The sequence below is a fragment of the Eleginops maclovinus genome, chromosome 21 (assembly GCF_036324505.1).
Source record: "Eleginops maclovinus isolate JMC-PN-2008 ecotype Puerto Natales chromosome 21, JC_Emac_rtc_rv5, whole genome shotgun sequence".
In the NCBI taxonomy this organism is placed as follows: Eukaryota; Metazoa; Chordata; class Actinopteri; order Perciformes; family Eleginopidae; genus Eleginops; species Eleginops maclovinus.
This window is the reverse complement of record NC_086369.1, coordinates 14,343,308-14,487,486: the sequence shown is the minus strand read 5'-3', so window position 1 is coordinate 14,487,486 and position 144,179 is coordinate 14,343,308. Positions and strand designations below refer to the sequence as shown.

Genomic DNA, 144,179 nt, shown 5'->3' with positions numbered 1-144,179 from the left:
GAAATGAATGGCATGTGTCAGCGATCCCAGATTAGAGCCGGAGATTGCAGGCTATCATTCCTCACCAGTGCATTTACCCATAATTCCCCCCTGTCTCCAACATATCCGATGATACCTCCTCTAGGAGACAAGGTGAGCTGTACGAATCTCTGCCGCCAACTCTGGAATGAATTTAAAACCTCTCCTGAGTGATTTTCTGTGTCTCTGTCCTGCCACTGTGTGTGTGAGTGTGAGTGTGAGTGTGAGTGTGAGTGTGAGTGTGAGTGTGTGTGTGTGTGTGTGTGTGTGTGTGTGTGTGTGTTGCATGCATTTGTGGTTTCTGATTATACCACAGCATGGAAGGAAAATACAGTGACAGCTTCATTTCCAAAGCTGAGTTCACATAAATGAGGGATTAAAGCAAGCAAGAGGGTTAAGGCTCCCCTCGGCCTTCAATGACAGCTTTCCCTCCCTCAAATCACTCTCTTCCTCTCCTTGTTTGTCTCTTTCTGTCTCACCCCTCTGTCTGTCTGTCTCCATCTTTATTTTTGTCTCTCTTTGACTTCCTCTTTTATTCTCTCATTCCCTATCTGCTTTGTGTTGACACCGCTCATTTCGCCTGCAGAGATAATACATGCAGGTATAATGTTGACTTCACACACAGTGATTTACACGGTTGCATGAAACTGGGGAGCTCTACATCATAATGATGGGAACCAGGTTAAGGCAATGAAACTAGGGGTTAGGGCCTGGCACGGGTGTGTGTGTGTGTGTGTGTGTGTGTGTGTGTGTGTGCATTAGGGAAATGAAAAGGGGTGGACCGCTGATGGCTTCAGAGATGCAGACTTGTTAGAATAAAGGAATATAAAAAAGACCAGAGAAAGAGGAGATGACAAGGAGGATGATAAGATGAGTAGTGCAGCAATAATACAAAGAAATGGTCCTGTGTACCCCGAGATTACATGGGGGATGAGATTGGAGAGAGGAGCGGGGTAGATGGGCTGACCGGGGCATATGTAAAAGGGAGAGAAGGTAGCATGGAAGGGAGTGAAAGAATAGAGAAAGATGATGTCAGCTGGAACAAACTGGTGCGAGGGGAAAAAATGGAGGAGAGGAAGAAGAGGAGAAGAGAGGAGGTATTACAACTCAGGACGAAGCAGCCCCACTCTGAATGATAAGTGTCTCACGCACCGCGGGTTATGGGAAGTTCACACAAACAAATGACTCCCATTTGCCAGAGGCGAGGGACACAATTGAGAAGGAAGGGGCAAAAGAGAAGAGGAGGGGAAGAGGAGAGAGGGGAGAAGAAGGTGGGAGAGGACTAAATACTGGAGCCGTGACTTCAGATAACTCCATGTGCATCAAGGAAATGCTTACCTCTCCCCCCCTAATGTTTTATCAGCATAAACGTAAGCACCTTCAATCCAAAGGATATTAGGAACCCTGCAGTGAAGCGCAGTAAAAGTCAGTGTTTGGTTCCTTAAATCATAGGGCGCCTATGGACCTTGGTCAATAACACTAAATGCATTGCAAATTGTAGAGTGTAGGTGGGCTGTGTTTTGCACCATGAGAGTTGATATCAGAGAGTAATAAGGGTGCATGAATACCACCCTTATTTAACGCTAAGCAGCATGGAATCAAAGCTATAAGTACGGCTGGATACCTTTCATTCTAAAACGCCTACGCTTTGTTTCTAACCATGTGACCCGCAGGCCAAGAGGCTGCAGGGTTTTAGGGTTAGGCGCTTGTTTGGGAGGAATGACAACCCTCCGGGACCCCGCTTCTTAAAAGCATTGACCAAACAGCCTCAGTGTGATAGGATTGGATTCACTGGCTAATGCAGGGTCCAAACCATGACCTTCAGTTCACATTTCTATTCAGAACAACATGCAGCCATGCTAGCAGCTCTGCAGCACTGTGGGGAGCTAAATGCTAATGCTAACATTGGGATGTTTGCCAGGTATATTGTTGACTGCCGGGAGTACTACAGGAAAAGTCAGGGGACTACCAAAGTTATTAGGATTTACCATCTGCTCACTATGAAGATGTATTCCAAATATATTTACAATAGTTATTGAAAAATGTCACTAAATTGCCAAAACGTCCACTTGAGTTTAACCATAAGGACAAGCCAGGGGATTGCCAAAGCCACTAGAAATTGTCTTCTGTTAAATGTGAATGTCTAATGTCCATCCAAGCAGTGAAAAAACCTGCTAACTTATATGGTAACATATATATTGTGTTGTACATCACAAAGTATTGTCATGTATGTGGAAATAAACACAGCCTACCTTGCATTCAGCCGTGAGCTTGAGGGTTGGTACGTCATGTAGTCTTCCTGCAAATAACAAAAGGAAAATGATATAATAAACAAAGATGTTTCAAAAAGGCACAATAGTCTTTATCTAATGTATCTAAAACATATTTGTCAAGTTTTAAGTGCTTGTTCTCAGTCCTTGAGAATCAAAGAGGAAGAGCTTTGGACCATTTTTATGTTCTGCAATCAGGGAGAAATCCATCACCGAAGAGGCAGAGATGGCAATTTCCCCAGTGACAGTCCCATCAATAGTCCATAATGCGATAATGCAGTCACAAGACATGTTGTGTCTTGAGTAATTGGTGACCCTCACTTTTTCTCAACTGGAAAGCTTCCATGCTCTTTCCGTTTTCATCAGTTCACCAGCTAGAAGCAAGAAGTCTATCTTTAAGGAGGGATTTGAGGAAGTTTCTTAATTTTAAGTGGATGTTTTTTGCAAAGCACATCTTTACAAAACATGGTCTAAAATATATGAACGTACAAATCATCTTTAGGTGGATTTGCCAGTTGCTTCAGTGAAGGTAGCACTGGTTAACATTAGCATGCTAACGGACATTTGTGAAAGTAAGTGCTGAGTAAAAGTTTAATATTCAAACAGAAAAAGGGGAGATCAGTAGAACTAGACAAAAGATACTTTTATCTCCAGTTCACACGACTGTTGGGTCTCCATTTAGAATTTTATCATCAGAAACAAACCAAGTGTAAATAATTTGCCTTTCATAGCCGAGGCAGGGCCTTTCATTTCCAAAACAGCTCCGGATATAATTATTTTACCCCGAAATTAGAACTGAGCTCACTTTAAAGGGTACAAAGGATTTCAGATTTCACTGTTAGCGTGTAATTAATTTTATATTACTATTTACCTTTTGCGTCAGTTAATTATGATCTCTATGGAGGTGTGCGTTACACAGACACACACTACCATCGCAGTGTAGAGAGAGAGACAGTGGGGGTGAAAAAAAGTCAGAATTTTACACACATGACTTCCTGTCCTAATCAAGGGCTTTCTCAACTCCTATCTGAAGACACACATGACTGCCTCTTTTAGCGGGGTACCTACACAGCGTGGATGTGTGTGATGAGAGTGTGTATGCGAATTGCAGAAGCTCACCAGCCCAGCAGCGGAGTGGTAAAGCATATTAGGCCGCAATTGCGAAAAGATTGCAAAATGTGACATCCTTAATAGAGAAAGATTACTGTGTGCAACCTCACTTTGATTTGAGCTGCATATATTTTCCTCACACAGACAGGCTTCTGGACAGCACTCTGCAGAAGGGATGCGTTAGCCTTTGTGTGTGCAGATGTTAACATGAATGCATATGTATTTGAAAGCAATAAAGCCGCAGCGATCAACGATCACTTCCGACAGATGCATTTATTACACCTGTCAGTTTTTAGCTTAAATTAGTTTCAATTGTCAAAAAAGCACATTTGAAACTGTCTTTTTTCTATCATAAATGACATTATGTGAGAAGCTTTTAAAGCTGAGCTGCGTGTTGGTCAAACAGCATGGAAAGTGAAAAGAAGTTGGATGTTGTTTTCACCACTGAAGGTAAATATGTCAAGTCATAAATGCTATTTAGCACATGTAGCTTGAAATAACACTTACCCATAAGTTGTACAAGTAAATGGACTATTGCATGGTGGGAAGATCTTACTGTACATGCGTTAATAGGCCTAGTTTCAGGCAAATATGACAGTAAATGTTCAGATATAAATACAACTTGTGATCACTTTGCTTCATAAAGAAACCTTTGATGAATTTATATTCTCAGCATGAATCAGTGAAAAGTCCCAGAAAGTTTTGAATTTCCTTTAAGGCCTTCAAATAGACTCTGCCATCCATCTTGGGTGGTACACAATGCACACATTAGTGAGTAGCCCACCCTTAGGGCCAACCATTTGGTTAATTAGGAAACGCATCTGAGAAGGTTTACCGCTCATCTCCACTTCATTGTAAAAACAATCTCCATCACAGAAGCTTTATCAAGCACAGTCTCTCAAATCTGGAACTGTGTCAGGGGGGAGATGTCAGAATAAAAGTGTCCCTCCTCAGGTCAAAATATTCTCAAGTCCCCGCGGTGGACTATCAGTATCAATCAGAATTAAAGTTTGTTAGCGCGGAGCCGCAGATGTGAGCAGGACAAGGGCACCAGGGAGGTCCTTTATTTAGCTAATTCCTCTCTATTTGAGATGTACATATTTCTACAGCGCTCTGATAAGGCCTTGGGGACATGCATGTTTTAATTAGACCTGAGCAGCCTGAGCAGCCTGGTTGAACAGTTCATAGAAAACTTTGAACATTTTTGCAGAGAGCCTTTCTCTCTTTGTGACAGGCAATGTGTAATTAGCGGCATATGTGCATTTGCATATATGCACCCTGTGACATGTTGCATCTTATTTGAATAAGTAGACATGTCTCAATGTGATATCCCTGAAGTGAATACATGAATATGAGCCGCTAATTATACCAATCTTGCAAATGATCTATTTAAATATTAATATCTTTTCACTTTGCATTGTTTGCTGGGAGCTTTTTTAGTCAGTGCGTGTTTGTTTGTGTCACTTCCACCTAGGCTGCGGTGGGTATTGTCCTGTGTGTGTTACAGATGTACGTGTGTGTGTTGTTTCATGTGAGGATGCATGATGGTGTACATGGTCTCTAGTGGAAGTCTTCTTATTGATACACAAACAATAAAAGCCAATCAGTGACGTACAGTGTATAACAAGCTCTGGAACAGGGAAGGAGCACCTGGAAAATAAGTTGCCATGTTTTTCCTGCTGAAACTAGATCACTGTCGTAGTTATGAGATCTAGTTACCCTGATCTTTCCTCATTACTCTACATTCCTTGTTCTTCCACGTGGCACAAATGAAAATGCTAATTGTGGCATGTTTTAATAATGAATTAAACATTCCTTTTGAAAATAATCAACATATTTAACATTCTTAAGGAGGCTCTCTATAAATTGCTATTCAGAAATGTTGATCAGGTCGTCTGGTTGGACTGGTTAAAGGGCCCCTATTCTGCTCAATTCCAGGTTCATATTTGCATTTTGTCCTCTCCTGGGACATGTCTCCATGCTTTAATGTCCAAAAAGCTCTTAATTTTTCTCATACTGCCTGTGCTGCAGCACCTCTTTTCACCCTCTGTCTGAAACCAGAGCCCAGTCTGCTCTGTTGGGATTGGTCAACTGCTTAGAGATGTCCCTTCCCTTAGACTATCACGTACAATGTGTTGGAGCGCTAGCCAATAGAAGCGCCAGTGTTGCGCAGTGATGTCACTATGTCGGAGAAGTAAACAAAGGCAGTGGGGGAGGGAGGAAGGCCCCTTTAAAAGAGTGACTGCAGTATTTCAGTATATATATTATCATTTAAAAAACCTAGTGGTTATGAAACGTCCCTGAATATCACCGAACAATAAGAGACACGACTTTACAAATGCAGGAGTGTGTCATATTAAAAAAAGACATTATATTACAGCGTGTACCTCCACGAAATGTGAAGTGCTGCAAAGCCCTCCTCATATGTGGTTTAAATAAAACATCTATAGTGATATCAAGAAAGGTGGTGACTCAAAACTTTCAATGGAGGCCTTAAAATGACACTTCAGATGCTGTGCAGAAAGTCATTATTTAAATATGCTGCTATCATAAAGAGGGATATACCGAGACACATTTACTACGCAAACATGGTCAATCACATGCACTCGCATTACAAATGGTTTTATGATATAATATTAGTTTTGTTGTGGTTCAACAGATATTTGTTCCCATGCTTCATGTCTCGGGGAGGAAGACAGCTGCACGGAATGAATGCATGCTTAAATGAAATATTCTGTTTATTCAGAAGTTAAGAGTCGAGGTAGTTCTTCTTCCTGACCATATGTAATTGCACTCATCTTTTGATTCCCTGCACTGATGTTTGCCGCTAAGTGTGCTGGACAATGAAAAGCCTCTGGACAAAGCAAGGCCAGGCTGATGAACACTACTCAGCCTTAATTGCATGCTAGTTTTGATGTAAGGCAATCATGAGGTCATCTGTTTGAAGTGGATGGGTTTGTTTGATCCAGCTGTGTGTGAGCGCGTGCACGAGGGTGTTTGAACATCTTATCAGCTGCTACCTGCTGCGATTAAGTCAGGCATAAGGAACCAGGGAAATGTGTTTCTGTGTGCGCAAGTGTGTACGCCTACAAACACATAGCTAAGGTTTAATGGAGGTCCGTCGCGGCCTGCACTGTATGGCTGCAACATTCAATAAATCAGCATCACCAACTACTGGACACTTCTGCCTTCAGACTCATTAAAATGAGCACGGCATAACAGAGAAACATAGCCTTCGCAAATTAAGTTCTGTGTCCTAATTGTTTTCGTGTTTGTGGGCCTTTCGACAACTTCAGAAGGCATTTGTTGTTGCTTGATGTATGCTTGCTGCGCCTCAGGCAATGTTTTTTATGACCATTATTATTCAAATGAGCTAGAAATGTGTTTTGAAAGTCCTAAATCATTGAGCATGAATGGCTACCCTTGGCGTTTATAAATGACTTTCCACACAAGCAAACCTCCGTCTGCATGGCTTATTCCGCTCAGCTCATTTGGGTATTTGAGTTCTGTCAACAGAATTTGTGTCAGTTGTCCATTGGCATGACAAGTTGCATTAGAAAGTTTGACAAGCTTTTTCACCACTGTTTTGGACTTTTTAAGTAATAATCAGGGTTGTACTGGTAAATACATAAGCTGGTGGAGAATGAGCTCTTGTTCATGATCAGACTGAGAGAAAATGGATAGAATCAGATCAAATGTGTTGCCTTATTGTTGGGAACTAGTTTATATTTCCCAACCCAGTTAGTTATATTTACCATCAGATGATTACAATAGCAGTTGTGTAAAATGGAGAAGCTGCAGCCGGTGAATTTGGGGAATTTTTGCTTAAAAACTAACTTTTTTACAGGTCATTTTCCCACTACCAACTTATCCTTTACCTGATTAATCATATTGCTGTAGAAAGTGTGTGTGTATACGTATATAACTGCACGCTTTACAAAATGAGTTTCATTATACATTGGTTTTAACGTCTCGTTTTCAGTGGTTTTATCTTGTGTATCAACATTTTTTAGGCTCCTGTTTTTATCAACTTCAATAAAACTTTAACAGACTGTACATCATGAGTTTATAGTTGTTCACCACTCCAGTTTTATTTTACATTAGACAGACTGAAGCAGTTTTTCTCAGATGATAACTGTCCTCCACTACAGAGGCTGAGCACAACTTGCTTCTATCTGTCGATAAGATCCGGTTTGTAGATATTTTTATTACTGCCCAACATCAGCGTAATACATTCTGCTTACACAAAGACAGAAGCTACACACACACACACAGCCCATGCATCATCTTGTGTCCAGACACACGCACGCACTCACACACACAGAACACATCTTGATTAGGTTTTCATAAAGTCTGGGACTATGCTGAGTCTGTAATTGACTTTGACAGCAGAAGCCTCCATGTCCTATGGCTATGTTAAACGAACAATTTACATCTTCATTTCAAATTCTACATGGATAAAAAGCTATTAATTACATTAGTCTGCGAAGAGTCATTCCAGCTGTGTAGAAAGTGTGTGTATCTCCGCCTGTGTGTCTCTCCCATCCTCACTCATATACACTTTTTGCTCATTTGTATATTATTAAGTCTCGCGGCCAAACAATGCCCAGTAAGTGCTTCTCTGGAGATGACTTTATGAGTGTGGAGGGGACTTTCGCTGGCAAAGCAAACACAGGCCACTCCTGCAGGAGCGTTTTATGGACAGGGGGACATTTATTAAATCTATCGACTTGGCAGTGGTTGCAGAGGCGTTGACCCTTACACTTCCTCCCATTCATTGCTTGTAATGATGTGAGTTGGGAGTTTTGGAATATATTTTACTGTGGCTTGTAAAATATAAAGCCATTTCACCTGCTCCCAAGATTTAGAGGCTGTTTGAAAAATAGAATGTGTAGATAGATAATTAATCAGAATTAATAGTATAATAAAGGTAAACATATTTCTCGATTACAGCAACACACAGTTTGTTTTATCTCCTCCAAAATACTAGTATTTGAAACTTTGGATTAATCACAGAACATAAGGGGCAATTTGTGATTGATTGACACCATTAATGGATGGATGGATGGATGATGGAGATGGATGGATGGATGGATGGATGGATGGATGGATGGATGGATGGATGGATGGATGGATGGATGGATGGATGGATGGATGGATGGATGGATGGATGGATGGATGGATGGATGGATGGATGGATGGATGGATGGATGGATGGATGGATGTGGAAGAGACAGAAACATGGAGATCAGGCCAATCAAAGTGGAGAAAAAAAATATTACCAACGAAAATCGGTGGAGGAAAGTGTTTTTGCATGACGATCAAGCAACTTTCCTCTCTTAGAGTGCTTCCTGTCAGCTTCAAAGAGCGCTTTAAGAGGCCGGTAAAGTGGCTCTCTGAACAGCAGCGAGCACACAAGCATCTCAGCCATCATATCCGAGCCATCTGCGTGATGGGGGGAACAACACAGACCCCTGTGTTTGCTTTGGAGATAGAACGATCAAAGAACAACACTAACCATATAATGAAGGGACAGATGGACCTGATATGAAGTGGAGAGAGGGAGAGGGGTGTAGACAAAATCAAACCGCAAATGCAACAATCTTTTTGAGAAGGGAGGGAGACAGGGAGAGGTGTGCAGGGGGATATGATGTGGTGAAAAAGTGTGAGCCATCTCGTCGCATGCAGACTGCCTGCGCTGAATGAGAAAGCTAAAAGGTAATTTCACGGATAAAGAGGAGGCCTAATGCATAGAGGTAATGTAGCAGGGGATGGAACAAAGGCAAACTTTCATCTCTTTAAGCTCGGATGGAGAGAGAGTGAGAGAAAGCGAGAGAGAAAGCTTTGATGCTTTGAAAATGATAATAACAATCTCAAAGTCAGCCTCAGAAGAGAATGTGCCCCCCCCCTCCCCCCCACGGTGCCCCATCCCCTCCTCTTCTGCCCCCTACCACTTAATACAACCGCACAATGACTATCTAGGACAAGGTGGGCCGTGGGTGTGTGAGGGTGGGGGGCAAATTGTGACACTTAGAGCCCCCCCACCCCAAATTACTCAGGGAACAAACAGAAAGATGAGGAGAATAAAGAGACTCATTATACCTGAGATTAGATGACTTTTGTGGACACACTCTGGGATGGATTTATGTACTGTAAGGATGATATTTCACACAGGTAGCGTACGGAGCCGCGCTGAAATATAAATGTTGATAAAAGATGCATGGATCGCTCTCTCATTCCCTTTCTCGCAGTCTATGCATTATATTAAAATGAGAAGTGAAGCAGTTTGAGTCACAAAGCTGCTTTTCTCTTTTTGCACATTTGTTTTCCCACAAAAACAAAAGCTCATTTGGTTTTTCAGAGCTCCCTTTTACACATTGGGAATTAAAACTCAAATAATGGAGGTGCATGATATGAAACTGCAGGGTATAATGGTGCTTAGACATTTGAAATGGCATGTTCAAGCGCATTGGTTCGTTACAGAAACAATGCAAGGCGAAACAGTAACAGCTGTAATTTTGAAGAATGATTCAAAAATGAAGAAGACGCTGTCGAAAAGAATTCTAATTAAATGTATGTTTCTTCTCAAAGTATAATCATATATTTTCCCCACTGCTGGATCCAGTTTATTCCAGTACAAGCAGCTCTTAACTGACAGCCATAAGCACTTATTTTTGCAAACCTATAATGACTTCTAAATCCAGCGTCTGTCAAAGAGCTCAAAAGAAGCATCTTCAAAAATCATCTGTGTCATTATGGACCAATTATGCGGCGAGGTATGGGCCATTTTGATTGCCTTTTATTGTCTTTAAATTGAACAGATGATGCATTTAACTGCGTCGAACCGTCTTGAGTGCTTGAGCTGATGATCTTTGACCCTCCTGTGCTGTGGGGGGGGGACCATTAGCTGACTATATCTAGACATTGTGTGCGTGTGTGTCCGTCAAGTGGATCACCTCCCCCACTTTTTCTTTCGTGGAAAACACAATTTAATGCCCAATTTTCAATTATTCAAACCATTTGCTCCGAATACTATCCGACCCACAAATCTCACATCTCCAGAGTGCGGATAAGTTTAACACGCCACAAATATCATATCTAAACATTTGATAAGTGCATTGTGTATTGTTTAAATAGCTGCCTCGGATTCAAGTTCTTAAAAGATGTGTTTCTGGAAAATAATTTCTACTTTATTCCAAGGTGCCGGCCCCTCCTGTTGATGCAGAGAAGCCGTGATCACAGATTGAATTCCAGCATGAAATGTCCTTGTGTCTTAGCTCATTGGTTATTCTGTCCTGGTTAGTGCCAATTGCACACAGAGAAAAGACCCTTTATATCCTTCCTCCCTCATTTCGTTTTTCTGTCCTGACCCCTCGGAGTATCACCAGACCTCAAAATTGCATTGAATATATAAATGCTAATGCTAATAACTGCTAGCAGGAGCAGATAATGTCCTTGACTGGTACAAGAAAAGATCCTTTTCTCTTACATGACTCACTGCCTCTGAATAACATTAGACCAGTTCACATCCCAAGCTCTTATTTCTCTCCCATTCTTTCTCATTCCCTTTTCTTTTTCTTAATTTACTTGACTCCCCCCTCAACTCTAGCCTCCTTGTCGTGGGGAAAAAAAATCCAGCTGGAGTGTAAAATATTAATTCATTTATCTGCGCGATAAGATCTTGCTGCCTCGCTCGAAATTCCAATGACATCCATTTGCCATTAAGTCAACGCAACACAAGCAATGGGGCCTCTGGAGCTTGTCTGTCGTTGCACCCCCCCCCCCCACCCACTTCCATATCTTGGCTCCGTTTTTATGCCTCTGGAAGCTTTTCATGGTAGGAATTAAACTATAATACTTGTTTCAGTGGCATGCATGTTAATGGCTGCTGCAAAGCTGTCATTTAAGAGACATGAGGAAACAGCGAACAAAATGGCCTCTCGTGGAAACAACCAGGATGTCTCTGGGACTTTTTATTGTCTCTCTAAAGATGGAGATCATCCCGATACCGAAATCCCTGCAGTTCTGGAATGAATGTTCTGCTTGTTATTGTGCATTCTGATTGGTCTGTGTCTAAGAGTGTCCAGTGGGGTCCAAAAAGCCTCTTAGGCCTTCCCAGTAGGGCCTGTCGGTAACAATAGAGGAATTAAGGGACCCTGCACTGGCAAAAAAAGCCCCATGACATGAATAAAAAGCCAAATATTCCATTGTTTCATATATATAGGAACTTGGTTCTCTTTGAAGATGGATGTGAAGAGAGCTGCACGGCAGATTTTGCCCTTGCCTCAGTTTCTTAAAAATGAATTATTTCTCATCTGGCAGGCAGCTCTCCGGAGGTGAGAGGCTGCCTCTTAACATGAGCAGGTATCAGTCTTAAAACCGCTCAAAGTAATTGTAGCTTTGAAGTCACACACATCACAGATGGCACAGTCAATATTGCACCAACTTGTACTTTCCTCCTAACTCCGCTGCACTCCTTCTCCTTTCCTTTTGATGAAGAAATACATTATTTGTCACAAACTTTTCATTAAAAGAGGCCAACCATCAATCGGCCCTGCAATCACTCACGCAATCACATTAATCATTCTGCCTTATTTGCGTCATTTGCTATAAGAACATTGAGACCCCAAGTGAATGTACTTCACAGCTAAATCTGGCTCTTTCTGCAGAGTCTACTGACAGCATGCTTCTCAAATCATGTCAGCAATATTCAGTAAGAGCAATAGTGGCTGATAACTGTCATTTCATTTTGTTAAAGTTTCTAACAAAGCAACTTTTCAAGGGGTTTTTGTCACTCTTTATTCCATCCACTTTACTGAGGCTATCAATTGGGTTTCCATGAGAATTAAAGGAGTTAGAGGAGTCGAGATCTAGCACTTAGCAGCAGGAGTAAGACTGAGGCTGAAAGGAGTCTTTTGTCATACTCTACTACAATGGTAATGAATCATAACTACATTTATTTCAAGACATTTCTTTGATGAAAAATAAGACCACTGCTGAAATGTGGGTGGGATTCTGGTTGCATTTAGTCCAACATGCTGGTCGTGATCATGTCGTTTTAGGTAAATAAATACAGTCACAAAGCAAAGAAGAAAGGGTTGTTAAAGTAGTTACAGGAAGTAAAGGTTTATGTGAAACATGGCCTGAACCACCTGCAGCCAGTATTACACAACCAACTCGACAAAGGAAGCCTGATACCAAATACTAAACATGCCACAGTGTCTTAATCACAACCCACCACAAAATACTGCAAATTAGCACAACTTAGCTCAACAACACCGAGGTTTTAAGGGGAGCCGTATCAGGCATCAATCCATCTGTGGCCATGTAATGAGAAGATGAAACAGATGAATCACAGACACAGGAGCTCTCGTGTCTCCACAGGTATAATGCTGTAAATCATTACCACCTCTCAGAGTCCCTGCTTGAAGAGGTATTGTTTTGAAATCCCTGCGCTGCTATCTGATCTTCTCGGAGACAAAATTTATCAGCAGAGCGTGCGAGAGAGAGCGAGAGAGAGACTGTGAGGTAGGCGTTGTCGGTGCAGAAAGAGAAATGAGGAGGAAAAAACAACGGAAAGAGCATTGAGATGGAGAAGCAGACATCAGGAAGACATGGAGTCTTTAGGCCGAGCCTGAGAGGTTGCACACGTTTCCTGCCTTGATTAATAAAGTCTGGCTGGGGCTCAGGTCAGCACACTGCTCATCTAGTTGCCTCACACACTCTCACAAACACACACACACGTCCGCTGCTGCCTGCCAGCATCCCTGTGTTGACTGACACGGCCTAACCCCTTTTAATTGTCCTTTAGCAGCAGCTGAGCCAAAGGTTGAATCTGTTAAAAATACAGAACAGTTATATTTCTGTTTAGTTGCACAACCACATTTCCTCTATATGTCTGCATTTTCCTGTCGGTAGGTGGAAGTGTGTGTGTCTGCTAGCAATGCAGTCCGACCAATGATAACACAATAATGAGGTCATATCAGTATTCATCTCACAGGCCGGAACATGGTTGAGTGTTGATCGAAATGATATTAGGCCATCCAAGATTAAGCATATTTACTCAAATACATACTCAGGTACTTTCAGCCTAACCCTTCATAATGGGTCCATCCGCCCACTGCATAATGGGGCTCCTGTTACAAACTGCATTTAAAAGAATCAAATAAAACATGTAATTTTGATCAAAAAGTAAGAAACACTCACCAAAATGCATCATTAGGGCAGCCCTTGCCCACAGTTTAAGACATTAAGGGCGTTTAGCTGTAAGGAGTGGTGAGCGTAATGGGCTGGGTGTGGGTTCATCGGGTTGTCTGCTAACATTTTTATTGCCTTTTTGCTCCATACTTTACCCATTAAAGAGTTGGAAATGTACAAAAATTGTGTGCCAATTTGTCAGTTATTTGCCCGCTAAATGTCGAAGCACTTTGCTGTCATTTGGGGTGATCAATGCTTAATGAATTAGTCTGTTTTTCACCTCCGTTAAAGGCAGACGTGCTTAGCACCTTCCCAACCCCTCAGAGACCCCGTCTGATGGAAGCCTTCCATCCCTAATTTATGAAAAGTGAGGAGCTAAGCAGTTCATGCGTCTAGAAGTGCTAGCTTTTTGGTAAATTGCTTTTTGTGAATTCACTTGAGTCCAAAACGGAACTCAACCTCAACTTTCATTAAACGGAGGATGAACGAATGTCTTGAGAAGTGGTGGAAATAAAGGGGAAACAGAGACAGAGAGACCAGAAGATAAATGGCGAGGGCTCAAAGCAATGTTTACATGATGGGAATGAGTGTCCTAATGCAGTGATGATTGCAGAGTGTTTCCAGTGATTCCATTTAGCTCATTGAATTAGCCATAGCTGGAGTCAGCGCATTGGCCGCGGCGCTGCAGAAACAGACACCCAGGCATCAAAATCCAATTAACTACATTTCTTAAATAACGTAATGATTGCCTAAGCATACTTTTCAGTTGGACTCCATTCATTTTGACCCATAAAAATGCCATTGTTTTCTGAGCTTTGGGAAAGGTTATGCAGATTGATAGAATTAATTGTCTGGCAGGCTAAGAATGTCATTAGAACACTTAGATGGCCATGATGGCCCATTTATATCCGCGGTCTGTTTGCGGCCAGGCATTTTAATTTGTAACTTGACATGATAATGTGGCCGCCCCCCCCCCCCCCCGGCTCACAGACACAAATATTACTCACAATGATTAAAAGGGACCATTTCTTCCCCCTCAACAATAGCTGGACATTGTTAACTTTTATCTGGTTAACATTTAGCTTTTACTGCTTCTATTTTAATGTGGAATCCAATATGGATCAGTAATATGCAGATGTAAAGCCGTGTAGTCGTGTGAAGGAGGACATTATTATTATAATTATTGTAATACTGGCCATGTTCTCACACATTTAATCAAACTGGGAACAACTAGGGGTAGAAAATGACTGTGGGCCATAAAAGTAATTTCTTAATAACAAATATGACACATCAAATGAATAAGTCTGGCATAAATACAACGTGTATTTAATTAAAGAAGCTCACTTTAAGGATTGCATCTCATCTCGGATATGTCTATGGACACATTTGCAAATAAGCAACATAAGTCTTAATTATTGATTGATAGACTCATATGCATATCTTCTCCACATGGGGCAACACTCACTGCCCAAATCTACCTGCAGAAGTGACACGTGCGTCAGCGGTGATCTGATCAGACTGCAAACATCTCTTCAGAGGTCACCGACTTGGCTTGAGACTGAATTAGACACGGATGGAGAACTCTCCTGCATTATGAGTGGGAGGGGGAGGCTATGTTTCCATGGCAACATATACCAGGGTGTGAGAGGATTGGATCATTAAACCTGACTGGAGATTTCAAGGTCAAAGGTCAGAGGCACCCCAGTCGGACGGGAGCAGCTTGTGAATCTATCATTACGCCGCGCTCATAAACATACTGCGTGCTGGAGGACGAACACACACTCACACACACTTTTGATTCCTGACAATTAAAGAAAAGATTGACATCACCGTTTCTCTCCTCTTGAGCGTCCCGGCGTGTCTGTCTCTCTCTCTGAACATGATTTCCTCTCCTCATTTCCATCCCTCACAAATCCACCTGTAATGAACACATTACGGTTAAGCACATTATGGAACATTTGCCCAGCCAATGGCGGCACATCAGTTTAAGTGATGGTCATAATGTGAAATGATGAAGACTCACATTTTTTTTCCTGCTACAGCGTCACAGAGAAGACTTCTTCCGGAGCCATTTTGTGTCTCTCTTACAGACAGTTTGAATCAAAGTAAAAGACAAATAGCACGTCAGGTCAATTCACAACAGAATGCATGCAGGAAATAAAAGCAGAAATAGGTAAACTGTATACATGTGAATGTGATAAAATGAACTCCTGCACAGTGAAATTAAACTGCTTACTGTAACACAACATTAACATGTGAGCTACAAACACATGTAATCCTGCGCTACACTTCAATCATTTATGAGCACTCATTAATTTGTGTTTGGTGTGAATTACATGGCTGCAACTCCAAGATGTTTTCTTTCATTGCTCAGTGAAAGCGCACAGAAACTTACCTGACAGAAGTCAACATTTACAAATTGCATTCACCTATTTAAAGCAGCGGACCAGCAGGAATAAGGCTTGAGCAGCGAGAACACAAACAGACGTGTTTGGTGCTTAACAACAATGAACGCCTTCATCCGCGCTCTGTCTCTCCTCTCCCGCGTGTCACAATTGCCGAGCTCCTGTGACACGTTTTTTTTTTTTGTGTTGCAATATCGTCTTTGAAAGTGATAAAGCAGAATGATCAAAATGCTCCGAGACAAATGGAGAGCCTCTGGTTTGGAGTTTTGATTTGTGAGACTGGAAGGTGCTACAAAAAGAACAAATGATGACAGTTTCTACAGTACTCCTCTATATCATTATCAACCCTTATCAACTTTTATTTTCAAAGCAACCGGATGTGTTACATGTCTCCACTTTGTACTTACACCAAAAGAGAGAGGAACTTGTAATATGATGAACGAGTGAAGACAAATCAGGACCTCAGTTTTCCTCATAAACACGGAGTTTACACAATATTCAAAATGGCATTTTGATAATGATTTTTCACAATCCATCTGTCAATTTGTTAATACATTTTTATAACCTGTGTCTTTCTCATAATCTGAATATCTTACCCCCAGGAGAGACGCAGTTTAAAAAGGTGAAATCAATAAACGATCGAAGCTCTCATGTGCAATCCCTTCATCAGCCCGTCCTTTGGAAAAAACACATGCAGTCTAAATATTTTTCCCACTTGGTTTCGACTGAATTTTGACAAGGCAGAGCAAAAACACGTCTTGGAAGATGACTTTCAATGACGCAAAAATCAGTACGTCTTATACATTATTAAATAAGCTCAGGCCTAGATATACTTTATGTGTTATTAATGTTGCAAAAACAGCCATGAATCAGATACTTCTGGACTCTGGAGGTGCCAAACAGCGTTTCAGGAGGTAATGCATCACAACATCTTTTTATTTCTACAGTTTTTCCAATCATAAAATGTTTTTATTATATTAAGTATAGTTATTTTAAATCCTAAAAGTATTTAAAATATGTAGTTGGATAAAAAAATACAACGTTTTCCTTTAAATTATAGTGGAATAGGAGGTCTAAAGTGGCATACAATGGAAATAAACCTCATAAATGTATAGATTTGCAGCAATTTTCAAAAGCCAAACTCAACATTTTCTTCATTTTGCAGAGGTTGTTGTCAAGACAGGTTTTATTTAGCTGTCTTGAATAAAAGGCTGCCTCAAACACTTTGACAGGCAACAGTGTGCCATGTGTTATCTCTAAGCAGCCGAGACAAGGACGGAGGTTTGTGTCAAAAATTACCTGCGGAGAAATACAGAAAAAAGGCAAATTTATTTTATGTTAGCATACTAAGATTGTTAGTGTAGGGCTGCAGGAATGACACGTTGAAAGTGAATTTCAGAAAATCAGATTTGATTGTTCAATTTGCCTCAAAGACGTTCAGATTAAAACATCTCAAGTTGCATCTTCAAAAAAAAAAATGAAAAAGAGACAATCGGTGATAACAGTTCCCTCTTCAGTGCTGGTGTCGTTGTTTTTTTAGCACAAGGATGATTGATTTGTGTGTCCTTCTTGCAGCCTTACGGTCACAGAAGCAGAGTTCCTACATTTACATTCATCCTAATGCTAATATGGACTTTTAGTAGCTCTCAAAGCAAAAGATGTACGTCTCGAGCAAAAAAGTAATTCCAGCTCCCTGTTCCTTCCTTACATTACACACCTGCATATGGTGGCTGTGCTGAACCTCAGACACAGAAAGGGCCCAGAATGAACCCCCCCCCCCCCACCACTGGCGAAGGTGACGGGATAACAAGTGTGAGGCAGTGAGGGAGAGGTGGAGAAAATAACCTCAATTTACACTCATTTTCACTTTTCTTTGGCAAATGTTGCGACATATTGGGTTTTGCAGCGGCACAGCCTGCTTTCAGCACGGAGTGTGTGTGCGTGTGTTTGTGCGTGGCATGTGTGGACAATGGGCAGACTCTCCTGGTCTCCTAGTTGTCCTAACCCCCTGTGGAGAGGCTGAATAACACACCTCATCCTGGGCTGCTTTTCTCTCGCTCACTCATTTTCACACTCCCCTTTTCCTCCACTTCCAAAAGGCTGAGACAAAAGCGGCCCTGTGTGTTATTGCCATTTCGTTTGTGCGGGTGGGTGTGTGTGTATGGTCCTGTCTTGCTCCTTCAGGAAATGGTGCATCAATGGGCATTATGTAGATGTTTGAATAGCTGCCACCCACGGTCTGTCTGTGTATCTGGGTCTCCTGAAGTCTGTCTGTCTCGCAGCCTGTCCTAACAACAGCGGATTTTAAGAGAAAAACAGCAATGATCATAACAAGGGGCCCTTTGTGATTCATAATGAATTTTAAGGAGCACATCATGTATTTTTTTATGAATTTTCCCTGTTCTTAGAATCTCGCGACCCTCATCAGTGAATAGATTATGTAGTGAATTTATTTTTCTTTCTACGGGTCATTCAAAACCCCTGTATTTGTCCACAGAGCGTCCCAAAGCTCATATTTTAACACATTTTCTCTTATTTTCTGTCTATGCTAGGAGTCTTATGAGCATTTTGTTTGGTCTAACTGTTCCTCCCGTTGTATATGCAAGTATGTTAGCACAAAGATGATCAGCCTGGGATCACACAAGTGCTTCGTTCATAACATTTTGAGGAAAAGTATTTTGTCCTGGATATGTTTTGGACTTTTCTCAAATTTGTTTAGCAGAAGACAGGGTTTAGATGACGGTCTATTCCACTCAATAGCCAGACAACACTTTACTGAACACACAGATACAGGTGCAGGGAAACTGGTCTGTGGAACATGTCATTCATCACAAGAGGAGCTGGATTGTGTCTTTACGTTTGTTCATTATTTTTAACTCAGGGATTAATATTGTTTTTCTGTTGACCGCGAGCACTAACAACATTGTAATTAGATAATTGGTGCTCATTGTATGTATGCCTGTTTTGCGAAGGAATGAATGTTACATAGAATAAGATAAAAGTGATTTTTCATATGTATCATGTTTAGTTCCTTCCAGCGTCTTTTAGACTTAATCTGCAATAAATAATGGAGTTATCCTTTGCTGGCACTTTAACAAGGTCACCAGTGAACAAAGTAACCCCCTGATTGTCATTTCTGTGCGTTCGTCTTTCCATCTTCACAGATCTTATACTCCGTCATTACTTGTGATTACTCGCCAATAGAAGCCAAATCATCATGGAATTTTTGATCTGAATTTGCCTCTGCATGCCTTTATTAATCCTTCACTTCCACCAATCTCACCAATCTTGACGCCTGTCTCCCAGTGCCATTTTATGTCCGTTTCAATATTTCACGGGACTCTGTGATGAACTACAATATTAAGCCAGGTAGAATGCTCATTTTCTACTCATCAACAGGCTCAGCGTGTGAGTGTGAGTTTCCCGCGGTGTGGTGTACAGAAACGGATCACTGCGCCTCCCTAAGGTCCTGCAGAGTGATTAGGCTTTAGATAGGAGATCATCAATTCATACTGGGATCCATACCCGCCGTAATGATGGGGGAGTGTGTGTGTGTGTGTACAGTACACGTGTGTGGGTGGAGCGCGTGGGCGATAGTCAATTAAAATGTGAGGCGGGCTAAAGAGAGTGCTGACCTTTCCAGCAGTTTTAGACACCCTGACCATGAAAGGGTTATAAGGAAGTCTAAATGGAAGCAGACACACACACACACACACACACACACACAGTGATTCAGACTTTCCATACACTGCATGCCCTATGGATTGAAATTAATTAAACTTCTAGGTGATATAGCACAGGCTGATTGGAATGTCCTTCTGACTGTTTACCTGCCCCGAGCTGAAACAACATGCACCATGCCTAATGGCCAGAGGAAGAGGGGGATGAGAGTGCAGACAAGCACACACAAACACACATACAGCCAATCCCAGACTCAATACTAGGCAATTAAAAGTCTATTTCCTCAGCTTGATATTGTTGGTCTTGCTGATTCTATGTGAGTAGGTGTCTCAAAAATAAAGTTTGATTTTGATTCTCAACACAACGTCCAGAAACTGATTCTCCTGTTGCATTGGGATTGTTACAAAGAATGTATGTTTCTGTATTGAAATAAGAAACGTATTTAAGGTAAGGTAATAAAGTGGACCTTGAGTAGAGGCAGTTTTGGCAGTTTTCAAAAGGTTCTTTGCAGTGTCAAGAGTGAGCTGTCAACTCAACAAGGGAAAATGTAAATTAAATAATTACATTTTTACTCAAAAATACTACCAGACTTACTGACACTAGATTCTTATCTCAAGGTCAAACCCATGAACCTGTGATTTTCTGCCCAAGTGATGCGTTCAAGTACGCACCGTAAACAAGACTGAGTTCTTACCACACCTGGTTCTGATCCGACCTGTTGCTCTCTGTCCTGTCTGTCTAATACAGGCAAAAGAGCAAAGCAATAACATTCATAGAGACAAACATCATTTGTTCAAGACAGATCGTACACCAATGAGGTATGCAGATGATCATATCCCATTTTCTGATCAGTAGATTCAATATGTATTACATCGACTGACCTGCTGCTAGATTACAGATATCATAATGCAAAACATGTTGACTCTTCCTGTCTGATATCTACGGAGCCCCTGAAGAAGAATGAAGAGGGGAAATTAAAATGATACCCTTATGTGAGATCCTTAACGTTTACATTTGGACTCCCTATTTAATGCATTTTATGTGTGTTGGACCACAACCGAGGCAGGAATGAGTTAGCTAGCATACTGCTATCGCCACGCCTTCAGGAGACTATGCACGGAGAGAGTGAGAGGCCATGCTTCCCTTTTCTCTGATCATTTGTAAATGAATTCATTATGAAAGCAAAACCCAAGATTTATAAATGAATACAGCCTTACATTTACCAGAATAAATGACAATGAGTTACTGTCTAGTTAAAGGCATCTATGCTGGGTTTTCCTTTAAGCAACTGTGCTGCAGTGCTCATCCCAGTGATGAATCCGTGATGATGAAGATGGCACCACACTAATGTCATTTCCCCAAATGACATTATCACACGTCTTACAGCAGCCATCTTAAGAGCGCCGACCATTCAGGAAAGTTGATTTGAAAGCACTCTCCGCTCGCTCTAATTCTGCCTGGAAACATTACATTACATCGGGCATAGACAAAGATAGAAAAAAAGACACAAGATAGCGATAAATAGAGGAACAGAGAGACGGGGGACAGCGATAACGGGAAGAATAGCAGCCGGCGGTGGAGGCGGACGTCCTGTATGGGAGACAATCAGCGCGCAGGTTGGCTGTCCTTTACGACTCTCAGGGCTCATAATAACCCGGCTAAACGTTTATATTAACACAGCATATCAGCCTCGCCATCAGAGCAGTCAATGATAGAGGGAAAAAAGCACACATAATTATACCCAGGCCTCGAAATGAACTGTCGTTAGTTTCATACACATACAGAGGAACGGAGGGAGGGATGGGAGAGGGAAGGAGAGAAAGAAGGGAAATCTAATTTACCCCTTCAAATCACATTCATAGGCTGGGACTGTCAGGTACCTCCTGAGAGGAAAAGATGACAGAGAGAGAGGCAGAGAGAGAGACTTGGGAGGCTGGAAAGGTCAAGGGACCTCCGCTTAGAGGAGATAGCCAAATATTATGTTAATATGGACTCCGTTTTACATACAGAGCTAATCAGCGTGGCCCAGAATTAAAAGGGCAGATAATTAATTTGTGAGAATGGGGTTATCCTGCCAGGCCTATTGTCTTGGCAGTAGGAGGAGGAGGAAGACAGCAAGGACAGGAAGAGGGAGAGTAGTCCCTCAGCCTGTGTCGAACATGAAGTGATAAGGGACGTGCCCGGACATGAAGGGAAGCGACATAAAGAACGGAGGAGGGATTCAAAGTGCAAAAGTATGTCAGATGGAAGGCACACACACAAAGGCAAATCGCAGGAAGAAGGTCTCAGTGTGGGAATGATGTCTGCAAGGGTGATTTTTTTTTTACACCTTCCTCTTCTTATCCGCTCTCTCATTTTCTATCCGTGGCAAAAGAAACATACAGTGTGTTGATGATGAGGTGAGGGATGAACGCGCTGTTGGGGCAGGTTGGGTGACCATCAGTGCATCCAAGGTGTGATAATGGTGTTTGATAAGTGCACTTGATATATATCCTGTCAGCAGCACCGGGGAGTAAAGGGTAAAAGTGTCGGACTCTGAGGTTATCTGTCTTAAAAGATAATCTCAGTCGGTGAATCATATTCACTCAATTGCCTTTAGATCTAATTTACTCCTAAGAAAAGTGAAAATAAATGACAGAGAGATGAGATCATTTGATTTGTCTGCGATCCCGTTTCACTTGATTACTTCTCTTGTTTCAGGATCGTGTTTCTTGTTTTACTTGACTTTGGGAAATACTTTAAAGAACCGGGCCTTCCATTGGACAGATGTTTTTATCTCTTTGAAAAATATGTCCACTAAAAGTTATTTACAATGAAAGGGCAAACACATCCAATAGGAAACATCCTGCCAGCTGGGCTGTGCTTTTTTTTAAAGGTAATGTGTATAAATGAATGCAAGTTGTTAATAGAAGAGATAGATAGAATGGGAGGATGAAACCCTCTTTATTAGTCACATTCATGCACACAGCAGAGCACACAGTGAAATTGGTCCTCTGCATTTAACCCATCCTAGTGCTAGGAGCAGTGGGAAGCTATTGTGCAGCGCCCGGGGAGCAATGGGGAGGGGGGATTGGAGGTGTCCGTTGCCTTGCTCAAGGGCACCACAGCAGGGCCTAGGAGGTGAGCTGAGACCTCTCCAAGTAGCAGTCCACTTTCCATATTTCAAGTCTGTTCGGGGACTTGAACAGGCGACCTTACAGTTCCCAGTCCAAGCCCCTACTGACTGAGCCACTGCTGGACACTAAACCCATCCACCCTGTTTTTCTAAAATATGCACTTAAATAAAGCATAGTTACTCTTTAAGGGGTCTTAATTTGGCATCTGAAAGTGTTTTTAAAGTTTAGAAAAGATTATAGTCTTGGTTAGATGCCAACTCATAAAACGGAGGTATAATTAATACAGCCGTAAGAAACAAGGAAATATACCAACATGATTATGTTCTTTTGTACCAGGCTGTAAAAGATGCTTATTTCTGCTGTAAGCTGTAAACATTATAGCATGGGGGTCATAGGATAGAATCAATTGGAGGTTTAAAGATTTACAGTACTGTGTAACCTAAAGAGTCACCATCAGGTATAACCCCTCTGGCCTAAGAATGGTCACAAACATCAACAAAAAGCTTGAAATAACTGCAGTTGGAAATGTATTTTTTATGATGTGTTTAATGCACTATAAAAGGTCTGTAAATGAATCCATGCAAAGATGTAAAAATGCAGAGGGTTTTCCTTGCAGACGTTCTGCAGCTGAAGGCCTGCTACCTTTTTATTTCTCCGCCTGAAGAAGCTAAAGTGATACTCTCTTCTGTCTCCATCTTCCCATGCTCATGTTTAAACCATAAGGGAGACAGCCTCATTACATTTGACTCTGTCACCTGCCACCGCAGAGGTAATATGACATGCAAACAGAGCACACACACACACACACACACACACACACACACTCACACGCACACACACACACACCCCTACATACAATCAAACACACGCTCGAGCTGAATTGTCCAGCACAGCATGACATACTGTTATAACTGCACACATGGACATAAAACTAAACCACGCAACTGTGTAATTATATGCCTGTGCTGCTACACACAAGACATATGTGCACACAAACACACACATGCTGCTACACACCCAGCTTAGGTAGAGTATGCCCTGTTTACATGGACTAATGTCTGTTAGCAGGTACTTACTTTGAAGTATCATCCCACCATGCCTGTAGAGCAAGCGCAGATTATGTTGAGTCTGTCACTAAAGGGTATAAACACAGGCCTACACACACACACCCATGCAAAGTCAAAAACACACACTCACACACCCCGAGAGCTTACATTGTGCCTGTGTCTCTAAGCAGTCTAAACACATCGTCTAGCCGGCCTCAGAAGGTGTGCATCACTCTTCTGATTTACATACATGAAGTGCGGCAAATGCAGCCTGATGTTTTCACCTTTGCAAAAAAAGATTACACCAGCTGGTGCTTTGCAACATGAAACGTTCCAGCTAAAATGTGATTTTCAGCCCAATTGTTTGGGGCTGAAACCAGGCACGACAAAAGATGGGATGTAACAGGAAAGATAAGGCGGAGGGGGGGAGAGAAATAAAAGGCAGGAAGGAGAGGGGAAGGGAAGGATGAAAGTAGGAAGATCCAAGTCTTTGATACTCGAGAAACAGAATCTCAACAGGGGAAGAAGCATGCTAGTTGGTAAAATACGATTATGCAAACCTGACCTGTGATAGAAGCGAAAAACAAAGAAGATTGCCTCCGAGTTTCCTGTGAAGCCCCCTCTCTTCCCCTCCACTCTGTGTTCCCTTTATTCAAAGTCCAACAGTTAACACTGTATTTAACACTAGTTAATCAATTGACCTCCATTGTTGGCTAATCCTTAACTGTGCCTAATTCATTGAGCTGAAAGTGTCATTCGACTTAGCTCTGTTCACTATCTTTTCAATGACACTTACCCAAATGGGACTAATATGGCCTCAATAGATTCACTTAATTTCCATCTGCTCAATTTGGTGAAGGATGAGTATTAATAAGAGGTGAAATTCAACCTTGTTTCTCTTGTCTTTGAAACTGGAGATTTGTGTCATAAAATTGCACGTTAGAGCTCTCTCATGCACAATTTGCAGAAAGGTGTTTCAGTTAAATTTACTCAGGAGTTCTTAGGATTTCAGAGAGAAGTCCAACACTTTTAAAGCTCTTCAAACAGGAGAAAATATTTTTTTAAATATTGATTTCCTCGCTCAGGTCTGGAGTGTTAGTGTCTTTATGAATTCCAGCCAGCGTATTTCATGGAAGCAGTGTTTTGCTGGTTGAATCTGAGCCCCATTCAATGGTAATGCAATCATCTAAGTTTTACTACATTTTCTTTCTCTTCCAGCTAAAAGACCCGAGATACAGCTCAGACAGGAGCGCATGCATGTACAAAAACACTCAGAAACACATATACAGTACGTGCACACACTGCAGTAAAGCCTTCCTTTGTCTCACTATCAATCCTTCCTTTCCTGGACTGTCTTATTGAAACATGTTTCTTATCCTGTCAAGCCCTGCTCTCCAGAGGGAGGGAGGTGTCTGTGAAGGAGAGAGGGAAGAAGAAAGAAGAAGAGGAAAAGAGAGGTGAGAAAGCTGCGAGCACAGTGGGAGAAAAGGGAGGAAAGAGAAGGCGGAGAGATAAAGAAAGACAGAGGGTGATAGGCAGTCGTGCGGCTGATATCCCGGTGTCATTAACATCAGCGCCAGGAGAAACCACCTTTATAAATCCAGAGCCATCATCTGATTTTATGGTTACTCTGGAATATAACGCACATAATACACTTCCACCACGGCACCGAGCAGAACGCGACGCCGTTACTCGCTCTCACCCTTTCCTGGAATCACATTGACATAATTATATCTCCATAACTGCAAACGATAGACAGACAGAGCCACATTCTGCCTGCTGAACCGGCCTGAAGATCATTTGTGCTGGTGGAATTATCATGCTATCATTAGAGTGTGATTAGGATGGCATGTTAGCAGTGTAAACAAGGCGCTATAGTGTACACTGTCAGGGGAATATTATCTGCAATTTGCCTGCGTATTGCATATCTCCTCATCTAAACGAGGCACTGGAGGTTCATCGGTTCTGATGAATCAGGATGGAGAAACACTCAGTCGGAAACATAGCTTTGGTTGTTGGCAATAACAAAGTTCTGGCCCAAATCAACTCCAGCTATGTAATTGTAAGGGCTTTTTTTGTTGTTACTGAGAAGCGTTTTTGTACAATTATTCCCATTTCCACTGTCAGATATATAAGCCATTGGAAGGGGCAGACTGCGAGATGGTTATCATAACTCAGAAATGCATTAAAAAATAACTACACTGCGGCTGTCAAAGACAATTGCGTTCACACACACATGAGCGAGCACTTAGGTGCACGGATGCAAACGGGGCTCACGCAAACACACATCTAAGTGCACACACACACACACACACACGTGGAGAGAAGGTGTTCCCACAGATAGTGGAGTCGATGTTCTTAATCCGAAGCAGACCCCATCTGTCTCCCATTATAAAGACTCTGCCTTAGCCCCAAGAATGTCTACATTTCATAAATATTATCTGGGCCTGGCAAAGCCGGCCGGACAAAAGCCAGAGCGCAGAGCATTTCTCAGGGCTGCATCAGAGCATAATTAGCAATCATAACATCATCCCTACATGCCATACTGCCTTATTTTCTGGAAGCCACTTAATTGCCTTGAGGTACAGAAGAAGAAAGGGGGGAAAAGGCATACATGCTTCCTTAGCCTAGAAAACATAATTAGATAGAAGTAATAACAGCTTGAAAGTGGGTCAAGTTATCCTCAATAAACAAAAAAGTTTAATGAAGTTACAGCGCTGGACATGAGGGCGAGTTCTTCTTCTCTGGTTGCTGCACACACTGTACTGAACACAGGAGATGCCCTTCAGGGAAATACGGTCTGGGGTCAAACATGCTCCCCTGTATATAAATGTTGACCTTAAATTCCGGAGATAATATAAGGGAAGAAATGTTTTTTATTTCTACGGCTTGAAAGGTCCCGTAATACCTGCAGGAGAGGAAGCAGCGGATGACATACTGTATATAGAGTGAGAAAAAAAAAAGATGTAAGCTCATTACTGAGACAAGTTTAAAAACCAGAGAGTGAGAAAGAAGAAAAGTAAAAGTTAAGCACTTTCTGAAACTTCGGCTTCCTTTCTATCTATCTTTCTTGAAGAGTTTACCCCCTCCCTGCCACCACCACCAGCACCACCACTAGCACCTGAACCCCCCCCCCCACACACACACCTCCTCTCCCTTACTCATTCTCTCTCTTCACTCTCTTTGAGTTAAGGAGGGTAAGGTAATCGTAATGAAATGACCCCGCGAGGCACGATGGCAGCCCTCGCCTGATAAGTTATTCCTGACTGGCTTTTAAGCTGCTGTCAAGCAATTTCCCTTGAAACCTCGCTTTGTTTTTTAGGGATGGTGTGTGTGTAGTTGTGGTGGTGGTGTTGGTGGTGTGTGTGTCATCGTGGTGGTGGTGGTGCGGGGGGGGTTGCTTTGACACCCCTGCTTCTCTCCCATGAGGGGTACAGATGACAACCTCAAGGTATAGGTATGTGTGGTATGCGTGTGTGTGGGTGCAGCGGGAGACATCTCACAGATGACAATCCCGCTAATTGAAATGACAGATTATTCTAATGTGCAGAAAGTCATTAAAAACCCAGCCGCCGTTTTTCTTCCTTTTTCTCCGTTTCCCCTCGCTGAGGATATTTCTGCCTCTAAGTCAGAGCTGAAGAATCTGCACTCAAAGGAGATGTTGGCTTTCCTTCCTTCAAGCTCATGATTATTATCAGGATCACCTGCCACATAGCTAACATCCAGGAGATACTTCTCCAACTTTCACTCAAATTAGTGCTGCTGTGAGACAAAGTTCGTAGGGGTGGACGGTGGATTTAGGGTTTCCATGTGTTAATAATTCACGGTATTAGCGCTTATCCAGGGGAACTACAGCAGGATTATTTCAGTTTACCTGTGGCTTTGAGAGCTATGACACATGCCCAGCACTCTCTGTAATCTCACTGAATTTACACATGCTGTATATTGCATTTTTATCACTTTTCTCCATGTGACAGCAGTGAAGAAAGCCAAGCTACAACAAGTCATAAACCAGGACCAACATGATATCAGTGACATCCAACATGTCAGCCAGAACCATGGAAGTTAGGGTCAAATGTCTATATTTGTTCCTCACAGTCCTGCTATCCTTAGCAGCTGCAAAGATACAAAATAACACAGCTCTGTGTATGTCGGGTGTAACAACAAAAGAAGAAGTCTAAAAGAAGCATGGTTAGCAGTGAAATCAGGCAATGCACGGCTTAATCCCAAACCACAGCGGTCTTGGTTAGCGTGGATACATTTTGCCCATCCGCTCTGCAGGGGACCTGCTGCTGGTTATTTCTGACTCAAAGGCTTGTCAGAACATTGAGGTCTGACACAGTGTGCAAGGCTTGAAGATCATGAACACAAGGCATCCCACTACTTTGCTCTTTCCTGTCTGAGTCGCAAATACCCAACTATTTTTCAATTTCCAATTCTCCCAATCGTTTTTTTTCCACTCAAGCAAGCAGACTACATTGATATGGCGTCATGATATCCTTAAACATTCTGCCGGCTGATATGGAATTTCTCCCAGACTGCCTTGGAACAGATCCAGACAGCTAAAACACCAACCGGGGACACATTTTTCCATTTCTCTCCTCTGTCTCCTTTCCACATACTCCTCCTACATTGACATTCAGCGGAGGTAAATATTTAACAGCATGCTATCGAGTGCCGTGTGCAGTGTGGCGCAGGCCGGGCTGCGGTAGAGATATGTATATAGACAAGACTGTTTTATTAAGAGTCGCTGCAGACATATTAAGGTAAAGTATGCCTGACACCTAGGGAGGAAATTGCCAGTATATGACACTATTCCTCAATACTGTGGCAGCTCGCCTCAGTGCAATTTTGCACGAGGCGAGTGACAGAGAATGACATGTAGAGAGGGAGGGAGAGGGAGATGAAATAGTGAGTGTGCAGGGTGGTTCGAAACTGAGGGGTGTGTCTCCGAGTGTGTGCATAGATGTGTGTGTGTGTAATGTGCATGGTGGGGTGACATGCAGAGTTTGTAATTGCCTTACCCCATGTGAAGGATTGGCCTAGAGAGTGTGCTGTTTACCTGTGGCCGCCTCTGTTTGCTGTTTGTGATGGAGGGAGAGCGACTGCAAGGAATGATCAAGTTGAAGGAAAACATACATATAGAAAGGTACAGAATAATGTCCACACATGGAAACCCGGAAAACTTCTAAGGACTTCTAGGTGCCGATTTATTACTCATGATCCCGGATACTTTTTCTTGCCACCTAAACTTTAGAAATACTGAGTCTTTGTGCAATGTTTCCCAACATAATCCCCACCACACAAAGTATTCAACTTGCACTCAAGGATGTGTTTATATTTAAAAAACCACATTTCATTGATTCGTTTAATGTGTTGAATACATTTCTATTTACTGCAACAATATATGTTTTGGTTTTGTGTTGGCTCGGCTCTTGTGATGGTAAACAGACACATTTCCAGTCTTTGTGACCCAACAAAGCGCTTTACGAATAAGAAAGTCAGCATTCATACAGAGGAGCCATACAAGGGGCCACCTGATCAGGGACCATTCACACACCGTTAGACATGCCATCGTTAAGTATCCCGCCCAAGGACACATCGACATGCTGACTGGGATTGAACCACCTTCCTCTAACGTCTACCTCCTGAGCCTCAGCAAGCCTGACACAGACTGTCCCTGAGCTCACAACCCCCCCCGACAGACCCTGAGGTACACAATATGTGACATACATCAACACATATTAAAGAAACACATTAAATTCAGGTACAACTAAGTGCTAATACATTAGGAGGCTGGGGAGGCTTGCTTTGTGGAGCGAAGGCAGCAGGGTGCTCAGCCTCGTTGAATGCAGACTGAATGAGCGCCAATGTTTATATGGACCCCCTATTGTGAGGGATAGGTCGTGGATACACATAATGGTGTATGGAACATGGCTATAAAATTACTTTTGTGCCTGCCTGAACTACCACGAGGCCCCATTTGAATTTGGTCTCCCCACAGTACGGTCTAAATGTTATTTCAAAGCCTTCTCTACAATGTTATTGTGATGGAAGACAGAAATTGTATTTGTTTTAGTCACCTCCGGACAAAATATTCACATTTTGAAATACTTACTCTAAGGAATTGTACAAATCAGCCTTGAAAAAGCAAAGTGTGTGGTCTCGGTGATCTTAAAACAGAAACGTCAGTGGAGACATGACCTTAGTTCTTGCAGTGTTCGCAGTCCGGACTAAAGGAACCAAAAACTATTCATACATTTAGGTTTCAACTATACTTTTGAGGCTGTTAACAAAACCATTGCACATTTTAAAATTGAATACAACCCAAGACACTTAGACGGGAGATCATTTTACCATTTATCTCAAACCTTTCAGATTTGAGCAACACGCAGCATATAGCATATAAGTAAATGCCTCGTAATATGTTTTACAAGCTACTGATCATTTCTTCTACAGTGAAGCATGTTTCAAAGTGATGATTTTTGACACAAAAACATTGCAATCACAAACAAACAATCCTGCTATGACTCGAAAAGGCCAGTTTCTGCACACACAAACAATAATGCAGTTATCTGTTTCACATCTAGAGGGCACTGCTGCCTACAGTCTCACACTTTCTCACTGCACCGCCTGCACTTCCCCTTGAAAAGACACCAACTCACACAATTTCATTCTAATTAAAAAGAACAACCTAATTAACCTAGGGAATGTATTCCATAATTCGGTAATATTAACATGATCATCCTCGTGCTTGTAAATGATTGGCGATAAAAGTAACAGCAGAAATTAAAGGCACTTACTAATTAAAATGGGGAGATAAACACGGGCTTATGAAAATGGGGGAATTGGGAGAGACTTTATAGTTTTAAGTAGTTTTATTATTACCGTGTCAAATATGAATTTGAGTCATCCTATTTTCTTTGAAGAGCTGTGATTGGGGATGAGCGGAGCATCACACAGCATGCTTTGCTCCCTGCCAACTCCCCAAAGAGCCAGATACTCAAGAGCTGCACTATATCTTAAACATGCAGAACAAGAGCCGAGCTGAAAGTGATACACCAGATCAAATTGCTGCCATAAATTCTTCATAATTCAATAAAAACACAGCTCAGACTTTGTGTAACTAATATGTTTCCACTGTCTCCTTTTAGTATTCCGAGACACGCCGTCGTGCAGGGGAATGGCAGCACTTGACTGCTCCTGACTTGTGATTCGAAAATTGAACCAAAGGACAAAGAGGTGAAGTGACGATGAGGTGGAGAGACACAAGGAGAGAATGAAAGCGCCGAATAGTAGCACACTTCTGTGGCTCATCATCACCACCTATTCCCGCTTGGCAATATATCTGTCAAAGCCCTCATCACCATCACAAGGTAGAGTCTTCCACTGATAATGACCCATTTAAAGTAAATAGCTCTGATCATCAGCATAGTAACCATTATCACAGATATATAGCCGAGCATGTGACTACTGAGGTGTCGCCAGCATACTGAATGTTTGTAATATACATGAGTGTGTATGGGGAGTGTTGCCCCCTAAACATCCATTTAGGCGGTATTTAATATCGCTATAGCTTCTGACTGGAACTGCATTTTAAAAAGGAAGAAGCCAGCGCTGTCTGTTCAGGTCTGCTGTTAATAAAACAAGTGATGCATCCGTTTAGGTGATGGATTCAAATTCAGGAATATGAATATTTAAATCACCTTGTGGTTCATTGCCAAAAACATGCTGGAGGTGATTGGGACCATGAAATATTACTACAAATGAAAAGTTGCAAATTGAAATACTTAATTGATCACACTACAAAAGAATAAAACAGAAATATTGAAAGTCTTTCTGTGACAGGGTCCAGCTGCTGCAAATAAATACACACCATCCTATAGTACGCTGTTGCCTTGCTGCATAGGATTATCTACCTCCTAAACCACACGGACATCTCAGCAAATGTGGATTGATGAAGTTCAAATGCACATGTTACTTCCATACTAGTCTTTCATTTTAAAATGTCTTGTCAATGAAGTGCAATCAGGAAAGGCTTCTGCTGAGTGTGCCTTATATATTGGTAATGTCAGTCTTTAAGTAATAAAATCACACGTGTCCATATGCAGATATAAATGAATGCAGTGTTGTGCATTAGCATAATGCCATGCATATTGCATGGCTAACTATTGCATCTTTTAGTGCTGGTCACATTCAATTGAGGGACAGCATAACATAGAGCATTTGTTTTGATAAATTATTCTGTTGCAACATCACCAGAGAGATGTTTCAAATGTGTATTAGCCACATGTAATGTCCACAAATTAGCTGGAACATGTGGAGTGTGCATATTTCTCTGGCCTTCATTAGAAATGTAATAAGTTATGCTTATGTAGCATTTCAATGATTACTATTTAATAAAGCAGCATAATTAAAAACCCCAGGCTTTAAAGATGTGGTTTGTATTGACAAGAGAGTAGGAGGTACATCTTTAGAATCACACACAAGGTCATGCACACACACAGACACACTCATGCAGAGACAGTGTGTGGCACAGCCTGAGGCCATCCGTCTACCATAGTGACTTTTGACGACTTCAGGCACAATAAAGCTGTTTTTCTAAAACATCTTTCAGGGAAAGAAAGTGTCGGGGTCTCTTTTAATACAGGCCCCCCTACTGTGAGGACTTCTAGGTTGTTTTAATGACCCACGGGCCACGGGCCAGAATAAATGACCTGCTGTCCGCAGCCAAACATTTAAATCTTCTTATGATACAGCAGCTTCAGAGATATCTGCCATCACAGAGAAAGTCAGAACTGTCAGTGCTGCAGATTTGACCGCGTACAGCAAACTAGTATGTGGTAAATAATAAATGGATGTTTATGTTTGCTTCTATCCAACACTCATGTTAAATCATGACCCTGCAGGGTTTTAAAACCAGATTGCCAACGCTCATCTGTCTTTAATTACAGTTACTGTACGTGACATTGCCAGTACTACAAAATGGTCTGCAGGCGGTTAGAAGGTTTCTCTCTTAAACACACATAATGCACTGTACACCAGCACATTGAATGGGTTAAACAACATGAATAACGCACCAGCAACATCCTTTCTGTATACGTCTCATGCCTCCCTCGCTCCAGCATGTCCACCATGGCCATGTAGCTTTATTATTAATGTACAAAATGATCAGACTATATCTTTGCATTGCTGTGTATATTCTCTTCATTACGCTTGTTCCTTCAACCGTTGAGTGTGTACAGCCTTTCTGAAGTTTGGATAATGAAGATATACTGTATATTAAGCAGATAGGAACCCGCTTTCCTTCAAAACAGCCAATATAAACTTGCTTTAACTCATTCTGTGACAGGGCACACTCTGAAAATGAGTGTAATAAAAACACACATACGTCCTTATAAAGGTTAATGAATATAAATATAAACAGTGGGACATCGGGATCATTTGGTGCATATTGGGAACGGGGCTCAGGTTGTTTGTATGGCCCGCGCTGGCAGCAGCGAGAGGAGGTAGTTAGGGGCCTGGTGCTCTGCCAAGCCAAACTCCTGAAGCATGCAGAGGGCTAATGCTCCGCCTCTGATGTGTGGCACTGAAAAACCACAGGACGCTTGCAGGGTCCACTAAAACTCCATCACTCACTCACACCCCGCCAGATATGGGAGGGAGGAGAGAAAGGAGGAGGAAGGTGGTGCTGCTACAGTGTTACGACCGCATGATTGAGGAATGGCTGCATGTGAGGAGAAAGAGCGAGGCAGAAAAATGGAGTGACTGTATAGTCAAGGTGTCTTAATGCATATTCCATTCATCTCCAAAAACTTCTCATTCCTCAGTGGCGTGAGTGGATCAGATAGTTTGTATCTGATGGAAAGCAATAGGAGATTCTGGAGTAGATCAAAGGTGTGGCTGCGGTTTAGATAAGTCCACCCGCCATCCAGACACAGTTCATCCGTCTTAAATGGCTGCTCATTTCTCTTGTCAGATAGAGGGAAGCTCTATATATAGCTGTGATTAAGATGTCTGGAGCAACTCTCTCTTTAGTCAATAGGAGACTTTCAAGGCCTCGTAACACTGCCTATTAAGGGGATTTGTTTTGAATTAGTGGTTGTTTCAGGGCTCTAAACTCTTATAAGATTGCATGTTTTCTACCGCTGCTGTAATTATTTGGCACACATCCACTTAGTTGATCTCATGAAAGTGTAAATATTGGCAGGCTGGTGTGCCCATAGTGATTTCACTGTTTGCTTTTTTTGCAGAAATGTAGCCAAGAAACATACTTCTGACACTTGTGCTATGTGCCGCAACTCAGATGTGATTTTTTAAATGCGTTTTCTATTAAAAGAAAGTTGAAATGACTCATAAATGATCCGGACTAAAGGTTGATGGTGACTGCAAACAGACGAGTACATTCAAATGAAGTTTTATACATGACCTAATGACTCCAATACTTCATGCACAATTGTTAGAAAGTGTGACAACCACTTCATAAATAGATATTGGAGTGAAAAAAAGTACTATCGATTTTTACTGAGCAAGACCTTGCAATAGTTTGTTTCTAAGCCTACAACCTTAAAAAATGTATCCTGTTTTTCAGATGGCCTTTTTAGTGACATTCTGCATTAGGTGTGGAAAGTTTTGTCTGATCGGTATCAGTGAGTGAAGCCCACAAAGTGTTTCTGCAATCTCTGAGGCCTTTTCACCAGCTAAATAGGGCACACATAGGACTCACACACACTCACAAACACACTACAGGCATGGAGTCTCTTGCTATCGCTGCATGATGTCACTAGCAAACACTCGATGTGGGGAACACACGGCCAAACAGCGAAACAATTTGTTTAATCATAAAGTGCATTTACATAAGGCAACGGCTGCATAAATGAATGCATAATTGAACAGGTTAATGCATAATGTAGTGCTCCCCCGGGACAATAAATAAAGTGCCTTTTGAAAACGTGTGAGACAGAAAAAAGAGGGGAGTGTGAGAGAGAGGGAGACAACACTACCCCGCCAAGCGTCAGACAAAACATGAAACACGTTCAGCGAGACAATGCCAAGGCCACCGACGTAGAGAGAGGAAGTGAGAGGGAAAGAAAAGGAATATGGCAGGAAATAAATAAATAAAACGCTCAAGTCTTGCTAAGAGGATTTCAGGACATGCTTCGTTTCTTTCCATAATCTGTCTATTAGCACCAAAGTATTTCCAGCTCTCATAACCATGGCAGGGACACTATTAGTGACAAGCTCACACACCAATACAACCTAACACTGCCTGCTGGGAATCCATCCTTCGCTCTCTGTTCGTCCTCTCCGTTTCTCCCCTTCCTTGGCTACTACACTTTTTTTTTACCCACCTCCACTTGTGCAAAGTTTTTTCCTCCCTTCTCTTCAACCTCTTTATACAGAAACACTCATTTGTCTATACCCATCACAGTTTACCTTGCTGAGACACAGTTAGCATGTCAAGCGAGCGCAGGTATTAATACGCGTGCAATATCTAATCAGGAACAGTAGGAAGCCAGCAGGGGATCGACACACCCAAGACTTTAGCTCTGGACTAAATGTGGTGTGTGCTGAGCTTCAAACATTGGTCAACCACAGGTGCAACCCATGCAGAAACATCTGTTTTCTCTTCTTCAACGTGCATTAGTTATTTAGATATTTGGACAATCTTGCACACACTAACATTGCAAACGTAGGCATAAAGGCAGTAAGCATGATCAAACCTCATGCTAAGTCACTAGCATTAGCATGTGTACTGATTCTGAGAATCCTGAAATGTGAGGCAAGGTTGGAACTTTTGAAGATTAGATAATTATCTTTCTCCTACTAATCAAAAGTTCATTTCATTAGCAGTTAGGTAACCTTTATTAAATGTAATACAATGAGGGTTTACTTGTCTCATATGACCTCAGATGTTTCTGTGTGACATTAAAGTTGGCTGACTATGATTCTTCTGTTCTTGTGTCATTACTACATCACATTTTACCATTTAGTACCTATTTAGAAATGTCATGTTTGGCTACTTTGGGTTGTTATTCAGCAAAAGTGACAAGGTTTGCCAAATTTAAAGAAGGAAATTTGAAGCTTAAGTAGTAAAAGAATCAGCCTTAAGAAGGAATGATCGCTATCAATTTCAAGATGAATGATGCTTACTCAGTTCTTAATTAGGCCCTACTCTACACGTGACTTTGTACCTGGAAGCATGTTCCGACTCATGAGGAAAGTATTTGTAAATATGTACGTATAAAAGAAGACATATTGCGGATCACAAAGGATGTCCTGACTATAAAAATGTCTCAGTAAAACGATGTCAGTCGACTGAACTGATTATCAGCGCTACTTGAAGATGGAAAAAGGCTTAAAGGAAATCACAGTCCGTCTCCGTCTGCACAGCTGCCACGTCTACATCCTTTAAAACCGTAATAAATTCAACAACTAGAAAAAAGAAACCTAAACCGGCTGTATTTATTAAAGGCGCCGTTATGTGCATCCCAGAATATACTCAGATACCTGTCAATGTCTGTTTCAGTCGTGGTGGTCCACAACGCAAACAATTCATGTGTGTACGTGGCTGTCAGGTGAGATTGCGGCATTTACGCTGTGATGTGTCACACCTGATTACGGATACATGTTGCCTTCTCTCTCCCCTGTGAACTGCAAGTGTGTGTGACGCATGCACGAGTGTGAGCGTGTGACAGGCACACATCAGCGGAACGTTTGGCGGTTGATGACAGCGCTGCGACCTCTGATGACGCCCTCCATTTTGTCACCGCCGACTCGCGCAGATTACCCCCAGCGCCATCTTCTTACTCTGTATGCTAATGAAACACACAGAGAGTAATGAGAAAAGAGTGACAGATAAAAAAAAAGAAAAGGAGGGAAAAGAAAGAGAAGGCAGAGGAAACGGTGCATGAAAGAACACGTGAGACAAAGTGTTTGAATGTGTGTGACAGAGGAAAATAAGAGGAAAAAAACCGGATGTGTGTGAGCATGCAGTGTGTGAGGAAGATGAAATACAGTAGGTGGAAGAGAAAAAGGGGAGACTAATGAAGGTCATCAGCTGCCATATTGGGGCTCCCTTGGATAGAAATTTAGGCAGAGAGGTAGGGGAGGCTCCGGCGAGTGTGATGAATATGATTATAGGTGTGTAAGTGTGTGTGACAGTAATGAATTCAGGGTGCGGAATAGAAAAGGGATATAGGTCCCTGAGAGTGTTGAATTTCAAACAGGGACACCGACCGGTCGCCACTGATCGCTCTTCGTGTGTGTGTGTGTGTGTGTGTGTGTGTGTGTGTGTGTGTGTGTGTGTGTGTGTGTGTGTGTGTGTGTGTGTGTGTGTGTGAGAGAGAGAGATGCAGTCCGGCCTGCTGTAATTTATGTGAAAACTAACAGAGCTGTCCCAAGATGTCATTAGCTAAAAGGCAAATTTCATTATTTCGCTAATATGGAGCATGATGACTCTTTTTGATGTCTCCCTCCCTGTACTCTTCTTCCTCCCTGCTCCCTCCCTTTCTCCCTCCCCGCCTCCTTTTTGTCTATTTACCCCTCCCTTCTTCTCTCCCCCCCTCACCCGCATTCAGAGGATCTCCTTATTCAGAGCAGCTTTCCCTTTCAAGGTTGAAGAAAATGGCCATGAGTCTGTGTGTGTGTGTGTGTGTGTGTGTGTGTGTGTGTGTGTGTGGACAGTGAGAGTGATTTTCTTTCGTGGTTCTGCTGGATGAGGTGATGGTGACTCACCTTCAGCCCACACCCACACCCACACCCACACACACACACACACCTTGCACTCCTTCCTCCTCCCTTTGATGTGTGTTTGAGTCGATGGGTAATCAGGTAGCATCAGGCCTAGTCCTCATTTCCCCTTCACACCGGCCCCATTAGGGAGCAGGCTTTCTGGAGCAGGCCGATAAGGACAATATGCTCTTCTTCCACACTCTCTCTTCCATATATACCCCTAAATCTCCCACTACTCTCTCATTCTTTCTTTCTCTCATTCTGCTCTTTTCCCCCCATCTTTCCCCCTCGCTAAATCTCCAGTGTCTCCCTCGTTCCTCCATCTCTCATCCTGCCCCGTAACACGCTTCTCTCACCTTTCACTTTTCTTTCCGTCTCACCACCTTTTTCTAAATGTCCCATTACTCTCTTCCTCGTCTTTTCCCCATCTGAACCTCTCCACTCTCTAAATCACACACTGCACCTCCTTCACTTCCTTCCTTTTGTCGGTGTCCCTCTGCATCCATCGCTCACTCGACTTTCATTCTTAAACTTAGTCCCTAAATCCCCGGCCACGTTCTTTCAGCCTCGTCCCTCTTCACGCACCCCTTTTTCACTACTTCACGACTTCCTTTCCTCTTCCCTGTAGTCCTTAACTCTTCTCCTCTCCCTCAAATTGTCTCGTAATCTCTTTTTTCCCCTCTAGGTTTCCTACTGTCTTAAACCGAAACCACTTCCCCCAATTTCTCTTACCCCTTCCTTTCCTCCCTGAGGACACACTTCAACGCTTTGTCAGAGAATGGAATGATGGTCATTTTACCCATTAAGAGATGGAAACAGACACAGAAATCGGTCATATGTCCCCTACATAAAGCGTTAAGATAAACACGATTCATGATGGAAAGTAAACCTTTATCCCGAGGAAGACAACTGACACTGAGTGTAAAACGTGTCTAAATCCTTAAATAAGAAAGGAAATGTAATTCATCAAAACAATATTTCAATGGTCACCACGTTTATGATCCTGTCTATTAACGATGTACTATTTCAGACCCTTTAACCAGACAATGAGTGATAATAAGGGGGAAAGAACAGCATTTTCCACAGCAGAAATCCAATAGAGTCATATTATTAAATAACATTTGAGGGAATATCTTTTAAAAAAGGGGCAGCTTTGCTTCTGTTTGCTCATGAACGTTAATTTTAACCTCCTCTATAGTGAGTATTCTGTATAACTCCAGTTTAAACATCGCATTCAGAGACATTTATTTATCAAATGTTATCTGTGAATCTCTGCCTTGAGCTTAAACAGCCCGTGTATGAACAGGATGTCAGGATGTCGCTCTATAGTCTATAAAAAGCCCCACATAACATAAACCCACCTTTTTAAAAGTGTGTGAATAACTGTCTTCTATCCTATTCTTTTGTGTGAGTGACCTAACTTTTAGAGGAGACATGTTGCCAGCACTCCTGTCACTTTCCCTCTCTCTCAGCCTCTGTTGTCACTTTCTGCTCGGGGTGTGACAGAACCGCCTCTCCCACTAAAAGTCATCGTAGAGGTGGCAGAACACGGGGCTAGTCCCGGCGTTTCTCACATGAAAAACAGGCTGTTCCACATGGTGTATATGTAGGCTGTCGTGATATGACAATTTTAAAAGTGGCTGTTTATATTTATATGAATTCCTGAAGGGCAAGGTCCATCAGTGAGTTATTCTCAGTTGTGCATGGACTGATGCATTTTATTTTGAAGCTATGCAACAACAGTATGTGTGGAAAAGTGTGTAAAAGGGCTGCACAATTACTTGACATTTTATCCACATTGCATTATGCACTAGAGCAAAATCCAAAATCCAAAAGTGTGATGTTTAATAAATGCAAAATATTTCAAAAAATAATTGACTAGTTTTTGTGGTGGGCAAGAAACGTCCTAGCCTACAAAGGTTTTCTACAGACCAAAATAATAGTGTGAATATCCTTTTGTAGAATTAAGTATTCCATTTATTCATACCGCTATTGCAAAATAGGTCAAAATAATCAGTTAATTGATTTTTTTCCAAATCTTGCATCCTTAGCTAATAGTTAGGAATAACAAATGGAAAAAAAACCTACCGCCGTTTAGTTGCTGCTACGGCACAAACAAAACTAAGTAAATTACAAAATCATAGAGACTCAGTGTTGCAACTTATCATAAAATGGTCTCTACGGTCTACTCCCGCACATCTGGCTCCCTAAGTTACTCAAACATTAAGAATCAACACTAGTTTCTGCAAAGCTGCTTTCAACATGGGCTGTGAACTCAAGCTCTCTGTGTGATTATTAGCATGGGCAACCACACAGAGACCTACAGGGAAGCCCAGACTGGAGCTGATAACACACACACACACACACACACACACACACACACACACACACACACACACACACACACACACACACACACACACACACACACACACACACACACACACACACACACACACACACACACACACACACACACACACACACACACACACACACACACACACACACACACACACCAATCATTTGTATCTTGAAATAGGGATCAGATAATGCCTCGTAAACACTGTAATGAGTGCCGTGATGAACTGCAACCCCGTCTCTCTTTCTGCGTCTCTCTCGCGGTCGAGGGCCCAAACTTTTCACAAACAGCCTGACGCTAATTTGGGATAAAAAGGAAAAATACTGACTTGCAATATTTTTCTGGTTTACCACAGATTTCCAAGGGACCACACATACAGGGTGAAGTACCACCCACTCTCATTTGATGAAATTAGGTTAGGAAGGAGCCTGTTCTGTGCTTTCCGCTTTTGTGAGAGAAGAGCTCATGGTGTTGAAATTAAGAGCCTGTATGTGCTTGTGTGTGTGTGTGTGTGTGTGTGTGTGTGTGTGTGTGTGTGTGTGTGTGTGTGTGTGTGTGTGTGTGTGTGTGAGAGAGGCTGACTAATCCCTCCACAGAGCTGAAACGAGTTAAAAACACATCAAAGGGAAGCTTAACCTCTGTGAAACCTCACCGGGTTTTTCAAGAACAACAAATGATCATTCTCCTCATTGTTTCCAGGGGGACTCTTTTCACCGCTGCGCCGCTGACTTTTCCCTCAGTCCTCCGAGTTTTCAAAAAGCCTGTGGTTTCATTTTTAATGACTGTGCCGTTTGTGTGTGTGTGTGTGTGTTTGTGAAAGAATATAAATGTGTGAGTGGGTGCACGCTTGTGTGTTTGCACATAAAAGACGGGTATTTTTGAGTGTGACATGGCAAATGAGGAAGCTAACAAGGACATGCAGTTCTACTCGCAATCATTAAAACGTACGACATCCTGACCGGCTATACAACAGCTGTGTATGTAAAAAAAAAAGGGGGTTTGGGAGACAGGTGGGGGGAGACGGCAGGAGGAGGATTGTGGCCTGAAACCTGCTTTCCCCAGTATTCTCATTATCACAGTATAATAATGCTCCTGCTGATAAGATATTTGCATGCTGCTCTCTTTGTCGTTGCTTGTTGGAACACTGCTCTTGTTCAAGTATATGTTTGACTGCAAACACAAAGAGCCTACAGTCACTTTGAGATGCTCATGGAAAGATGGCAGGACAAATTGTTGTATCTTCATCAAAATCACATTCAAATCATTACATTTTTAGCGGGTTGCCTAATCTTTGTGTATCAGCTGTCTTGTAAAACTGTCATCATGCAACATGAACATGTAGCATTGCTAGCCTGTAGATTTATCGTCAGTATTATGAAATCAATTTTGGGAGGAATGTACGATCGCTTCCAAATGTATCTGTTTTTATTTTCCCGTCGTTACAACACATGGGCTCCCAACAGAGCGACAAGACAGAAATCAATAAATATTTTTTGAAGTACAAAACAAAACATAAAACAACATCTACTAAAATAAACAACTAATATACTCAATCACTCACGAGCACACACTCCCCCACAGGCGGAGAGGCAGAAGCACGCAGACACATAATGTACTTGCATAAAGACGTACGGCCACATTCACCGCAGTAGATGCAGGACACATGGCGCACAGCTGCACAGTAATCAGAGAGTGTGTTACTGCCATCTGAGCGGCGTCTGTGGATCCTGATGATGTGCCGTAAACTCTTCTCCAGTGTAAGACACATTCATCTGCACTGAAGGGTTTCCAGTGAGTCTTATTCATTTGTTTTAGTTGAAATACATTGAGTATAGTTCATCAGAAGTGTCTGGATTTTCAAACAAGTGCAGGGGAATGTTTTTAGGTGCTTAGTGCTACAGTTTTGTTGCAAAAGAAGAGTATTTTAGGACATGATTGCTAACGTTATTAGCTGCGATGGCTCACATCATTGCAGCATTTTAAGGTTTGCATCACTTTAGTGTCCTATTTTAAATCTCTAATGTGATTGCTCTTGAACTGAACCTCTTCAGCAGTAGAGACATGTTTGATTTCTGATGATTTGAGGGAATTCCTTCATTCCCCGGTTCTGGAGCCCCCCTCAGGCAAAAAGCACCCTGGGACTTGACTTTGACCTGCAGGACATTAACCTCAAACCGACGGCACTCCCTGGTGAGGAGCTGCGGGTCAGGAAGTCACGACAGGTCAAAGTCTTCAGGGGGCTTCATTTGTTCAGATCTCTGCTTGTCCTCCCAGACCAAGCGCCACCCAGAGAGGCGGGGAGCCTGATCCTGAACGCCTCCCCCAAAGCCTGGGACTCACCTGCTCTCCCTAGCCGGGCGCCGCTCACCTTGGTGTGGGTTAGAATCCCATCAATGTCCCCTGTCACTGTGTCCGGGCCCAGAGGAGGAGGAAGGCGGAGGGAGGTGGAGCGAGGATGTGGGCGGGCGCTGAGGGGGAGGTGGATGTAGGAGGTCTGCTGGGAGGGGGGAGGAGGAGGGAGGTCCACTTGTCTACGCTTAGACTTCTCCTCCTCCAGCTGCCTACGCAACCGCTGGTTCTCCCTGCTGAGGGAGGTTAACTGGAGAGAGAAAGAAGGAGACACTCAGAGAGACATATGGAGGAGTCATGTTCAAACAGATAATAATAATAGTTTGAAAGGAAATCTTCATGTGTGACTTTAGAAACACACCGACGACACTTCTGAAGTTTCAACATGTAAACATCCCACTTCATCTAAATCAAGCAAATCAAAAAACTTAATTTGGAAGATGCCAATAAATATCAACCAACAGAAGTCAACAGCTATCAGGTTGATGAAGTAGCTGACATCCCATTATGTGCTTAATTCATCTTTCACAGTTGCTTTCATGCCTGTTGAAACGGAAATGCCGGTGGAAAATTGTGCGGGGTTTTTCAGGAGAGTATTGTGTTCACAGTTTGAAACCGTTTGCCAGTAGGAGTCATGCGACGGTGTAAATTTCTACATGAAAACAACCAATTTGAGCGATCATTAGAGGTCGATTTGACACAAAATCATCCGTGACTCAAAACAAATCGCACATCGTCAGAACATGATTGGGCTCCCCGAAACACAATTACAGACGAGCTAAATTGAGGGTGTTTCATTTTTTTTTGACAGGGACATTTGGTTAAAGGCAGGGAGGTGTGCGAGTCAAAACATGTCTTTGAATGCAAGAAAAAATGTACATGTGTGGTAATTATATGCAAATGGGCCAGTCTAAAAATTGTAATAAGGCAGATAAAAGCCAATAAGAGATTTGAAATAATGTATTTTTAGCTACGGAGGAAGAGAAAAATAACAAATTATAGGATGAAGGAACAAAAAGACACGTCAGGTAATGACAGTTGCACTTATTCACATCTGTTTTTTTAAGTGTGTGTGTCTTTTGTGGTTCCAGAATGATGTCACATCGACATGTCTGGCCATGTGTGTGTGTGTGTGTGTGTGTGTGTGTGTCATAGAGGGAGAGAAAAACACAAACGGAGATGAGACAGACACATTTCCGGATGGTTCTGCTAACATTACCCTTTCCAGACACCGCACGCGCACCGCACACACACACACACACACACACACACACACACACACACACACACACACACACACACACACACACACACACACACACACACACACACACACACACACACACACACACACACACACACACACACACACACACACACACACACACACACACTCAATAAATCTGAGCAAATGTATTACATCTCATGAGTGGAAATAGCAAAGTCTTAGGCTTAACCCTCAACGAGCCAATGACATGTCGATGTGTCAAAAACTATCCTAAGACGCTTAAGGAGTATTTACTATCTTCAACAGGCAAACATCCTGCAACGCGCTCATTTCTGTCACGCCAAGAGCAATGGAGTTTCCACATGAGAAACACAGAGTTTGACATTTGTAATTAACCGTGTATTCAAGGGGACCTGTTTAATTTTCCCCGTCTTTGGTCGCTCTGGATGCTTTTCTAATTGCAGAGGAGGGGGGTGAAATTAAAAATCACAGCTTGTCTCTTCAACCTTCACATATTGCGGGTGAACTGGTGGGCAAACGTTCAGATGAAAAGGAAGTGTGTTAGTGGGGGAGAGGGGGGAGGAAGAGACAGGCAGAAAGACCCAGAAGCGGGGGGGGGGGGGGGGGGGGGGGTATTACTAGTGCGTGAGAGTGTTTGCACTTCTGGGTTTCCATTCAAATATTTCTAAATAGATTGTGAAAATGACTGAGCTGGAAAAGGTAAATAGAGTGATTTTTGTTTCGTTGGCAGAAAAGTTTGGAAACGTGGTTTATTTTCAACTTTCTTTCCTGCTGGTTTGTCTGTTTTTAAAGCGTATAAATCATCATGCTAATCTGCGTCAAACATTTTTAGACAACTTCATTTTAATTCATTACCAAGTTTTACTCGTGTATGGTTAGTAGGCCTTGTTTACACAAAATAAAACAATGTGATAGCAGCACATAATGAAACGATGCAATCAATTCAAATAAACACCTACAATTCTATGAAAGTAGGCATTTTTCCTTTTTCTAGCAAAGATTGAGCATGGAACGATCCATATATTTTAAAAACAACATTTATAGACTTTTTTGTTTTTATTTGAGATGAAATAATCCCTCATTCCAAAATAAAATCATATAGAAATGGTGAAAATCGACCCGAGGACAATACTAAGGTTTAAGTAGTCTTGTCGTAGGATGATTTGCCCACTGAAATGAAATGTGGAAATACCCTGCAATACCTGTCGATCCATCTCTCCCTGCAGCTGCTTGTAGTGGAGGGTGTACTGGAAGAAAGCATCTCTTTTTCATCTTTGCATGAAAGCATGAAATAACCTGGACATGAGCTGGTGCTAAAGCACAATAACAGCCCGCTTAATGCTAATCAAGTCTTGAAAGATTCTCGGTTTTTCCCTCTGATGTTCATCTTCATCCCAGTTGATGGAAAATCACTTAACTCGGATCTAATTTCGTGTGACATTTCAAAAGTTTGCATGAAATTAGCTTGACAGTCGGATGTAAATCATGCATGCGCGTGTTGTTCGCTGCGTGTTAATGTGCGCCTGTGGGCGACTGGGGAAGCAACAGCACTGAGCCAGTTTGTGACTATGAGTAAATGAGACTGATCCAAAGCAGAGACACAGGCCTGATTTATAACCACACACCGTTCTCATAGATAAACTGAGACATTCCATTCAGCTTCTTCTTTGATATCTGTGAGTCCAGTGAGGGGAACAAGCTGGTGTAAATGAACCGTCTACATCCCATCCTTTTCCAAGTGCGCTTGTATGTTTGTAGGATGTTGGATCGATGTGTGTAATGATTCACACTGGAGATTAAGAGGTGCTATTACACACCTGACCTGTTAAACAACGCTCCTCTCTTTCCTCTGCGTCACACGCGCAGCTAACGCTCTTTTCTTTTCCCTGAAATGACATTAAAAACGTCAACAAGTACCGGCTTTTGTCGTAGCCCGTCAATCAGCGGGCCATCGTGCAAACTAACAAAAGTCGGGTGAGCCGCTCCCCAGGCCCTGGAGTATTGGAGAACTGAGGGGGCTGAGGAGTACTTTTGATTTGTCTCTCCTTCAGTGATTTGTTGACTCTTGTGAAGTAAAAAAAAAAGAATGTCAGCTTTTCCTTAGAATATTCCTCTGTGTTCCCCCCCCCCACATTGTTTTATCACAGCGGGCCATTTCCCTATGCTGTCAGGGTGAGATCAGCACGGCTGTATTGATATACATCCCTCTCTCAGTCTCATGAAAGGGAAATCATTTACCAGTGGAAAGAATCGTCACTGCTTTTTCCCGATACGATTTGTCCCTCCTTCCCTACACGCCACCCCCCCCCACCCCGCCGCTGACTTTTAACTTTTATCGTAGGAAGAGGAAATGGATGTCTGTGCGCGCCTGTGTGTAAGTGCGCGCGTGTGCGTTTGAAGTTGGACGCATGAAAGCTTCCTCTTCTGTGTGAGCTCAACAGCAGGTGGGCCGGTGTGTGGGTGTGTGTTTGTCGGGTAAAAGGACTATCAGGACCTGGTGTGTGTGTGTGTGTGTGTGTGTGTGTGTGTGTGTGTGTGTGTGTGTGTGTGTGTGTGCGTGCGTACTCTTACTTGTTGATTTAGCATTCCAACGGCCTCCAGGTTGCTTCGCAGTCTGGTCTGCATGTCCTCGATTTTGCTGAGATTTTGAGCGACGCAGCCCTGCTTTTCTATGCTGTAACACAAGCATATGCACAAACATGTATGAGAAATTGACTTTTGAGGCAAATCTTAGTACCTTTTGTAGTTTAAAAAAGCAGAATATTAAATACTTGACTTTGCTGTATCTGTTTGAAACTGGCTTTTCTAGTTTATCATGAATATTCAGGGTAAACTTTTAAACTCTATTTTTGCACAACATGCATTTGCAAGACAGAAGAGCTCCAATCAAATGTCCTCTGAATCTGGGGCATAAAGAAGTTAGCGCACACCATCTTCATTATAACCATCTTCATTATAACTTATTACTAAACTCAAAGATGGGTGAGCAAATGAGTTCCAGAAATCATTAAATTATATATGAAAGCGCATGTAATTCAGGAAATAAAAGGAAACAAAAACAAAACAACCGCAGCCAGGGAACATTAAGAGTACAAGAAGCCATTTAAGATTTTAACTGTTTATTAAAAACGTTTTGGGAAATGACAAACAAATGTTAGGGTCTGCTGTCTTCAGACCCAGGGCCGACTAAGGAATGTCTATTAAATTAACGACGGTGGATAATGGTGCTCTGTACGGGCTGAAGCGCTTGCTGCCCCCGCTTTACGCTCTTTCTTTCATGCCCCACTGAACCTGTCCAGTTAGCATTCGGAAAAACCTTCTAAATACTTTATTGAAGACTTCTTAGCCCATTAAAGTACCACCGTACCTCCCCAATGTTAATTTTCTTGTAAAAGAGCAAGCTGGGATTTCCTATCAGAGCAGCGGATGGAAAGACAGTCCCGTTTTGCTTCAGTTGAGAAGACGCGCACGCTCGTGGAGACGCTAATAAATGACATTATTTCTTTTCCAGTGGATCTGGGTGAGCTGACACACGCGCGCACACGCACACACACACACACAAACTTTTGGCCTTATTAGCGATAACTTTAAACATTTAAGATCTGAGGAGACACTTGAGGGAGATGCTAATATGTGAACTGACATGTTTGCCTGAAAACTTTATGAGATTCATTAGCGGGACAATTCAGCTGCTGTGGTTTGTAGCCGTCTGCGTTAAACCTCAATAACAACATTAATGGCAGCCCCACTGCATTAAAACACACTCCACTGTAATACTTCAGGGTTCTCTTATGGTTGTCTATGCAAAATGATGCAACCTTGAGTTACAACACAGAGCTACTGTATAAAACCATTTCATCAACAAGAGAACAAATCCAAACAAAATGTGCAGTAGAACTAACATGCAATCTGCGTCGATGTGCAGTACCAAGCCTCTATATAGACACCGTGTTCATTCATTTGTCCATATATGTCCAAACTGAAATTGCACCACGAGAATCAATATTAAAAGAGTTGCATGAACACAACTGACTTCATCTTTATCACTCAATCCTATTAACCAAATAACTAATCAAGCTTGTCCAATGAAAGCATGTTTTAATTTTCTTAAAGGAACCTCATTTCCTGAAAATGACATTCATAAACTGAGCATAATTGCAACTGACCCTTTCAAATCCTCTTAATTTCACCCCATGCTGACGACACAAAGAACATTAATAAGGAGAAATGCTGAAAGTCCCTTTGATCTTTTATATCGTAAACGCCTCAAAAAGAAGAGTTGCTAAAGCGAAGTAAAAACAGGAGGCGTAAAGTTTAAGCACGGGCGTTAAAATCCAAAGCGCCACAGATTCTTCACATGATTTAAACCCTCCCCTCGATGGTAATGTGGTCTTCAGCAGATCATGAAACATCGCCGCCGCTGAGACAACTGTGTGAGATTTATGCTCCTGATGTGAGAAGGCAGCGATGCGCTCGGTGCTTGGCGTGACGCCTGTGTAAACATGTGTTCCTGTGTTTACACGCAAACATGGATGTGTGTAATTAGCGGCCTAACCCAATCAGTGTGTGTATAATTACAGTCATTAGTGTCAGAGCCAAGCTGCCATGCTCTCTAAACCAGGCAATAAACTACATGGCTGCAAACACACACTCATCTCTCTTATTTACGGCTTGCATCTCAAATTTTATGCAAGACATGACTCCTATCACACAGACTCCTTCTTATCTCCTCTTTCTGTTTCTGCCTCGCTTTAGTTCTCTGTGTTTGTACAAATCCTCTGCTGTGATCACTGGCTGCTCTTAATTGGAAGCACATTGTTAATGGTGCAGCTGATGAAGCCTGATGCTTTATGAGCGCCCCCACCCCCCACACGGGTTGAGTCAGACAGCATCGATCTCTGCTTCCAACACTTGTATCTTCATGTCTTCAGATATTATTTTAGACTATTTACAGATTTAAAAGATTTGATTGGAGACTTTAGTGAAATTGCTATTTAGAACACGCTAAGCCTTTTCTCTGATCTGCATTTCAGTGCAATCGATTTACAACATTTATGAACTCCGCTCTGCACAAACAGGAGACATTTAAGCATTGTTAGGGCTGATGTCAGAGCTAATTCCTCCTCTTGTTATTAAAAACACAGAGGGACAACATAGAGGGAAAGGCAGGAAAGCCACAGGCAGGATTGGCAAAAAGAACAATGTTCTATTTAGCACATTGGAGAATGTATTTCAGAAACAACTTGACCTTCATCTCCAAGAACAATACTTCAGATAGTGCCTTGAGGTGGACAGCAGAAGGCCTACACATCACACGTTTGTATCTTCATGATTAAAAGCGCTTATTGTGAGTTGCTTTGGATAAGAGCCTCAGCTTTTTAAAAAGTCTAAGAAAATGGAAGAGATTTGCAACTTTTTAAGCTAGTATCTGTTTTATTCTCAAGCCTAAAGCTGTTCTTAGGGACTGTGAGAAACAGCATCTAGGTCTCCATGTTTGTGCCACAAACACAGAGAAATGATAATTAAGTTGACTACTTCTGACTTAGATTTACGTGGAAAATAATAATTAAAACAGCTGTTGCTTCAATCTTTTTAAGTACATCCTTGAATCCTTGGTAATGTTCTCTTATTTGTGTCTGACACAGCTTTGCTAACACCTCTAAAAGAGGTTGTTTTATCAATGTACGTTTCTCTGTTCTCCCACATCTTCCTCACCTCTCCGTGGGCTTTCCCTGCCATCCACAGAGTGAAGCGGTGACACTCCAGCTGCTGGGGAACAGCAGGCCGTTTGATCATAATACATTTCTTTAATAAAGGCATATCTAATGACAAAACCTTCACGCCGTGTTGATCGCTGCCAGTGATAGTGACAGAGGAGACACAGCGCAGATATCCCCTTTGCCACCAGTAATGAGATTTATCCAATGTATGGCTGCCATGCAAATATCATGACACATCTGTTGCTGTATGGATGTATGATTTTCATACATATGGCATTTGGGGTAGCTGCGTGTACGGGGTGGATGTGGGGGGGGGGCAATAATGAAATGAAATAAATGAGGAATCCTCATAATAAAGAAGAGAGAATGGATGGGGAGACAGTATGGGAGAGGCTTTCATTCACTGTTTTTATCTTGTCCCATGTTATTATATTCGCTCAATCAAAACCCCTCTTATGCATACGTCTATATGAACTGCCTCTCTCGCTCCACCCCCCCCCCCCCCCTCGCTCATTCGCAATTATGAAGGAAAGACAAAGAAAAGCGATTCATCTTTCTGTCGCGGCCCCTTAATGATATCATTAAAATGACTGACAGCTTTGAATAGCCCTGGAAAGCTACTCCAGTCAAAACAAATCTGATCCGTTTTGGAAACAGAGCCTGGTGGTTCTTGAAGGGAGGGGCTCAACATGATGTGAGGGTGGGGGGGGTGTTAATGAGCGAGACCTGAGAGGGTCACACTGGGAGTATGGGGAGTACTGGTGCCCCCCCACCCCACAAACACCCTCTCCCACCCTCCTTTCTCACCTCCATGTGACACCCAATCCCATCTGTGCCACATTCACTTTAATTACCTTAACGAACATAACAAGTATATCTCTTCTCTTCAGATGAATGATATTTGACAGCCATGGGGGTGGCAAAGCAGGAGAGGATGGGCTCTTGATTAGAGTGTAATCATTGTTAAAGGCCCAGCGTGAATAACATATTCAGATTCAGAGACACACCCACACACAAGCGCAGGGAATCACAGGTGGCTGGGCCCGCGGGGTGTTTCATTCACAACTTGGCACTCCTGCTGTTATTATCATCATCAGCTTTGTTCAGGCTAGATTGTGTGTGAAACATGGTGGGCTTTTTGTTGGATATGAATGCTAAGCTCTGATCAGCTGGTGAATGCACACAAATGTAACATGTTCACACACACACTGGCACACACACGCATGGGTGACTCACGTTCTCCCGTCTTGCCGGATGCCCTGGTCTCGGGTCCGGGCCTAGAAACAATTATGAAATGAAACCTGTTTGTGGTCGACACTCTTTATTTGTACTTCATAGCTTTCCCACTTTGCACCTGTTCACCTTGAAATGCTCCGTGTCTCTGTGCTTCTCCTCCGCCGCCTCTTTCAGTCCCTTTACCTCCGCCTTCAGCGTGTCATTAGCGCCCTGAAGATGTCTGACGAAAGCCGGGGAGATGCAGAGACAGAGTTAAACAGAGAAATAAACACCGGTGAAAAAACAACAACAGACACCTATTATCATCAAGGGACTCTTGTTAACATGGCAGACGATATTCTACCGAACAACAGAAATGGCGTCTGTGTTTCCAGAAGATGTTATCTCTCTCACACATTTCATGATCAATGACAATGGAACCAGATATTTCTGCAGCCATTTATCACGTGTGGCTATTTCAGTATTTAATATTTGTATTGTCAGTATCCAGAACTATTAAAAAACAAGCTGTTTGTCCGATCTTTATTGTACTACTTAATTTAATGCGAGGGGAAGTAGGAATATCCTATTTTGTTGATGTTATAACTTCACCTAGCCTGTGTTTCGAGGAGCCTGTTACCACCGCTACACAACAGCAATGTAAGAACACACACACACACACACACAGCACACACACACACACACACACACACACACACACACACACACACACACACACACACACACACACACACACACACACACACACACACACACACACACACACACACACACACACACACACACACACACACACACACACACACAGTGGAAGTTAAGAGAGAGAGGAAGCAGCAGTCACACAGAGGGTGGTGGTGCTGCTGGGCGGGGCAGAGGGAGGCATGGCACCGCGGGGGGGGGGGGGGGGGGGTGGGATGACAGGAGACGGCTAGACAGCTTTGATCTCCGGAAAGAGGAATATGTCACACCCCTGTCTGTGTGTGTGTGTGTGTGTGCGTGTGTGTGTGCGTGTGCATGTGTGTGTGTGTGTGTGAGTGTGTGTGTGTGAGTGTGTGTGTGTGTGTGTGTGTGAGTGAGTCATGATGACGCAGATATGCAGAATAACTGTCAGATGCGAGCATGTCAGACAGAGTCCACCTAAACATACTACACACAACAAGGTGGAGGTGAAGGTGGAGCATTATTCCCCTCATTGATAAACTCACGCTTTCTCTTCAGTGAGGATGAGCAGCAGCTTGTTTTGGGCCTTCATCTGAGCAGAGACGCTCTCGTTGGAAGCCCTAAAAGAAGTGAAGTTAAAACAGCCAGTATTACGGCCACTATCTCTGGCAGAAATATGAGTAGATTACATTCAACAGTTTTGTCACTGCACAGAATAAAAGTACCACGACAAAATGCAGTTAGCATCTAACCACAAGTGCAAGAGAAGCACTATGTATATGAATAAAATAAGTATATAAATCTGATATGTATTATAAAAAAGCTAAAGGATATACAGCTTAGGAAATATTAATGGGTATCAACAGGATTATAAACATTAAATTGAGGAGATATGAACAGTATTATATAAACACGTCTAGATGTTATAAATATGACACACTACAAACAAGTATTGACACTTATAATAATATGGAATTGGTAGGGGTACTATAACAAAAAAAAAGGAAACACACACATTATCAACGAGCCTACTGGAGCTTTTTCTATATACAAGTGTAATGAAAGAGAAATAACAAAACATTGAGTGAAAGTGTCGTCATACTTTTGTTCACTGATCCAGCGGTTGACATTAGTGAGGACCAGCTGGCTCTCATGGCGGAGGTTTTCATTGCTGGACCGCGTCTCCTCCAGCTTCACCTGCAGTGTGTGTCCCTGTAATACACAGGCAAGCATAATCCATCAGAATGTGAGACGTCACACAACAAAATGTACAGCAAGAAAAGTAAAACATATTTTCACAGATTTTATGACTTCTAAATCCCTCATCTATTCTGACTGGATTCATGACGGTGGAACTGGAAGACCAACATTCATACACAGTAGTTGTTGTATTACCTCATATGCATCCTACAGCTGAAGGAAACCTGCATGACATCATTGTACGTCTCATAGAAAGCTGTTCCTGCAACCTTTCTTTGTCTTTGCATGTTTAGGATTTCATAATTTATACAAATTAAGGCAATATTTTAGATGAATTAATCCACTGCCTTTAAAGAGTCTCTAAGGATCTACTGTCAGCAGCTTCAAAATATGACTTTCTCTCAAGGGAAGTATTAAAGTCTAACACTGGCTACTCTACACCCACACTCAAGGTGTGAAACAAATGATGGCGAATCAAATGGATAAGTGAGACTATTAGATGTGAGGGAGGGACAGGGTGAAAATACGTGTCAAAAATAGAGCGCATTAGCAACACAACAGAAGAATTAGCTAAAGGGAGAATGATGGGGGATGAAAGAGATGGCACTAGCAGACACAGGTATAGATAACAGGTAGAAGTTTAAAACAGGTGCAGAGGGAGGAGAGAGGGAGGACGGGGGAGAGCGGACTGAAGACGAGATTGCAGAAGGGAGTCGGTCGAGGGGTGAACACAGCGATGGGATGGCACCGGCCAAACTGCTGACTTCTCATTCTCTGCTTATCAGTCAGGACCTTTCCAGACCTCAACTCTCGGGACCCCGACACATTACCCTTATCGCCATGGAAACACCTTGATACACTGCACCATCTTCCCATGAAGACTTTGACGACCACACGAAAGTTTCCGATATGTGGGCCATCGTTTAGGTACCCAGAAAATGCCATATGATTAACCCAAAATGTCTGAAATATCAGCTGCTGTGTAAGCTGAATCATGTTCTGTGTGTGTGTGTGTGTGTGTGTGTGTGTGTGTGTGTGTGTGTGTGTGTGAATCCTATAGCTAAATTGTGGATGTTTATCTGGATAACACCACAGGGTTAAATAAAATAAATGTGGACTTCACTAAGTCTGGTTTGTTGATCTATCGATTGTTCTGAATCAACAAAACATCAATTTATAACACAACCTGCTTTGGGCCACACCAACTGTACAGAACTACGGCTTGTGCACCTCAAGGTCAGAGTGAAAACAACATATTTTGGATTATTTACAACTTTATCTATCCGCACCACACACCACCCTGAGCTACAGGGAGTCGGCACATAGTTGTAAAGTCATATTTGTAGCATGGTCTATGAGAGGAATTCATGCAACAACTGAAAGGTAACACAACTCGTGTTCTTTTGCAGCAAACAAATAAGCCATCATAAAAGAAATGGACACTCAAATTGCCAACTGAATAGGCTGCCTTAGATATGAAAGGAGGTCATGAAGAAGACACATATCTGATGACCTACATCGCACAACGTGACGAAGAACTACACTTTTAATAAGACTCAGGTTAAGGACCTTGCAACATGAAAAACTGGGGCAACTACGAAATTAAGTCGAGCCAATCATTCCATTCTGTGGAGCAAACTGGAACGAATAGGATAATAAATATTATTGGCCACCTGTGATTTCATTCCTGATGTTGCTGTGGATCAAACCCACACGCTAATACTACAATATTAATTATATACACACAAATATCAAACTGAACCACTCAAAAAGTGGCACACCTAAATGCATCTGAACACACACACACGCTCACATTGGCGGGGTGTGTGCTGTAATGACAGTAATTACCTTTGGTCTCACATTAACATCTCCCTCCTGACGGGCGGAGGGATGTAAATCGCGCCACAAGTCTGATGTTGTGATTAGGACTAAATTACGCACCATCACTCTGTTTCCACCGGTGTCAGGGGAGGCAGTGGACGGGTGTGTGAGGAAAAGGGGGAGAGTGTGAGGACATTTAGAGAAAAAGGGGACAAAGGAGGTGCGATTGCACGCGAGGGGGGAGGAGTAAAGTAGCACACCTGCTTAACATTTAGATTGGTTTTGTTGCACAAATATTTTAGCAGATGATGGGGGCTAAAAGGGGCAACGAAATGCATTTGGGACACACTTATAACCAAGTTGGGCGATACCACTGGTTCTGTCAGGGCTGTGCTGGGGACTAGTGCAGAGCTGGGGAAGGATTTCTGATCCGCTGCAATAGTATTTATCATTTTGATGGTTTATTCTATCAAAATGAAGCTCAGTCCAACCCACATTCACAATACATACAAGCTGTGGTTTGAAGTTCATTCTGATGTATAAGTTCAGAAAGAGATTGCACAAAGCGTACCTGCAGACAGAGAAGAAAGAAATTGTGGAGACTTAATGGATTTTCCATCTTTTATATTCTCTATGGAGCAGTGGACTAGTATCACATTGCACATTAGCTGTCCAGGACAAAAGTGCATTCTCACTAAAACAGACCGTGCTGTCCAAGGGATAGACATAACTCAAAGTTAACTTTTCTCTGTGAGGAATAGGAGGATGAGGATCTAATCAGAAGCAGACAGCCTGCTTGTTGCTACCATAACCATCAAACCACCAGAGCTGAATATGAGCCATTACTCTGTTCCACTCAGCTCATCAGAGCACATCCTCTCATCAAATTAATGAACACATTTATTGTTAAACACGTTTTTATAAAACATTCATTCATTCTGTCTAATTAAAAGACCCAACAGGCCTGACATCACTTAAATATGCATACTTATCACTCACAGGGTCTGAATTAAAGATCTACAGGCGTGTGTGTGTGTGTGTGTGTGTATGCGTGTGTGCGCGTGTGACAGTAGGAGAGAATGTGGTTTCCTGAGCAGGTCTTCTCACTCTAGGCTTAATGGTGATAATCATGGCGTGACCCAACATTAAGACCGTGTGTGCGTGTGTTTGTGTGTGTCCCACTCTCCCTAATGGTGACGATGATGACATGTTCTCCATTAGACTAGTCAGTGGGCCACAGCAGATCTAGCATATTAATGATGCTGATGATGGCTTCTTTAATTACCCTCGTCTGCTGCCGCATGGCCTCGCTCCTCTCCCCGAGTCCTTTCATCACACACTCTCCTACGCATGCTGCTGGGTTGTTTATCAGTGGCGGACATTATTCAAGTCCCCTATCTCTGCATCTAGCCTGCATGAGCAGAACTACATTACCAGGCTCGGTAAAGGTTCCTCAGACACTTCCCAGCTAGATGAAGGTCCCGCATCTTACGAGGAATCCTTTTAATAAATCAGAGAAAATCCGCTTTCCATGAGCACACTGAAATGTGTCTATAAGACTGAAAGGTGAGGAACTTCTACGCATAGAGCTCTTACACAGATCAGCAATTTTCGTTACCTTGCCTTTGGTCACACAGTTCCTGTATGAATCATAATACTGCCAATGTTACAATGCATTTTATTTAGGAGAAGCTCTGTGTCACACTTCTATCATGTGTTATATTCTGGTTAAAGCACTGTAATTATGAACTGAGCTTTAACTTTAATAATACAAAGCTATAAGAAGACTCATTGTACATTTGAAACACTATAGAATTGGGGATAAGCTTTAACTCATTTTTGTAAGGGATGTTTTATATAAGAATCCATGTGAAATGGTCAAAGTAAGGAACCCAATGTTTTTGGTACTGTATTAAATTCAGTTATCATGTCATGTATCATGTCTACTCTATCTCTAATGAGTTCTTAGGTGTTAAAGTGGGATGTAAATAATGTTTTGCTGCTTTAAAACTGTAATATCTGTTGGGAAACTCTGGAAAATAAAGTTAAACATGAGTCCGGGATGTGAGACATTCCCATTTAGAGGACTGTGGCATGTTTTAGTGACCGGCCTTAGCTGACAGCAGCAACACAAAAGGAACCAATTTAGTTTTTTAATATTGCTGTATTTTTTTGTGATGAGCTGATGCAGTAAGACAAAACAACTGCCAGCCCTGTTATTATTTAAACACTTACAAAGTAAAATAATCTGTAGTGGCAGGTTGCATTTATTTATAAAACGTAACATTAAATTGTAGGAAACGATTTTTTGCATAAACATAATTTAGGAAGCCTCCAGTTGGTGTTGAAGTACATTAGAATCAGAAACAGAAACCTACTTGGCAATAAACCTTTTACTGATTCTGATTAAGGGACCAAAACTCAACGACATGTTGTACGACATGATTATCTACTTAAAAAAATTCTCACAAGAAAGCAACAGAACGTTGCTTCAAATGAAAAAGGAAGGCACTTTACTAGGTTTTCCATTCCTCCATAATATCAAATCATATCAATGATGTTCACTAGCCTTTATTGTTTGGCTCAGAGACTGAGATCAAGTTTGAATAGGCCAGTGTTACGGAGCTTTTCTGGAGTGTTTGAAGAGGATTTTTGAAAGAGTAAAACTTGTCACATAGATGAGATGATGAAAGGTTAGCCTTGAATAATTACAATTACTACAATGCTTTCGTTTAGTTAACGAGTTGTTAGATGAGTGTCTAGCGTGGTGTGAAAAGACTGAATTTCACTTATAACTTTCCATGACCAAAGTAACACAAAACACGCAGGTATACATGTACAAAAGCAACACTTTGAAGTTGAACTTTGAACAATTGATATGTTTTAGCCTTGGTTTCTTTCTGAAACTCCCATGATAAATACAGGCTTTGAGCGCCTGAAGAACAGAGCGTTCCACTAATCCAACATTTTATATTTAAAATACATCAATAAAACTTAGCTAAAGGAGACCTAAGAACAAAAGAGAAACAACCTTTGAATACCGATAGAACTCATTTAGTTTTGCTTTCTTCCTCTTCTTTCTTTTGCTAACTTTGAAGCATCATGTCTTAAATGCACCTAATGAACTTTTCCAAACAGCAACTTTGAAGTTTCATCCGCATCCATTCACGGAGAAAACAGACCAACGGCTTCTTTAGGTGAAGAAGGACAACTTGACAGCCTTCAGATGAATTACACAAGCATAGCTTAATGAACTGTGTGTGACGGGACACAAGGACACGCATGCACGCACACACATCGAACCAATACGAAGGCCATTCCATGGTTAAACAGTCAGACAATTGAACCACTTCTCTTTATTCATCAACTAAAGAAATGAGCTTCATTTGTCCGTCCTTATCTCCATCATCAGACCTTTGTGTGTGTGTGTGTGTGTGTGTGTGTGTGTGTGTGTGTGTGTGTGTGTGCTTGCGTGTGTCTTAACCCTCTGAGACCCACGGGAGCGTATACGCTCCCAAATATCACGTCGTCTTCAGAGCGTCATAACTTCTCAGCAGTTTGAGACATGCCGACAACCTGATTGAATGCCTTCACAGCCAATCGGAGTGTCTGTTTCAGCAGCCACATTCTCCACTGGGAAATGTGTGCTGTGAGACACAACACTCACACCATGAATACCCCATTCTGGTTCAAAGCATGGCAGGTGCCCCTGTGTGCGACTGTGGACAGGAAGTGCCATGATCTACATCCTGTTTAGACATAACAATTAGCAGGAGAAACATTCCTGGCACAAAGAACACTGTTCATGAGAATGGTCCTGAACAGAAGAAGTTAGAAGCTTCTGGCACAATCCCAACAAATGTGGGCAACTTTCTGTGTTGAGTGTTTTTTTTTTTTCAATATTATAGTTAGCAGCTCTGTTTTTATGAAATAAGTTAAAAATTCAAGAAGCGTTTTTAGATTTGCCCTATTATAGTGTATAGAAGTCTTTAATGAGTGACACTTAACATTACCTGAGGTTCTGCTGATTTCTGGGATGTGTAAAACTTGATTATACTTTAAAAAATGATGATTCACAAGGCAAAAAACTGAAATATACAAAATCGGAATGTGGGTCTCAGAGGTGTGATCTAGTGCAGGTCATTTGAAGCTAATCAGGCTAGGTCTTGGGGTTGCTATCAGGTATAGCGTGTGAGATGAATCAACAGATAGTAGCGCTCTTCCTAGTATATCCAATAAAATACACACTCATGTTGGTAAAAGTCAGCCACATTTCAAATAAAATCAGACCCTTATAGTGTTTGATTAGATGATGGCAACATTCAGAAGCTAAGTCGTAGCTGTAGTGGTGAATGACATGTAGAAAATGTCATTTGACTCCCATGTCAAACTGCTGTGAAGATTAAAACGTGGAGCTATTGTGATTTACTACGCTTCCATTCTGAAGGATAATTAAAGAGTTTGTGTCTGGAGGCACGCTGTTGACTCAAAAGGATTAAAAGCTACTGCTAATTGTATTTCTATAGGAGGACTTCAATAGTAGCAAAAGTTTGAGGAGTACAAATTCTCATAAACTTTAGCTGAAAACTATTCTGCAAATTCTCATTAAGGCTGTTTGAAATCTTTTGCTCTATGCTTAAGAAGTCGAGGTAAACACCCTAATGACTGTGATTGTGTGTGTGTGTGTGTATGTGTGTGTGGCAGAGAGAAAGAAAAGGGGGTGGAAAGGAGAGAGGGAGAGTCTGATCAGTCACAAAAACATGCCTCATGTTTACCACAACTCGTATTTGAACTGGACTCATGCAGAGGGACATGATCGAGAAAAAAGTGTGTGTGTGTGTGTGTGTGTGTGTGTGTGTGTGTGTGTGTGTATGTGTGTGTGTGTGTGTGTGTTTGTGCATGCTGAAAGGCAACACACGCAAGCAAGGAAGAAAGGAGTGGCAGATAACATGCAAATACCTTTCTTCATATCAGAAGGGAAACTTAAAATGAACATGCATAAACAGACCCGGAAAAAACAGGATGTAACACACACACACACACACACACACACACACACACACACACACACACACACTGTGTATACAAAGACATGCACACAGAGAAACACAGAGCTATCTGAGGTTCAGCTACTGTGCACCGAGGCAATTTGTAATATAGATTTCCCTCTATAGGCCACTGTAGTGTACCATTTACCATTTCAAACCCTTTGATTTTTTTCACCGGCAGATAATTCATCTTCTGCTGCTCAATAACACAGATTGGGACCTAATGAAGGAGTCGTAGTCAGAATGGCCATCACACTGATGTTTAAACACTGTTTGGAGTCAAATGCATGGAGAAGCTCGTCTGTTGTTGACATGATGGAAGACGGAGAGAAGGCAAAGAGGGGAAATGTTGGATGCTGTGCAGGAGTGCGTGAGCCGTGCGGTGAAAACATGCAGACGCGTTGACTAACCGTAGGAATGAAATCCTTGTTTTTGGTGATTAATAACAGTTATGGAATGGATTTTACAGCTTTATAAAATATGTATGTATAAACAGTGCATACAAAGTAGAGGTGGAAGAAGTACTCAGATACTTTAGTTATAGTACAATTAGAAATACTATGGTCTAACAGTAATCCATTACAAGTAAAAGTACTGAATTCCAGCTTTTACCCAAGTAGAAGTACAGAAGTATTGTCCACAAAATGTTCATAAGTTTCAAAAGTAAAATGACTTGTTATGAATTCTTTGATGATATTGTCCTGTTTTTAAAAATTACAATGTTGTGATTTGTTAGTGTTAAGCCAATTTCATTTATTTGTTGAAATACCAGGTTGATAACTACGTCGAATACCGCGTTATATTATTTTAGGATATCATGCAGTTTTATATTTAATAAGCTACTATGAGGGTAAGTAAATGTAGTTTCACCCTGAAACGTAGTGTGTTAGGAGTACAAATTAGCAGGAAATGGAGGTAAAAATAAGTCAACAATAAAAATAAATACTGATCATCATCAAGGAATAATTTGACATTTGGGGGAGTAAGCTTTTTCCTATTCATGAAGAAAGTGATATCAGAATATGGAGAACATTATGGTCTGCTAGATATAATGATGCAGTCGGTCTGCTTACTCTGTAGTCAAGTCTTCCTCGACAATCATACAATATATGTTTTGTGCGTTGTGATATATATAAAAGAAATGTTTAACCACATGAACAGTGTAACCAGCCTCATCTCAGCCAAAGGAAACTGTTAGTCTGTAAAGAAAAGAGACAGAGTTGAACTTTATGTTCAAACACAGGTAGTCTTCTTCATGCAAGACTTTACACACCTGTGAAATGTGCTGCCATACCTTTAATCCATAGAATGTATGTTTAATCAGAAATAATACAATACAGAAAAGACGGCCAGTAAAGGCAGAGATGAAAGGCTTTTCTCTTCACTGGCCTGGCTACTGACTGACCAATCAGCTGGCCTAAGTCAGAGTCTCACTGGCCTTGGGCTATCACTATTGTCAAACCCTGGTGCACGAAAGTTAAGAGAAAAAAGCAGAGCCACGCTATGTGGGCTGCATTATTCACAAGGACAGAGTGAAAAAAAGAGTACGGTGAAGAACAGCAAGAGAAAGAGACGGAGAGAGAGGAAGACATGTGAGAAAGAAGGAGTGAGCGACAGAGGAAGAACTTTAAGAATAATTTGAACAAAATGCAAAATCAGGATCCGAGAGAGCACTGTGCACGGCAGCTAAAGAAGGAATTCAAAGTTTGTAGAATCTAAATGAACATCAGTTCCCTGTCCTGGCTTTACCCTTAATTATCCATTCTGCCTTTGTACGGCGGCGGCTCAGCTCTGACAACCGCTCTCCCCTGAGACACCCCCCCTCCTCCGCTCCCAGCCAGAACATTAGGGAATATGAGGGAATATTACACCCAGGAATTAACGCTCCAAATCACCTTGCCAGGTTTAGGTCCCGCATACACCCCTCCTTCTCTTGGACAAGATAATCCGGGCTCTAGCACCGGATATATGCCACTAATCATCAAAAAGGTAAGGGCGGGGGTGTAGGGAGAGAGAACAGGAGGAGAGGAGAGGAAGACCTTGGAGGGCATGGGAGGAGAGGAAACCTTAACAAAAGTGTGTTTGTGTTGATTCAGTACAGTAGAACTGGCTGGCTTATTTTCACCCCAAGTATAAAAAGGGCAGCTGCAGAAACCAGTGCAGTAACTGGCAGAAGGATTATATTTACATGATATTAAGTGGTACAACTGGGAACCCTTTCTGTGATTACTGACAGGATCTCAATGGTTCAATTTAAACTTTGCAAAGATAATTTAAAAACGATGTCACTCAGGTGTGGTGTGTATTTATTTACCTGTTCCTTTGCTTCCTGCCTCTCTTGCTCTGCCTCCAGTTTGTGATCGACAGCATGCTGAAGATTCCTCCTGAGCTCCACCAGCTCCGTCTCCAGACTCACAGCCATAGACCTGCACACACATGCCGAAAAATTTAGCTTAAAACTAAATAAATAGAGCATTTATTTTCTCACCAGGTTCCACGTAATGGTATTAGGATAGCAAAAATATAAATGCATCTTGCTTAATAAACTGAACCAACATATTAACAAAGACATATATTTTAATTAAATTGATCAATTAAAATATATAAAGTGTACAATATAACTCATTCAAATGTGCCCTAAAAGTAGGTTCATTAATAATTGATTGTCACCAAAATAAATTCATTTTTTAAGTAAAATATACTTTCACTTTTATTTATAACAAAAAGCAAACCCTAAAATCTTGGATTTAAAAATATACGTTTTGCTTTTTTAAAATCCAGATATATAGGAGTGTTTAACTTAGGCCCAGAAAGTGTGTGTGTGTGTGTGTGTGTGTGTATGTGTGTGTGTGTGTGTGTGTGTGTGTGTGTGTGTGTGTGTGTGGCAGCCGAGCTAAGGGAATGTGAAGGGGATCAATATGAGGGGGTCTATTCCTGCCACGCAACTGTGCGTCTGTGTGTATGTGAGTCAGTTAGTGTCTGCAAGTGTGTGTGTGTGTGTGTGTGTGTGTGTGTGTGTGTGTGTGTGTGTGTACATGTGTGCGAGCCAGTTTGTGTGTGTGCCAGCTGCCCTGGCTACAGCGAGATCAATACGACAAATGATTACCATTTCCACAAACCTCCCTCCACAGCCCCGCTCCGGCCGCTCAGCGAGCCTCAACACCCCCGCCAACCTTCACACACACATAAACACACGCACCAAAACAACCCGCCCCCACTCTTGACCCACACCTCTAAGAGCAAATATAAAAGCCTACAAGTTTATTAATAGTAAAAAAGATTTGGGGCTGGTAGAAGGAAAAGTTTTGAGACAGTTGATACTCTATAGATTTTACAGTTAGAGCAAGAATGACTGTGCAGGGAGAGAGCACAAAGTCAGCGTTTAATTTAGCTTTTATTGGAATTGGTGTTAAATTGACACATAATAAAACACCAAAACATGAACAATATCTGCTAGTCTCCTCCTATACATCATTTATTTATTTTTTCAGTTGAGGGATTCAGCTTTTTTTTAAGGGAGCAACTATTATGATTTTATTATTGATTTACCTACCGATTGTTCCCTCTGTTAATCAACTGGTCTATTATGTATGTGTCCAAAATGTGCCAATTATCCATCATTTAAAAAGCTTTAGGGGGTCAGTTTACTTTCAAAATAATTTAACAAATAATTTCAGCTCATAAATGTATTTGAAAGCTTAAATATCTTTATTGGAAAGTGGACAAAGGCTTTTCTCAAATAAACATCCTGTATTCATCATAAAATGATACGAGGAAGTCAATTTTACCAGCTGTGAGGGATACCCAGCAAACCTATTTCAATATATTGTCTTTTTAAATGATTAACAAAAGAATATATGAACAACTTCTAGAGTTGACTCTCCGTCTGCGTCTCAACACACGGGATTATAATGTTGGAGCACTGAAGTTAAACTGATAGAAACAGAGTAACTCAGGGGTAGTAAAAGCTGAAGCAGAGCGGCCAAAACAAAAAGGAAAGAGAATGCGTGATGGATTGGTCCGTGGAGAGAACACATGATAGGATGAACAGCGAGGGAGAGAGAAAGGGAAGAAAGAGAGGAGGCATCCTGTGGAGAAAGGAGGGGATTTCCCACAGCACAGATGGAAGCCATTAGTATGGTGTTGTTGCTTAAAAACCTTTCATGTCTTTGCACTTATTAGATAATACCGGGTTAACGATAAACAGCATGATTCTGCAAATGGATATATAATATGCAGAAAACAGCAATTGTTGTCCCATTCATCACCTAACATTGGGAATAAAACGCAATCATTCAGAAAGTAACCTATAAAGTCTCTGTGCGGAGTTCAAAAAATGTTCCACAAAAACTCCCAAAGACGGCGACCGTTGCAGTGAGGTCATGTCGGAGCCAAAGCCACAACCACAACTATGCACACGCAAACAGACACACACAAACACACAGTCTACTGGGTGATACATGCGTGCTGATGTCATCACCGCAGCTCTGGTAACACACAGGGGTCAACCAAGGGTCCCGCCTCTGAACTCTGAACCCCACGACCTAACATCTGCTTACCTACCGTGTCCCATCGATACACATTTTGTTGAACTAAATCAGGAACAGATCATTTTAGTTTAGCTTTGGGATGTCTAAATCCTTGGGAATTATAATGTATGACGGAACAGAAAGTTGTTGACTCTCTTAAACAATGTTTAGAGCTGAGGGCAGTTCTGTTCAACACATGTACAGCCTACTGTGCAACGCACTTATAAAAGACTAAATGTTTTTGATTACTGTGCTTACACAGGGGACGATGGGAAATGGGATAACAGAGGAAGCTCCCTCTCTCCCCCTCTTTTCCCTTCTTACCTTATTTTCCCCTCTGCTAGCTTTCCCTCATTCAGGCACCCCTCCATCCGCCTCGCCTCCTCTGTACGGGCTGCCAACTCCTCCTCTGAGCAGGAGAGAGAGAGGACGGACAGAAAAGTGTGAGATAAAGAGCAACAGTTCACATCAGCGACTGATATTCTGCATTCATTAGAGAGTAAGTCTCGTTTAAATGGCCACAGGATACATTTGCATTTGAGATCTAAAGTCAGATAGCACAGGAGGTTGTTTTTATTGTATGCAAAGAAAGAAATATGTAACATGAGGATAGATAGTACTTGACATGCTCCAGCACACCAAGGTTATTTATTCTCGTCAGCATGAGAGGGAATATGTGAGCCTTCAAAGCCAAACGAACTCCGCCACAGAGTCACTAAATGCTTTTCAGAGGCAGAAAGTGTTGCACTGCTTGCTTTTAGACAAGGCAGCAGCCCTTTTGTTGGTAGACAAAAGGAGCACTCCCTGACTCGGTCAATAGATGGCACTCTTTACCTTGAGCATGCCACTGGAGCTCCCACTCCTGACTGCGTCCCTTCAATCACATTCCCTTTTCAGCCTTCTCCTCCGTCTACATGCAATAAAACCCCATTGTCCTACACTTAGTAGTTTAGCGCATTGAGCAGATGCATAATAAACTGACAGTCCGGCTCCTTGCTCAGGTTTGCTTTTGCAGGCCCTTCTCAGTTTGAATTTAAAATCTTGGATTTCCTCTTTTTTTTTGTTCTCCTTGCTGTTTTGTGAGTCAATGTTTCTTCATCGCTCTTAAAACCTTTTCACTAAATTCAGTATTCATTGAATATAACATAAACTGTCAGCCATCGGTGGCCAAGGCTAGTGAATATTGAGGAGGTGTGTGTGTTGAATATGTAGAGGTGTGCGTGTTGAATATTTACAGGACGGACCTTGACTTTGTGGGTGAGTCTGTGTGTTTGAGTGTGTGAAATAGAGAAATGTTAAGTGTATTTCTGTAATGCTTTTAGCGCCGCACCCTGTGATGGTGGGATAGAAAGAATAGGGGGGAAGCTAAAAACCAATACCAGAGAGGAGGAAACAGAGAAAATAAAATCTACATTTAATAAAACTATGATTAATTTATGGTTGTGCAGCATCCAAACTGTTTAAAATAAAGCCCTCAGAAAATTGAAACTGGAATTGCTAAATATTTAACGATGCACAGACACTTTCATTGTGTGTGTGTGTGTGTGTGTGTGTGTGTGTGTGTGTGTGTGTGTGTGTGTGTGTGTGTGTGTGTGTGTGTGTGCGCCTTGGCATTTCCCTGAATCTCAAGGTGAAAGTTTGTTATGAATCTCAATAATCAATAAAAGGAGAGATGTGGAAACTTGAGGTAGGGATCAAATTCGCATTCAAGGCATTAGTTTTGAGGTGACCTCAGTGACACTTCCCGCCAGGGGAGGCCACAGAGAGAGCAATTAGCTGCAAAGACTGACCGTTTACACAAACGCTCCTATTTACACCCAAACACACACAACAGGCAGAGATACACACACACACACACACACGTAAAATTAAGTGAAAAGACAAACCGCTTCCCTTATAAAGAAATCTAGAGATATGAAAACAAACAGAAGTAGAAAGCAGCTCACAGACCAATAGATAAGATGTGAGGTATATTTAGCTTATTTTGATGATAACGTACTGCCAACATTTTCCACATTAAACGAGGATCCGCTGAGGATTTCTCAACAATCAATTCTCCTCAATAGCTCGAGATAGCCCATACTGTGAGTCCCGGGGTCTCTCTACGTCTGGCTTTAGAGTTAAGTTATGACATTAGTCCACAATCGAAGATCTTGGGTCTTTTACTTTCTTGACCTTTTTATTCTGGCTTCACAACTTAAGGTCTGACATTAGTTCTTAATCTAACTGTCTCTCGATCGCTCAATGCCTTCATACGCGCTTCAAAGGCCGTCATACAGCGTTGGTTTATAATCACAGATCTGCGGTCAGATTACCCCGCTCTCATGGCTAACCTTTAACATGAGAGGGACGAAAACCCGGCTCACCCTGAATCAGTGGTTGGGCCCTGCCCGGCCCTCATAAAAGCTTCATAAGGCTTCATAGGGGCTTCCTTTGGCTTTGTTGGGGGATTCGTAGCGGGCTAAGGTGCTCCCGGGAGACATCCCAAACCATCCCAAGACTCTCCCGCTCTCTTTCTGAAGTTTCACGGGCTTGCAACACTGCTGTTGGGTATAAGCCAAAAGGTGCAGCCGCACACCGTCATGCACTCAAATACACCACGAGAAGAAGAAGAAAAACACTCACAAAGACAAAGAGTAACACACAAGTAGAATCTGAAACTCACACACACATGCACCCCAACACACTCCCCTCTTGCTCTCTCCTCTCCGCTTTATTTACAATCCTCTGGCAGCGGTACAAGGGCCCGGGGCTATAACACACGGCACCTAATGCTCAAACTGCCAGGTAATCTCATGTCTGACATCCCCCTTTGATAGAAACTGATCAATAGACTCTTGTAAAGGAGTCATTTTCTCTGATGTTTCTACCAACCACTTCTCTCCATCGCTATCTCTCTCCCCTTCTCTCCCTTTCTCTTTCCCCCCCCTCTTCTCTTTTATTAGCCATACATTTATAATTCATATTACAGCGGGGCTGAGTTTGCTCTGAGACAAAGGGGGGCTTCTTTGTGTAATAAAGAACAATGGTGGTGAAATGACGGGGAGAAATGCCAGTGTTTGCTGCTGGTTCCGGTGAACAACAGTTTTGGGGATCGATAGAGTGTGAAATGGGATTATAGCTAGTAATAGAGGTGAATTGGAGGAGAGAGGCCTGTGCACGTGTGCGTCCGGGGATCCAGCAGCACACACACACATGCATGCACGCATACACACACACACATGCACGGTAATGATTTCATCATCTTTAGGCAGATGCACATCAGCAGCACAGAGGGGTGGTAATATCGCATTTCTGTTTTTGTGGGAGTGTGGAAATATGGATATTGTGTTTTTGTTTATGCTGTTATTTCATTTGTTGTCAAGGAGCGTCACATTTATATCACATTACGGCCAACCTAACAACGCATCTTATTTAAGATGCAAGATGACACCATGAGTCATATTTGAATATTTTAAACATCCATCGCCGCTTGAATTTCACAGGTAGGCGCTAAAGAAAACAATTTAGCAGCCATTTAGAATACACCGCATTCAGTTTCATGTGATCTGATAGGGTACGCAACCTCAGTTATAAAACCTTTCTATTTGTTACCTCTGCAGAGTCTTGGTCTTTAAGAATGATGCCACGAATCAGTTTTTATTTCAGCTCAAATTAACCATATATACTGTAAATGTTACACCGTCTGCATCAATACATTCACACTGGCTTCTCTTGCTCCATGTGTAGGTTAGAAAGTGTGACTACGTTTAAGTAAAAGAATATCTACTCCAGAAAGAGTGACATTGAATTTGACACATACAGTCATATGCCACTTTTAAGGACTTTTTTTTCCTCTCCTTTTTAATCACCCTCTTCTTCTTCCCCGTCTCTCCTGCCACAGTCTGATTGAATCCAGCTGCCTTCAGCCGCTTCAATCATCCACATGACACTCCTCCTCCTATCCTCTGTTTCTTTCCTCCTTTGACATTCCCTCCATCCGGCCACAGAGACCTTTTAATATAATATCCATCATTTTCCCAGCTACAGTCGTGTTTACGCCCAGTTTACTGTAGCATTCATGCAACATGTCAGCCGTTTCCCAGCGGCAAACAACTTTACAAGTGAAAATGCACTGATGGAGACCGTAAAAAACGTCAATTTGGTAATCATTTCAGCAGTAAAATATTATACTCTGTAATTTTACTGTCTTACGAAAGAAGAGGGACAAATAATTGGATTTCCATTATAACGGGACATAAAATACAAACAAAGTAAAATGTGGTTTTGATGGAAATTCACTTGCTTTTTATCTCATTATTTGTACTGTATAACTCTTGGTTTTTGCCCATAAATCTGCATTCTAACCTGTTTATTTTCACACTCTTCCAACCCAGATCTACTGTTATCAGGCAACAAAAAGAATCATCACCACTCAAGCTGCCTTTTTCACAATACAAATAAAGAACTTGAACTTCATGTTAATAAAAAGGCCTTTTGTTCACAACAGTAATTTCTCAAGCTGACTCCTCACCCAGCCCATTCAGGCTGCAGCTATACCCAGGTAAACAATGCCCCCTTAGTCATAATAATGCATCTTTATTCTTCTTAAGTCATTACAATGGGCTTTACATTGCTGGATTGTATTTGCTGGAGGTAAAAGCTGAATAATATGTGGTTTTGTGTGGAGTTGAGGGTTTTTGATCACAGACAAAGGCCGAGCCACACAGCGTTGTCCTTCTGTCTCTATCTTGTTAATGAGCAGTGTTCAGCGAGCAAGCCCGCCACTGTCTGCCACAGAGAGAGACCTCAGATTCATCTCTCTGCGGACAATAGGTGAATGTGTGTGTGTTTGTACCTCCGAGAGCCAGTGTGTATGTGCTAATTAAAGCAGTGGGAGTTGGGAGAAATGGTGCTGTGTGTGTGCGTATGCGTTGTGTTTGCCTGGCGTGACCGTGGATGTGTACGTTAATTCTTAATGAGACATTTCTGTGCCCAGTGAGACCCAGCCATCACCATTCCTACACTGACACACTACTACAAAGGCCACCATCGCACACACACATAAACCAGATCATTACCATACTGCTCAAGCAGTGTGCCATTAAATCATACCTCTATCTGGTGTGTGTGTGTGTGTGTGTGTGTGTGTGTGTGTGTGTGTGTGTGTGTGTGTGTGTGTGTGTGTGTGTGTGTGTGTGTGTCTGAGATAACATTGGGTGCAGACAGTCAGGAATTTAATCCCCACACTGCTGCACCACTACTGGCTAATTTGGGCTAACTGATTGAGCTAACAGCAGTGGAGCTGGTTCAAAACAAAAGGCAGGGTCCAATTTATAGCCCCCCCCTCCCCCAGCATCATATATACATCAGAGGGGCAACATTGTAAAACAAAAACAACTATGTAAGTAAAATAAAAAACAGGAAACTAGAAGCTGCGCTGACCACCAGTCGAATTTGGGTTAATTCAAAAACATATTATTTGTTAAAAATAAAACTACGTCTATACATTATATTATATATTACATTATAAACATACTTATGATGCATTACAATCAGCACTCGAATAAAGCATATTTTAAAGCAATGTATTATGACTGATAAGGTCAAGTTTAATGAAAATGTACCACAATGTGTAGTAGTGTGTCACTGCACGATAGCTGCCCACTGCTCCTAGTACTAGGATGGGTTAAATGCAGAGGACTAATTTCACTGTGTGTGCTCTGCTGTGTGCATGCATGTGACAAATAAAGAGGGTTTCATCCTCCGATTCTATCTAATAGGCAAACATTGAACAGTAAAGCGGCTAATAATAAGGTGGTAATGTGTTGAGTATAATATAATAGCTTCCTTACTTAGTTATTTTATTACATATTGCATTAATACATTATTGAAATGTATTACAACTATTTTAATACACTACGATCCTTGCAAAAAATATACAGTAGGTGTTAAGGGCAACTTCAAAGTATTTCAAAGTAAAAAGTTATTAGAAGTGCTTATGTGCTAATATTTCTGTTAAAGAGCATTCTGATTATTAATGATGGGTTTAAAGTATTGTTTTAGAGTGCTATAAGTACATTCTAATGACTTATACGTCTTTTAGGGTCACATCTCTCTACATCCATCTACACAGAGAGTATGTTGTTGCCTTTAAAAGTGATTTCTTGTTGGATAAACAGATCTGTTGCCTGATTGCTACCTGTCACTCGCAGCTTGTTGCGTAGCTCCTCCATCTCTCGGTTCATCTGTCTGACACAAGCGCTCAGACTCAGTTTCTCTCTGATGGCGTTCCTCCTCTTCTCCTCCTCCTTCAGTAACTCCTCCTGAAGTTTCTGCGCCTCCCCTCTCTGTACCTCCACCTCGCTGCCCCTGCTCGCTGCCTCTCGTCTGGTCTCCTTCAGCTCCTCCTCCGACTGTCTGAGAAGTGCCACATGTACCTGCAGCATGAGTAAAGGGCCAAGAGGAGTAGTGAATAAGTGACTGAGTTTATATACACACACTCAAGCAGCTTTTGTGGCCCTGTTCAGATCAAGCATCTTGCTGGATTTTGTCTAGGAGGACTTTCACACTTGACATAAAAGGAGTTGAAAATGTGTATTGAGTGGCGACTTATTGCTTGATTTTCCTTCCATACGTACATGTTCTCCATGGGCAACCTTGACTGAAACTTCAAAATAAAAAAGTACAGATTCACCTTTTCATACAGCTAGAGAAGGTGGTGGACATTTGGTAGCAGAGGCATGCTTTAAAAAACTATGAGAGCCATTAAGCATTGGCAAATCAATTGTGTTAGGAAGAGTCGTGTTGTAGTAAACTTTGAGCAAGTCATTCACAAGAGCCTTTCATAGACTTCTGTTCACCACACACTGTACGGTATGAAGACGTGCTCCTAAGTTTGAACACACATATATAAGAAAGCTACTTGTAACTAGTTGCATGTAATGGTAGTGTTTTTTGGGTTATATGTGAACATATCTCTGTTAAAAAGCTTATATCTGTTTATTTAAGTCAAATCACTGTTGTGAGGCTTACACTGACTGCTTTAAATGGGCATTTTCTGCTTTATTACCCGGTTTAAAACCTTTGGTACTAAAGTAATTACATGTACAAGTTACAACACTTCTTTGAAATTAAAGTAGTAACTTAATTAAAAACAAGTTATCTTGTTATTTATAATATATCACATTTAAAAAGTTACCTTCCCAACACAGCCTTTATATGTCCTCACACGACACACTCATTGTGATATTCCTCAGCTATTAGGGCTGGAGAAATGGCAAAAGAAGAGTGTGTGTGTGTGTGTGTGTGTGTGTGTGTGTGTGTGTGTGTGTGTGTGTGTGTGTGTGTGTGTGTGTGAGAGAGAGAAAATTAATGCGTGTGTGTGATTTTGTAAGCACAACATGTCTATCACATGTATGTGCCAGAGGACGCACAATTAATGTGTAAAATCAAATGTTCTCACTTGCACCTACGCATCAAGATCACACACACACACACACACACACACACACACACACACACACACACACACACACACACACACACACACACACACACACACACACACACACACACACACACACACACACACACACACACACACACACACACACACACACACACACACACACACACACACACACACACACACACACACACACACACACACACACACACACAGTGATGTGACGATGACTGCCAGCAATGTTGGCACTCTGCCAGGCTACAGTCACCACTTTGAGTAATTTGAATATTTAGTGTCCCATTGAGCTCTTAATTGGAGTCAATTTCACCAGCCTTGGCACGTTTGGTGCTTTAATTAATGGCGAAGCAATTTGTTTCTGCCAGGCTATCACGGGACAATCACATGAGTGGTGGGTGTGTGGAGCCGGTGGAGGTTGGTTGAGTACTTCCTCTTTGGGAACTTAAAATTGAATCTCCAGCTCCTGAGATGCCAACCATTTAAAACTGTAGATACGGATTCTTAACTCAAAAGTAGAGGAAAAAAAGGTCAGCATAACATCAGGCTAAATACGAGGACATATCAGACACTACTAGAATACCTTTTGGGTGTCAGCCAGCTCAAGCTCTACGCGTGTCACTTCCTTTTTCAGATGAATCGCTTCCTGTTCCAGCTGGCTGCGTTCGCTCATGTGTGTATGGTGGGACGAGAGAAGACTTTTCTTCAGACACACTTTTTCCAGGGCTCTTTGGGGAGAAGAGCAGAGAATGGGTGCCTTGTAAGGAATGCAAAGCAGCAGTGAAAGAGCAAAATGTCTGCAATAAGAACAAATTAAACCACATAACAGATTAGCTAAATTAAAAGAAAATGATTTGACTAGATTATGTTAAATTGTCCATGTGACATATAGTGTGCTACTGTGCGCCATTTGGCAAGCAGACTGTTAAGAGAATGAGAGAGGGGAGGGGGGAGGTGGGGGAGGCAGATGGGAAGGGCATGAGAGGAGAGACAAGGACAGGAAGGGAGATCAGCAGAGGAGAATGAGAGTTTTATAGACTCAGTTATTACTGTCTCTCCAGCTCTGACTTCATCTGAAGAATAGCCTTTTCACACCGCGCACGGCTCTCAACCTGCTCCGTGCAGCGCTGTAATACACACACACACACACACACACACACACACACACACACACACACACACACACACACACACACACACACACACACACACACACACACACACACACACACACACACACACACACACACACACACACACACACACACACACACACACACACACACACACACACACACACACACACACACACACACACACACACACACACACACACACACACACACACACACACACACACACACACACTTGCTCATGTAAATCTGAAACTCACTTGATGTTAAGCTCTGTATTCAGATGTATCTACATGAGACAAAGGGCATTTCATCTCTAACCACTATAACTGGATGTGTTATTATGGTTACAAATATGCACATCTGTAACTGTGTTCAGTAAAATGAATGACCTCACCTGCTGTAGCTGCTGCTGGTGTTCAAGCTGGTGGAGGTACTCCTCGTCCGTATGAGAATGACTCTGTTTATGAAGCTCTAGGTCACACTCCAACACCAGTTTCTAAAGAACGAGAGAAATTAGAACAATAACAGTCCAAACAAGCCACAAGCTAAAAAGTTAAATAGCTAAATATATGAAACAATAAAAACGGATGGCTTACAGGGAAATTATTAGAAAACTGTTACTTATTAACAGCTTATAAATATAAGAACATATGTGATTAAAAATAGTTGCATTTCGGTAGGATTTATTTATAATTTAGATCCCCATGAGATTCGTCATTTCAATAGCACCATTAAAGTAAAAAACAGACCAAATTTACCCAAAGAACTGTAAGTAAAATGCAATAATAGAAAAATGCTGGCCTATAATATAAACAATAACTCAATTAATGCAATTTCATATCAACAAAATAATAATACCAATAGTAAAAGCAATCGAAAAGATTCCGAAACAGCAATAACTCGGTAGATTTAGTCAATCAAACACTCCAAATGTAATCACCAAAAGGCAAACAGAAGCTAATTTGAAAAAGAAACAAAGGTGACTCCTAAAAGTCACAAAAGAGTGCATTTGTAATGAACTGCATTTCAACAGATTATATGCATTTTGGTTCACTAATAAACAACAATGACACTGATGTGCCTCTAAGGAAACACATCATTATGTATAACACTCATTTGTGAATTGATTTGTTGCATGGCAGAGCACAGAGACACATGGCCTTGATGTTCCCAACGCAGCTGACAAACTCGTACACAGCAAGCATAACATTAACAAGTGGTTCTGGAGTGAGAATCTACAATAAGAAACAGCAGCTTAAGATCTTAGCAACGTTCTCTTTTATCACAAATGAATATCTCCTCGGGGGAAAAAGAACCTGTATCTCATTGTGTTTTCTGAATGTATCACTAAACTCAATCTTAGTCTATTAACTGCTGTCCTTTATATATAAGCACTTTATGTAGCTAATTCAAAAGTAGACATCTTAATAGGAAAGCAGAGAAATTCCACTTTCCTATAGTATTCATCCTGACGCTATAGTGACATATCCGCTGGACGGAATACAAATGGACTAGAACAGAGATGGCATTAAGATATACATTCTAAGTCCTTTTCCATTTGTGCTCCAACATAAAAAGCCATAAATTGAAAATTGATTTCATACCTTTTTTATTTTTCTCAATAAAACACTTTGTTGTAAACAGGGACCGGTGATTTTAGGGTTAGCTGAGCCCAAAGCGGCGCGAGGTAGCGAATTAGCAGGATGTGAAGCTCCATAAGAACTCTAACCTCTTGATAGGCGCCTCACAATCAAAGTCATTAGCCAGTGTAATAAAGGGCCGGAGATACAGCCATTCTTCAACAGCCTAACTCTTTTATAACCAACAGATTAAAGTTGATTGGATTAAAATGACATTCTGCCCGTCTGACCTTGGCGGCAGCAGTTAAGTTCATCCAAATTAAATTTCTCCGTAATAAAGATGATTCATTTGTTGCCTGACGTAGTAAATATAAAACAGAAAGAAAAGGGAGAAAAGATTAAGTGACACACGTCAGTGCACACGTGCAACAAACGCACACACGTGGGTGCAATGACACATGCACACAAAGGCTCATGCATGCCCTCACACAACACTGATGGAGCTGGCAAGCACCTGGAGGCTTACACAAGAACACAAAGACCCCCATTTTAACCCAAAAACTGGTACACTATCAACTCACGGGAGGTCACAGGAAAACTGCGTCCTTCAAGAAAACACAAACAACCCAACGTTAAATAGAATATCATTTAAGGTATGAAATGTAATGATTACATTTTAGGCACTAAAACACTCCAGTGTAAATAGATCCGTTTTAACAGTGTGGTATGAGTGTTTGTCCTTAATGTGAAGCACATGGAAACTGTGTAGAATTTCATAAATCATAGTCTGTTTTTGCACTAAATAAGAACATAATTTACAAGATTGACATCATGCTGTATTGAAAAAGGCGTAAATCTAACAAATAAGACCATGAACTCATCAGGAAAATGTTCACATGGGTATTAAATCAATTAAGAAGTAGGGTAATTAATTCAGACTTCTAAACATTTGCATTGGCTTTTATTTTTCAGACCATAACTGTGTATGTTCTTCAGATTAAGACAATAAAATAGCCACCAAATCAGTATTAAAGGCTTTTTAACTCCATCCCAAAAGAGTACATAGCCTGAAATGAGCCTGTGTTGTCTTGTCTACAGTATGCTGCTGTAATGTGCACGTTTATCCTGACCTGCTGTTTGAGTGTGTCTGTTTGCTCCTGCAGGGATCCGATCAGGCCGTTTAGATGGTCCTCTTTTTGTTGACCCTCCCTTAGTAGATGCTGATTGGCCTCGAGTTCATCCGTCAGCTGGTCCAGAGCCTCCTGCGAGTTCTCCCATTGGCTGACCTTTTCCTGGTACCGCTGCTCCATCTCGGCGCGCTCCTTTTTCACAGAATCAGTTGCCAATTTGGAATCTCTGAGCTGCCAATCAAACAAAGTGAATGGCAGAATTTATAGAGGTTCAAAAAGCAAAATAAGTAATATCCTCTCTAAGTGAGAACTATGATTTACCTGTTGCTGTGAATACTGTAGTTCCTCTTCCAAATGCTCCACCTGCCCTAGCACCCGATGCACCTTCTCCATCGCTGCGGTGAACTTTTGTCTAAAAATGGCTGCCGTTTCTTTCTGCTCCTGGGCTTGTAAACTGGCATCTTTCAGCTCCTCCTTGGCTCCTCTCAGCTGCTCATGAAGAAGTGCAATCCTAACCTCCTGCTTCTTCAGCTTCCCTTCAAACGTCTCAACCTGGAAGCAAATATGGAGTTACTGATCACTTGTGTTGCAATAATAAGCATCCATCATCATCATAAACCACACATGTTGATGTATAGTGATTACATACTGCAGAAAAACAAGTAAATAGAGGTATGCTAGTTTGTCTAACATGGTGCAATATTCAGTGCTACCCTACAGTAACCTCACTCATAATGACAGGGGAACCCAGGAAGTGAAACCAGGCTTAATCCCGGTGTTACACGAGGAATCCTACCGTAGCTCACCTTAAAGGGGGAGAGGTTGAGAAAGTTAAACCTGCTCTAACACTCATCTTGAGTTCATCCACGTTAATCCTGCTGTAATCTGGATCAGAACATCAGGGGTTTACTACTAATGACAGCCAACTAGTTAGATTTCAGTGCTTCACCGCGGCTCGGTTTAACCAGGGATTAGCCGGGCCCATCCAGGACTAACGCTGGGTGGAAAGCAGCTTCACTGGGTAGGAAGAGTTGCTCATGCAAAAGACAAGAGACACAAATCAGAGGAGAGGATGGAGGGGCACCGTCAACTTTCACTCTCTACTTCAGAGTGAAAAACTGAAGAACCTGTGTAGGTGTGCGAGCGTGTGTGGACTGTTTAAAACCCTTGACTCAGCCCATGTACACTCGACTTTTTTCAAGTGTGTTGGCGAATGTTTTAACCAAGGTTACCCAATGTACATTTGAAATAACACAGGATGATTTCAGGTAAGGGGTCATATGCTAACTCTACACATCATAGCTGCTGCTTTCCGTTTCTCTGCCTTTAAAGCATTCTCCTCTACAGTTCAAACACTGACGGCAGATTCAACATTGATTTCTGTCGCTGGATGAAAGGCCTCGTAACAAGGCTTAATGGGAACACCATGGCTTTCTTGTGACCATAATCAGGAGCTTGTGCTTTGTGGAAACAAACAGCCTTCATTAAGTATGATGGATAACACATCGCTTTGACCCTTATTTGGCCTGCCATCTGAGCATTCATGGCTGTCACATGACTACCCAAGATGACCCACGTTTGATAATAACTCCATTCTTTTATATCTCAGTCTTTCTTCCTCTCTCTGTATATATGTTGTGTCCAATTGAATGTGATAGGTTGACAAACAGAGGGGTCATGTTGTCTTGTTTGGTAGTTCAGATGATGTACATCGGGTTATATGTGAGCTGACTGCAAAACAAAGCTTGCCTACTGTAAACGGGCCAGTTTGTTGTTTTGGAATGGAAAAAGACTACTGGATTGTCGACAGTGATTTAGATCACTCGCAGTCAGACACATAAGTGCATGCGATTGTTCTTTTTTTGTTGGATTAACACCATGGATTGTTTTGCTGGAGGATCATGGCTCCATTGATTGACAACTGAACCCAGAAGAGAGTTCTCTGCGCCTACGTGCTGCTGACTTCCTTCAGCTTCTTGACCTGCGACTCATGATCCTTCAGCCTGCTCTGTGTTTGGCTGATCGCAGAGATGCTCTGATTCAATCGGCTGTGAAGCGCGACACTCCTCTGGCGTCCGAGTCAGAGACCAACAAATCTATAGATCCCGCTGTAGGGGAGGTGGAGATGAGCAGAGGTGAAGAGGAAAAGAGAATCCTTCCTTACCTGTTGCTGACCATCACGCCGCTGATCCTTTAGCTGCTGCTGTTCTTTCTCCTTCTGGTCTACGAGGCGCTCGGTGTCCCTGACCTTTTCGATAAACTGGAACTTCTCTTCACGGTGTCCTCTGACCTTGTGTTTCAAGTGTCTAACCTCAGCCTCCAGCGCTGCCACCTAAGCACAACAAGGAGAGGATTGAAATAAAATGTAGGCATACAAACACACACAGACAGACAGTAAAGACAGCGAGGGGGCGGCAGCAGCCTAAAAGTGAGGGCTTGAGTCAGAGTTTCCCAGTTTAGTCTCAGGACCAATTGGGAAAATGCGGGCACGGCAGACATGAATGAGTAACGATTCCCCTTTTCCTTAGCTGCAACTTTCGAGGAGCCTTTGAGCAAAGTGCTACGCCTCCCACTGCTCTAATGGAGCTGCTCCATAGCAAACTGTAGAAGACGGATGCTGGTTTGGGCACTTCCCTTGAGTCGATGTGTGCAACTCTGTGGGTGTAAAACAGGTCATTGTTGGATAGAAAAAACCACAGGGGTGCTCGCTCAACCTTCCCTCAGCATATGAAAGGAAACACCCAAAAAATAGTAAGACAGGTTTAAACCCTTGTAGTGCTACCTAGAATGGAATAAAGGCCCTGAGACAAATTTAAAACTCAAAGATGGAAACAAATCCAACATATTTTCCCTATAACACCGTAGAAAGATGCTCAATTACCCTTAAAAAGACAGGAGATCTTTTAAAAATTCTACAATTGTGGAAAATCTGCCAAAAATTCTATAGGATATGCTAAAAATATACTCTCTAATGAGAAACCAAACGGTACGAAATGTCAACCTATTGCTCATGTTACATGGCCAAAAGATGCTACATTACTTATGTACAAAGGGACAGGTGAGAGCTTATAAATTATGCAAAATCTGCAAATGAGAAATGGCACGACCTAAAATTTTACCCAACAATCAGAAACAGGAAAAAGGAAAGAAAGCCTTTATAGACCTGATGAGGAAAGTTGTAGTAAATGATAGGAAAAGTGCAGTCCCCCACACCTGATCCTGATTCCTTTGATGCTTCTGTTCGGCGGTCTTCATTTCAGCTCTGAGCTGCAGAATGAACTGATCTCTGCTTCGAACCTGAATACACAGAAAACCCACTTAAGTAATTGCACATGTTGGAATTATATCATGTTTCTTTGTTTGGACACCAACATTTAGCTCTGACCCATGCATGCACACACACGCACGCACGCAAACACACACGGACCTCCAGGTGTGAGGTATGGATCTTCTCGTGGCTCAGAGCCAAGTCAGCCTGCAGTCTCTCTTTGGTCTGGTGGAGGTGGACACACTCTCTGCTCCGGTCCTCCATCTTGGCTCTCAGCTCTTCCCTCTCCTCGCAGAGTTCCTCTAAAGCCATATCTTTTCGGAGCAACTGGGAAATATGCAATAAAATGGAGCCACTCAATCAGTCATAAAGTACTTTACAACACCCACATTAAGAACAGGGGAAAAAGTGCATTGAAATTCTTTTTATACAACACTTTTAAACGATAATAATTGTAGGATTAAATAACCCACTCATCATTGTCTAATGGGCACACAGAAGAAGCCTGATTAAATTGATTTGAATTAGAGTTATCAAATAAAAATGACAGTTACTATTAATTTGATAGTTGAATCAACAATCATTCTTTTAACACGGTTAACATTAATATGAACCGCGAGCACTGAAATTTCAATCAGCTCATGAATAATGAAGTCATTGTTTTCACCTCTTGCTGAAGTTCAGAGAGCTGCTTCATCGGCGTCTTCATCTCCTCCAGAATCTGAAAAACATTGGTCATGGTTAAAGCTTTTTGGACAATGCTGATGAACTTGTGTATGTTATCTCCGTGTCCATTGGCAAACGGTTCCTCTGGAAGCAGGCCAACTTATGTCACTGTTAAGAAAACAGGAGATAAAATACTGCAGTCTTGTTTTCATATTTGTGTTTGAGGTAAGGGTGGTGGTGGGTGGACGAGGCTACATGCTGAGAATCGGCCGTTTATGCTTCTCGAGTATACACTATTTGTTTGACGATTGCTTGTGTTTGTCTGTTTCCTTGGTGACCTTCCCTAATTACCCACTTCAGCTGTATGCCAAGTTTGTGTGTGTGTGTGTGTGTGTGTGTGTGTGTGTGTGTGTGTGTGTGTGTGTGTGTGTGTGTGTGTGTGTGCCCGCCCTTGCATTTTATGTGGGTGTAATGCCTCACAAGTTTGCAGGGAAAATAATTTGGACTTTTTTTCTCTGGGTCTGTATTTTTTGTAATAGTTTTCCTCTGTTGGAGGTCAGTCAGAAGCACCAGGTGTCCATCTATTTTCTCTATTTTGAGCCAAATATGTTCCTAATGTGTTTTGGGACTTTTTTGTCAGCACTTATTTCTGTCTCACTAAATGTTTTTGCTTAGATGCTAAGGCTTTCATTTAAGCTTTTGAGGTTAAAACCAGGTAATCTACAACATGGATGGAATGCTTTAATGTACTACTGAATTCATTTTCTGTGAATACGGAATAACATCGGGATTGGACCATAGCGTTGTCTCACTCCAAAACCTAAGAAATAATTATATTTTAGAAAAACATTGAAGATATTAATGAAGAAGTATTACTTTTCAATCTACTTTGCGCAGCACATTCATGAGGTACACATGTGAGGCATTTCCTTTGTATTTATACATTTTTCTGTTTATACACACAGTTCTTCATTCCCTTTTCTCCCTCCCCCCAACCGTCTGTCCTGCATGATCCAGGGATTGTTTTGACCAGAGTTGAGGGCTCGTTTGTAGCTGTCCTGGGGGATTGATGGAGTTAACTTGGCTCTTTGACCTCTCACCTCTGGCTGTCAGCAGCCCGGCTCGCTAAACACACTAAACCTGAGCTACGGCAAGGGGAAAGGGGGAAAAAACCTGCAAACACACTGCCATGCACGTAGCGGCTAAATCACAACTGAGTGCTCATGTAAACACACATTCGTTCAAATAGGTAGTCCCCTGAACAGCAATCATTTAGGCAGTGTGATGCATTCAGTGGAAATCAGATAGAAAGGAATGCAATTACACAAAATAATGACCACAGCTTCTACTCAACCCTAGAAAATACAAGGCACTTACCCATAGCAAACATCGGCAATTTTTAAATCTTAGCATGATTTATCTTTGAGTGTGTTCCTGTATGTGTGTGTGAATTCCCAATGAAAGTGTGATAGACAAATGAATACTGATAAACACCGGCGAATGTCGTGTCAAAACAGACAACTTGTCAAAACGACACGCTAACTAGGTCAATCACAAAGTTTAAGGAGAAACTTTGGAGTGGAGCTTTGGTTTATGCATATCTCGGCGTCGATGTCTCCGCGCGTGTGATAAGCTTCTGAACGAATCTGCGGGAGGGGACCTCCAATATCGAAGGTATTTTTAAATCAATGAGCTCTTAAGTGTATCTCAGTCTCAATGTGTTCACACATTGGCACGCACACAACACTCGGCGCAGACAGAATCCCTACTGACAGGCAATGACAAGATAAAGAGAGGGAGAAATAAGGGGGGAGAGGACGACAGGAGGGGGAGAAATAATATTTGAACAGTCGGGTGGGGGGGTGGTGACGGGGGATGAAAGGGAGAAGTGGCAAGGCAAGAAAAGAAATGAGCAATAAGAGAGATCAAGAGGGAAAGCTAGGAAAGAGAAAAAATCAGTAAGCCATTCTGATGGTTGTGAAGCATTGTGAGTGGGACCGATGTTTGTCCAACTTTGAAGCTTTCAGCAACCTTCCACTGTACATCCCTGCCTCCTCAACGCTGTGTTTGCTACCTGCCCCCAGCCACCCTTTGCCAATTTCAAATCATTTGGATTCTTACACATAATGCACTTTATAGAAGAACTATGAGTGCATACTTTTCAAACTGCAGGCCCGCCCGTAGGGATGGAGGGAGACACACTGTGCTGGAGTGTCAAATTTAACTAACATTCACAGATCCTGTTGTCACGCTGCATCTTATCTTAAGCACATTGAATTGAAAATGAGCAACACAACAAACTCTCACAAGATGGAACAACAAATGTTTTTTTCCCCTTTGAAACATCTCATGCAGATTGAATCATTGATCACCCCCTGAATCAGACAATTGTAAATGGATTGTGATGGGTCTGAGTGAACCATCACTTAGAGTCCTTAACCTTCAAATGCCAAAGCTGTTCTGTTTTTAAAAAAAGCTGAAAACTTCCTAAAAAAAAATGCAATGGTAACAATAAAATGTGGTGGCTATATAATAATTCCAGTCTGTTCTGACTTAAAATCTCAACCCATTGTCTATCTCCCCTTATCTCAACTTCCCCTCCTCCCTACCTCCTGCAACCTCCCCTTTCCAAGTTTCTCACACTAAATCCATCCATACATCTCCCTCTATCCCCCCACCCCCCCTCCTCCTGTATACATTTACGACCTACACATTTAAAAGAGGAGCCTCCAGAGAACCGTGCAACTAAGTGACTTTAGGTTCTCAGATGAAGCGGATCATCTCGGAGACAAAGCCCCTCGTCATGTTAATAGCTTCACTACTTTCAAGGTCCACAATGGGGGAGTTTGGAACAGTTAAAACACATGTTACAACTACGGCAACATGTGGCCACTTGTGTGATGACAATGTGTGTGAAGTTAGTGAGAGAAATAGAGACGGAGAACACGTAAAAAGATACAGATAAATAATGAATGAAGGGATTAGGAAGACATAGGAATTTAACTCAAAACCAATGATTCGTCATACTTTAAACCCCCTTTTCTTTCAAGCAGTTTCATTGAATGTGATATAAAAACTAAAAGTGAGTGGACTACTCGTTCTTTCCAGAAAAAGCAAACCACTTTCCCATTTTTCCTCCATAGTGAGAGCACATTTCACGTGAAGGAGAGGGTGTTGACAGTATTTGTTCAGCTGTGCTAATGTGACATTTAGCGCTGCAGAGGAAAATACTTAGCACAAAAGTTCTCTCAGCTTCACTTACAGTGGATTCAAGTGGGAGCAGCACACTCTCTTGCTACCACTGTCCGTACAGAAATGGAGTGAAGTGTACATGTGTACGTGTGTGTGTGTGTGTGTGTGTGTACGTGTGTGTGTGTGTGTGTGTGTGTGTGTGTGTGTGTATGTGAAAGAGAGAGAGAGCGAGCTTGTAATAGATCAGAGAAGGAGCATTTTGCTGCATAAAGCAGGGCCAGATGTGGAGCAGAAACCAGATCCCTGGACAGAGTGTAATGGTCCATCTGATGGCTTAAGCAATCCAAACATGAAACACACAACTTCACACACACACAAATACAGTACACGTGCATGCATACATAACATATAGCTAATTATATACCAAGGATAAATAAGGATTTGACCATCTTGCATGGTTGTACATTAGCCTTGTGAAATCCTCATGCTATTCTGCAGGATAATTTCATTTCACCAGAGGTCAAACATATGCGCTAAAATGTTTAATTAAAATGTGTTACTTTATCAAAGCCCATTTGCTGTCATATAACATGAGCAACAAAGGATGTAGGTCTTATAAATGAGTGCGCTATAAACTGTGAGACTGCTGTAACAATAGCTTCAGTGAAAGCCAACTAAATCCTGACCCTTAGTCTAACCCGCAGAAATATTCAGTCAGTGAGCTGCATGAACTGTATCCTGTGTGCTGCTTTTCTTTTACAAATCCAAGCCCCTTAAAATTCACAGATGGCTTAGTGAAAAATATCTTTCCAACCTGGTTATTTGAAGGTTAAATTAAAAACCACTGAGCGCTAACATATGCTTTGGGTATATCACAAAAAGGGCAGGGCATAAAAAGAAGTCTAACAAGCAATAAACCATATGTGATGTTTGAGTAAGTCCTAGCTTGGGAAGAGAATCTAATTCCTGCAGAACAATCCAAATGTATGACAAGTTCGTCAAAAGTGTGTTTTTAATAAGGCTCTAAATATCAGAACATCCCATTACCCATTATCTCAAACCTTATTATCAGGACCATTGTAGGAATAGACAATGCCTGTCACAGTGAATATTACATTTGAAAATTGAATATTTAAATGAATCCCTCACCTGCGCGACCTTTCTTATCAGCCCCATTGTGGGGAAAGACAATGCATTACATTAAAGTGAATATTATATTTCATCTCCATGCTGTGGAACATTTCTCTTTAACCGTGTCTTCCTGACATTGTCCACTCGGTGTACAGAATGTTTCGTGACCTTGTGAGGAAACAAACTTGCTGATAATGTGAGTGTCAACAATACATGGCCGACAACAGGGAAGTCAAATGTGCTCGTCTGAAACTAGAACATGCAAGGGTGGCAATAGAATAACAACGTTTTCTGATTTAGTATTTGAATAAAAACCTTGAGGAAGAAACCAATTACCTTTTTTTCAGTGGTGTGACGTGCATGTGTTAGCTCCTGCTGCATACACTGCATCTCTTTGTTGGCATGGTGCAACTGCTCTGGGATCTGCTGCCTCTGCTGTCGTTCTGTGTCCAGACTCTTCTTGGTTTGATCCAGGGTTTCACTTGTTGTTTGTAACTGGGGGCAGAAAGATGAAGAATAAGTACTGTATGTGTGTGCTGCTAACCAGCTCCAAACGCAGTGAGAGGGACGGTTATTGTAGTGAGAGCAGAGGAGGAGAGGCACACAAAGAGAAGAACGGACAAACCGTTACAAGATCCAAGCAGGAGAAGGACTTGAAGGTGACATTTAGGGGAAGTTTGACATCCTTCTGTCTCCATAGCGGTGAAAAGGCACACCATAAAGGCTTTGTGCCAGGCAGGGGAACCATACAGTTACCTCTTTGACTCAGGACCAATAAAACAACTTGACTACACATCATAAAGTCGTAGGACACAAACTGTAGTGATTCTTATACCTAAGGACAAGGCATGCTGAGAGCAGTGGTCCTTTTCCCTTTGAGCTCCACATCAGAAAAAAGCCTATGCTATTGTTAGCATTGGTCCTTGGAAAGAAGCACATTTCTTTAACGCAGCTGTACTACAGGTTAATAATGCTGCAAATCCTATGTACACACACCACGCTTTAGCTTGAGTATTACTTTTAGAACACATCTGCATAAAACACCTTAGCACAAATGAGTAGCATGCCTGAGATTTGTTTGTGCTTTAAATAACACGGTTTTAGAGAAAATGCAAACATGTTGGAAGCAATAGGCATAGAACATTATGAATGACACTTTTAAAATACCAATTTAGTTTCATTCATAAGGAATTTTCTTTTTTGCAAGAAAAAGAAGAACCCAGGGTAAAGCAGCACGAGCACTTGAAATATTCCTTAAATTGTGAACTTTGTAACTCCTTGTTAAGTCAGAACAATATGGACTGATATACACAAACATTAGATCAGTAAAAGATCATGGAAACCAACTTTTTCTACTTGTGACACAGAATGCAAAGTGCGCTCGAGTACTTGGGAAATACGATAAAATACTTGCATTCAATCAGCTTGCCTCCTCCGGAATACATCAATGATGTCAGTGAGGTAACATGGAAATTCATTTAGTGTTAGAAAAGTAAAGGCATCTAAGAGAGTCTTTCAAGTGTTCTCGAAGTCAAGTAACACACTTTATGTTGAATATACTTTATTTAGATGGCTGCCGGGCACCCGCACCTCTGAAACACAGCAGATGAATGACTTGGCTTGGTCAAGGACACAGTAAATGGGTTAATTTAAGCTTAAAACACATCACCGCCACGCTCGGTGCTGATATACCTAGAGGGGCGAGAGGACGAGGAAAATAAGGAGAAAGAAATACAGTGAGTGGTGGACTGAGAGAGGGAGGAAATTAGAGAACGAGAGGAAAAGGACAACGAGAGAAACCTAAAGGCCATTCCATTCATCATGCGTATGACTCTTTAATGTTCCCATGCATTACCATTGGTTCTCATCGGGGCGAGGGTGAGATTGGACAAGGGAGATGAGAGAGGAAAGACAAGAAATCAAGGAAGAATGATATAAAGATAAAAGACAAAAGAAATAAACCAAAACATTTAACCCCTCCGCCACTCTCTCTGCTAAGTGAGATTCACACGAACATGGTTCTTTATTGTACAACCCTCTGCGGAGCTAAGATGGTGGCGATGAGTTATTAAATATGGAGAGAGGGCGAGAGGGGGGAGGCAGAGGAGGTGGGGGAAGAAGGACGGATGATTAACTGTGAAGGAAGTAAAAAATGAAGAGAATTCCCCATTGTACCTGACTGGATTTGATTTAGAGGAAGGTTGCCCAATTCGGTTCCTTATTTAAGAAGAGTTCCCCTTGTGTGTGTGTGAGTGTGAGAGTGTGTGAGTGAGAGAGAGAGAGAGAGAGAGAGAGAAAGAGAGAGTGTGTGTGTTACCTACTTTGCTCTGCAGTGAGGCCTGGCTTTCTTTGAGGTGTGTGTTGTCGTGGAGCAGCTGTTGCGTGTGTTTCTCCTTCAGAGCCAAGGTTCCCTTCAGAGAGTCCTGTGTGGCTCGCAGACCAACCACATCCTGGCCCAGGAACCTCATGTGCTCCTCTCGCTCCTTCATCTAACACACACACACACACACACACACACACACACACACACACACACACACACACACACACACACACACACACACACACACACACACACACACACACACACACACACACACACACACACACACACACACACACACACACACACACACACACACACACACACACACACACACACACACACACACACACACACACACACACACACACACACACACACACACACACACACACACACACACACACACACACACACACACACACACACACACACACACACACACACATACACACACACACACACACACACACCAGGACTTTAATTCAGGCAGAGCTAATGAGGGGATGCAGTGCAGGTGTGCAGGAGGTCAGGTGGTTGCAGGCTGATGGGGAACAGGTGAAACTAATAAGGCCAGGACAGACAATCAAACCAGCGGGAAAACACGCAGGAAGTAAGAACAGACATGATAGAGATAGAAATAAAACAGGAAACTAAAAACTAGGATCACGGCAAGATGATGCAATCAAAATAGAAATCCTTTCAGGAAAATGTATATTGTTACAGCAAAAGGAAAGTAGAAATGCAAGGTACAAAACCATGTTTCTGAGGATTATTGCGAAATGACCGTTAATAGAAAGGATTTGGGACGGAATACAGGTCCCATGCCTCCTCGGGAGAGCAGGATAGAGCTGCTGCTATCACCAAGCCTGAATAATTGTCAAGATGACCCAGTTAAATGATGGTTTCATGTCAACGCTAATAGCTTTTTCATACATTTTACATTACGGTTACTTATGCATGACTGTATTGATATTTTTTTCACTTTTAAGTATTTACGCTGTGCACTTCTAAACACACCTCTTTGCTTGTTCTGGGACCATTCCAGTTCCTGTGCACACTTGAAACTATCTTGGATTAGAATAAGAATATATTGTGCGCCAAACATCTTTGTAATGGTCTCCCGTGTGCAGCAGTGGGGAGTCTGTCCAAACATGTTGTTGGCAGATGTACTAAAGATAATTCCATGAGAACAAAAACTCTATCGTGTGTTGTGTGAGGTGCACTGGTCTGTGATATTTAGTTTGACAAATGTTCAAACTCCAGTCAAACCATTGTAACGTGATCTATATAGTAGAACTGACGCATCAATTACTCTTATCATCAACTCTACAAATTGAATTGTTACTCATCACCACACAAAATTAAACTAATATTTATACGAATGTACAAGAAAATGACTTTTGCGTGTGACTGTACATGAATGAGTGCTTGAGTAATTATCAGGAGAGACCGGGGTTATTTCTAAGGAGGCAGACAGAGGTTGAACTCTTCACCCCGTGCATGACTGCGAGTGTGTGTGGGCCTGCGGTTCAAAACCACCACGCAAATCAAAGCCCCTTTTCATTAGCACTGTGTTATCTGAGTCCTGTGTTAGATTAGTAGGAGGCAGACATAGTGACACACACGCAAACACACTTATGTATACATCAGGGTTGTGTATCTGCAAGAATTTGGCCGTACGATATGTATCCTCATAGAGGAATTACAATTGAATATATTGTAATTCCGTACGCAAGATTTGCACGAGTTATAAATCAGAATGTGAATGTAAATATATATTTTTTCTGAGCAAAATTGGGTTTGGAACCAAAGCTCAATTCAATAATGAATTAAATAAAAGGTAAATAAAAAATATAATTAAAATATTTATAACAAACGTAAGAAGTTAAAGTAAGAATGTGCAATTAAATACATTTCAATATATATATATATATAAATATATATATAAAAAGAAGTAAAATGTCCAATAAAAGTTTAAACAATAATAAAATTGAATAAAAAAAAAAATGTAAAAACTTGCAAATTGTGCTAGAATAAATAATATGTATATTGCAATATATATGGTTGTGTACAGTACAGTGTCTTCCTACTTTCAGATACACTGTGGTTCTATCTTGGCACAGACACAGCCCCCCCCACCCACCCCCTCCTTGCCTCCCCCACACACGCTGCGGTATATACATCATCCAACCTTTTGTAACATGGAGCTAAAGGTGGTCTTTTATGCAGTTAACTCATCTAGAGCATGGCTAATGGATGGTAACAATTATAAGCAATGGGGCAGCCGTTATTGCGACACTGAATTAAAATGACTCTTTTTATCTGGATACGCCACGAAGTTCAGTGTGACTGTAGGGAAATAAAATAAGTTTCACAGGACTGAGACAATAAGTGTGAAGTGCAGCGCTTCAGCCAGGTCCAAGACATTTCAATAGTTTGGTAAAAGTCTGTATGTTAACCCGTCTATAGTGCAAGAGGGACTTGATGAATAATTATTACTAAGAAAGGAGCACATATTCTATGCATCATTACTGTTAAACAAAGCAATGCTATCTCCTAAAACTCAGCCACTGAATCTGTTTTATTGTACTTAGTTATGACAATGAATTATGTTAATAGTTCATAAGCAACAGACATTATATTCTATATATTTAAATATTACATAAACCCCTTTATTGCTACCATCAATCTATATCACTACCTTTTTTTTTACTTGAAGGATATGAAATTCAAAATATAAGCTTGAGCAATTGTGAGGACCAAACCCTGAAATCAATGTTCTTTTTAAAGGGTTTTGGGCTTTTTGACATTTGTTGGATAGTCAGACAAAACAGTGGGAAAGAGATTAGACTCTCCACAATCCTCCTCCCTGTATGGTCACTGCTATTTATCCATAGGCAGCTAGTTGAAGATCATAGTGTCTGTCAAAATCCCTCTGATATCCCAAGGTCTTTACGCCAGTGACTTTGAGAACTCCCTCATATTGTTACATAATGAATACATTACGGGAGACTTTTCTCATCTCCAAATCTGCCACCATCAGAGATGATTAAAACTTCCCATGTGGTCTGTGTGGAGTTTAGATTCTCCAGTGGGGGAGTATAGGAACCTGGCTTGAAGTCCCGGCGACAGAATATCAGATTTGTGATTTTATTTCAAATTAGTGCTTAAGCCTCGGACCTTCATATTAGGAGAGTCCCTATTGAGATCTGATCAAGTCTCATTACTTTAGCAATTAAGGTTTCACCCCTGTGGTGTCCCCCTCCGCTCCTGCCCCCCCGCCTCCTCCTAAATTCTCCTCGTCCTGTCTTCTTTCCGTTTATCCTTTCCTCCTAACCATCATGTGTTTTTAGCCACCGAGGCGGAGGAGAGGAGAAAAAGGGAGAACGGATTGCGCAAATCCTTGATTGGCCAAAGTCTATCCTCCATCTAGGATTACGAATAGAAATGGAAAATTTGAGGACAAAAGAAGGAGGGGTGAGATGGGAAGAGACGGAAAAGAAAAAAGAGAGATTGAGAGTGAGAGTGAGAGATGTGAGTTGCAGAGTTATGGGCACATTGAGAGAGAGAGAGAGGGTGGCTAATATAATTGAATTAAAAAGATGGAGCGGGGCCGTTTCTAAGCAGGTGGGAGTGTGCAGTGAGAAAGAGCAGGCGAGATATTAACTTCTAATAAAAGAGAGATTAGAAAGTGGCTAGGAGGACTGCTCTGTCTTTACCTGTGGGAGTGGCGGCCCCCACATAACCTTTCACAGCAATATGCACACTGATACGGGGCGCAATATTCCGAGCATAGACAGATAAAAGCATATACACAACATCCATGGTGTCTGCAGTACAGTTTATACAGACATATATAGGTGACATTTCAGGACACACACACACACAGTCATGAGTGTGACAGCAATGCATTATCAGCTCTCATTGAATGATCCAACAGGCGCCAGCCATCCGATAATGAAGACGCAGCTCTTTGGGAAGCTTCTGCTATACAGACAATTAATTAACTAATTGGTCTAACGAGCTCGTTAAGGGCGTGCTTTTTTGGCAGCCGGTGTGAATACATTAACGAGGCTAATTCAATTAAACAGGTGCAGATTTCACAGCTGCCTCTCTCAGGCACCCACACACACACACATCCTACAGGTGTTGTGTACATGCACGCTCCATTTCACTCTGATGTCTTTCTCAGGGAAACTTTGGCATTCGATCAAAAGCGTAATGATATGCATATCATGCGGCCGTGTGTACTTGTGTGTTTGCGTGTGTGTTTCACTCGGTGCTTGTGCCTCAATGGGCCGCTGTGCCTGTGAATCCAAAGTACAGCTCAATAAGCTCGAGCTGCTTTGGTAATCTGTATAATTGAAAGGGCATAAAACAAGTGGGTGGAAAACATATTGAAGCGCTATGATGGCATACTTAAATTAGCTCACAGAATCCCAGGGTTCAACCAGTAATGTTAGCCAAAGCTACACATAATTTGCTCCAACGCTTTTTGAAATTATACATGCGAGTGTGGGTGTTTTCAGCATACATTATTGGGTAAGAAGAAATAAGGATTTTGCCAGTCTATCAACAGGATACATGTATTAAAAAATGTGTAACGAGGAAAAGAAACTGTCTTTTAGCTAAATATTAAACATAAGCCGTTTGGGTTCGTGTCCTACCTTGAGTCTTGCTGTATTCAGCTCTTCAGTTAGGTGGGTATTTCTTTCCTCTTTCTCTTCCATCCTTCTCTCAAATAAAGCACTGAGCTCGCCCCTCAAAGACTCCATTTTGGTCTGGGCCTGTAACACAGTCAGGGGTTAATATTCATTCACCGTCATCAAGTGTGGACAAAGCAATAACATGTGTATGGTAGTCAATCAAGATCTTCTATAGGGAAAAATGACAATGAATCAAATTCTGAGGGACAATGCAGGGGATTACCCTCATAAGAAGACAAAATGGCTAAGAATTAGACACTGATTGTCTAGATTGCTGCCACGATATGAAATGATGAATTCTACACACAATATAGACATTAGTGGTATTGCCCATACATATTCAGAATGGGTGGACACACACAATCATTGAGTGATGTCTGACGATGTTTGTGTGTAAATATATATGCATGTAGATTTGGAGGGTTGGTTTGTTATGGCAGCGGCGCCATTAGAAGCTCCCCCATTGGCTGACTAAAGCGCTGAGGTCGCTGGTTAGCCAAACTCTCATGGAGATGATACCACTGATTAATTTCCTCCTTCTTCATCTCCTCCACCCCACTCCCCTTCCCCCTATCTCCATCCCCATCCATAAGTCCACCTTCTTTCCCTTCCCCCCCAGCCCCTTCCACCACTGCTGAATATTAAATCAGTCCCTTTTTTTAATTTCCAGATAACCACGGTTCATTTTTCTCCGAGTGTCATATAGCCATGACATGGTGTAGCAGCCTATATATTAGGGGGGGCTGATGTGAGTTATTGTTATTGTTATCTTTTTTCCATTTACTGCCTGTGTGTCCTACTGTACACTATGCATGGCTAAATCATTTCATCCACATGTGGTACAAATATCGAATAACCGCATTAGTAATTTGCAGTGAAATCTCCCATCTCCACAGTGCTTATTTTAACAGGACTACAAGTCTTTGTTTCACCAGATATTGCCCTGTGGTGTTTTGTACGGCGTTTGTTTCCTGCTGGTTTATAATGAAGTCCGTGTTTGACTGTATGTTTGTGTGTACACGTTGGCCAGGAAGACGGAGAAGAGAGGTAAATCTATACTCCTGTAGTGTGTTTTATAGCGATTTAGATTTTTGCCACTACCGCTTAGAGGCTGATGTTAAAGAGGGAACTGACATGAGAAATACACAAGCAATCCTTAGAGCAATCAACTATATATATTTTAAGGCTGAATAATTGATACATTCACAATATGGCATCAAAACGCAGGAGGTGTAATCGTTTCAAAGAAGGGATGTGGGTCCAAACAATACTTAAAATGTATTGTTGTGATGATCTGGTCTGGATATCATATTCAACATACATAGAAACATCTTTGTCTGATACATTTAACCTTGACCATCGGAGTTATGAAGTAAAAGCATCATCCCATAGAGTCACAAGTCCTATTCAACTGCATATCAGTCAGAATAATCGCATGAGTTGTGTTTTTACATTTGCTCATCTCTACTATATATATAGTTATATTTATGTGTGTGTGTTTGAGTATTCTATGTGCATACACACAGACAGACACACACACACACACCACGGACGTCATCACTCAATGTCCCAGCTGCAAATGAAATCTAACAATCTGAGTGTCCCCCCCTCTGAAAAATATGTCTGCCTCCTGCCCCCCCTTCTCATTCTGGGTCTTCAGTAAATCACATGATGTTTTTATTTACCAATCGGCACACCTGCCTTTACTTCGTCCCAATTTAAAATACTTGCTGACCACACGCCACCACACACTACCTGTGCGTGCTCATTTGTGTCTTTGTCAGTGTGTTCAAATATTTATTTACCCTTAAATTTGCACACTAGTTAACACTTTGCTATCCTATGATTAGGCTTTGTCCTACATCCAGACTTTTAACAACAACAGCTGCTCTCCGGTTTTTTCCTCCCTTGTATTGTTGTGCCTTCCCATCATCATATTACTCCACATCACCTGCTTGCATAGCCTGGAACCTCGCCCAGGAAAGTGGGGAAGTGGGAAGTGATTTGGAAAAATGAGGGCAATAAAAAAAACACAGGGATGAATGGAGAGATGTGATATAGGGTAATATGCTAACCCAATCAGCAGGCTGCTGTTTGCCGACAGTATAATCAACATATCGGCCTAATGTCATTACAGCTATATGAGAAATAATATTGCGTGAAATGATATTGCGCGGCGCGTGCACGGCCGTGTGGTGCACACACGGACGAGCTCACACGTCCAGATGTATGCATCACCAACCTCTTCATGACTGAGGCCTGCACGTGCACACACACACACACACACACACACACACACACACACACACACACACACACACACAAACACAAAGATCTTACATTCTGCATGCACACACTAGAAAAAATGACTACCTATTTCTGTGTAATCATCATCGTGCCTTTCTTATAATAAAAAATAAAGAGACAACTTGGCATTAATATGAGAAGATTCCACTTGTTCAAGACAATTAATTACTTAATGATTGAAATTGATAAGATACATTTAAATAGGTGGTATTGTTTGACCACACTGACAATTTCTTCCATATATTATAAGATAAGATTTTAGTAAAATGGGCAAGATCATTAAGTCGATATTTTTTCACTACGCGCGCACATACATCTGCATTATTCCTGCACATACAGAATGCCCAATGGCTCCGACACAAGAGGATAATAGTTAGTGTGTGGCTTCCATATCCTGAATGCATGAGGCCGCTGATGGCCTCTATTGATGGACACTGGCGTGAAGCCATCACTCAAGTTATGGAGCTTTAATTGGAGACAGCATAAAAACGATAAACCAAGAAACATGCATGGCTGAACAGCCCAATGTAAACCATTAATCATAGCGCAGGCAAAGACAAGTGGCCGCCACATACACACACACACACACACACACACACACACAGGAGGGTACACACAGCTGCAGAGGAACACACCAGCTGCCCTGCACCACACACCTTTCATTTGTGTGCATATTTGCGCACACACACACACACACACACACACACACACACACACACACACACACACACACACACACACACACACACACACACACACACACACACACACACACACACACTCTCTGAGCATGGCAGAGACAAGTGTCCCAGTCACATATTCTCATGATAGATGACCCATTTAACTTTGATTTCTGAGAGGAATGAGCTCGCCAGCGATACGGGGTTACCACACACACATACTTACTCATTCATAATACCCAAACATAGATACTATACATGGAGTACATACTGCATATGAACTCAGTCTTTCATTTACATTATATGTAAATAACAGCTTGCATCATTGTGTTTACACATGTGTTCATGCCCTGTCTCTAGGCCGTGCTCGTGCACACACGCAGTGCCTACTGATTTGCATGAGAAGGGTTATAATATGGGGATGATTTGTGATGCGAGCAATCAGAAGTGAAGTAATTCATCAGCGGTGGTGTCTAACACACATCTCCACAGGTCATAAATACAAATCTACACACACCTGCTTGTAAAATCTGCACAATCCCACAGCGAGAGAATAAATCAGTAAAAAGTTGGCATGAAGACCGTTAATAACACAGACCGACACAAATGTGCTCACACACACATCACACGCTCCACAAAGACTGGGATTAAACAAAAAAAAACTGGCATATGTTTGGATTTCATGTAGGCCTCTCTGTAAAGTCCGGGAAAAGGCACATGTGTTTGCAATACGAGTTTGTTTTAAAATGTTTGTTATGTGGATAGCTGCTTATGTGTCTACAGTGTGTTAACATGACATTGTTTAAACACATCATGACTGGCTGAGCTGATACTAGAAAGAGGAGAAAAACACAGAGACCAATCACGGTTCTGAAAGAATCATCGCAAGCAGGACACGGGATATTCTGCACAATCCCGTCATTTTTTTAAAAGCCAAGCTACAATATTTGTTAAAGGCTAAGTTTGTGTTAAAGAACCTTTTTCATGTTAGGTATTGTGGAGCTGCAGATAAATCCCTGCCTAAAAAACATTCATATTGCAACTGGATATCAGACAGAATAATTGCAATTATTTATTTATTCCAAATCTGCAACCCTACAAGCTACTGTTAATGGAGACTGCATTTATTTTAGTTTTTTATTCACTCCACATTTAAACGATAAGATGATCCCTGTTTGGACTTCCAATAAAAGGATTCAGTTAGTCGTGTTGAAGATGATTTCACAGCAGAAACACGCGGTGGCGCTGTGCTGATCAACTGAGAGTCCAGGGGCACGATCCTCAGCGGAAAAGAAATAGTGATAGGAAGGCTTGGTTATAGTCAGGAAGTGGGAGTGTGTCTGAAAAGGTTAACAGAGGCAGCACGTGACAATGCGAGTAAAGAGGTTATTCGTCCAATGGGAAGCGAGTAAACAGCACTGGGGAAACTCAAGGTCTCAAGGCTGATGGGTTAAACAACTCAGGCTGACATGAAACCTGAGCAAGGGGAAAAGCATTCTCGGTCTGTACCTCGACCTGATCTTATTTTACAGAAGTATAAAATCAGTGTTCCAGCTTTAGTCCCGATTCAAGTTGCAAACTGATAATGCTGTAATCCAGTCCTTTTCTTATTTGGGCCTTGATTGCAAATGTTCACACCCCAAGATAAATTGCACCCTCACCAAAGCCACTGTCCGCTGACATATTAGACAGTGTTGATATTTAGACGGATGGATGGTGCATTAGAAGGATTCCAAATACACACAAACATGAACAAAAAACACACACACACACACACACACACCCACACACAACGGTTCCATACAGCGGTTGCAGCCCCTCAGCGCTCCTCTGTCCTCACATGCTTGGTTTCCCCATCTAATTGCTGCCATTCGTCAGTGTGTGTGTGTGTGTGTGTGTGTGTGTGTGTGTGTGTGTGTGTGTGTGTGTGTGTGTGTTATGCCGAGTGTTCCTGTACTTTGTGTTATTGTGCTTCTTTTGTGATTCTGTCACTGTGCATTTACAAACAACTGTGGTGAAAAGAGAGAAAGACACAGGGAAGGAAGAGAAAGAAGACAGAAAGACGTGGAGATGGAGAAACACACACACACACACACACACACACACACACACACACACACACACACACACACACACACACACACACACACACACACACACACACACACACACACACACACACACACACACACACACACACACACACACACACACAGTGCCATAGGGCATACTAAACCTGTCAGCATTTAAACCTGCTGGCTTGTACTATGGTTTGCCAAGCAGAGTTGGTCTCACATAATATGCCAGCCTCTTTATCGAAAACACCTTCCTAAATTTTAGGGACACGAGTAGAGAAACGCATTTGGATATCAGGTATGTAATCATAAGTATCAAGGTGCAGAATTTATAGTATTGTTTGATCATATTTAGTTTTGTCTTTTTTTAAATTATTATTTGACATTTACTGTTTATGTTTATTTAAATATTTGTAATTTCCTTATTGCACTTTCCATTAACTTTGTACGTTTAGTTAAATCTTATATTGTTTATTTTTCTTTCATTAGACATTTTACTTGAAATGATTGTTTTATATAAATATCTTTCTTTATTTGATCTCTTTATTATTACTTTATCTTCTTATGTTGTTGTTTATTCATTCATTCTTTCAACTGCACCACAACTCTATGTCCCTGGGATAAATAAAGTGCTTTGATTATGATCGTGATTATGGAGCAAATGAAAACTCCAAGTGTGTTAAACAAGTTAATTGCAACTTAACTTGACCTATACACATCTTACACTGACATGTAAACAAATCAGACTGACTCATTGCAATCATGAAGATATGACTGTGCCAATGAATAACCCCGCTTGTGTTCTGTATGGCCAGAGTGTGTGTGTGTGTGTGTGTGTGTGTGTGTGTGTGTGTGTGTGTGTGTGTGTGTGTGTGTGTGTGTGTGTGTGTGTGTGTGTGTGTGTATGTGTGTGTGTGTGTTTAATAAGGAGGTCCACGTTATTAAGTTTTTTTCCACATGTGCTTGTGTGTGTGTGTGTGTGTGTGTGTGTGTGTGTGTGTGTGTGTGTGTGTGTGTTCAACATGATAATTTGTCAGTTTATGTTGGGAGGGGGCTAAACAGATAAGCAATCCACGGCTCAATCCTTCATCCTGCTCTGATTATAAATCAGCTGGAGCTCTCAGAAGCAATCAGCAAGAGCAATCTGCAGCCTGCACAGACACCTTATCAATCAGAGAGGACCATCACACTGTCACACACACACACACACACGCGCACATAAACTGGAGAAATACACACTCCCATATTGGTACCTTCCCGCATGCACACAGCCGTAGACACAAAGGCAGGTACGCTGCGATTGTAATTCTACATCCCCAGCCTGCAGCGTCTTTCCTCCTTTTAAAACTCCTTCTCTTTTTTTTGTCTTGTGAAGCGGGATCAGAGTCGCAGCGCGAGTTTCATCCCGCTTGCTGCCTGGCGGCCACGGAACTGCACGGAGCGAGACACATCACTCCTAATTACAGTCTGATATTAATAACAGAGAAATATATTAATCTTGGAGGTAAACACTAAGCCGCTTAAAGGAAAATTGCAAATAAATCAGATTATCATATAGGAATATCCTCCGAATGGGCTGGGGGGGTAATGAGAAGCCAGGGCCCAGCCTCTCCCTCTCTTTCTCCCTCTTTCTCTCTTCCCCACTCTCCTGCAGGATTGGAAAAGGTGTGACTGTGTGTACGTTTGTGAGCACATCTGTGTATTTATAAATCTGCAGTGCGACCCCCCCCCTCCACCACCAGCATCCCCTCCCTCTCTCTGCTGCTGTACTCATTTTTCACCTCCAATTTTATTTTTTCATCAGTCGGGGGGGCGCCGCCGAGCAGATTCAATTAGGTTCTGTGATTGGGCCGCTGGCATTCAGCGGGGTCACGAAAAGGTTAAAGAATTCAGTGGCACAAACATGATTATGGCTCTGTAGCATTTGATCAAAAGTAAGGTTTGTCACGGCAAAGTGGAGCCCCCTCTGTTTCTCGGACCGGGACCACCGGTTTGTCCAGAGTGTGTGAGCGGCTCCACGTGTTGGTGGAGATGATTCATACACTGCATGGAAATTATATGCTGAAGATGCAGGCCGGGAGAGATATACAGACATATGCACAAGTGCGTATAAAGGTGTGGCATGAAAAACACATGCACAGAAACATTCATTCCCTCTCACTCACACACTCACACACACACAAACACACACAGTAATAAAGTCCACCCTTGCAGTGAAATTAAAGCTAGTCAATGACACTGCGTGCTGAGTACACCCTAAATCATTTTTATATCCAGATGAAACAGCCAACATAATACCACCTCTGCACATGTAGCCAATATCACCTGGAGACTATAAAAAACAACAACAAAAAAGACAACTAATCAAATATCATATTGGATGTGTCAGATCCGTGTCAGAACAACAGATTCATACTAAGTATAGGAAATATGGTACAATAACAGTGAGAGATCTTTTTATATTCAAAATGACCAGGCAGAGAGCACATTATGAGATATTGGATTGATAAACAGGCCGGGGTGCTGTTGTTCGGAGAGTATAATAGAACAATAACGTTACTCCTGGGTTAGCAAAGATTGGGTTATGATTTTAATGTGTTTTACAGACACAAGCCCTTCACTGAGAGGAAATTACGTCGATAAATAAGCAGCCTCGCATTTTAAAACAAAGGGAATCAGAGTCAATGAAAAAAATACGGGGTTTGGTTAGTCTCAAATACCTTACAAGACACACAAATGCATGCACACACATTCAAACCATCATGTGGAGGCAGAAATATAGGATTCTGCATGACTTATTTAAACTTTACGGACACATTCTGAATAAATATTCATGCTGTGTGCTTGTGTTTGTTATAGGGTCATCTCAGAAAGGTAAAAACTAAAAACTGGAATGAACAATACCAGAAAGGTTTACACACACACACACACACACACACACACACACACACACACACACACACACACACACACACACACACACACACACACACACACACACACACACACACACACACACACACACACACACACACACACACACACACACACACACACACACACACACACAAGTTGCCCATAAGTAGATTCACAGTGACAGTGAACGTCAATCATCTCATTTTGGGAGTGCCTGTCAATCATCTCCCCTCAAATCACCAGAAGTAACAGCCATAGGGGAGCCTTCCCGCCTCCCACTCGCTGCCACTTCAGGTGTGGAGCAGCAGACGCGGCCTGTCAATAGAGCTGTTTGGTCCTCCGGTCCCTCGCTGCGGCCCTAATTGCCGGTGCCACACTCAAATACGTCCTACACTCCCCAATTCTTGTGAACCCCCTAGCTCCCGCTAAGCAATCCCCCGTTCCATACTCAGGATGGGTATTTACATGCCCCACACCGCGGAGAGCAAACAAGCTCATTTAAAAGTTCACATGCTAATGTGTGACATTTAATCCAAACTTTACACGGGGAAAAGGACACGCAACAATAGATTTTGATTCCTTTCTTGTCCGTGAATCTCATCATCTTTTGCCTTCCATATTTATGAGTAGAAAAAAGGCGGGACACTTTCGTGGGGAGTGAGGGGAAGGGACAGGGAGAGATATATTGTTAGCATGTATTATTTTTATTATAAAACTCTGATATTGTTGATAAGCACAAGTTACACATCGTCTACAAAGAATAGTTAGTATCCCTCTTTCCAAAAGAGAAACAGTCATACTAAACTATTACTATAATAAGAATGAATATTCCACTTTCACTCCCGTTGACATGCAGCCTTGCAAAGAAGACCCATATACAATTCAGATTAATCATATTTTTGAAATAGTACCACAAATAATTAGAAAAGTTGATCAATGTATTGTCAACTTTAAATGGCTTCAGGCTAATGTGTAGCTTATTAATGCAGCTGATTCCCTGAGTTAAAACACACTGTGAAACTCTTAGGAGTTTCCTTCTCAAAGGCAGTATACAGTATCTGGACGCTGGGCCAATGACAATTTAATTTCCAAGGCAAACACCGCTCTGTATCGTTTGCTATTTCAGAAGAGTGGAAAGAATGAAAAGTGGAAAAAGCAAAAAGGCAGCCAGAGGAGTTGTGGTTGGGAGGGTGAGTTGGTGTCTGTGTGTGCATTTCATTTTAGGTTTCACTGCCACACGACATTTTATATTCCCATGCAAATGTATGTTCATTCTAGACTCGAATGGGTATTGTGAGTAATTCGGCTTTTAATCCATGATCACTTGCAGTAGGTATGTGTGTTTATTTAGTAATTTATTCTCCCCTTGGATGTGTTCTAAGCAAAAAAGACAAGATCAAACTACACTGATCCCCCCGGGGAAACTGGGCCTTCTGAGGCCAGATGATGAATTTTCATTTCTTTTATAATTCCTTTCAGGCGGAGGAGTCAAGCTAAGGGTGAGAGGGGAGACCACAGCTAAATGAGGATGACAGTGACACACATGAATGCAAGGAATGTTTTTGTTGTGTTTTCCTTCCTCAGAGAGAAGCGCCTCCTCCTTCTGATGGGACTCTGACAGCTCCTTCTGCTGTCGCTCCACCTGCTTCCTGCTGACCGCCAACTACAGAGACAAGGGGGGGAAACGGCTCAATAATAATAAGAATAGCTCGGACACACCAATGTGGAACACATACAAATAAGGTTACTGAACAGCAGTGGGACATATAAACAGAAAGAAATAAAGACACAGGTGGACTTATGGTGGGCTTTTTTGTAAGAACCAAATAAAAAGGGTCTTCTCTTTCCTCCAGTCTCTCTCTCTTTCACACACACACACACACACACACACACACACACACACACACACACACACACGCAGATCGACCAGGACAGGCCAGGGATGAGAACACCCCATCTGATCTGTGGCCCGTTCATTCATTAGACCCGTGCTCTCCCCTATTGATTTCAGCTTAAATAATGAGAAAGCTTATCCAAAAATCTTTAGCATTTGGGCTCCAACTTAAGAGAATCGATGGGGCCATTTCCCATTTTGAACAGCACATACGCAGGGGTTTTATGCACGGTGAACGGGACAAATCCAGATGCTGATAAATCAATAGGCCTTTTTGTCGATGGACAGGCATGCTTGCACACACACATACATGCAAACATGGACACACATGGCTGATAAATGGTATTTTTGAGGCAATTAAAGTGAGCTGTAAACATATGAAGGCCAATCAATTGGCCAGTGAGGTCTATTATCAAGGCTTTAACACTGATTTAGAAGGGGCTTAAAGGAGCCAGCAGCTTTAAGTGTGCCACAGTCACTTATGCAGATCGGCAGCAGCTAGAGACCCGCACAGATCAGTGCTGCACTCCACTAAGCTGCTCACACAACAACAGGGTCACACTACAGAAACTCAGAACTGCTGCACACAGGGAAAGGGGAGTCAAATGAAAATGTGCTTCTACCTTAAAAAGTCAATTTCTGTGTATTTGCTTACGTGAAGTTCTATTATTTAACCAAGCCTGATATGGAAAAAAAAACACCTTTAGCCAATATTGAAGCAACACATTTATAAATGCTGCTTATGAAATCTTGGCAAACAAACAATGTGGTCAGACAATATTAACTTCCTCTTAGCCATAGGCATTGTCGAAGAATTGTATCATTTATTCTCTCCATAATTCATTTTTCTTCATCCGCAGTTTGCATCTAGGTGAAATAAGGAGAGGGGAGGGGTGGACAATTCTATTTTAGAAGGGGGTAGACAAGCTTGTTAGGAGGAAAACGAATACATCAGCGCTGTCCAGCCTCCAGGCTTCCCCCCCACTGCTTCCACTTTGCTAAAGGTGAGACACGTGTGTTAGCCAAGCTAACCTACAGACAACATTTCCCTGAGGTAATTGGTTCCACATTAATATTCATTTGATTCTGTATTCAGCTGCTATGACAAGCCTCTCTGCTTTGATGCTATGTGCCTAAGTCCACCACACAGTGTTTAACTACGACTTCAGATAAACACTCACATATTCTGCCTTATTCTGAAATACTACACAGAAACAAGTTCAGCTTCTCCCCCTCCCCCCTGAGTGTGTTTCATTTGTCTCTGGTTTCTCTCACGTTGACTTGTTTCAGTCTGCTTGCTGGTGTGTGTGCATGTGTGTTGCTGAGGCATGACATTTCAATTGTACATCCAATCAAATGAGCAGAGAGGCTGGAGGATGGTTGGGGAGTGAGGAGGGGTGCGGGGGTGTTCGGCCGACCGTTACCATGGTGAACCACTTCTGTCAAAACCACCAAGATCACAATCGCTGACCTGCAGTGTTATGGGACTTCTGAATAGAAAACTATACATGAGGATTTCTCTTTCCTTTCCCAGTTTATTCTTTCCTTTCTTCACAAACGTTTGATTTCTGTTTTGTCATCGTTCTTTCCATCTTGTTTGTATATCTCGTTCTCTTTTCTCTCTATGTTTTGGTGCATTTCCATCATTCGGCCTTTCAATCTCTTACATTACTTTTGTTTTAAGACTGACTTATTGAAACATTGTGAGCCCTGAGGTCTTTGTCTGTACTTTCAACATGAGTAAGGTCACAGATTGCATTACAACTGATCCAAATAGAACAAAAACAATTCAAACGAGTGCAGGTTTTAAGCTTGTAAGGGAATTTAGTACATTGCCTTGAGGATTTCTCTTCCTTTTATGTCCTTCCTTTCACAATATTTTACAAACTACCGCCTTTTATTTTGGTGATGGTTTGTTTGTTTCTTTCTTTCATCTTCTTTGTTTATCCCCCTCTTCTTCTTATGTCTATGTATCTCCACATTTCCACCATTTGGCCTTTCTTTCTTATTTAAAATTGACTAATTGAACCATTATGAAGCCTGTGGTGTAGCTGAATACATTATGTATGGCCTGTGCTGGTAGTGAGTCTGTACACGGCCTGTTTTCAGTCATTATAATTCCGTTTGCCAACACACAGCCATTGTGCTAGTCTGGGGTTAGGGGAGATGGTATGATAAAATATTGAGGGCGAGCAAGGCAGCTGCAGATGCTAGCTGTCATGTGTGAGCGAATGAATGTTATGACAAGCATGTTTAAACATTCATGCGGGGAGGAGAGTTTAGGAGGGCTTTTCATTAACACCAATATGTCTTCGTCTCCCTGGAGCAGACACTGCTGGTGTTAGCATGACAACAACGGGGAGGAGAGGAATTAACATCTTGAGAGGAGACTGTCACAGACACACACATAAAGAGAGGTGGAAGCAAACCGTTTTGAACATGAGCACACAGGAACGTACACATTTTTACAGTGGCTGAGTACTTCCTTACATCTACCATGAAAAAGTAGCAAGTAAAATTGGCACTCCGCTTTCAAACTCTGTAAGACAGCGAGACAACGTCCTCTTGTTTACCACAACAACTATCTGAAAGTGTAACGCCGCGTTCTGAGCTGATCAAATAGCTCAAAGTAGAACGGAGCAACACATTCAAACAGGAGTGCACAACAATGACATAATAGAAAATGATTTCTCAAAGGAAGAATAAGGATGTGGGAGGTTTCTAGGCCAAACTTACATCACCCAGCACGCTGTTAGGCTGTCAGGAGATTTGACCCAGTAGCATTCTCTTGACAGTTTCTGGAGACTAGAGAGAAGAAAAGCTATTTGTGGCATTTGTTAGGAACAGAGCAACGGCCAATCTGTTTGCATAACCTTGACAAAGCTTGATGAAGGTAGGGGGCTGAAACAAAAGCACCGGGGTAAATGGATGAACACTGTGTCCATGTACAAAACAAACACTATTTTAATCTCTTACCTAAACCCTATTTACATATCTGTCATGAAAAGCACATGGCATGCACACACAGCGCAACATCATTATGCTGTTACTGCATGTTATTATAGGTAATACACTTTTTAGCTTATAAAACTCCCCCAAATGGAGTGCAAAATCAATACCTATGCTGATGATCTCATGAAGTCAAATCAAGGCAGAGGAACATCACGTATTCTCAACATAAGTGGCTTTGACTTGCAAAACGTGTTTGCATAACATGAGCTTTAGATAATGTCATAAATGGCTTTAAATGCTGCAAGGTGCATTAAAAATATGCACAGTCATCGCTTTTCCCCGCACCTTGATGCAAACATTTTGAATTAATCTAGTTTTCACTGGTCAAGCAATTCCATTTTGATATTTAAATGTGGTGTGCATGTGTGTGTGCTGCAACACTGATCTAATCAGTCTTAAATCAGTTAATAAGCCAAGGACACAGAGAAGATGACTCAGCTAATGTGAGCACGAGCTAATATTAGCATCTCACCCCTGTTGGAGACCTGCGCGGCAGCCAGTGTTTGGTCTTCCCATTACAAAAGTGCAGGCTTTGGACGGTAAGCCGCACAGTTTAGCTCACTACTGTGAATTCCATTAGCACATTAGCGGAGGTGCCATGACCTAATGCTAATGTCGGTGCAGCATTTAATACCTCAGTCCTTTTTTAAAACACCATAAGGCAATTTTGAAGGTAGCCATTAAACCAGTGATACCTAATTTACGACCCACGGGCCAAATTTGGTCGGGGGGGGCGTTTTTTTAATTTCCGACGTGATTTTTTTTGTGCTTTTAATGTGAATGAGGTGCTACATTGCTTATGAAAAAATCCAAACAGAATAATAGAGCTATGATAATAAAAACTGCCCATTTTTTGGGCTGATTAGTCAGGTTATTTAATAAATTAGGTTTAATTAGAAAACTAGGAATTTCAAAGAAGTATTGCACACGTGTGTTTAAATAAATTGCCCGTGATTTGCCAGAGTGGCCCCGGGTCGGAGCAATTTGAGTATTCCTGCCTTAAGCTGTAATAGTAATAATAATCATTTTTAAAAAAGGTAATCCAAATAAAAACAGACAGACATGAAGCTGACAGGTGGTTGTAAGACTTGTTCGACACACCTTGTAACTCTTATTATCATGTCAAAACATTCAGAGGTTACGTTTAAATTGAAGAATATGCAAACACTGGTGCACCTATGCAAACACAGGTGCACACAGTCATGCCAGAGAGCCAAACAGATACACCCATGAACATGAATACCCAGTAAATACAAGTGTGTACGCATGAACTTAGACTGACTGTTAATTAAAAGCCAGAGCATGGAGTTGACTCGGGGCAGGCGGTTGTGCGACACCACAAATCTGGGAGACTTCCTGTAAGACATAAATCTGTTGTGTTCCCTGTCTCTGTATGTCTATCTGTGTGTGTGTGACTTTCTGTCTTGCACAGGCACAACAAAGACAGTCTTGTCTGGGTGTCTCCCTCCCTTAGCTTCCCAGCATTCATTAGAAGCACAAGAAGCTGTGGTTAGGTTCAAAGAAAATCTACATTCTTTCTCTTTCAGTCACTCATTCATTCCCTCTATCTTTGGGCTTTGAGCTGGCGTTTTCTCATTTTCTCCTTCCCTCCCTCTCTCTAAACACTGTCTCTTCCACATGGCCCGGATAATGAGTGGTGAAGCTAAACGAGAGGAAACACGGCTCACTATTAGGATGGGAACGCTGACTGAAGGTTTTAAATAAACGGAGAGAACTTGAGGCCAAATTGTATTTCCAAGGACATAAACTAATGGAACGGGCAGACATTCCCTGAAAAAATACACACTCTGTTTAAACTACCATAATAGTTGTAAAAATATACATGTCCATGTGGATCTAACTGGCAGAAGGCATACAGAAATGTGTATAAAACACATTCATCCTCTCATACGTAGAAAACAGCGTTGCATTCAATCCCATGTATTTCTTTGGCGTGTAAAGCCTTTAATCTCGCATTCAAAAGTAGAACAATGAAGACATGAAAAAAACCATAAATGCTTGATTGTGTCATTTAGAATTAATTAGGCAAATGTGTTTTCTTAAGTGTCTCTGAAATGCTCTCAGGCAGAGAAATCCACACCCACACATAAACACACACTCTATGAGGTTAATTGGGTTATCTATGCTGATTAGCATAACTAATTAGGCTGCTTGTTAACGGATAAGAATTATTTATTCAATTAGCGCTCTGTGTGAATGGATGAAGCTGTGCCTGTGTATAGATCATCATTGGCACAAGTTCAAAATGAAAATGAAGCGAGGCTAAGTAGGCATGAAGAGAGACCTGTATGTCTGTGTCTGTGTGTGTGTGTGTGTGTGTGTGTGTGTGTGTGTGTGTGTGTGTGTGTGTGTGTGTGTGTGTGTGTGTGCTTCATTTATTTGTGCTACACAGATGCTCACCATCAGGTGCCAGACACCCCACCCTGTCACACGCAACATGCCATGCTGTAGCTCTTAAACCCCTTAATCATCATCATTAGCGCGTCTTTAGCATAATTAGCATTGTTAACCAGAGCCAGTCTCTGCCAGTCACAGCGACAGACATATGTCACCCTCCTGGCATCTTTCCAGGCTGCTGAAGAGCCTCTTGTCCCCATCAGGAGGGTTTATACATTTGCATGCTTTCACTGATTGCCGATGGATAACGTAGCAGCTGATGTCCGCAGCGCATTCTGACGGGTGCAGAAATGTCCAAAGGGCTGATTTCTTCTTCTGAGGGCAGACAGCTTGTAACAGCTCTATGAGTTAATGGAACAATGCTGCGCTCATTCCACCAATTTATTCATTCACAAATGCAGATGCCGCCTTTTGTTTGTGATGCTTAACATGCGCTTGGAGCCGACAGTAAACACGAAAGGAGCAAATCAACAACACTCCTCTGGTCTTCGGCTCGCGAGTGAAAACTCACAAACACACTCCAACACTCACAAATAACCAGAGAGGGAAAATGAAAGAGAGGGAGAGCTACATTTACTGAAATTAAACATTTTCTCATCAGCCTGAGGGTGCAGCAGGCCCACTAATGTATTATTCATCCCCACTTCACAAAGGAACATTAATCAATTATGAAGATATGAGGATCTTAAAGTATAGAGGAGAGACGAAGAGCGGCCCGTTCGTATTAATATGCGGCCGCAATCGTGCACCCCCACCACCCCCACCCCCTTGCTCCTCAAATCAATATTTTGCAGATTAATTTGGAGCGGTTGTGGCGAGATGGCAGGATGGAAGGAAGGAGGGGGGTGGAGGGGAGGAGAGTGTCTGAGGTCTGAATTAAGGTGAAGTGTTTTGCTGCTTTTTCTAAGTCTGCGTAAGTGCGTGTACGTGCGTGCGTGGGAATATGCTGTCTTCTGTCGTGCTGTAGGTAAACAAACTGCTCAATTAGGAAAACTGCATCGTAAAATATAAGTTGTCTCTAACTCAGAGCCTCCAGACAAAAAAGTAAGAAATGAAAATATTCTGAGTTCAAACGAGGAGAGACTTTTTTAAACATTAACTCAATTAAAATGATAATTGAATGATTCTAGTCATCTTTTAATTGTGGATGAAGGTGTGATATTTTGAGTTCAGGGGGAATGAGTATCATTTCACACACAAGAATTCAAACGAGGGACCCCAGTAAATAATCTCACATGCAGACCGAGTGCACATATCACCCCTTGTGCAGAAGTTTGGTTATAAACAATAGATCATATATCAACTCACCTCAGATTTTAGAGTAGCTGTCTTCTTGGCCCACTGTTTAACAGCCTGAGCATGGGCCTTCCTTTCTTCATCCACTTTCCTTACCCACTCCTCCCCTCTCTTATGTTGCTCCTGCCTCCCCCTCTCTTCTGCTTTTTGATGCTCCTTTTCATATTTCAGTCTCTGCTCGTGTTCTCTTGGCCTCCATTCCTCCTCTTTCCTCCTCAGTTCCTCCTGAAGTTCCCTCGCTCTTTCATTCAGCTTGGAGATAAAGTCAGAAACAAGGTGAGAGCAGTCACATGTATTATTATGTAAAACAAATGAAGTACAAGTCAAAATAATCAGAGGCATCAAAAGGCCCATTGCAAGGCAGCATCCCTTAAAACTGCTAAAAGTATTTCTATTGAATGCTGCTTTATATTTCTAATTTCTTCAGTGTTCAAAGAGAACACTTCCGACAGAGTATGTTACCATTGTTGTACTTTTCTCTCACTGCTGTCAAGGAACTGGGCTGCAGTCTGGGCCAGGAGGGAGGTAAAATGTTAAGGATTCTCAGAGGAAGACAGTAACTGGTAGTCAATGTGTCTCATTACCCTTGTGCTGTATGTCTTCAATGTATTTTTAAATCGTTGTGCAATAATCATTTATTCAAGCAATCTTTTAAAAAACTTTAAGAAGCTATGGTAGATTATCATATACCCTGACCGATATGTTTATATCTAAATATAACAGCAGTTTTTACTTGAATTCTACCGTTTTTTTATTTAGTTACGAGACAGTTCAGGGTCAGACTGTAAAGCTGAGCCACAGGGTCACCGAGAGGATAATAGTCTGGGTTATGTAAAGGAAACACTTTAACCATGTTAGTAATTCCCATATCATTACAGATGAAAACCTTCTACACTGACAGATTCTAAGGGATAACATCGTATGCATGCCTTTTCCTCCATTGTTACGGATATCATTTGTTTTAATTGGGCCTCATAGGCGTCAGACTCTGGGAATGCTCTGCGTTACACACAACCTGGCTTACTGCTAACGAACAGAGATGAGATTCTGTGGCAATCATCTTTATTAAGTCTGTGTGTACACGAGTCTGTGCCAAAGGATCCATTCATGCATCTGCATTGCAGATGTACCAGTTAAACAGAAACACAGGCAGAATGAAAAGATATATCAACATTTGTTGAAAATATAATTAACAGAACAAGCTCCGGTTACTCCGCTTGTTTCTCTTAGGCTGTGTAATCACACAACCACTAATTAGCTGCAGTGCAAATGAGACAACTCACAAGCAGCATAAACAAACAGTAACCAGCCAACACACACATAAACAACCAACAGGCCAGGTTTACCACAAGCACAAATGCATGCATGCGTGCTTATGTGTGTGTGCGTTTCTGCAAGCTGTGTGTATTTACGCGTGTCTTAACCATAAGCCACAGACGACAGTAAAACAGCAGTGGGTATAATTTAGTGACACCCTGTAAGGAGGTGTGGGAAGGCCGTAAAAAAACTCTCCCTTTTAATCCCGGCCGGCGACGCCATGTTTGTTACCCGCGGCTCTGAGATATGCCGGTAATTCATCACACACGCCTCGGCTTCCTGTTAAACCTGGCTGCACATGGAGCGCTTCCAGCACAGCTGCCAAACCAATATCGTAAAAAAGAAAAGAAAAAACTCCACTTCTCAGACAGCCTTCTAAACAATAACAAGCACTCTGCAGAGAAATCACCTTAACAAGTCAGTTAATTGTGTGGCTAGTCTTAAAGAATAGGCTAAAATGATAGGAATTAGTTTCTTTGTTCATGTCTTATGTAAGGAAACACTTGATTGGACCGAATAGCATGTAGGTGCATGCAATGTAATTACATTTGAGAAAAAGGAAATATTTAGAAAGCTAAATGATCTTAATAATAAGGCAGATGTCAGAAGATTGGGCAGCATCTTGATGACATTTTGAGTGCTGAGTGATCCTGTAGTTTATAATAACCTCACATGAGTAATAGCCCACTTGATTACCTTTTGCTTCTGCTGGGAATTCTCTCTGAGCGTATTCTCCAGGTAACAGATGACCATGTCCTTGGTTTGCAACTGGATTTTCAAATCCTCTAACATGGATATGATCTGAACCAAGGAACCAGAGCTGGAGCAGAAACACAGAGAAAAGGAAAAATAAATGACAATAATAACAGGAAATACGTTGAATTATAAACAGGTTGTACCGTTGGGTCACATAGTGTAATGAAATACAACGTCAGCTGCCGGTATATTCCCTGGTATCATTTCCAGTATATGTATTGAATATGTTAAATATCTTTATATGATCTCAATATAGTCATTCTTTTCAAGGCCACTCTAGATACAGGTTTACTGCATTTGAAATGAGAGTCAACCTTGATGGTTACTGTAATTAAGATGTTTTATTAATTCATATAATGCTCTCTGACCTAAAGCAATATATAAATAAGCAATAAGCTATATGAACAGCATGCCGTGTGTACAAAATGTAATATGTGCTTTATGAGACAAATCTAATTCAAGAGCAGCTAAGAGATGCTGAGCCTGGTGAAATTTGTGGTAGGTGACAGCAACTGATGTGGATGTGTGTGTGTGTGTGTGTGTGTGTGTGTGTGTGTGTGTGTGTGTGTGTGTGTGTGTGTGTGTGTGTGTGTGTGTGTGTGTGTGTGTGTCCCGGCGGTGAAAATATGTTAACTATGCCCAGACACCTTTCTGAGTCACCAGTGACAGCTGTCACACACCCAAGATGGAAGGAGAAAGAGAAAAAGGAAACAGATCACAGTTCTGCAGTACTCCTCACAAACACACATACATATATACACACACACGTGCACGCACACACACGTTCATATTTACCAGCCTCCTGAGATGAGTTATTCTGATGAAACTTTGCGCAGATTAAAAATGTTAAACTCACATTTGATCAAGCGTGTCTACACGTTCGTACCAAGCAGGGAAGGAAAGGCAAGATTTGACAAAAGTGACATGTGAGTGGATAGAGAGCGCTGAGAGTTAAATCTTTCACTTCAGGAAAAAAACAACTTTTCAGTCAAATGGAGTAAAAGCCACAGAGGAGAGTGTGAACAAACTGACTTTAGATTACAGCCTGTTTCTGTGTCTGGAAGGGAATGGAGTGTGTGCTGCTCTGCTATCTATTCCCTTTTTCCTATTCCACTCTAACTACAGTGTTCCTTTGTTATGAATTATCACTTTGCTGAGCATTTCACTAAGAAAATCTGTTTAAAAAAAGAATGGAGTGTACTCCTAAGCATGCAGAGAAGCCTTTATTATGTATATAAATGTGTAGACAGACGATCTTTCCCCAAAGATATGCACAAATAGCAATCCCTAACTTTTACAGAGGATAAAACCTTCTACAGTTGCATTAAAACATGATTATTTTAGGGCCTTTTAAATGGAGGAAAAAGCTTGGTCTATTCATTAGCATTTACAAAACTTATTTTCCTGTCAGTTTGGAGAAGAAATACTTAAATCAGCCCCAATTTAGTAGAGATTATTAAATGACGAATGGTTTGAAATGGGAACTAGTTGTAAATGGAAAGAGGGTTTTGGAATGACAAGTAACTGCAGCCAATTTCATCCTTATTTTCACCTGCACAGTGGGATGGTTAGAGTGCTGTGTGTACGACAGAAAACACTCACTAGCTGAGATAAGGAACATCACTTTGTCTTGGCCAATATTCTTATTAAACACACATGCACACACACCCAGCTTTGTAGTCAACAAAGATTGAAAAATAGAAGAAAATAAGCACAATTTGTATTACTTAACGGTACATAAGGTTCTATTTTCTGCACCGTTAATGGATGAAACTGAATTTAATTCGACAGGTAGAGGCTGTAATCTACAGTTTGTTCGCTACTTTTTGGGAAATGAATACAAAAACAATGTGACCTGCAACAAGTCACAATGCAAATGTATTCATGTGATTTAACATGTGTGAATGTGCGTGCGGGGGGGGGGGGGTGGGTGCATATCAGGTCATGATTATGCATGTAACAAATGAGGCTATATGATTTACCATATTGTTATATACAATAAAGCAGTTGTGCTAAACAAATGACACAATGTCAAACCAACAGATGAACAGGGAATTCCGATTTAGAGCCCTAAGTGTTGTTATGATTACTGTGCGGACAGAGAGCGGGGTGTGTGTCTGTACGTGTGTATGTGTCACCGTGAGTGTGTGTGATATTAAAGTCGACTCTCGATATCTCAAGCTGTCACTCAGGCCTATTAGGCAAGGCTAACAAAATTAGTCATGAATATGCAGTAATAACATGCAAATTGCCACCCCTTCCCCCTGCCCTGTGTGTGTGTGTGTGTGTGTGTGTGTGTGTGTGTGTGTGTGTGTGTGTGTGTGTGTGTGTGTGTGTGTGTGTGTGTGTGTGTGTGTGTGTGTGTGTGTGTGTGTGTGTGTGTGTTTGCGGGTGTGTGTGGGTGTGTATGCCTGTATGTATTTGCCCTCAGGGCTATAGACATTGGATGTGTAAACCCAATCCTTTCTACATCATTACAGCAACAAGACATAATTCATAAGAATAATATAAACATGCATGTAGTCTGGCATACATGCACAACAAGCAAATACACACACACAAGCATGCACGCACACCACAGGGGACACAGGTGGGTCCCCTCCGCTGCCCTCTTCATATGCCACGGTTAATTTACTGCAGGTTGCTGTTTAACACGTCTACGTCGCGGAAAGCGCTTTTAGATTCCCAGTGCCGCGTTTTATGCTTAAACACACACTCATTTGTGCGTGTGCGTACACAAACATGTAGATCGTCTGTTGCCTCCGTGTCCCCAGGGTGATGTTTGACACAGCCTGGGTGCTGCCACAGCAATTAACCCCCCTGTTAATGAGAAGAGCTCTGTCAAGCAGCCAGATGGCACCGCCTGGCACGCTGCCATTCACACACACACACACTCACACTCACACTCCTGTCTCCCCCTTCTGTATACCTAACTGTTGCTGGTTGACAGTGCCCCGCACCCATCCCTCTTCTTCCCTTCTCTCCTGCATTGTCTTCCACAGCACTCCCCCCCCTCCCCTCCTCCATCTCTGGCAGCTGCTTATCCATGCAGCACTGCAGATGTCACAACTCACCAGCTGGGAGAACAGCAGGGGAGGAGAGGAGAGGAGAAGAGAGGAGCTGGTTGCATCTTCACATTTGACAGGGAAGCAACCAAGTGCATGAAGATTTATAGATTAATAGATTGATTGATTTTGGCATTAATGTTCAGATGTGCACGTTTTTATTACAGAGAAATGTAGGAGTTGCATTTTACTTTCTGGTCTTTTCATTCTATGTATATAACTTACACCGTTGTGTCACTTGCACTATTTATGTCAATCTTTTTATGTCTTAAGTATACTTTGTGTTGCACGGTTGGAGTCTTAATATTTCGTTGCCTAGTTATCGTGTATTTCACAATAACATGTTTGATTCTTGTATTGTTTCTAGAATCAGCTGTATTATTATGATTTTATATATAAATCCATTTATAAGAGAGTGTGATTGGTATGTGTACTGTACATTTCCCGCTGTGTGTGTGCTAATGAACGTGGCACTTGGCCGGGGCACGGCCCGTTGTGTGTGCCTGTCTGCATGTCCACACAGCAGCCCACCAGGCTGGGGTATTGATCAGTTAGCTTGCCCTAATAGGAGAAGAGGAGCCTGACCTGGGAAAGTCAATATGGAGAAAAAGAGACATATCCTCCTCCCGTCCTGAGAGAGAAGTGGGAGAGAGGGAGAGAAAGAGAGGGGAGAAATAGAGTCAGAGATAGAAAGTAATGTGCATCTACTGGAGACCTTGAAAATAAAAAATAAATGTTGGGAGAAGAATCAGGAGACTGTCTCGGGCAATAGAGAAACAAGCAAAGCCATGAGGAAAATAATAATGAAGCTCCAGTCTCCTAAGCCTAAATATCTTATCGCTTCAGAACAAAGAAAAGTTTTAGTTGAATTAGAACAGTTACACCGAGGGATTCTGCCAGAGTGGAAATAAAGTAAGTTCCTACCGTTCCCAAATGAGAATCAGGATATTCTGTCAAAGCTTTTTCTCTTTACCTAACTAACTCTCAGCATTTGACTGCTTTTGGCAAAGGAAAACAGCTCCAACTCAAGTGTGAAAAACTCTGCAGGATATCATACTAGGGGAAAATAATTAAAAAATGTGAAGGAAGTGGGAAAATAAAATACTGACACCCACTCACACATCAATACATCGATAGATCAATCTGTGTGTGAGAGTGTGTTCTGCACAGCTAAAATATATAAATAAATCTGTAGATAAACAAAAAACCAGAGGAAAAGGAAAAGTAGATAAAAGACTTAGCTTTCACCATGCTCACATTTACGCACACACACACACACCTGGCTGAGTGATGCTACCCTGGAGGGTGGCTTCAATCTGATGTGTTTAATGTTGACGCTGGTGGCAAGAAACACACACACTCACCCACTGTTTCAACCTGCCTGTCAGGAGTCCTGATTTACTCATTTCATTTTTTTTATTTTATTATTATAATATGTGCAGCCATTTAAAACGCTCAAGGTGTGATGCAAATCCCCGCGCCTCTGACAGACGGTGCGCTGACGGAGGATCCATCATGCCCTTCGGTGCCTCTCGCAGCAACGGCAAAGAAAAACCGCAGCCGCAAACTCAATTGTGCCAAATTGTGCCAGACCACCAATTCCTGCTTAAGTTTAATTGGCTGCACTGCCAGCTGTCAAACTACTGACTGGTTACTTCTAACCGTAACTGCCTGTGTTCCTAGTTTTCATATTACAGCTTCTGAATAAAACAATATTGAATGCAACTCTATGTTTGGAAGGCATTTGATTTAGTTCATGTAATAAAATTAAACATTACAATGTCAACTTCTAGAATGTAGTCTACGACAGAATGTATTACTTTGTATGTTGTCACAACAAAGTACTTTTACTCAAATACCTTGTTGAGGTACTTCCTCAAAGTATTTCCATTTCCTGTTACTTGATACTTCTTTTGCATCTCCGGGGCAAATACTGTTTTTAGTCTTCTACGTTTAAACTATTTTATTAAATATTTTGAGGATACAGATTGAGGTACATAATACAATATGGATTAATGCCATTAGTGCAAGACATCAATGGAAGATTGGTGTTAATTTGCAGGAGACTTTTACTGACAGAATCAGAGTTTGCTCGGCTGCTAAAGGCAAATACATTATAGCCAAAGCTCAACTTATTGAAGACTGGTTCAATTGGTGAGTCCAGGTTGCTCACTAAGGAATAGGTACATATGTATAAGCACGACCATTTAGATTCAGAAAATGCTTCTTTCATTGTCAAAATGAGCAAAACCTAGAATGGAAATCTGTCTTTCCAGAAAAGTACAAACAGAACAACTCTTCAGGGGCCTTGGAGCTCTGCATGGTGTGAAATATCATATAGGGATTTGCATATTGCCAAGGGGACAGTGATGTTCCAGCGACTCCCAGAGGAGCTCAACCCCATGAGGAGAGGCAGAGTCCTTGAGGCCGACTTTTACCTCTCTCTACACTGGGACCTGCTATGTGTGTGTGGGCGATCCATAAAGTTATTCTTAAGAAGTTATTAGTCATTTTAGTCCAGGGTAAACTTTTACCTGGGGAAAAAAGCCTTGTTGATGAGGGGGAATCTGTGTGTGGCTATAACCTCACATACCTGTGTGGGATGTTAGCCGCAGGTCCAACAAGCTCCTCCAGAAACAAAGTCCTCAGATCAGCATCAGACACCTGGGGGAGACATGATATTACATCCAGATTATTGAGTCACATGGGGCATGTAGAGCAATTATTATTCATTAGTCATGGACATGAGGAGATTATCAACTTGAAGCATCGTTTAGACCATGGAGGCAAACGACAAGCTCTTCATTTCAGTTTGAGACTATAAAAACAATTAATGCAAGAAAGAAAAGTCTGCTTTCCTTTTTCAAAACTGCACAGAAATATAATAAATAAAAGATGACAAAATCAAACTAAAATTACATTTGAAATATGATTACTCTAATGACTTTGACTGTCCTGTTCGGGGATTTAAAAAAGATGGTTTTGACGCAATAGTGACACAGGAAGTCAGTCGCTCTGAAAGAAGGCCATTGAATTGAAGAGAGAGTTGAGTTAATAGATAAAAGAGTACATACTTAAACACACAGAGACTACTGTTCATTTTGAGATACTGAACCACTCTTTGTGTTTCTTTGTGACTGAACGTTGGTTAGTGGAGGAGGGGAGGAAAATATAGGTCACAATTATTGTTCTGAGCGGTCAATTCATATTGTGACTGTACAAAAATAGAAGCATACGAAATAAATCGAGGTAAGAAAAGGTAAACAATTACAGTGACCCAGCTTTGTATGACTATAAGGACTGTTATAGATGAACAAATGAAAGGAGGTGTGGAGAGCGAGTGAATGGGAAGTACAGAGAGAAGAGAAGCAGTCAGAAACGCAGAAAGAGAGGCGGGGGGCTTGAGAGAGAGACCCAGCAGTACTGGTGAAATATCGGCCACTCTATTGCTGTGGTGACAGGGGTCACTCTGGGAAAAGGAAATCAATGCGGAGAGCGATGACTCACAGGTCAACACAGTCCTGTGTGTGTGTGTGTGTGTGTGCTTTAAATATTAGCGTGTGTGTTTCAATTATGAATATGCTAGTGTTAAGTAATGGTATGTGTGCACATTTGAGTTTACTTGAATACAGAGTATGGGGTAGTGGACCAGTGACCGAAATACAAACACAAAGAGATGCATCTGAAAAGAGGAGCAGATGGAAAGTTGAAATTCATCTTATATATGTTGTGTGAAGATAGCCTTTAATGCATGATGCAGAAAGACCGGCTACCTTGATATCTGATGTGTGAATACCTTGATTATTTGGTGTACCTTTGGGCTTAAATACATGTTCCCCAACCAATATACAAAAACACAGTCAAACAAACACCCACCAGATTTTCTCCCCAATCACAAAGCATTCATATTCCAATGCAGCTGCAAAGTGACAGCGAGAAGACCTGGCACACGCAGAGGTCAGCGGCTAATTAGGTAGGCTGTTTGGGCGTTCAAATGTGTGTGTGTGTGTGTGTGTCTGTGTCTGTGTCTGTGTACGCGTGCCTTATATACCCTTGGGTTAGCAGGAGTTACGACCTGCTTACATTATTAAGGTGAGTAGTGGGCTGTGTTGTGTATGCCTAAACAGCCAGTCCATTCATTACCGATGCAATCCCCTAAGTACATGAATAAGCACAGGGCCTACTCTGCCGCTCTGAACTGTAAAGGAGACAAAATATTGGTGTGATGCAGAGCGCTTTAGATAAATCAGAAACAGGAGCAAATTAATAATAAGGGAATAAAAAAACATTAGCTGATTAAGTATGTATGGCGGAGTGGCGGCTGTAATTTACAGGCAGCTGGGTGGAGTGTCCGGAATAAGGTCTCATTACGGATCACAGTGTGTGTGTGTGTGTGTGTGTGTGTGTGTGTGTGTGTGTGTGTGTGTGTGTGTGTGTGTGTGTGTGTGTGTGTGTGTGTGTATGTGTGTGTGTGTGTGTGTGTGTGTGTGTGTCCATCCCGCTAGTAATCAGTCACCAGTGGTCTCCGCTTTATGAAAAGGCCTGCAATCTATGATAATGAGCCCTGTGAAGGTTATGACCACAGTAAACTCATTTGTTAGAGGGAGGGCTTTAGGGCGTGTGTGTGTGGGGTGTGTTCGTGTGTGTGTGTGTGTGTGTGTTTTGGTGGTGAGTAAATATACCAATAAAAGTATAACCTGTCATTTTCCACAAGGGGCGTCTCGATCAAAACAACAAAAGCTTTTTACAGTAAGCCATATTATCCACAGAGGTCTCCTCCTATCTATAGCAAACAGACCTGGTGACTTAAACCAGTAAAAAAACAATAAGTAAAGCAGTATCATTTTAAAATCTATCTTTCTCCACTGGAATTAAACGTCTAGTCGAATAAAGATCAAGATCTGGAATGTGAATTGTAAAAACATGTCCATCAAAGGAAAGGGGACACATTGCTTTTTTGTTTTGAGACATTTCACTACATATTTTATGCTTAATTTAATGTTCAAATTCAGCTGTGTGTGAGAGAAACAGAGGACCTTACATGGATGTTGCATCACATCACTTAGTTTTCTCACTTAGTTGTAAAGACAAACAGAGCAGGCGTACGCACTTAAGTCTTATTAAAGGTGCCCAGGCTATAACACTTCCAAATCACATGTTACTATTTAGTACAGAATGTAAGGAACTGGAATATAGTCAAACTTTTCCTGTCACTACAGATCCGTTCAGAGAATGGAGGAAAGACAGCAGTAGTGGCAGAGCAACACCAGTAAGAGAAATTGAAGACTGGTAATATTAGCAGTGGAAATGCAAGCAGTACTTTCACTGTATGAAAGAAAAAGGGAAACAAATGCATTACAGCAACAGTCATCCACAGATCGTCGTGAATTACTGTTTTTTTTCTTTTGTTTCCAGCCTCCAACCTCGTCAAATTCTCTCGTCTCCTCCTGTCTCATCGACTTGCCCCTCACCCACGCCTCTTCTTCTCCCTGTTTTTTTATTTATTTTTTGCTCTTCCCCACCTCACTTTTGCTTTTCTTGTTTCTTTTCTATCTGAAAACAGCCCCTCCATTTACGCAATCATTCCATTTCTCTACTCCCTTCCATTCCTTTTGTCTGGAGCTAGGTCAACTGAAAGCAACAGAGGAGAAAAAACAAAAGCAGGAACATGTGTGCGTGAGTCACCAGATCACAACAGAGAGCGAGGAATATAAAGAAAGACTAAGATAATGCGACTCGTGGTGATGGTGACTAGAAGTAACACGCCAGCGTCTCGTTCTACTATGTCAAGAGATGCATGCTTATAGTGAGCGTGTACTAAAAATGTGGACTTTAATTTTGTCCAGAGTGAGCTTGATGCAAGTGTAAAGTGATGCAACTATGATGATAGCCTGCAGGAAAAACACACTACGATCTAGTGCCTTATGTACAGCTTTTCTCTTTCATATGGAAAATATACTGTAAAGGCACGAACAATAACAACGTACCATCCATACACAGACCATTTTATTCAGTTTTGTATTCCACATTTTCTCGGTTTCCATTGAAATGTTATACAAACATATATTGTCCTGTCTGGAAATCTGCAGAGTTGTGTTGTGTGTTGATTGTAAAAGGGTTCAAGTGGAAACAAAGTCCATTAAATAAACCTCTCTTATAACCTTGTGAGGGAATATACCTAACCCACAATGACAGGTGTCTGCCTGGTGTAGAGAATATGCAAAACGTTTGCATGATAACCTTTTTTATGAACGTAACCTCTTGTCTATTGAAGAAACTAATGGTTTGCAAGTTAATTCTGCAAGATATCGCCCCAAATGCTAAGAATTAGCATGGACTGTAGCGGGCGGCAAATAAAGATTCTTTTTATCAGCACAAAATGCAAAGCGTTAGCATAACCTGTATCAGTGGGGGGGCAAATAACTATTATTTTTATTAGCAAAGATTAATGTGGAAAGCCGAGTGGAGGCAATCCTGGCCGAGACTCTGAATCATCATCCGAGTCATCAATCGTACATAAATCTTTTATCAAAATATACAATTATGGAAATGTACCGTTGTTAAATATAATTTCTAGCAATAGCAAATCGTTCCCTCCAAACACAGTAGGTGCGTTTGATTTTGTGTCTTACTATAATAGTTCTGTCCATTAAACTTTGGTCTCAAAATCAAAGTGAATTAGCATGCAGGTTAGGGAGTCGCAGGCATCCGGGTGTATCAGATGGACTAGTTACAGACCCATCCTGTGGCTGATATATTAACAAAGGTTTACAAGGGCAGAGCACTACATATGTAAGTTTGGCCTTATGGCTGACCTTACAATGCACTTAGTATCCTGTACAGGGAGTAATGCTGCAGCCACTCCTACAAGCCATTTATTCCAGCTAACGACCGTCAAGCACTCATAAATCAGCATTAGGAACCTCTTTCGCCCTCTCTCTCTCTCTCTCTCGTTTAGTTCCCCCTCTCCGTGGCTCCCTCCTTTCCTCGGATATTTTCTGTCTCTTTCTCTCATGCTTTCTTGTCTTCGCCCTTGTCCACTTATTTGTACATTTTACCATCCTTAAAATTGCTACTCCTATCATCCCATTAACTTCTTCTTTGTGTTTGAACCCCTTTCACCTTTTTTGTTTAAATCCCATTCTCTCTTCTTATAACTGGTTCCTCTATTTCGGTCCGTCCCTTTTTCTCTGTCCCTCCAGTCCCTTCTTCTATTGGACGAAAAAAACCTTAGAAGCACTTACATCTGGCTTTTGTCTTCAGTAAGACAGGTTTCAATCCATTCAATCAAATGAGTCTGCAGCAGTTACAGGTATGAATGGCTCCAGCTCATTATCAAAGCTCATAATTAAAAGGGATTTGGACAATTACTACAATTTATTAACTTCCAATTAAAATAATCTTCTAACAGGAACCAGACTCTAGGAAAGAATGGTTATTTTAAAACTCCAAAAATACAACTAACGACTGTAAGTGCTTTCTAATATTTACTCACCCTGGGCTCCCATGAATTTCTGATACACCAGAACAAAACTGAATGTCTAACTAGTTTACTGGCAATGGAAAAATAGTCAACAGCAAATATCAGCAGTTTTTCCTGTGTTGAAAAACCTGAATTTGCGCTCCAGTTTTGGCTTAAAAATGTGTATTTGTCTCGCTTTCCTCCCCTTTGCTCCTCGCCTTCTTTTCCCACTGTTCCTGATGTTTATGTATTGCTCTTTTTACTTCCTGCCATCCATCCTTCCTCACCCTCTCCTTCAGAATTTCCTCCCCCTGCAGATAGAGACGGCATCCCTGAGATGTCTAACCCGGTATTGGCACCTCTATTGATTTTAATTAAGCTAATTAGTTCATTATTTGAAGGATCAAACAGGGGCATCCATTACTGCATAGGGAGAGACTGGGGAATGGGGGGGACTGGGAAGAGTGGGGGCAGAGAAGTTAATATGGTAATGAAGGCGATCAATTATCACTCACAGCAAAGTCATTAACAACAGCATTAGCATAGTCAACCATCGCAACCCCCTGACCTCCCCCGCTCTCTCAATTCTCACTCTCACACCCGCTCTGCCCCAAGCAATGGTATATATATGTGTGTGTGCGTTTTTCAGTGTGTGAGGGACGGGGGGGGGAGGTTAAGGTCACAGAGTTCAGAGACTGTTTTTAATGCAGACCTGAATTGAGTTTGCAGTGCACCTTCCCTCATTGACTTGATCCAGGCCCTCACTTCTACACAGGGTCAGCCACGTTTGGAGCAACTGGCTTCTTGCATTACACCCAAAGGCTTGCCAGCTATATTCTAAATCGCTTTTAGCCAATTAAATATATCAATAATGCTGTTAGAACTTAACTTACTGAGAAAATACTACATATTTTAATCCACTTCAAGACACTTGTACTGGCCTATGATGCTGTGAAGGGATCAGGCCTACTGATCAGAAAATAATTAAACCATACACTCCAGCACGTGCACCAACCGGCTCCCCACTACCTCACAGAGGGACTACGGTTCCCCTGAACAATATCACGACTTTTGGCTATGCTGGTTTCAAAATGTTGGAACGAGCAGACTGAAAGCCCATCTGGATCCACTGCAGCTTGGCAGAAAAAAAGGATCTCTTGTGTAGTTAGCATTTAGAAAGGTGTGGCTTATTTTGAAGCAGATGCAAAAGCACCCAAAGGTTTGGCTTTCTGTACCTGCAGGATTCTTTTGAGTTTGAGTCTGTCTCTTCCTGCCTAAATGCACTTATTAGAAGTCGCTGAATGAAAAGTAGTTGATCTCAATGCATCTGGATGATGTGTGGTTGAGAACTGAATCAATTCAAAAGTTGTGGTTATCCTTAAAGAAGGCTGTTTTTGTAATTTCCATTAAAGTTCTCATCCAACAGCTACGCCATAAGTTACTTGTTTTTTTATGTACTGTGCGTTGTTGAAATGGCTCTTAAGAGAGCTTCTATGGAGGGTTTCTCCCATGACAGGAAAAATGATGTCCTCATTAGCATGGATTAAGTCATGAGGGCAATTTTCTCATTTGGTTCCGGAGCATTTTTATAGCCCCTGTTCTGTGGTTTATGGGCAATGTCATAAATAGTCACTTTGTGAATCACACAAAAAATTGGAGACTCTCATCACAGCTGGAGGTTTTCCCGACTTTCAGTTGGCAAATTTATAGTCGACACTTGTTATAAGCCATTTGCTTCTTCTCTGATACAAATAAGACAAAATAAATGAGGTTTTAGTTGTTAGCCCTGTTTTTTAATAAGGAGAAGAGCTAACAAGCATAGAAAATGGGACACGTTCAATTTGCAAGAAGCACACGTCTCCAGACTGAAAAATGTGTTTACTGACATGTTTAAATATTCCTGGTATGGTAATCATTTGAAAATTGTGTGGGAATGGTGAGATGTCAGGATGAGTGGATCAAAGACAAGGCCAGTGATCCCAAATGATCCCTACTGATCTGTTCTGATCTACACTGATCCCCCTCAGGCCTCCACAGTCCCCCACACTGCCCCGCAGGCCAGAGGCTAAACTCTGGGAATTAAGAAATCTACCCAATAGACACACAGACTGCACATAATGTGCACACACAAACAAAATGTGCAAAAAAGCCAGGATACAAAAACGGATGTAAAAAAGATACCTGAGCAAAGATGTAAAGGACCCGATGATAAAAGGAAGCTCTGGACTAAAGAGTTAAACCTACACTACAGACTGAGCCATGGTATTAACATTTCCCTATTTTATATGTCTCAGAACGAGAGTGCTTTATTCATCTTCCCACTCATTGAAAACCACAATCTGGCCAACAAAAGTGTCCTCAAGCACGATACTGAACCCTTGCCAGTAAGTTGTTCTGTAGCTGCCCCTGTGCCTTTGACCTCCCTGGAAGTGGAAAAAACATCACTATAGAGATCAATGGAAGTGCCAATTTTATTGCATTATATTATTACTAATCCTTAAGATGCCATAATGACCAACAAGAGTTTAAAGCAGAGGACTGAAGGAAACTTCTTTGAGGAACTCCTCAGTGCTCATAATAATCTTTTTATTGTAACCGAATGACACAAAGAAAGTTTTCCATCATTTTTCATTGGCTGGAAAATCTGCCAGCTATGGAAACTGATACTGGAAAGAGCACCGCAAGGACTGGGAGTCTACTTCCTAACACTAATACAGATTCTCTGAGTGCTGTTTTAGAGTCTATCTGCAACTGGAACAACTTTTTATGATTCTTAATATAATCCATAAATACCTGCGTCAATGAATACACTACAGGATGACTTTACATTCACTGCAATGAATACCCAAGGAAAGTTTGGACCCGAGTGAAGCTGGTGCGGTTTCTCAAGGAAGGACAGTAAATTCAAAACCTTTGATCCTATAACTTCCATATTGAACTAAACATATGCATACTGAAAGCATTTCCTGCAACCACAGGTTAACATAGACATTGCGTATATTCTCAAAGTACTACTAAATTCAGGGTTATAAACTATTCAGCGAACAACATGATGCTACATCTGTCCTTGGATGGATGACAAATAGTCAACAGGCTAATTGCAACAGTCTAGAACAGAGAACACAAGCCTTGGATTTCATGATATTATGACCACAAAACAAACTCTGTTTAGTGTCCATTACAGTTCAAGCCTATTGTGCATCAACAAGACCATACACTACGATTCAATCAGACGTTAGCCAAGCTCCTATTACAGAGCCCATTGCATCGTTTACATGGTGGAACGGTCCATAAGTAGCTCTAAATGCTCTTCATTTGATTGGATTTCACATTACGGACATCAGAGCAGAAACACACTGTTGTCCCCTGGCTATCCTAATAGACTGTTGAGTGAAGGAGTCCATTTATTTGTATTTGTTTACCAATCTAGACCCTGAAAACATACAAAGTAACCAAAACAGACAGTGAGAGCATCGTTTAAGACGGGTGCAAATGGAGATTCAAAAGCTCAGAACATGGGTCGATAGCACAGCAACACCTCCCTCACACTGTGTCTTTTTGGCGGCTAAACGAAGCTGTTGTCACAAACAAAAACCAAAATGAACAAAAGGAGTCGACTGAGAGAATGTCATTTAATCAATTTCCACATTTTTCCTCCAACTCTTTAGCTGTATTTTCTTCTGCCAGAGAGCTAAATAAATTGGTCAAGTGCCTACAATTCAATTACTGTGAACACAAGTGAAAACTCATAAAGGTCTTTGACCATTCTCAACAGTAGATACGCGTGTATTGTTATATAGTTTGCAGGAAAATATTGTACAGACTATTCAGGGAAGAACCAAAGAAAACACTATGGAAGAGAAACCAAGGATTTGTTTTCTGTTTTGATAAAGCAATTTCTCATTGAAGAAAATAAAAATTGAGAACGATGAAAGTTAAAAATGGACAGCTTTCAATGTTGAGCAGTGCAAAGCGTTATATTACCTGGGCCTTTGTGACGGTGCAGGGAGCACACAAAGCAAGCCCCCTGACCTTCTCCATAATAGCAGATAAGCACTTTGATGGATAAAAGGCCATCATTATTTTTCTGTGTTCAAAATTCACTCAGAGGGGGGAATATTGAATGAAGCCTGGGCCTAACTAAAATATAACAATACCTTAAGGCCACTACATCAAGTGGTGATGTCTATACAGACCTGCCTTCTGTTGATGCAATCTTGGACTAAAGAATACATTCGGTAGAGCATTTCTGCACTCAGCTTCCGAACCTACACTCTTCTCAGAATTAATAACAATGCATGGTTTCCTCCAGAAAAGAACCACAAACATGAGGAATAATACGAGCGTTTGCATGACTCCTTTTTCAGTACATGCAGACCCTGCACCTCGTCCTTAATGCGTTTCTATATCGCCAATATTCTGTATACTGACATTGTTCTGTATAAACAAGGAGGGATTTTCATGGTCTTAACTGTTAACCACAGTCAGGGTCTGATCTCTGCTGATTTAATTCTCTAAAGTCAAAGATGCTTCAGCCTCGAGAAGTGCACACAAAGGGATGATCTTGGAGACAAATACCGCAGCATAGAAAAGAAAGCCATGAGCTATTGTTCCGTTTTAAACTCGCTCCGTTGTTCTGTCTCTTTTGAATTAATCCTGCCATGTTTATGCATGTTTGGTATTTGTATTTAGATGGCGTTTATGATTAGGAATTCATCCTTTTGAGATCTGCTGCTTCACTTATTCACCAAATATGTGGCATTTATTTGTATAAAATCCCAAGGATAAAAGTTGGGGTTGCAAATAAATTTATGCTGTTAAACTTTCAAAGGATTCATCTTTCTTGTACTTTTTCTTTATGCTTGCACATTTTTGTGCTCTTGATTAATATTGGCACACACAAGAGGGGTCGTGGTATCATCAGGTTGTAGAGTTTGGATTAGATTTGAATTGTTTTAGGTTGTAGTATTTTTATGGTTTTATTTCATTGAGAAATATTTGCCAGAAAAAAAGTCAGGGTCTCAATATATGATAGAGAGACACACATAATGTTAAAGAAATGTAATATGTATAGTTTACTTTGTGGCATGTTTTATCCAAGATACCCTGCATGTAATTCATTCAGACAGATCATCCTAAAGACAAACATGTGTCAAGGAAATAAAAAGAATGTAAACAGAACTATCAAAGACAAACACTCCTGAATTCACACACATTTCTAAAAACATTTCTAAAAGCTTACATTCAGAATGGGATCAGAGGTGTGGAGCTTCACTCCCCAACAGGAAACCTTGTCCTCCTTCTGCAGATCCTCAATGGTCTCAAGCAGCACCTGGTTCTGGTCTGTCAGGTCATTCACATAAGACCACAGGAAATTCACTTTCTTCTGCAGGAATAACAGCACAGAGGGATCAAACGTTGGTTAATATGCTGTGTTTAAACAAGCTGACAGTAGTACTAAGCAGCTTTTATTGAGTCAAACCCGTGACAAGCTGGAAGAGCATAAACACTTAATTTGGACATCAACAATTATTACAGCATGGGTAACTCTGTCAGGAACAAAAGCCCACAGTTTTGAGCATTCTTCTAGGTCAGTCTTTTATATATATATCTGTAAAAACCCTAAATATTCATACAGAATAAAAGGGAATGCTTCTTAAATTCAGAATTATTTTGCCTCAGAGGAGCCCCCGCACATCTGTGTTCATAAACGTCTGTCCCCTAAAGCCAAAGAAGTCAACAAGCATCTTTGTACCGTCCCCTGATGCATTATATAACACTGATGTTTCGCTTCAGGGAGAGTTACACACCTTAGTTTGTCTTTAGATAAGTTTGCCTTAAGACATTCATATATTCTATTTCTTAAAGTTACCAGAGCTGAGGTTGCTGCTGGAGTTTGGTGTTGCTTTTGCTCAAAAACAGTATACTGATACTCTTAACTGGTAGTGTTAACACTTTATCTAAAAAATGTGTGGACTATATTTCCATTTGTGTTGAGTGAGGTGGGTTGTTTTGTCTCTGGCCTATTTATTCTTTTTAGATATATTTAGTCAAAGCTGAGCTAGCATAGCGTGGTTTAAGTTCTGTTTAGCTTGACCTTTTCTGTGGGCTAAAAATGTTGTTATATACTTTATACATTTGTTTCGTAAGACTCCTTAAGCAAGCTTCATCCCTCATAACATTCACTTACCTATAGCATAAGAAAACATACTTTATATGAATTGTTTGATTGGCAGGCTGTTCGGAAACATCATAAACCTACAATGGGTTCATGGATGAATGGGCTTTGTGTTTTCAATGGACAAGCTTTGTGATTAATTGTCCATATCAACCTTTAGGACTTGGAAGCTCCTGGGTTCTAAACATGTAACCTTGTTAAGCGGGCCCGCGACTGGGGCCGACTGACCGAAACCCATCTCCGAAACCTTGTTACACTTCCTTTGATGCACAGCCCGGCTCACACAGGCTACATTCTGTCGCTAAATGATGTCACATGACAATCCTGATGATTAGAAACCTCTCGTTTTTAAATACGAGTGTGGATCTGTGTTCCTGATCTCTGCCGCTCAGATGGAAACATAATGCAATTTGCCACCTGTTACAAGTGCTGCGGCTTTATGAAAGCACCCCTGCGCTTCCTCCTGTCATTTGTCTGACAGGACAGAGGTCATCTTCTGATGGCCAAGTCACAGTGGACAGGATGCGCTTTGATTTGTATTGGATGGATGATAACCTAATGACAATAGATGTTGGCAGAAAATACACTTCCTGTAGAGACTTCAAGGCTGAATGGGGTCCTCAATGATTTGAAATGTATGCTGTTGACTGCACAAACAAATAAAATCTAGGGTCCAAAACCCTGGAAACTTACCTTAGGAAACTGAAGATGTTCAAGACACAATATCACTATGGGGTCAATATTTGTTCATGTCCTGGAGACATTTTTATTTTAGTGTCTTCACCTTGATGGGAACAGACAACTAGTTTATCGCTAAGAATATGCATTCAATATGGAGTACTTTTTTTTAATGTCATACTATGAGCACGTGTGTCACGAGAAACATAAATGGCAGTGGTGGGATTCGAACCCACGCCTCCAGAGAGACTGGAGCCTAAATCCAGCGCCTTAGACCGCTCGGCCACACTACCTATGAGACGTTACGTAGACGCTCTATGTTTCACGTATATACTCACCTGCTGCCGTTCCTCTTTGTTTAAAGTGGAGTCCAGCTCGAGACATCTCAATCTCTGCACGTGGAGTCCCTTGAACTCGTTGACAAGCTGTTTAATGTTGTTTGGGTCGTGGATGGAATCTTCCAGCTCCTCTTCCAGGGGAGGTGGCAGGTTCAAATTATCACTTTCATGTCCCAAAAGCTTAAAGGTTTCACCTGACTCCGGTGAAGTTGTATTTTTGCTCATGGTAGTGTGAGTTTTAAGCATGGCTCCAATAAAGAACTTGCACTTTTAAAGCTAACTAGCTAACACTCTTTATCACTGCTTGCCACGCTTGCTTCAAACTTTGCTCATATTTATAGTTTACATTGTCTGACAACTGTGACGCAAACTGAAACAAGTATGTGCATTATATAAAGAGGGCATGTACGACATTATATGTGTTGTTTTATGTGAATTACCTTGACTTCACCAAAAACTCGGTCTCTATCAGCGGTTACTACAACGGAGGACTTCAACAGATTTATCTCCACTCACTCTGAGGCTCCCTGCTGCAGTTTGCCGCTGCCGTGGCGCTGTGCGATCTGATTGGCTTATTTCTATCATTTGGCTTCAAAGTACTGACGTTCCTCCACACTATTGGTGGGTTTCCGTTAAGGGGCGGGTTATACATCCACAACCCGGAAATACACATTGTTTTCGTCTAATCAGTGAGGACTGAGTTGAGTTCGCCCTTGCACTGAAAAGAAATGGGTAAATACAGATCTGTTGTTTTGCTTTGCGATCTTTACAGTCCGGATACTATTCCTGAATACCCTGTTATTTCTACGGAAAGTTCAAATGCAGCATATCTGCTTTCTTTAAACGATGCAAAGACTCGTCGTTTTAATATGACCGCCTCCTCGTTGCTTTCTGCTGTCAGTGTCGTGTCTGTTAAAAAATATCTGTTTCATTTTCCCTGCATGTTTCATTAAAAATCAAATCGATTGTCGATGTCTATCAATGAGTGCATAGCTTCAAACGAGGCAATATTGTGAATTAGTATTCATCGCGAGCCACATCCAGGTTTATTTACACAACTGCAACTTTAGATGGTAACCTTGTGAGTGTGTTTTCCTTCAAGAGTATGTTATACTGCTCTGCACATAATTCCATTATTCCTCTAAATAATCAGTGCTAGAGATCCAACCTTCCACATTAAAATTCAAGGCAAAGTTGATCTTATTGATTTTCAAGAGACTTCTCTTCATTTCTCTCATCCCAATCATCACTCCTCTACCCTTATCTGTCTCTTGGCTATATCTCTCCTTTCCACTGGCTTTGACTGCACTGCTCTTGCACACTCTGCCAAAACCTAATCCCTACTGTGATTATCACATAATGCTTTTGCCTTATTATCAAAATGGAGCAGATTTGGGTTTTGTTGTTGGTAAAGACTGATGGGCATGGACTTAAAAAATTAAGAGACAATGTCCTGATGAGGGGGGAATGTGGAGCGGCTGATTGCATGAGGTTGGAGTATAGACGTGTGTCTCTGGGGCTAAACACTTAGTGTAATGAGTGTGTTTTTAAGAGAGTCGCTGAAGTTAAATTGGGCTGTGATTTCACTCTGGGGTTATAAGGTCATTTTATAGGCTACAGATGAAGTCAAGTGATAAATGGAAGGGGGTTATCTGTGTGTTTTTTGTAAATTATTCCAACCTTGATGGATTAGCTTTATAGTGTTAGCCACACTTTCTTGAACATACACTACAAACATTATGGTAGTATTTTTTTCTGACCAACAGTGCACACAGTTGTATTTCTGCTAAATCACACAGCTGTTACGTAAGGACAATGTTCTCTGATCATCCAGCGTGCTCAATTCATTCCACTAAATTATATACATTATATACAGTGTCTGTAAGTGTCACAGTATGTTTTTATCATAGTTGTGTACATTGCCAGAAGGCCCTTTAAAAAAAAAAAGGGAAATCAAGGAAATAAACATAATGGTATTACATGTTGGCATGTCATTAGGGGTTCCACTTTCAGCAGCAATCCAATTCCTAAAAGGGATGGAAAGATGCATATCAATGAGGAATTCCTTAAAGTAGCATCTCTACAGTGTGCTATGACTGGCGTTGTGCCTGTTAAAGTCGAATGTTCCCTTCCACTCACTTTTTAATTGTTGAACAGATGAAAAAAAACGACAAATGCTTTCATGCATAAAGCAGAATCTAAGAGATGTGCTGATCAAATATTCCTCAGTACAACACGTTTTATTTGCATGAGGTGAGGCCACAGTGCTCTCTCTGTAAGAAAGACACAGCTTCAGTTGGCTCATTTATTAGCTGTTCCCCTTTTTCTTCCGCGTTCATTGTGCCTCTCTGCCCTCTAAATGTTTCATTACTTTTTAAGTTGTTTTTCGCAAACCCCTGTACTTATTACTCATACAGCCCTAGCATACTCAACCTTCCTACTCATGAAATCAATTAATTCTCTTAAATAATTTACCTCCGGAGCAAACCAGATTAAGCAGAGAACATTTTTTTTTCCCACGTCAGACGTGCTATTCTAACTGATGTGTATTTTTTTGTGTTCAGGCATTAACTTGGCCCTCACCCCATGGCTCGGAGTAGTCTTGGGTGATTACAAAAAGGGGAGAGCCTTGATAAAGCATTAGTGTGTAACGCACACACATACACACAGCCTGAAGACCCCTCTGTGCATTTGCACACATTCATTTTTCATGAAACAGACTCATAACAATTAGTCTGGTTACCGCCTGGGTAATCTTAGCGTCCCCGTAATGCCTGTGGTCTGCAGTATGACATCACTCTCTTAAAAGTTCTTAATCTGACATTCTCATCCGTTTTCATAGTGAGGACATTAGAAGGCCGTGGCTCATAGGCCTGCACTCGTTCCTGGCGAAAGAAGGGCAATAAAGTGAGGGAGCGGGAGAGAAGGGGAAAAAATGACACGGGGTGCTCAGAGAAATAGGTTTTATTCACCAGAGCTCTTACACAAATTAATTTACATGAGCGACAGAAGAAAATGTAAAGTTGTAATTCAGCATGCTTTGCCAATGCATAGCCCATTTCTCGCTACAAGCATCATAGAACGCCAAGAGAACGTTTATGCATTATTTCAGTAAATATATAATGCTAACAACCATAGCTAAGTGCTCAGGAATTTGAGCCCTGCACCACGCCAGGAGCTAAATCGAGACTTTGGGACGCATAGTTTCCAAATGGCATGGACTGATAGCCTCGTGAGCAGCTTCAGAGCCCTGCAGTAAAAGACCCCAGAGATATGGCACCTCCCCAGCATCCCTCAGTCTTTAGTCCCCTGCCCTAAACACCCTCATCCCCTCCCTAGACACCAAAGCCAAGGTCAAGAAGAAAGTGCAGCCTTCCTCTTTCTATAGGCTATTCCCTGGATGCACCTCAGTGTGGCTGTGCTTTAGGAAGGTTCCCTCCTCCTTTATTGTGACCGTCAGTCTCAAGGTCAGCTCAGAGACAGAGAGGTCTCTGCTTATCAGTTTTCCCCTCTCTCATTTTTTCACCTTAGCTATCATTTCCCCTAGTTTTTCCCTCCAGTGTATCAGTAGACTGTAGCTCAGAGGTTTCTTGCAGCATTTTAGTTAGTCATTATCTTTCCATCTTTTTGTTAGCTGTCATTACCGCTCGCTGTCTAATTTCGAGGCACTCGGTGCAGCTGTGAGGCTTCCGTCTGATGCTCCGTACGCTTTTGTTTCCTCGCCTCTCCTTCCTCACACTGGTCATAGCCCCTTTCGCCTTGAGGCGGTGTTGCTGTGTGTTCCCTGTTAGATTGGATATTGTTGTTGTTGTTGGCTGTAAGCTACGGCAGTCAGCCTTGAGTCAGTGTGCTATCTTTGTCAGAACAAGATGCACGGGCTAAGGGAACAAGGAGAGAAAAAACTCTCTCTTCGACCTGAATCAAAAATACCTTTTAATATTCCCAGGAAGATGGTGTTTTTATACAGCTTTATACAGCTTTGACAGAAAAGCAAGGTCCAAAAATCAAGACCCTAGATTTTCGGTTGATTTTTAGTGAATTCTTTCCAAAAGAGGGCATTTTGTCTCTGGTTGGCTCACCCACAAGAGAAGTATCGAGTCTATGTATCACTTCAGGTGAATTCATCAGAGAAAGAGTCAGTCCTTCTGTATCTGCCTGTAGCCTACATTTTGTGCCATATGTTTGTCCTCTATCACACACCGTGGTCTGTAAACACTGGCATTGACTTTGACTTTTGACTATTACATAAGGAACATGGATTTCCAGCTGTCCACGGTAAAAGTGCTGTAAATTCAAATGCTTAATTTTTATAGGCAGCTCGGCATTGACTGAAGTGTCTGTTTGTTATATATTTGGCAAGTGCTGCAAGTCTGAAGGGAAGCTGTCAATAGCAATCCCAGCTATTGATATGGCAGTGGGCAGGAGATGTTACTTGGCCCCCGACTCCGGCATCCCTCTGATCCCTCTACATCATAATTACATTAATATTGACAGACCCTTGACAATAGTCACATTACTATTGATAGGTGGCTGTCAATACCGTGTTTCCCCAAATAAAACATATTCATTCATAACTTGTAAACTGCTCGATAAAAGGCTTTGAAAAGGATATTGGACCCGGCCGGGTTTGCTCTCCAGAGGGCTGCTGCTGTGATGGGGATTTCCACCACCTGCCTATGTGTGTGTGTGTGTGTGTGTGTGTGTGTGTGTGTGTGTGTGTGTAACCATGGCCTGAGATTATTTTGGCTATGTATTAATGCTCTGCATAGATCAAGGCTACCCATGACATACAAACACAGTCACACACACACACATACACACACAGGCACATAATCTGCACATTTTCTCCCATCAAGGAGAAACTTTCAGATTAAACTAAACAAATGGAGTGTGTTTATTGAGTATCCACATTCAGACTACCTCCACTTTTTTTTTTTTTAAACCCAAACTCCACTTCCGTCACAGGCGAGGTTCTAGTCACTAAACATGGCAGCATTTCAAATGCAGCTCAATGAATTTGTCACACCTGCTTACTTCAGCGTGAATTCACTCTTTTTTCATTCATTTGCTAATTCTAACTTAGTTGGATGGTGTATCCTGGCTCTATTGAAACATCATGAATACACAGATGGTCCTGCGCGCCACAATAAACCTGAGCATTGCCACCGCATATAAGAATGTTTTTTTTACCTCCTCGAGAAACGTCTAAAGTGACCATCATCTCCCTCTCTTTTCTGTCAAAACTGCCATATTTACCCGGCTGAAATCTCTTTTAAAGCCTCGTGACAAATCCTGTTCAGTGAGACACAAAAGCCACTGTCAGAAAAGGCCTCTCTGTCTCCCTCTCTCTCTCTCTCTGGGCCTTTTGCTCTGTCTCTCCCTGCGTTAGTTAGTCTCCCACTTCTTAAGCGTTTCATTTGAGGAAAGGGCAGATAAAACTGGGGGAACTGTGAGCACTTTTCTAAATGTATGCAGCGCAAAATAGCCCAGACGTCACAATGGTGGGATCCCATATGGAGTCGACTCTAGGGGGAGGAAAATTGTTCCACATTTGGCAGATGTTTACGGTGTACCAGAGACTGTGCCGTTAGCCTAATCCCTAGTGATGTGATTTGTACACACACCCCTATCTCCAGAGGGAGCAGGCACCAAGAGCCCCTGGGCTTCGCCTCCTGCGTGTGTGTTTCTATGTGTGAGTGTGTGTGTGTGTGTGTGCTTTGGATTGTGTGTGTTTATACACTGGAGAGAGCCGTCTAAGACCCCCTGCTCCTCTGCATTGCACAGCTCAAAGGTTGCATTAAGGACGGGTTTTACATGTGAAAAGTGATTTCCGTTCCTATGTATAAAGAAAAATAACCCTCCTAACAGGATGGGCCTCACCTCCGGGCCTCATTCCTCCAACAACCCAGTTGTCCTTTTAATAGTTTTGCCTCTGTATATATTTTGCTCATGACCCTGACTTTAATAGATCCAGTAGTAAGTATTAAATACAGTTTTAAAGTATTTAAATATGTTAAGTCATGGGACATTTATGTACTTGAACTTATTTGCAGTTTGAGGGGAATTTCAAGGCTGTAGTTTTTTATCAATTTGTTAATTAATGTTGTGTTGGTTGTCATTGGGATAGCTTTTTACTCCTTTGTTAAATCCTGTCTGATAAATTGTGAGAGTGCCCTTCAAAGGAAAGCCATCAAAAAGATCTGAATTTTTGGACATGATGAGTTAACTCCTAATTGTGAAAATCCTGAAAACCACAATTAACATTTATCTTTATTGCCAGCAGGTTTGGAAAGCGAGGATGACCAAAAAAGGACAGTTAAAAGCTCTAGTCCAGGAAGTGATGTCGACCCGCAGACCCCAGTGCTGCGCATCAGCCAGCTGGATGCCCTTGAACTAGACACAGCCTTAGAGCAGCTGGTATGGACCCAGTTCTTCCAGTGCTTCCACTACTGCCGCCCGGGCCTGCTCACTCCGCTGGAGCCAGAACTGAGGGCTCTGCTCCATTTGCTCCTGTGGAGGTTCACACTCTATTCTAACAGTACCACTGTGGGTCCAGTCTCTGCTGAGCCTGCGCTACCACAACACACTCTCTAAGTCTCAGCGTTACAGACCCTTGTCTCGCAGGCAGAAGCTGGGCCTGGCGCTGCTCACTGCGGGGCCACGCTGGCTGCAGGATCGCTCCTACAGCCTGCTTCAGTGCCTGAGTTCAGCAGCGTCTGCAGTAGACAGCGGCTTACTCCAAAAGGGTCTCCGCAACTGCCTGACCATCGTTTCTAGCATCACACAGATTGCAAGTCTCATTAACTTCCTGGTGTTCCTAAGGAAAGGTCGCCATCCCGTCCTGGCTGAAAGGATTGTGGGAGCTCAGGCGGCCTTCAGCAAGCCTAACGTGGTCCGGGACGTAACGTACCAGTACATGAACCGTGAGCTGCTGTGGCACGGCTTTGCAGAGTTCCTAATCTTCCTGTTACCACTGATCAATACAAGGAAACTGAAAGCAAAGGTGTTCTCGATGGTTTCAGGGGGAGAAAGCGCAGAAAGGAAGGGAGGCACAGAAGAGCAAGGGGTGTGGAAAGAGTGTGGACTGTGCGGAGAGTGGCCGACCATGCCCCATACAGTGGGCTGCCGACATGTCTTCTGCTACTACTGCATCAAAAGCCACAGCATTGCAGACGCCGACCTCACCTGCCCCAAATGTGGCGCAGAAGCAGGGCAGCCCGAGCCGGTGAAGATGGAGGTGGAGATGGTTGCCATGTGAAGAAGCTGTCAGGACGGATTTGTAATAATTAAAATGCTGATTGAATGAAATGACTCATGACTAACTGTACGATTATGTAAATGTTTCTTAAAGTGCCACCATGCATTGAATGATTATTATTCAAGAATATTTTGTAAAGTATATTAAAACATGGAAAAAGAGGTCTTTGGGAAAATCACGAGGTGTACATGAATGCGTTTATGACTGGACTTCAGTCTTCATGATGTCAGTGTCTTTCCTGAACACACACAGACCTGCTGTGTTTAATGTATGTGTGCATATATTGACAATCCTCGGGCCCTAACGTTTCTCCAGCTGGACTTCGGACAGAACTATTTGTCTTTGGCGCACTGAACAGACTGCAGAGAACCACACAGAGCATATATTTGATGAGGGAACGTGTTGATTTATGCTCCAAATTGGCTGTGTGTTAGCACGTGTGTGTGTATGTGTAATGTGTGTGTGTGTGTGTGTGTTTGTTGAAATGGGAATATTTGTTCTGATGAAAAATGCAGAAAGTCAGCTGAATAAATAATGGGAGGAATTTCTGATGCCTCTCATCATGGCCAAATTAGCATTTGTTGTGTATTTTGTGCCTAAATTGTATTTCAACATCATTAAAATTGATAGAGTGCTACCTCTTGGGTGTTTGTTTAGTTAAGTGGAGGGGAGAGAGATGAGGGAAAGTTATAACAATCAGCACACTTCTCTCTAGACAGGCCCGGTCGTTCTAACTCCCATTATCCGTTTTCACAGCACCCCAACATGCTCAAGATCAAGGGGGCAGCCGGGGGCTTGGATTGACTCTCTATCACACACACACACACACACACACACACACACACACACACACACACACACACACACACACACACTTGACAGCCAGCCTCTCTTTTCCCTTGGCCTTTCTCTCTTTTGCTGCCTTTCCATCTCTCTCCCTCTGTAATCTCCAGGGCCCTCGCCCCTATAAGACTGTAGTAAACTGTACCAAAACCCTGGCAGTCGTCTCCTTCCTCGCAGGCGAATTACTCTCTAATCCCTGTAATGAGTCCAAAGATGCTTATTTATGCTGGAGTTAACCTCCACCAGTGAGCCCAGCCCCAGGGCCAAACGCACCCCAGCTGAGTGAAGCCTTTCCTGGGCTGAAAAGAGAGGAGCCGGATGGGGTAGGGGGCTACCTCCCACCTCCTCTTCCCTCCCCCCTACCTCCCTTCTCCCGCTCTGATCACTAGGGCTTAATTGCTGATTGCCGAGACGATCAATCGGAACTGCAGGCGTGATAGAAAGCCTATTGCGCAGAGCTGGTCTCTGATCAACCGCCTCAGACAGACGTACACACATTTGCACTCAGATGAGGTTAATGTTTCTGTTGATTGGAGAAGATAGCATTACATATTTGTCCTCATGAGGGGCATGAATGCCTTGAAGAATATTGGGAAGGTGTACTGCCAGAGCTGATGTTGAAATATTTATGAAACTGACCGATGTGATCTTTATTTCTCCCAGAACTTCCGCAGGATTTTAGAGCAAATGTGCTGTATTATATGTCCTTGGCTGTAATGCAAGGCCAAAATTTATGAATTGCACGGTTTAAAGCGCATAGAAGTATTGAAAAAGCCCCTTGTTTGATTAAAAGAAAATGTACACCTTGAAGGGGGGGGGGGGGGTATAATCCTATGATGATTGGTTTGACATGATCTAAAGAACATCGGGCTCATCGTACGGATACTCGGAGGTCCTGTCACATCAAGGACATTCTAACTAATGAATCTTACAGCAATGCATACAGAGCAAGAGTCGGGGAAGGCTATTTGTCAATATTTTATGCCCTACATTACATTAATGTACGGCGAGGGATGCATATATGATCAACGTAATGCCGCTGGGACATGTCATTGTCTTAACATTCAGGCAGACTTACAATCCAAACCTTTTTGCAGATATTACTCCAACTGAAGTCCCCCAATCCCCAGGAAAAGATAAGAAGAAACAGTGCATTACAGTCTATTAATTGAGAAGGGCCATGGATTGAATTAGTTGGAACTTGGAACAGGGCTCTGGACTTAAGGAAGGTAGCTAGGGCTCCGTTAAGCCTATCTGTCTTTGGATCTTTTCTAATTCACAGGCTCCGTGTGGAGAAGAAAAAGAGGAAGAAGCCCAGATTCCCAGCGGCTATGCAAAGCAATCTGCCCATTCACACGCAGCCATTTAGGGAGCAAATTGGCCCTGTGCCCCCTCTGACGAAGGTTTTAAGAGAAAGGGAATTAGGGTGTTGAATCCCTAACTAGATCTCCTTCTTTGATGAGCCTCTTTATCCGTCTGTCCCTCATCTCCATTCCTTTGATGTGAGGCGTTGATTTTCCTGATTAAATAGTTTTAAAGTAAAAAGCTCTTCTCTTGGCTCCGTAATACCGGGTACTTTACTATACCTATTGTAGGTTAGTTTGTGTGCATGCTTGCCGAATGGTCCATCTGTGGTATTCTTTAATTGGAACAGAGCCCCTGGCCTGCAGATGATGATAATAAGGATAGTACAATAGCTTTGATTCGTACATGCATATTTTTCTCCCAGAAAGAATGTTATGATTTAAGCTTATGCCTAGCTTTTACCTCTTTATTTGAAATGATTTGAAAGGACTATGAAAGCCCTATACATCGCTAATGAAATTAAAGAGTGAAAACACCTATGCTTTTTCACAAAATTCCATTTCTGATTCTTCTGCTCACGGTGTAAGCGTTCACCTACTTTCCAACAGGTAAGGGAATTCCACCCCTCTTGTGATGGGGAGATTTCTCCAACAACTGACATCCCTTTCAAAGGGCAAATGACATTATTTTCATGCCAAGAAAAGATGAAACAAAACATTTATTTGTTGACACCTCAGAGGATTTCTGACACCTGTATGTGTTTTTCTTGTGGCATGTCCAATATGTCAATAGGTTTTGCGAGCATCTCTCATATTTCATCTATTCAATAAAAGACATGCCAAACATAAAACACCAAAATTCCTCCAAGGTAGTGAAATCCTAGGTGTGCTCGAGTTCAGGGCTGCAGCCGCTGCAGGTACCTGTGATGAGAGCTCTTTCAACACCTGCCGGGCTTTGGATACCACCGGGCCCAATTATCTAAGTCTGCCTCCTCTTCTTAACCACCTCTTCAGTCTAACAGGTCAGGGGGACAATCAATCACTCCTAAAATAAGGAAGTAATTTCCTGAGCTTTTATCGTGGTGCTGAGGTTTTGTCTGGTTGCATTTCACACCTTCAGAGAAGATGGAGCAGCGCTGGTTTGGGAATATACAGAATTTGGCCTTTCCTTCTTTGTTCTCAAGACCCAGGATAAGTTGGATTCTATATAGGTTCTATATGTTCACCTCAATATGTGCAGTTAGAAAGAACAAATACAAAGATCAAGGAACAAGTCCTGCATCTTATGATACACGTCAATAAAGGTTATGCTGCTAAAAAAGTTGAGATGTAGGCTGTATCCTCCTCCACATCAGAAACAAAGGTGGCCTGTAAGCATGCAAACAGGCAGAGATGTGAAGGGGAGACTCAGAGAAACTTGGTGATATATATCTTGCTAAACTATATCTATCTTTTTATGTATCCTTAATTATTAAAAACAATGTATCTGGTGGAAAACTTAATCAACCACTGTAATTACAAAACAAAGTATATTTATAACAATTAAAGTCTTTAAAACGTACGACTCACGCTCATCAACATCATAGCCCAAACGAATCGTGGCTGGAAAGAAGTGGGGAAATATGCAAAACTGATCCATATTTCACTATCCAGAAGTGAATGAAACAAGATAGCACTGACCAAAACCAACGACTAATTGTAAGCACCACAAAATGGTGAAATTATCCTCCATTATGGCATCAAATTATCGTACAAGATGTATGCTTATCACACAACTGGCAATGCTGTTCTAAAATAAACGAACAAGTGAGGTTACTGAACCAAATATCTCACATCAAATAAAAATAAGCCCAAACACACACCAGCAGAGCGTTTTACATTTCACATCCTCTTACACTAACACAGGGCTAAAGAGATGGAAGCAAACTTTACCCGACCTGTCCTCTGATTGGACGAGCTATGGACAGGAGCAAAGCGAGGGGATTGGACAAACGACCAGAGGGCATCATGGGGGATTATACACAGGTGTGTTATGGTGTGCCTGGGGTAAGATCTGCCAAAGCCAAGCCTGTTGTGTGTGAGTGTGTGCATCCTCTCGTCAGTATGTGTGTTTAGCCATCTCAGTTCTCTCCCTACTGATGTCGAGAACAGACTAAATGAGCAATAGTCTGCACACATCCCTCCAGATGTCCCAGTGAATTTCCTGTGGCTTAAGGCGCCAGCTGAGCGCTTTGAAAGTTTTGATAACTTCTACAAATGTGATTGAACCTCTGCTTGTTCAGGAATGTGGTGCAGGACACAATGAGCTTAGTCCTATTTCCCCTCAAAGAGATGAGAAAAGGAGGCATGCGTGTGTACCGGTACACCTTTTAGTACATCTAGTCTTACGCACTGTTATGAGGGTGGAAGAGAAAGATGTGCGGTTTACAATCTGAGAAATGAAAATGCTTTTGAAGTTGCACCATTTTAGTCCATTTACTGAAATATTTACGGTTATTAAAATCTTTATAAGATGCACATCTGAGTATTTTATTTGGCAGTTTTAATATGCAAAGATTAGATGCAAAAAATAATATATGCAATATTCTTCTATTTCTTTTTGTACCTACAATCTGGTGAATGTATGTCCACTTTTACATTGTAAAAGCTCAGGCTATAAACCAATTTACATAACATATATTGTTATTGAGGGGGAATGCCTCTGATCATCGTGCAATCAACCAGAAGTTGTCTGCAAGAACAGAGGAAGAGTAGCTTTATTCCCCAGCATCTGTCAATCAATGACACTACAAGGCCCTAAATCCTCACAAGCAACCAAATACAAGCACAAGCACAAGCACATGTAAAGTGACATGAATATCTGATAATGTGCTAACAATCCGATTCAAATTCATGGAGAAAACCTAATATTTCAAATCTAACAGCCAAGTCACGGACATGTATGTTAGGATGTAAAACAGAAGCACAATAATGGCCTTGGATGGAAAAACATTTCAATAAAGCAGCCTCGCGTAGGCATAGAGAGAAGCCTCCACCCTTCATGTAAAAATACTATGGAGGTAAAGGTAACAAGAGGAATTCTAAATAACATGTGGCTGCAACACACCAAACAATGAGAACAGCAGGCAGTAAGAGCCTAACCCTATTAACTATGAGGCTGCTGGGTAATGACAATGTATTTGTGCATTTCAGCATCTTGGAATCTCCGGCTTTCCGGGGGAAGGAAGAAATATCATTTTTGTGGTTGCCATGGATACCCGTGTGTGAAGGTTTTGCTGCGAGTCTCGACTCCTCTAGGAGATCAGTGAACCGCATGTGTCAACCGGCATTAACCTGCTCAGTCCAACAGATGCACGGAGACACACATGCACAAGAAAGAATAATAAACACACACAAACATGCACGTGAACCTTCTCATCTCCACACAGAGCGCCACACCAACCCTAAACACACAAACACACAGCTGTAAACGTTGTCAGAGCTGAGTGAACACAGAGCCGTACCCCCAAGAAAAAAACTTTGATTATAACGTTGTTCTGGATGAGGTCTAAACCTCCACTGTAGAGCTGGAGCTCTCCAAACAGACAGTGATGCAGGAATGAGTCCTAAAAGCCTTTACAGTTTACCACTTTCTTTTCCCTAGTGTTCCCAAGCTTACACGATGTTCAGGTTTTGGTTATGATAATTATGTAAAACCCCACTAGTGATTTCCCGAAGTGACTAAACGAGACTGCTAAAGCCCAACATTAGCCGCCCTTAGTTTAGCATTTGTGGCTTATTACTTCTGCCGATTGCAATCACACTTCAAAAACAATGAAGTGGAATTATTTTCTGGAGATTATCCTGCTGAATAAAACGTGAAAGTATCATAAACCTGTGTTTGCCAAAGTCATATTCTCTGCAGTATGCAATGCTAATTTACGGGTTGGCCTACAAAATAACGCCATGGGCTGCACCACAGGATCTATTTTCTCTCATAGCACTTTAAGTTATTATCAGATTTCTTTCAAATCAGTAAAGTAATAATTTCAGAGGCGTTTTGGCCTTCTCTCCCACTCTGACATCTCGTGTGGCATTAGCTTAACATGTAGAGCATGAAGCCAGGGTTGAAAGACGGTTCCAACTGGGACCATGTCACCTAAATGATTAATTGATATTCCTGTAGCACCTGCCAAATTAATATATATGCATACTATGACTGACCCTGTTAGAGAAATGTCAAGTATAGTGTGGCATAGTGTAGGAAATACAGCCTGTGCCTGCTGGTGGATTTTTTCACTTACATTATTTCAGTTTAATCCTTGAAATACAACTAATTTGTGGAATAATCAGTTCCTCAAGATTAAGACTTTTTTGGTTTGGCAAAAGTGCAATGCTCTTCTCTGGAAAGTAATGCCAGATTGTTTAAAGCTAGACATTTAATATATATATATATATATTAATAAATAAATAAAAGCACATCAATTGAAGTCCCACATTTTCTGAAATTCTACCCAAGAATCAGCTCTCTGGCATTTTCATAGTCTCTGTTTTTATCCTCTTCACAAACATGCCAGACTTTTCTCTGTAGGGCCCCTAACTGACACTCTGGGCTCGTTGTCAAGTATTATGTTCTCAAGTGTTTGTGCTTGTCTTCTGCGCCAAGCTGCTGGAGTCCTCTCTGCCCCATCCACAAAGGCCGACACAACATTCAGCACTCATATCTCTGCTTGTCTATCTGGGAGCCCGGCGTGTTTTCCCTCAAAGTCAAATTAAAAAGGTATGCCAGAAAGGAGAGCGTATCTGCAATGCAGAACACATTTTTGTATCAGACAGGAGATATATTGCCGACTAAGTATTGTCAGATGTTGGCAAATTCCACATATTTTTCATATCCGGCCCCCTGAAACTTGGGGCCGCTTCAAGAGTCATGGCACATCATCGACAGAGAGTCTGTTTGACCTTAGCAGCACAGACAGAAATGAACCAAATATCCATTCTGTTTTCTACGAAAATATTTTCTCTGATATAAATGCAATATCAGTGACCATAAATCATTTAGGAATTCATTTGGGAATCATTTGAAAAACACATTTATTTGTGTGGTGTTCATCAATAAGCGTGGCTCCTGTGGACGCTTTATTTATATATTCAGGCATTCAATAGATTCAGTTATTCATGTATTCACTCATTCACAAGGCCCAGACGGTGGCTATGCGTCAGGCCCCTGTGTGTTCGCGTTTATGAGTGTGTGTGTGTGTGTGTGTGTGTGTGTGTGTGTGTGTGTGTGTGTGTGTGCGTTTATGAGTGTGTGTGTGTGTGTGACCTGCGGCGTAGTCCTGCTACGCTGCGGGCTAGTGCTGTTCCCCAGGGGGCTCTCATCTTTTACTGAGCCCTGACAGAAGATGGAGGCTGGGAGAGGGGTCCGCTGCATTAAAAAGCCTTTACCTAGCTCTGATTTATCACCCTTGCCTAACACACACACACACACACACGCACTTATACACAATCACACACGCACACCCACCGCCTGCCAACCCCACGCCATCTCACCATTCCTCGCCGCAGCTCAACTCTACACTCTATCAAACACACAGACACATGGATGCATGCACGCACACACAGACTCAAACGGACACACATTCACACACCATCAAACACAGACTCGTTTCATCATAAGATGGCTGCCTCAGAGAAAGCGTGAGGGAGCGGGGCGCCGCAGTGCACCGCAGTGGTGATTTTGCATTTTAATGGTACCCCTCCTCTCATCCCTTCACCCCTCATTCCCCCCCAGTTGGTAATTCTGGTGTGTCGCAGGCAGGCAGGCGGCAAGCCACCGGCTACCTCACCACAGGAAGACAGAGCGACACAATTACAGGACAGCACTTCCTGGGTACGTCACCTGCAAACGGCTGCATTTGAATGTGACAGTCACTGAGGAGGGGGGGAGACCAGGGGAAGATGGGGATTTGTGTGTGACTGTGGGAGGAAGTAGATAGTCACTTTACCAAACCACGCAACATGGAACCTTCATTGCAAATGAAGGCCCCACCTGCACACAGGCAAGGATGAGGGGTAAAAGAAATGCTCAAAATTATAAAGCAAAGCTACATGTGTACCCGAAACTGGGCGAAGATGAAGACTGGTTTTAGAAATGCATCACAGCAAACATTAAGAAACACACACACACACACACACACACACACACACACACACACACACACACACACACACACACACACACACACACACACACACACACACACACACAAGGCTGTCAACAGCACATAAGGGGAAAACACAGCACTTTGTCCTTGAGAGGGTCCAAGACTTGGTAATCATATTCATTCATTCATACATACATATGGGTGGAATACATTTGCTCCATCTCCGCTCGAGTTATTGCATGAGCTCTGATAAAAAAAACTGGGAACAAAAACAGGGAAAGAAAGGGGGAATGAATTGAATCTCTGAATAAAAAACTGTATTAGCGACATACATTAATACAAGCAGTAAGAAGTTATGTGTTAATTGAAGTCATTTATTCAAATCTAATTTAGTTGTGAAAAATATAAAACAAATGAATTCATTAATTATTTTTCTCACACCTAAAAAAGGCATGGGTATTTTAAGCAGTTGCTAAGAACCACAATATTTAGTTTCAGAAAATTAAATATAAATGATAAACTGCTTTTGAACCCAAATTGGATTTAATTCTACCTTGTAATTAATCTTAAAGTGTATATTGTTTCTATGAACATCAGCAATAAAGAAATTCATAATAACATTATAAGATATCAATAATTTGGGGAAGGCGAGTGTAGAGGATGTCTAAGCGTTTTACGTGTGTGTGTGTGTGTGTGTGTGTGTGTGTGTGTGTGTGTGTGTGTGTGTGTGTGTGTGTGTGTGTGTGTGAGCGTGTGTGTTTGTGTTTATGGATGTGCATGAGTTGCTGGGCACATTAAGTCATTTGTTTTTAAAAGCAGTAACATTTTGCCACTAATCTCTATGTTTGAGTGTTTGTTTTTGTGTGTGTGAGCTTACGTGAGTTGGTGAGTGTGTGTGTGTGTGTGTGTGTGTGTGTGTGTGTGTGTGTGTGTGTGTGTGTGTGTGTGTGTGAAATGCAGGGTGAGAGGAATGCTGTTGCAGCTGTTGCCTCCAAAACCATAATTCATTGTTGGGAATGCTACAATCTAGATTACATCTCTTGCAGCTTAAAAGTGTATTTCCCCATAAACAGCAATCTACGGCTCATAAAAATTAATTCTGCTTCAGCATAAACAACCTCCCCGCTTGTCCTCTCACCCCCGCACATGTGTGTATGCATGTGTGTATACATGTATTTGTCCGCACGGCATAAACAATCCCCTACTCCTGTCAGGAACACAGAGTGATCCATCAGTTTCTCCACAGAAAACCAATTTCACTGGAGATGTTCAGTTTTTTTTTTCACAGACACACACACCACCTATCCTCGCAGAGAGGGAGAGAAAAGAGAGAAAGACACACACATACACAGAGGAGAGGAAGATAAAGAAAGAGTCAAACGAATGGCGAGGAAATTGAACAGAGAAGAGAAGGAAACATGGGGCAAAATTGAAATGGAAGGATGGGCCGAATAAGAGAAAATAAGAAAGAACCATCTTGCTGTATTTAATAGGACACACTGTTATTTGCTGTCTCATCACTTCAATACAATCAGCTGTTGCCCATGCACTTGGCTTTGACACACATTTTATGTGACCGCTTCTACACAAAGCCTCTACACAGTGTTGTTTGTAATAAAAAAATAGAAATAAAGATAAAAGACTTGAAGAAAATGAAAGATGTTTTCCTGCTTTTGACCGTTAAAGCTTGAAGTGTGGAATTATGAGCATGCGGTGGCGGCCCAGTTTTCCCATGTTGAAGCGGGCAGATGACAACATAATTACTGACTCATCTCATAACACGTGATTAAACAAACAATGCATGTCGTCTCCTCCTAACATCCCTGTATGTGCCGTCTTTTGTTGTCATGCATGTGTTTGCTGAATAGCGTGTTGCATGTGTTTGCAT

At 41.8% G+C, this 144,179-nt stretch overlaps 2 protein-coding genes and 1 non-coding gene across 3 annotated transcripts; 1 reads left to right on the top strand and 2 right to left on the bottom strand.

Annotated features, from left to right (window-relative positions):
* Positions 1-41,462: 41,462 nt before the first annotated feature.
* Positions 41,463-127,125, bottom strand: LOC134884195 (trichohyalin-like). Its single transcript, XM_063912901.1, has 26 exons — positions 126,741-127,125; positions 124,789-124,932; positions 114,678-114,748; positions 108,960-109,083; positions 106,959-107,198; positions 99,908-99,989; positions 85,638-85,807; positions 83,653-83,811; positions 78,995-79,048; positions 78,487-78,654; positions 78,273-78,356; positions 77,224-77,391; positions 75,381-75,611; positions 75,060-75,290; positions 72,744-72,845; positions 72,264-72,340; positions 71,797-71,941; positions 69,933-70,170; positions 64,076-64,160; positions 61,537-61,648; positions 52,256-52,365; positions 51,699-51,773; positions 50,620-50,713; positions 50,494-50,534; positions 46,109-46,211; positions 41,463-42,538 (listed from the first exon to the last, which is right to left on the bottom strand). The coding sequence occupies exons 1-26, from the start codon at positions 126,984-126,986 to the stop codon at positions 42,182-42,184; spliced, it is 3,711 nt and encodes a 1,236-aa protein (XP_063768971.1). The 5' UTR covers positions 126,987-127,125; the 3' UTR covers positions 41,463-42,181.
* trnal-uag (transfer RNA leucine (anticodon UAG)) lies at positions 126,614-126,695 on the bottom strand. Its single transcript has one exon. It is a non-coding gene; the product is annotated as a tRNA-Leu (tRNA).
* A 246-nt stretch (positions 127,126-127,371) lies between the features above and the next one.
* Positions 127,372-134,648, top strand: pex2 (peroxisomal biogenesis factor 2). Its single transcript, XM_063912304.1, is given in 3 exon segments — positions 127,372-127,472; positions 133,024-133,292; positions 133,294-134,648. Coding segments are annotated over 3 exon segments (978 nt in total). The 5' UTR covers positions 127,372-127,468; the 3' UTR covers positions 133,999-134,648.
* The last annotated feature ends 9,531 nt before the right edge of the window (positions 134,649-144,179 follow it).

Excerpts from the sequence above, each read along its gene's own strand:
- LOC134884195 (XM_063912901.1), bottom strand. The coding sequence starts at position 126,986 with ATGCTTAAAACTCACACTACCATGAGCAAAAATACAACTTCACCGGAG. Across the intron at positions 99,990-106,958 it reads CAGCTACTCTAAAATCTGAG|TTGGCGGTCAGCAGGAAGCA; the intron begins GTGAGTTGATAT and ends TTGTCTCTGTAG. Across the intron at positions 50,714-51,698 it reads ATCCTCACTGAAGAGAAAGC|ACATCTTCAGGGCGCTAATG; the intron begins GTGAGTTTATCA and ends GGCTTTCGTCAG.